We start from the raw sequence: 124211 nt of genomic DNA, 5'->3' as shown, positions 1-124211 counted from the left end.
AATGTATTTATCAATAACTTTAAAGTTTAATTTACTCAATTGTATGTGCAATATTTAGAAGAATCTTTCCGTAAAAATGACACGTGGTGTATTTAAGCAAATTTAAATTTGTGGGGGAAAATTAAGAAAATATATAAAAAAATGTCCAATCAGGCAAAGATTTTGCAACCCCCCCTGCAGTGCCCCCACGGACCCCTAGGGGTCGTGAACCCTCTGTTGGAGACTTTAAGTCCTTGCAGAACAGAAACAAATGGTTTCTGCTTCTTAAGCATGAAGATTTGCAAAACAGACTTTTTTTTTTTTTTTTTTTAATTGAATATCACTGTCAATAAAAAAGTGTTTGGATCTTCGTTATTGCTGCAGAGGAAGGAGCAGCTTAAAGCCCTCGTAGCCCAAAGCCTGTGCATGTGTGTGGTCACTACTCGGCCGCATCTTGACCCCTGCCGCAGAAATCTGAGGCGAACAGGTACTCAAGTAACTGTACCTGAGCGACTAATCCCACCGTGGTATTGGTTTGTAACCCAATACGTCGCCATAACGCCTTAATCCAGCCAGCTGTGTGGAGAGGTTTTCACAATACGACACACAAACACACACAGATGCTCACAGATACGCATCCGCACACGGCAGATGGGTGACACAGACGTTGAAGCACCTTACGGACGAATGAACAAACAAAAATAATCTGATAATTTGACTAATAATTTCTCTGATTCCCCGCTTTCAAGGCTGCCTTAAGACTATAGATTAGTGCAGCTGGGCCAGATGTTTAAGTCAATAATTACATCGTTATCCTCTGTTTTGTTAGTGTCACCACTCTGGGTGAGTTTAATTAATAGCTTGAATGAGATAAACACAGCGGACGCCTGACAAACAAACACCGCCGGCCAAAAAATACAAACAGCTGGAACTCTGGTTTTTCAAGGCCGGGACCATACAGATGTGACGCACGCACACGTACGGCTAATACATTATCACCCTCCGGTTACACATTTTAATGCAAGCGCAGCGGGTGAAGGAAATGAAAAAAAGTTGCGTCACAGGAAAGGAATGAACAGAATGAGTCAGGTTAAAACTTCTTACATTTCTTCATCTGGAGATATTTTTGTAGGACGTTCTGTCAGCGGAGTGGAGATTATTTTGTATGTGTTTGATGGCTTTCAGGCAAGTGCACATGCAGAATCTCGAATAAACCTGGAAAGAGAAAGAGAAGAAATGAATCAATTAAACTTTTGGCAGGCCTGAGGACATTTCGCACCCATTTCTATGCACAGATGCATGTCGACCAGTAAACAAATGAATATGTTAGCTATTCTTTAAAACATTATCCACAAAGTGATCAATAAACAATCAATTACTATACATCTTTATATGCACATGTAATGTAAATCTTCAGATACAAATTTCTGCATTATTTCCTTTTAAGTAATTACAAATAAAACAAAGCAAACTTAAAGGGTCACATCAGAATGTTATATTTTTCTATTTATTTATTAATATCTGTAAAAAAAAAAGTCTTTCATGTCACAGAATTTTAGACTGAAGATATATTAGCGACTAATAGCAAAGCATAGCATAGCATAGGATAGCATAGCATAACATGGCACACCTGTGTCCGTTTGGTGGGTGAAGTGCATTGTGGTAACGCGAGCGCCACGTTCACAATAGGAAGAATACAGTAAAATACGTGTTTGTTTGTTTTGTCAAATTATTCTTGGCCTTTATTTAGAATAGAATAGAATAGAATAGAATAGAATAGAATAGAATAGAATAGAAAGTACCTTTTTTTTTATTATTGTCATTGCAGAACACGGGTTTTGAGATTGAGATAAATTTAATTTCCACCTCTGCAAGAAGTTCAGTATAGACAGTATTTAAAGAAAAAGGGGGGAAAACAGTTGTAAAAAAGGAGAAAAAATATATAATCTATACGCAAGTCAGAACATGATTGAATTCAGTTGAATGGAATATGAATAGTTTATAGGTGTGCAATGAAAAATCAGCATGTACTCTTTAAATTATAAGCCAGTTACTAAATTAGCCACCCTAAATATAATATAATATAATATAATATAATATAATATAATATAATATAATATAATATAATATAATATAATATAATATAATATAATACAATATAATATAATATAATATAATATAATATAATATAATATAATATATAACAGGCTGCCGTAAAATCATTACACTTAAATAAGAAACATTTATTATTTTACAAGCCAATAAAAGCAGAAATAGCACATTTTTAGAGCTTTTTGTTTTAAAATAGTTTAAAACATTTCATTACCTATGTCACTTTTGAATGGAAAAAAATAAAATAAAAGTGGATGTCTGCACACCACATCCATTTAAAAAAGAGGAACAACTGTAATGTTAGTTGGACCCCAGGAGTTAAAATTAAACAGAGACTGACGAGAAACACGACAAGTGGGACAAGGGTGTAGGAATAAATATCAGCCAGAGGACGAAAATGAAAGGGAGGTCAGAACGAGTGAAAAGAGGAGGAAGCCAAGGAGGGGAGGGGTGTTGCTCAGATGGAGGGAGGGAGGGAAAGTGAGGGAGGTAGCCCCCCTCCCCTCCCCTGTCCTGTCTGGTGTGGTTGGGGGTAATCTGGTCTAATCTGCTGGATGTTAACCTATCTGAGCAGCAAGAGCCAGATTATCCCTCTAACAATGGCCACACGCTCATCTGCTAAATTACTCCACTCAAAGTCATATGCTGAGACACACAAATATGCAGAGGGAGACGCACACACATGACTCCGGCTCGGGCACCCACACAGATTCTACAGGGCAGCCGGTATAAATATACATATATATATATATATATATACACATATACATGTAAATCACACTTCTCTGAGCTCTCATTTGGCGAGTTAACATTCAGAGTTGTTAAATTTGAAACATGATGCCTTCGCGGACTCACCCCGCCACCACTTCTCTCACCCAAGGTTACAGCCACAAGCGGAAAATCCTTCACTGTGAAAAGACGAGAGTGGGTGGAAGAAGAAGAACTCGAGAGAAAAGTATGTATGTGTGTGTGTGTGTGTAAAGGGGGGACAGAGGAGAAGTGATAGAGAAGCACCGAGAACATCCCTGCCAACAAAGCAATCCAGCTCGAGCTTTTTCAAATGGCACGAGTTTATTCAGCGTGACGGGGTCGACCGGGTCACCTGATCTTGAAATGAAGAGCGCGCGGCGAACGTTCGCCGCTGAATATCTCCGATAGAGAGGAAGGAATATGTATACACAATGCTCACACAGCTGCAAGAAACATATTGTATAGACGGAGTGAAACAAGCCAGGTTAAAGGGCTGTGTGCCACCGTAAGCTGAGTTTTCTGAAAGCAGCTGCGGCTTCGTAACAGTTGGAGGTTAAAGGTCACGCACTGAGACGCCGAAGCTGCCGTCAATTCAGAAAGAGGGAAATAAGGAAGAGACAAAAATCAAGAAAAAGTTCTGCGGCTAGCATCGATGCTATCGTATCTGGGTGCGGCGTGAGACATCGTTTCAGACCGGACCATTTTCACTGTAGCGCCTCTAAACAGTCATGGTGCGACTGCGTTACTACTAGTAGATACAGTCAATGGTCACTAGGAGGTGGCAAAGATGGAAAGGACTGAAAAATGAAGCGGCAGAACGAGAGGACTTGTGCCAAAAGAAAGTGCCGTGTTGGTGTTTTTGTTTTGTTTTGTTTTGTTTTTATGGGTGACCAGACGTCCCTGATTTCCGGATACAGTCCCGAAAATGTAGCTTTATGAATGAGAAAAAAAATGTTGCACACAGACTAATTATTATGGTAGTTGGTCGCGCTGCTATTGACATTGCAGACATAGCACTTTAAATATGTTCAAATATGAATAAATATGTCAAAATAAATTAAACTGTAATTATCATTCTTTCTTTGTTTCATCTTGATAACATCTATTATTATTGTTGTTCTACCGTATTAATTCATTCTCAACCAGCAGAAAATGTTGCGAACAGGTGATTATGCATGAGACAAAAAAAAAACATGTGCCATAGATTTTCAGTCATGCCGCCCACCTCTACAGTAAACACAAAGAGAAGTTTAAGATTGTGAGCCTGCAAATAAGTTCCACAGGTATTTGGTCAATACCCAGAGACAATTTAAATGTTTATTGAAGTCATAACCATCTAATATCTGTCCAGGCATTTGACTAAAAAGCACCAATGTTAACCACTTGGTAGCGCTAGAGGGAAAGTCACGATATGACATCAGCAGGATTCATCCTCTGGGGACCACTTTTTTGTGTGAAGGAACTTGATTCACACAAGCACTTTGATTTAGTTTAGTTTTTCCAACCTTGCCAGGCTGCAGCGATTTGTTGAATGTAGATTGTGCGACAGCATCAGTTACCTGAGAAACGGGGAACATTTCTTTCATTGAAAGAGAAAAGAACAGCACTGAAGGCTTTCAGTGGAAAGGATATTTTTTTTAAAAAAACCTTGCTTTTCACTCCTTGTCCAAATACTTCAAGAAACATTCACTTGTTTTGCCATATTTAAACTAGTGTGCGGATGTTTGGGGCAATACTTAGAAATGTACACAACAATCACTGTGAATACTGCAAAAAGGAGCTATAAGGATAGTTCATAAGGCCAGTTACAAAGATCACACAAATTTACTATTCTTAAAATGAAAATCACTAAAATTCATTGGCCTGGTTCACTTTCTAACAGCACAGTTTATGCACAAAGCAATAAACCACTTGCTTTCTGGAAACAGAAGAAGAGAACAATCTAAAACATCTTTGTGTCCACACAACATTAAAAAAATGTTTGTATTTATGTGTGTGGAGTGAAGGTGTGGAACGAGTTGGGTGCGAAGTAGGGGGCGGGTATCGGCAAGGACTTCACAATATGATTCGTATCACGATACTTGAGTCACGATACGATACATGATTCGATATATTGCAGTATTCTACATAGTTCACTGAGAAATTTTAAATGCAACTTAAAATACACGTTGTATATATGTACATCAGATGACAGTGATAATTGAGTGGACAAACTGAGTCATAAAACAATATCAATGCAAATGATCCATTTCCAATTCATTGCACTTGTACAGAATAAATGGTGGAGGTGTGGAAGTTGTTCACGATCGGCCCAAGACATGACTTTTCCTTTTTCTTTTAAAATCGATATTACAACATTAAAAAATGTTATATTTCCAATATTGTATCGGAAGAAAAAATATCGCGATATATTGCCATATCGATATTTTTTCCCACCCCTAGAGCAGAGCTCAAGCATGACCCAGGTCAAAAACATGGTTTTCACAAGGTATAGGGAGGATGAAGGGCACTTGTGTATTTACATTATTTATTTTCTTTTGTCTGTAAAAATGTACAGATGTAAATATGTACACTGATGAGGTGTTGGTACATGAGAAAGGGGCAGGATTAAATAAACGTACGCTTCTTCCTACTCCCTTTTGGACATTGTTTTTGCAGTTTTGACTATTTTGATTCGTTTTTTTTTTGTGTGTGTGTTATAACGCCTTCATTCATTCAAACGTCAAGAAAGTTGCTTTTGATATATAAGTATAACATGACTTGGATGACTGAAAATATGTTCTATTCCCAATACTTCTACTCTGCTTGGGCCTAGATCTTTGAACATGTCCACTGATTTGTCTGGCGGTGCTGAAAAAAATGGTAATGGTTGTAAGAAGAGTGGAAGCAAGGCCAGACTGAAGATGGATTTGACCTGATACTCTGAAAGTGTCTATTCTTCATGATAACCTCGCTTAAGTCAATTTTACTGATTGCAATTACAAAGTATTTATAAGACATTAATACTGCTACTTTAATAGCAAGGACTCAATTAATGGTAGATATTATTCTAGATTGTAGGTCTTCAAGATTGGAACATGGGGGTCGCGACCCCTAGGGGGTCTGCAGCGGTACTTAATCTCTCATAAGCATAGAAAAAAGTTTTTTTTTTTGGCTGCAGAGACACTTGACCCGCGTCTCTCTCGGCTCTCCAACTCAGTTCTGTTTTGTCACGTACTTCTGTGAAAACAAATTAAAGTGCAAGAGATTAAAGATGAACAGGTCAGTGTCTGTCTTTTGTTTTGTAATATCGGGCTTAAAGTGGATTCAGAGGGTGAGTCAGTGAGAGGGCGCGCTCCGTACCCCACCATCATCAAATTAATTTTAGCCGGTCCCCCCCCCCCCACCCCCGAACACACACACACACACATCATACACACCACCACAACAATAATAATAATAATAATATATTTAGATCGCTCATTCACAGTCCAACACACACATGCTCCGCAATCCCATAATCCCACTCCAGATTGAGAACACCTTTAAGATACGATGTGATTATGATTAGGGATTATGAACAAATTATGACAGAGTGACAGATTATACAGGGGTATTTTGTGTGTGTGTGGGTGAGGGAGGTGTGGTGGTGTCAAAGCAGGATTTTTTTTTTTTTTTTTACCAAAGCAAAGGATGCATTTTATTGACTGAAATCTAACATGATGCATCTCAACGTCAAGTCTGTGTGACAATAAACTTCATGAATATCTAATTTTTCTTAATATTTAATTACATCGTATAAATGTAATCTCTTATCATCTTAGCCTTTTTGGGGAAAAAACACCTGTTTAGGACATACCCAAAGTAAACTGAATGCTGTTCATGAATATTTTGGAGCCCATGCATGGAAGTCTGAAGTGTCTATCACAAAAGTGGTGTTGTTCTTGAGTAATCAAAGTTGGTAAACAGCTAAAAAATAAGAAGTTGTTGGTCTCGCCTGAATTTTTTTGTTTTGAAAAAATGTGCTGGTTGAATCCTATAATGTCTTTTATCAATGTAATCCGAATAAAATGACACATCGCACGCAACATGACTCTGATTGGTTCAAAAAACTACTGCTGTCCCATATACGGCCCATCAGGAACTTAAAGGGTTCAATATGCATTTAAATGTATGAGAATTGGCTGAATTACTACGAAGTTTTAAAGACATTAACGCGTATTGTGTGTTTACTGTGCCAATATACGACACCAATGAGATTAACTACCACTATAGCAGCTAAACATTTAGCATGTCTGTGAAGGCCTTCAGTCATTTGGGTGACGCTATATCCCCAAAAAAACAAACAAACAACAACAAGAACATGAAGATGAAACAGGACTTGTTGGGTTTCCTTGAAGACTTTTCACAACTCATCCAAGTCGTTTTTTTAAATAAGTGTCGTAACAGCCAGGTTCAAAAGTTTCCCAGCAGAACTTTGAACTGTCACATGATAGTTGTCAATGTTATTCACATCTCCTATCAGTAGTCATAATGTTATGCCGGATTGGTGTACACTGTACACTTCTGTTCAGAATCCTCAGGCAGGAGACAACATTTATATAAAAATATATGATATAGAAACATTTGAGATGGGTTCAGTTTGACCGAGAGGTTAATCACTGAACCTGATCCGATATAAGAACTGGTTTAAATCAATATTATTCAATTTCATGTTTGTACAATCATCTTGTCTTAGATACTGGTTGGTGATTTAACTTGTTTTTACCTTCATACCTAATTACCTGCCCAAAGAAGGAGTCTGTGCTCATTCTCTCTCCCATAGAGATCAAGGTTGACTGTAAAGCAGGATGGTTGGATTTGGAAGGACCTCACTATTCTGCCTAAAAGTTTGTGGACTTTCACCAACTGCTGCCCAAACCGTTAGACAACGTCTTCTGGAAAAAACAAAAAACAAAACAAAACATAAAAATTAACTGTCACTGGAGCAACACAGACAAAACAAGCGGTTGAAAATGGAAATTAAGTAGGCATCAAGTTTCTGAATGACCACGTCTCTTAAAATGTGGGCGGTATATTACGGTATTTTTCAAAATTCTGATGGCATCACGGTATTTTTTTCATGAAAAAAATCACAACAGTTTCTACTGGCTGAGAGAGGAATTAGTGCAGTAGATGGATTGAGGATGGACTATTTTACTGGGATGATGAGCAAATATTGTAGAATAATCCCACACTAGTAGGAAAAATGGTTCGCATGACTCCCGTTAGCGCCGCCTGCTGATGTGGAAATCTGGGGACATTTATAGATAAATGTTATCAAGAAGAAATGAAGAAATGGGAATAACTTCAGTTTCATTTATTTTGACATACTTTTTCATATTTCACCTGCTTTGTCTGTAATGTCAATAAGCAGCGCCACTGGCTACCATAATATCTGTAGTCTGCGCGCAACATTTTTTGTCTCATTCATAAAGTTAAAATTGGGGACATTTTCAGGGACATCTATAGCCGGGGGACAAGTCATCCAAAATGAGGACTGTCCCCATAAATGGGGAACGTCTGGTCAACCTAAAAAAAACAAAACAATGACACCTTTTTTTTTTTTTGGCAGAAGTCCTCTCATTCTGCCGCTTCATTTTTCTGACCTTTCCCCTCAAACACACTGGTATATTCAAAAAAAAAAATCATATCACAATGGAAAAAGTACCGGTATTGGGTATGAACCGGTGTACCGCCCAGTCCTCGTCCGACATACACCAGGAAATGACTTCTTATTAAAATACACGGCCACCAGCGGTTCCTTGGCAGGTATTTTATTCATATATAGACACTTTCTGTAATCAAATGTGAGTGCAATCAAACAACAGCAATACAAACATTACCAATGCAGTCTGAGAACCAGGAACAGGGTTAAAACGGGGAGTTCACTCACTCTACACAGCGAGCAGCTAGTAACCTCTTGGACAACATTAAAAAAAAAAAAAAAAAAAAAAAAAAAAAAAAAAAAAAAAAATTCCTGTCAGGACAGTCTGCTGTCATGTGCACCTCCAACTGCGAAGGTGGTGAGGCAGGTGGGGGAAGCCCACTGAAACCCACCCCTCCCTGTCCCCTCTCCTGCCCGCCCTTAACCCTCCTGCAACGGGAAGTCCAACCAGTGATACAACAACTACCCCCCACCCGACCCACCACCCCGTAGCCACGAGTCCAACTTGCACTCGGCTCTTCAGTGATAACCTCCCACCATCATCCCACTCCGTCATGATTATCATCGTCGTCCCAATAGCACTGACAAAAAAAAATAAAATCCAAATCATTTCCACGTCTCACACACGGCAGGAGACCCCGTCAGTGTCCAGAGGGTTCTTCGGGTTCAGTCAGTCTCAACCAATGGCTGTCCATCCGGGTTCGATAAGAAAAACCACGTAGCTGCACATGTAGAACCAAAGTCCTCATGCAGTGCCCTGCGAAGGTGGCACATCACATACGTGCACAGGTGGAAGTGGGGCGGGGGGGAGTGGGGGGTGGCGGGTGTTTATGTTTTAGTGTGTCTGTGTGTGTGTGTGTGTGTGTTAGAGAGAGGAAGAGAGAGAGAGTGTGTGTGTCTTTTAAGAGGGAAGAAGCAAAGGTGTTAGGCAATTATCAGACCCAGGAGCACAAAAAAAAAAAAAAAAAAAAAAAAAATGTCCAGGAGAACAATTACATACAAAGTCTTTATCCACCATCTGTCTCCTCTTGGCCCTCCTTGAAAAACACTCACACACACTCTCTCTCTCTCTGTCTCTCACGCACACAAACGCACACACAAACGCAAGCACGCACGATAGGTCCTCATGTCATTGTGAAGTCAGGTGTTCAATGTCAACATTCAAGAAAAGAAAAGAAAAAAAACAAACAAAAAAAAAAAAAAACACCTCAATGGTAAAAATCATCTCTACCATCACAATGCTTCAGTTCATAAAATCTCGACATTTCCGAAAAGTGATTCTGTTTTTTTTTTTTTTCCCTCCAGGTTTAAAGCAGTATGCGTGTGTGTAGTTGTTGTTGTTGTTGTCGTCGTCGTCGTCGTCGTCATCATCGTCGTTGTCGTCTTTGTCCCACTGCTGTAAACGCACACACACACACATGCACAACCAACATACGCACACTCACGCACTCCAGCACACACCACATGTCCTCTTTTTTTTAGTGGAGAAAGACATGGCGCAATGGAGACACTCCTCCTCTGGGTGGATGCACAGATCACCAGGAGGAGACAGGGGGGGGAGGGGGGATGGGGGGTTGTTTCCACGGCTACCAGGGGTCATCCAGCTCACCGGCGCTCTGGGTGAGGAAAGAGGGGAAGAAGAAAAAAAAGAGAGATGGAGAGAGAAACGCGTTAGGTTTGTTTAGTAGTTACTTAAACACACTTGCTCCTGACACCTTAAATAATGACGTTTGAACCTCTCCTCAGATTGAGTGGGTAAATGGTGGTAGATATTCCCCCTGCCCAGCCTTTTTGAGTTAACACAAACAGAACCTCTGATGACTCACCTTGCGGAGAATCACGAGGCCAACTGTCAGACTGAAAAACAGGGGAGGAACGGAGACAATGGAGTCCCTACAGTCTACGCAGCCTCCCTCTCGCTCCTCCTCCTCCTCCTCCTCCTCCTCGCCCGCCAGCTCACGTAACGCAGCGGCAGATATTTATTTTGAGGGTTTTTTTTTTTGTTTGTTTTTTTTTCTCGCACCCGAGAGCTGCCGCCGTTTCAAAACGCCTTCGAAGCGAGCGGCTCAGGTGAAATCACGGGCCTAGGCTAAAAAAGCTGAGAGAGAGAGAGGACGGCGAGGAAGGATTCGCTTCCCTCACAGACACATATACACAGACACGGGGGGGGAAAACTTCTATTTCGAGTTGGTCCCGCATCGAGCTGACCGGCTCTGGGCGGGAGAGTGCGACCTTTTTTCTTGCTTTTTTCGCATCCCCCCGAAAACTACACTGAGAGCTGCTTACGGGACCAGAAGAGGAGAGACAAGTCAGACAACTCATACACGGGACACAAATCGTAGCATTTTTACCTCAAATCGATTTTTATTTTGTTCATTTTGCGGGACTGATTCGCCCCACGTAACCGCAATACAAATACAACTCATACGTACACAAACGCGCACACATAAGCACAGTGTTTAGCATAAACACCCTCTCTGACAGTTGAGTGCTTCAGATATTGAAAAGATAAAGTCCATTAGCATGCATTGCCAGAGTCACTGGGCACAATAACCTCCCTCCGCCTGCTCCCACAGAAGAATAAACACTGTAGGTTAAGCAGTCTATTTCCATCCGACTTTCACAATGAGGTAAGTGTTTGAGATTGCGTCATGATGTCATAACCTGTGAAGAGTGAGATGTGGGCTTTGCGTCGAGTAGTGCCGATAGCAGAGGAGCAGAGGAAGCGGTGGGAAACTCACGAACACCTGGTCCATTAACACTTGAAGCTACACTGTGAACGTATGAATTGTCGACGTGTAATTTTACCACGTGCGGGCTAAACCTGGAGTTTAAGGCATGGACTGCACACGATGGCTTTGATCAGCTTAACAGTACATTAGCCACCTGTGACTTCGGTAACGTCATGGTCGGTTGGCCCGCACAACATTTTTCGGTGAAGAGTGGCATATCTTTGCAGTTAGTGGCTGGATTGATATGTGGAGAAAACACTTTACACAATCCGACGCGAAGCCCTACTACCGCGTCAACATAACAAAATGCCTCCACATTAGCGAGCTAACAGGCTAAACTCTACACACTAAATGTTAGCATGCCAAAGTGCTAAATGTCTGCTAACATTTTTGTAGTTTTCAACAGGTATGCTAAAATATATATATATATCGATCATAGGACCTGCACTCTTATTATTCAAAGTCAAACGCTGTCTCCGCTAGCATGTTAGCAGTGACGTTAATTTCACTTCGAAAGGCTAGGTTCTCGTAGCATTTCAGTTCAATATGCTTTTTTTTTTTTTTATCCCCCCTCCGCTTTTCAACCATCCAGTAATTTCTGATGCATAATGACCCTCGCAGCCTTACAGGGTAACTGCTGCATGGGCTCATTAACATCCATCTGAATGATGACCACCAGGAGCACCTTTAATCTTTTAATGATCACCTATTCAGATTTTAATATATATCTATATATATATATTCATATATTTTATTAAGTACCCAGACTCTTTTGACCAACACAACACCACTGAGGCATGCTGATAAACAGGTCAACTCCCAGGTATCACACATTTCCATACTGATGACTGTTCTCTTGCTCGGTCGCTCATGCAGACACACGTACGTACATACAAGTACACAAAAGAGTGTGGTTTGAGTCTCTAGAGAAGGCCCGGAGACAGTGCAGGGCGTTGCAAAGTTCTCTTAGTCAGTTTTGTCCACTGTAAGCAGGTGTAAGGGTGAGGCTGGCGGCTGAGGAGGAGGAGGAGGAGGAGGAGGAGGAGGAGGAGGAGGAGGAGGGGGAGGGGTCAGCCAGAAGCAAATACAAGTAAACGTAGGCCATCGAATGCAAGGTTCACTTTAGCTTCGCCAGCCTCTTTTGCAGATAATAGTAAGCGGTTGTTAATACATTTCTATTGTAAACATTTAGTTGTTAAGTCAAGTAAAGTAGTAAAAGTGACTAGCAAGTCTGGGAATCCAAGCCAAGTGAAGAAAAAAAAAGAAAGAGTCCTGAGCAGGTGGAAGGTATATACTGTATATGTGACGGAGACAGAACTTCAATAGACAGTGGAGCCATTTTTTGTTTCCATTTAATTATCAAAATAAAAGCTGAGTAACTGTGATGGAGTTGGAAATGGCCAATGTGCCCATTCAAGTTCTGCGATGAGAGACAAAGGAGGAGAGGTCATAGCATATCTGACTGGAGCTCTGGGGTAGGATGGGTGGGAATGCGGGCGGGTGCTCAGTCAGAGGAGGGGTCAGACTTAGGGGAGGGCGCGTCTTGGCTGGCCTCCGGCTCTGCAGTAGCGGGTGAGGGCGGGGGCGATGGGGGAGAGGGAGGGGAGGCGGACTGTTCCTGGTCGTCGTCGTCGTCGTTGCCGCCGCCGCCGCCGCCGTCGCCGGAGGTCCTCTTGCTCTCCCCTGCTCCCTCGGCAGCACTCTCCCCCCGCAGGTGGTAGGCAGCCAAGGCCTCCTCCAGCACCGTGCGGTACTGCCCCCGGTGGAACAGGCGGAACTGCCGCAGAACCTCCCGCAGAGGAGCTCCCGTGTTGCCACCTCCCTCCTCACTCTCCTCCTCCTCCTCTCCCCCCGCACAAGCCTGAGGTGACACGCCAGGGTCAGACTCTGCAGGCACGCTCCATGGTCAAAGACACGCACACACACACACACGCACACACACTCGCACACATCCAACAAGCAGCGGCACAATGCTCACATCATTGTCACACAAATATATTCCACACGGTTGCGTGACAATGTCAGAGACATTCTTGCACCAGTCGAGCAGGCACATGCAAACGCTACCTCTGACCCTGTGACCAACAACCCTTTGTGATATTCGCCGTGTGGTGTAAAAGAGTTTGGTCAGTGCCCACACAGCCCAGAGAAAAGAGTCTGCGAGTCGAGACTCCGCTCACGTTAACACAACATACATAACACGCACACAATCACATTTACTCTTGGGCGGACGGACGGGCGGGCGGCTCAAGATCTGACACGTCGTCTTCAGAATAAAGACATTCACAGACTTCTTACCTACACATGTGAGATGGATCTGATACTTCCTCCTCAAGCTATACACAAAGTCCCTACACTTTAAACAAGAGCTGTATCAGTAAAAGTTACTTATGATTAGGTCGCTTTTAACTTTAAAATTAAACATAAACTAAGCAGTATCATAATACCCGGTCAAATGATCATCAAGTTTTTATTTTATTTTAGGCTGTAAGTGAAGATTTTGTCCAGAATCTGATACTTACTCCTGAAGATACACACACACAATCCCTACACTGTAAACAAAAGCTGTGAAACCTAGAGACAACATTAAGATTAAGCCGTAATCAAAACACCTGGTCAAATGATAATCAAAGGTTTTATTTTGTCCTCAAAGCATTAGAACAATAGGTCTTCAACATTTTGGTTGATTAGACATATTTTATGAATTTTTTAATTTCCCTCCACAAATTTAAATTTCTTTAAATACACATTAACATGAATCCAACATATTTTACTAAAGGGGACAGATTAATATTGAATGCAAAATGATGATGATAATGTATATTTATAAATAGCACTAGGCTCAGTTTAATACAGAACACATACAGTATGTAGGGGGTCCCTGCTTTAATCTATCAGTCAGTTTGTGGGTCTGAGGCCTGAAAAACATTGAAGACGTCTGCGTTACAAGAAGAAAAATTCTGTGTATAAAACTGTAAGATGGTAAAGAAGTCAGTTTCTACTTTCTGAATAGCGTGCAGAGCTTAAACGTCTCAGTTTATCGGCACCAATGAGAATTTCTGCGCGGTTCATCCATTCGATTCTTAGTCGACAGGTTTCTAATCTTCAAATTCAGATGGATGCTTTTACAAACCAGGTTCATGAAGCACTAAGTGGAATAAAATGTCTGGTTTAAAAAAAAAAAGGTCATGCACTTATCACTGAGGAGCTCCACGGGTTAAACGAGGTCTTACTGAATATCCAGTTTCAACAATCACTATAAAGCCGAAGCAGCCGGCACGCAGCTTTTCAAACCTGCTGCCAAGGTTACTCAGCTTTGTCTATCCTCCACCCTCTTTCACACTTTATCCACTTTCACTTCCTCTAACTCTCACACACGAAAAAAAAAAAAAACAAAAAAGAAAAAGGAGAGAAAAGAAAGAGTGTCCTTGTCTGGGCTGTGTTTATGAGGTCATGTTGAGGAGGGGTGAAAAGTTGAAGGGGTGAGGGGTTCAGAGAGACATCGACTCACCCCTTCTTCTTCTCTATGAGGGTTCAGCTTGTTGTACATGGCCTCGATCACACTCCGCCTGCAAACACACAAACAAGCCGTTTTAACGCTCGGGGAAGATGAGCAACTAACCAATAAAACGCACTCTGTTCATTCTTAGGAAATGTGCATCGATTGACGATGTTAATGGAACGAAAATAAAAAAATAAAGCATCTCAATCGATACGCGAGGATCCACCATTCACGCGTGAGGAGACCACGTTATCTGTTTACTCACGGGCGCATTTGAATCGTTCCGACGGGGGTTATCTGAAGTCACCATGAGACAGAAAATTGACTCTGCAAATTAATGTGTTTCCTGTAAAAACAGGAAGCTGGGGTGCTCCCCCAAAAAAAGCCCAGTCTGCTCTGATTGGTCAACGCCAACCAGGAACAGCCATTACATAAACCAAAGAGCTGCAGCGTATCCGCCTGGATTCTACTGTCATGATAAAAGCCCCTAATTATGATGCTATCTCAGCTACTAAAAACAATCAGGGTATGAAATGTCTGAACATAAAATAAGAGTCGATAATTTACCGTAATAACGCAGATATTGGATTTATACTAAACATAATGCTGTTGGTGCATGGCAGTGTATGGAGAAATGTATGTGAGGTTAAATAAAGTGTCAAGTATAAAGTATAGCTAGTGCCTATAAAGATTTTAGCTAGTCTTTTCTTACACATTTTCTCTTTAAATAATTGTAAAAAAAAACAAACTAAATCTCTGTGGTCTAAAAGATCGACAGCAGCAACGTCAGGTTTTAAAAAGTGGCGGCAATTTTTTTCCTGAACAACTCAAATGCTGTGTGAGCTCTCTTTAGATGTAAATTAGATGTGTGAATTCACGCCGTGTGTGAAACACTGGAGCTGGCAATGTTCATGGTGAAGGCGAGGTTAACAAAAAAGACAAAGAAAAAAAAGGAGAACTTCTGAAAAAAAAAAAAAAAATGCAAGATGAGTCGTCAATATATTTAAATAATTTGACACGCTAACTAATCATTGAAAACATCTGCACGTTTACAGCTGTTTTTGTCAGTGTTAGGCCAGATGGTGGCACATAGTGTCAGTGGCGTACAGACCAAAACATATTCTATACAACCCTTTATAAACTGCACACACGTGTCAGTCAACATGTGTGGACGCATGCGAAGCTCAGAGTCTTTACATAATATATTAAACAATAATACACCTTTCTGACCTGGCTTGTACTACACTGTGTGACTGTAGATTTCTTGGACAACGTTATAATGTTTAATTTACTGTTGTATTTAAACTTATTACACTTATAGGGAACATATTATGGAAAAGCTCAGTTCTAGACAAGTCAATTATACAAAAAAAAAACACTGCTAATAAACAAATGGTAGTAAAATATTAAATAATAATAATCTTAATGTCTCTTATGTCTCTGGTTGAGAATTTCATAACTATGTTAAGAAACAAGCCACACAAACACAGATGTTAAGGATCAAATTTGTTCATATGCAAATTTTGTACAGTATTTTTTTTCTTATGCCATCTGTTTTACATGATATTTACTTATATTCCATTTTTATTTTATTCAGTTTTTACTTTTTTTTTTCTCTTTACTTGTGGTTCTTAAGAGTGATTTTCCATGTGCAATAAAGTCTATTATTAATTAGAATGCAACGTTCTGGTGATTAAGTTTCTAAGTAATTACAAAAAAAAAAGATGGGAAAGTAAATTCTGACGACATTTACTAACATGCCTGCTCCGTGTGAATAAAATACAGTTAGTTGTGTATTTACTTGCTGGCCAGTCCTCCACCAGGTGGAAGGTTAGGGATGTTCTCTGAAGCAATGCTCCTTAGGACCGACACCAGGTCAGGAACTCCTGCCTCGCCACAGTTTCCCAGGAGCTCTACAAACACATATATAAAGAGGGTTAGTGAAGGAAGCTTATAGTATTACACACTCACTTTTAGGGACTTAATCACCATCTTTGGGTGCGAAGAAATAATGCACGGTCGTGAAAAACGAAACGCTTACGTGGCCTCTTCTTTAACTAAACAGTGTAAGTACAACTTTAAGGTATATTTACAATATAATAACTGTACAGTTTGTGTCACAGCACATGAGTCAGTGGTGAAAGTAATAATCTTTCAAAACAGGAAAGAGGCTTTGCAGAAAAAAAAATAAGTTTGTTCTGCAAACACAGTGAAACAAATACCGATCAGCCAGCCCCGCTGTCCTAACGAATACTTTAATAAATGCCGCCTGTCAGTGAACTGTATTTGTACATGTGGAGCTGTAGTGCTGCTGACCTTCAACACGGGTTTCCAGGAATTTATCCAATTCCTCTTCCTTCTTCACTGCCTCCTCTGAGATCTTGGGAGCTCCGGGTAAACACACCAACACCACGCTCATGTTGTCCCTGCTCCCCTGCAGAACAAGGGCAGCGGCAGACAAAGGTTCAATCAAATCTGTAGTATATATATATACACACACACATGTATGTATATGGCATGCTTTATGTACAATTTAGACAGAAATCAATCTTTAATCAACTATGCAAATAAATAAATAAATAAAACAGTCCACATATTGGTGATGTTCTGGTTTTCTGACCCTAATCAACATGTGGCATCTAAGTAGTAACAATGCTGGACTTTCCCTGTCAGCGCAGATATAAAGCAACCAGTCAGCGGTCAAAATCATTTTTAGCAGAAGAAGAATGCAAAGGAAATCTCTGCCTTTACAGGATTTAAATGAGCATAATTAGCATGCAGTTTATGTTTATCTTTACTATAATTTATTCATATTTTGCTTTAATATTTTGTTTAAACACAAGTAATTTAAGTAACTCTGTGGAGTGAATTTGTAAAAATCTGGAACAACTGTTTATGCTTTTGTGTGCAAGTGTGTGTCCAATACAGTCTGCCCCACTACACTGATGATGTTTTGTGACCTGTAGGTGGCAGTAATGTGAAGAGATATTTAGTAAAGCAGCAGCAAACAAGAGGCAAGAAGAACACTGGCTAGCTTAAAAAAAAACACAAAAAAAAACGCACACGATGAACTCTGACAACAGTAAAAAACTCCACAGGGTTTATTTTCCTGTTACTAAATATGCGTTAAATAAGAATAAGGACAGAAAGTGAAGGAAAGACTCTGCATGTTCTTTTATTTGATACAGAAAAAGTTTTTTCATATTTTAGAGCGAGCCACCGAAAGTTAACGTCACCTCATTATTTAACCATTATTTAATCATTTTACGACTATGCTGTCTATTATTTTAATTGCTGGTTAAGTGGAGTCACTTTATGAATTAATGGACAACATTTCCAGTCATTACTCTTTAAATGTTTTGTAAAACCAACAGATTATAATCTTTACTGACATTTGATTGACATATTAGCTGTTCAGTCTCTGGCTGTATTAATAACGTACAGTACATTAATTGGTATTTTCAGACGAGGTGAGAGCGCGGCCTTCAACCAAACGGACAGTCACCTTGTCACTACCCTGTAAAAGTCAATGTAGTAGACACAGCAACTTCATGTGAGTGTACAGTGTCACGTACATCACAAAAGACAAGCGGCAGCATTGAAGATTTATGACAGCGTGTGGCTGTTACTTGAGACATCCCAACCAGCAAGGTAAAAATAACTAGAAGGCTGGTTCTTGGAGTACACAAGACACAAAATGAGAGATACTTGGAAGGCAGAAGACGTGGGGAGGTGAGTTCTGTTAAGGTAAAGAGACACTTGCTTTACCTTGAACTGAGAGCTGAGAAAGCCGATGGACGGCAACAGAATTCAGTGAGCTGGATGCATTATTTATCATCTGATCGCTCACTGTGAGAAACTCTTAAACTCTTATTTTAATTTACTCTGGTTTATTTCACGACACATGATACTATAGGGCTGGGGGGTGTGACCAAAAATGTGTATTGCGGTATTTTGTATTCTGACAGTATCACAGTACTTTTTCTTTTTTCTTTTCATGCATAATCACATGTTCACAACATTTCCTACTGGTTGAGAAAGGAATTAATGCAGTAGACTGACTAAGGATGGATTATTTTACTGTGATGATGAGTAAATATTGTAGAATTAATTCCACATAACACAACTCGTGTTAGAAATTGGGAGACATAAAAAGATAAAAAAAAAGAAAAAGAAATGTTATCCAGATGAAATTAAGAAATAGGGTCAATTACAGTTTCATTTATTAAGACATATTTATTCATATTTAAGCTGCTATGTCTGTAATGTCACTAGCAGTGCGACCAGTTACCGTAATAATTGTAGTCTGCGCACAACATTTTTTCATAAAAAGCTAAAGTTGGGGGACACTTTCGGGGACAGCTTTAGCCTGGGGACAGGTCATCCAAAACGATTACTGTCCCCAGGGGACGTCTAGTCACCCTAAAAAAAAATAAAAATAAAAAATACCGACATGGCACCTTTTTTTATAATTTTTTTTTATTATGGCACAAGTCTTGATGTTCTGCCGCTTCATTTTTTGGACTTTCCATCTTCACCACGGTCATATCTACACCATGAGTGTTAAGAAGTTCATTCAGTGACATCAGATATATGCCAGTATATAAAAAATACATATCATAACGGGGAAAAAATACCAGCATTAAACGGTATATCGCCCATATTTGTTTCATATAAAGAAAAATACAGGCAGCTGTTTGCCTGAAAAGTCAATATCTGATGTAAAGTGTAGTTAAGCATTAGTGAGAATGAATGTAATCCAAATCTTAAATCTTTTTATCAATTTAAATGATCAAAAATACTGAAAAACATGAGCGAATCTTACCTGCAAACAAGAGCCTATTAAATTTGAGCCATGTTCTACAGTAAAAATGTAACACAAAAGCATGTATGTGTACATAACATGCGAAAAAGCCACTTACCTTATGCAGACACGTGTCCACCACTGCGTTACAGACCTTCTCCAAGTCGTCGCACACCAGCAGCCGCGAGCGGACGAACTCGCACAGCTCCTCGTTGGACATGACGTCCCAGATCCCGTCGCACGCCAGCACCACGAACTCGTCCCCTTCGGCCGCTCGCTCCAACACGCACACCTCGGGCTCGGGGCTCACCAGCTGCTCCGTGGGGCCCTTACCATCCACACATTTGTAGTCGTAGTCCCCCAGGGCCCGGGACACAGCCAGGGAACCGTTTACCCTCTGGATCATGACCGAGCCGCCGGCATTCTGGATGCGCTCCTTTTCCCGTGGGTTGCAGGGCTTGTGGTCCTGGGTGGAGAAGCCCACCTTGTTGTCTCGACTCAGCACGGCCCGCGAGTCGCCGCAATTAATGAAGTAGAGGTGGGTCGGGCTGAGCAGCACGCACACGGCCGTCGACCCGCTGCGGTCCAGGCCCTGCCGCAGGTCGGAGAAGCTGCGCATGTACTCGTCAATGTTCAGGAAGCCCGAGCGGATGCCGTCCTTCACGCCCTCCACGGAGCTGGGTCCTGAAGCGAAGTCGGCGCCTCCCGACAAGATGTGCTCCAGCAGGTGGCCGGAACAGTAGTTGGCCACCCGGGAGCCCGCGTGGCCGTCGTAGACGGCGAAGAAGGACCAGTCGGTGAGTCCGTGGGGAAGGCCCACCACCGCCGTGTGGGCGTCCTCCATTTCCACTCGCCAGCCCTGCATGGAGCTCAGGCCGTAGCGCAGCCCATTGCCCTCGCCGTGGGCACTGTGTTTCTCCGTCTTCGGCTTATCCAGGAACGCACCCATTGCTGCCTATAGCTGGAGATCGAGCAAAGGGAGGAGAGGAAAGAAACAGAGAAACTAAGTATCAAACCATAACCAGAGAGGGCAAAGAAAACAACATAGAAACGTTAAATCCACTACAGAACACAAGTTTGTTTTCCATCAACAAAGTTAAAAAAAAAAATACTGTTAGTAGATGTATTGTGCGATTTTTAAGCTGGTATTTGTACAGGTTCTCAGTCATAGCTTTAAAACAATGGTTGTTGTGATGGCTTGTAAACCCATAACACTGCATTCAACTCACTTCTGCATGTTTTAAGTGTGTACAGGTAGTTTCTAATGGGCGGTTTAGTATTTCTGTCTGCTTCTCCATCTCCGCAATTTTCAAATTGATCGCACTGGATCAATAAAGACGGAGCACACGGAGGAAAGGTTAGGAACCGACGGAGCTCGGAGACATAAACGTTTGCGTGACTCGTCTTTTGGCGAAATTTCAGCAAAAGTTTCAGGCATTGTTGAAAGTGACGCAGGAAGTAGAAACAAAAATTAACCCGACTGGAAAAAAAAACTGCCAGAGCGACAGAGCGAGTCACACTGTCAAACGCACGAGTATAAATAGCTTTCACCGGCGCAGGCCGCACGCACACGCGGCGTCGTCTCATCCCGCAGGACTTTAAATGAGTCTTAAGTTTAGTCAACAAAACACGCAAAACAAAGCTGACTCTTTCTGTTTGCACAAGAAAAGATCGGATCATCTTCTTTTGTAGTGTAATAATGGCCTTACATACACATCTCTGTAAATCACCCTTTCATTTTTTTTGATGTCAGTAGTTTAGTAGGACGCTTCATTCTGTGATTACTGAGTGCTTTTAATTAGTCAATGAATGACGAGTGCCGGTGAAAAGCTTCTTTGAGCACACGCAGCCTCTTCCACTCTCCACACAAGTTAGCTAATAACATTAGTCAGCTGATAATATTAGTTAACTAATAATATCAGTTAACTTGTTGACAGGAACTGGAGTGTGGCATTTCTGAACTAGTAGGGTCTGAAGAGAGCTGAATGGAAATAAAAATCTGACTTTTGGACAACACAACTCCAAAAAACTGATCACACTCTTTGACTAGAAATGGATCCTAATCAGAGGTTTAAGACAGACAGACAGACAGACAGACAGACAGACAGACAGACAGACAGACAGACAGCACCACTGTTTGTATTTTCAACAGTTTGAGGTTTGTTTTAGTGGTTGGGCTCATTTGGGTACTGGTGAGATAATAAAAAAACGATTACTTCAGGTTTTCACATTACATACCCGCGCATTTGAAGAAGCCTAAACCATATAAACAGAAGCAACGAATAAATCGAAATGTTATCAGGAAGAGTTTTAGTGCTCTGCAAAGAGTTACACATGTTACAGTTGGATCTACGTGCACTTTCACGCCTTTGCCAGACAACACTGTATTATGGAAAATGCAGAAGATGAGGCAGGTATAAAAAAATAATAATAATAATTTCTGGACTATTAGATTAGATCGCAACAGATTATTTTAAAACTACAGGAGTGAACACACCCAAGAAGCATCTGAGATCTGATGACTCGGACCAGACGGAGGTGGTCTGGGCCACTTTGGACCACACTGCTTTGGTGGTGCGAACGCACATGTGTCCCGGACACTGTGTCCCTCTTGCGTTCGCATACTTTCTCAACAATGACAAGAGTTTTGACAATTATTACGGGAGAGTAAGTTTTCTTTACGCGACTCTGTGTATAGACCTCTCTTTGTTCCGAGTCTCTAAAACAACTAAAACAAGGGCGGAGATCTCTCGCGTTGTCGACCCGCGCTATACTTTCACCATCACACTGATCAATTCTGACTTAAAAGAGCGACTGCTACTTACGGCGCGAGCTAGAGATCTTAAAAATCGATGATATAAATCTAAAGTGCGCTGACACTGAGCTGTTTTTTTTTTTTTTTCTTCTTCCTTAACATATTGATTCCTCGCTCTCCATTACTTTACACATGAGCACACACGGCATGACAGGCATGTGCCCAAAAAAGGCTGGTACATGCAAGGAGTGACTACAGTTGGTTTCAGAGGAACGTGTATGTGTGTGTGTGTGTGTATTTGTGTCTGCGCATGTCTACACCGCTGTCACAGACTATGTGCGAGAAAAAGATGCTCTATAAATACGCCGAGCCGGTTTAGATTTCATGACCAGGGTGAGGCAACGGGCCACACACACCATTCACATTTCCACTGCTTTCCCCGGAGCGCGATCACAGCAACGACGTTTTCCCCCGTCGCGCTTCACTCCGGCGCTCGGCCGTAGCTTACATTTTCGCGTATTTTAATCAAGCGCTCCCATATGTGTGCGCGGGAGAAAGACAAATCTGTTATGTTCACCAGCAGTGATTCTCTCTAAAAATAAAACAAACACACTGCCATCGCCTAGCAACCACCCACCCTGCAGTGCAAACATCCAGGCTAAGCTTCATTCAGCGACATCCCCCTCTCAATGTCTTTCTCTCGCTCGCTTTAAAAGACACACACAGACGCACACACGCTCGCGCACTCAAACGCTCGGTAGCGAGAGGAAGAGGAGTTGCATCATCCGTCCATTAAAGCAGTTGCAGCAGCCAGACCCCAAAAGGAGACGTGCAGGCTGCGTGAACACATGCGGATCTCATGCTGACAAAGGTCGACTTTTGGTAGAAGAAAAAAAACAACACGCAGACACACACACACACACACACGCGCGCACACACGCACGGACACACAACCGAAACCCCCAGAAAATATCTCCATGAAGACATCAGACTGAAACCAGGAACTCCCAACCACTTAACCCCCTCAAAACTGCTGTCACCCAAGCTGTAACCACAGGTCGAAACCAACACCCCCTGATGCGAAGACTGCCAAAAACCGCTGGCTACGAAGAGGGAAGTGGAAGGTCGGGGATTACATAATGCTGCAGAGACCAAATGCTGCTATGAGAACAGGCACATTCACACAAAACAGCGAACGCTGTTCTGAAAGCAAGGTTAACCCAGACCTATATACACATTAACATGCTACAAATTATTATTGGGACTAACCCAACCCCCTCCAATTAATGTTATATTACCCAGAGAAAAAAAAATGGCCAGGGATGCTGAAATCTTGATCCGATTACAGTCTGTTTAAAAACCCTACGTTTCCATAATGAGATTTGTGACATTTCGAGACTTTCTCCAGGACCTTCCGGACCTTTGCCTTGCCGCCCACGTGTCAAATTTTGTCAAGCAATACAAATTAGCATGTTGTTTTCATAAGATACAAGACATTTCTTACGGGAGGCGATAACACGACGACCGTTCACACCACTCTGCATCAGAAAATACACGTGGACGACGAGTCTTACACCAGTGCTTAGCGACCACTACAATCCTGCTAATGGCTGGCAAGAAGGCGCCGTCATACTGAGTAATAATAACACCGGGCTAGATGGAAAACAACGTGATGCCTGTAGACGCGCACAACTACAAATACGTTCATCCTGAAAAGGCATTTGCGTTTAATTATCATCACTAACTTAAAAAGACAATTCGTGGACTGAACTCGCAAAGTCAACAAGTTCTTGGCGAACCAACACAGAACGTATCCACTCAAAACTTTCAGGAGTCTTTAAGGCTTAAGAGTCAATATGGCCGCCACTTTACCGCCAGACGTACACAAATCAGGCGTAACATTACGACCACCTTCCTAATATTGTGTTGTGCCTCCAAAACAGTTTTGACTCATCAGAGAATGGACATGGGCCTTCTGAGGGCGTCCTGTTGTTAGTGGGAGGTCTTTGGGTCGTATGGGTTGAAGGGAGGGACCTCTGTGGATAATCAACTCTGCGTGCCGTATACAAATACACTGTGTATAGATACAAACAGTAACAGTACATTTTGCCACCCAACAAGGCTCAATATGTCTTTTTTCAAACCCTGGGAGCCGGATTCAAAAAGGTGTTGTTCCGGTCACGGTAAAATCCAGATGACGGTCATCTTAAACATGCGAGGACTTACGCGGTTTCACCCAAAAATCGTATTCCTGTGGTACATGATAACATTCACACGAATAAATGCCAGGTTCAAACGTTTCCCAGCAGAACACTGAAATGTCACAGGACGGTCAATGTCATTTACTTCTCTTGAGAAAGTGGTCATAATGTTATGGCGTTTAGATTAAAGAACAAACAATGTTTTACATCAGAAGAGAGAGAGAGAGTCCTCCAATACTAGTGACATAACATTATCACTGGAATAAAAAAGGGCTCCACTAAAGTTATTAGACCAGTAAACTGGGAGTAAATTCCACTTTCACTTCTCGTGTTGTATAGCGTGGGACTGTGCAGGTAACCTTTTTAAACAAATAATAAAAAAAAAAAAAAAAAAAAACCTCTGCATTTTCGCACGCATATCTCTGCTTGTTTCTGTTCGTCAGATACATTTAACTGGAGTAAGACCAGGAAGTTATGACCCATTTTTACCATTTATTGGATCCATTGTGAATTGAGAACCGATGTCAAGTGCAACTACGGCGCCGCGAACTGTAATTAAATTAAACGGAGACACTCCCGCCCAGTTTCCTCGTACTGTTACCGGTAAAAATCCCAGTTCAGGGTGAACTTGGGTTTCACAAGTCTGGCTCTGCTGCGGTCCACGTTTCAGACTTCGCGACACATGACTACCTTGTAGAAAAACACCTGACCGTGACATTTCTCCACGTTTCACATGGTGAAGAAACCACCATGTGAGCGCACCATTGGACCGGCCGACCCGGAGAGGATTATGGGATAGCGAGCGAGGACTGCAGAGGATACACCGGGGTCATATTTCACAGCCGCATTCGGAGGAGCCTCTGGAATGGGGCAGCCTCGTCGAACCGTTGTGACGTATTCAGGCTTGAATTACGGACTTTGAAGCAGGCAAAAGTGAATTGGGACACAGCGCATATTGTGTAATTGGTCCCCTGTGTAAACGTAATGACTTCTAAAGCCGCGCCTAACTATAATATCTATTCACACACCTAAACATAGTGTTACACGTTTAAATCGGTCTTTTTTTTTTTTTTTTTTTTATCTTATCTGGTACTCTCAACAAAGGCTTGTGTGTTGAAAGCACTTTTAACCTTTACTACACTCCAACCCTGATCTGACCTTGCCTCCATTTTTACACTTCATTCATTATAAACAGAACAAAAGGTGCACGAGAACACGCGGCATGAGTGTCCTTCGCGTCCATGTCTTCAGCGTTAATGCCACCAAGGTTGACATTAGCACTGTTGGATAACAACAACTGGTCCATGAATTGATCCATAGGTGCAAAAAAAACACCAAAAAAATCACAACTTACAACAATAACAAGGGAGCAAGGAGCGGAGCTGTGTTTATTCTCCCTACTGTTAGATACACTTAATAATACATAGCCTGGAAGTCAGCCCAAACTTTCAGAACTTACTCGCTCCCTCGGGCCGGCTTTATGTGGCGATGGACGGAAGAGTGAAAGATCCACATCCACATCATCCGAGCGCCGTGGAATTTGTTTCCAACAGAACAGCTCCGGTCGGTCGTAGGACTGTAAAACTGTGTGCAGCTGTATTTTTTTTTTTTTTCCTCTATATCAGCTGAAACCCATATATAAAATCCCCAACGGTGTTTTAACAGACTGATAAGAACTGGGGCGAGATTTGAGGGTCAATGCTAATGTTTTCGAATGTCTTGTTTTGCCCGCTTCAGACTTCCACTTACACGCCAGTTTCTGAGAAAGGAATGTGCGTAATCTACATCTCAACACACCTTTTAAAGAACGAACCCGGTCCGACGGTAGACCTGACAGCAGCTCCCTAAAAATGTCTTGAAAACAGAGAACGCCTCCCTTCATTTACAAGCTGAAACCAAAGACTATAGTCCATATGGAAATGCTCCTTTTATATTGCAATGGTTCCCGGTAAATGTCCTCCAGCAAAATAGTTAGTCCACACCAAGTGTACGCTCCAGCAAACTGTCACAATTTTTGTCAGAAGCGCATATTCTCCACATAACTTCAGTTAGCTTTCATGTATTAGCCACAAATTCACACCGAAACAGCTCTGAACTTTTGACTGACACCTCTTTTGACCCAAAAGATGATATTTACCATGTCTACGGTCGCACAATAGCCAGTGACTGGCTAGTGCGGAAAAGCTCGAGCCAATTGCAGAGCACTTGACTGGTGAGTGAACAGCTAATGAATTTCTGAAAAAAAAAAAACGACGACATGCAGGTTGACATCTGGTGTTTCTTCCCATAACTAGTCATGTGTGCGACGACGATGTCTTAGTGTGCGTGTGAAGGTGCGTAAAAGTAGCTTTGAGTCTCTTTTGGTTGGTTTTATTATGGCAAAACAAACTAGTGGCTGAGGAAGCTGTGAAACACGGTTTTCGGGAGCTTCTTATAAATAAATTAATACCACTTGTTTGTAATTTTATGTATTGTGTACACAAAGCATTATTTACAGAAAACAGTTTAAGATACTAATTTTCCGTATTATTATTGTCAAATCTTAAATGGGACTAGGTAAGGCTTAGAGCTGCGGTCCCGTTGTGTTTTCCAGTCCACACCACCGAGCTACAGTCACTTTGAAGCCAAATATTATATGAGAAAAAAAATTCAGCAGACATAAAATCCTTCTTTTTCAGTGTATTCAAACTCCCATTCCTCAGTGCCAATGTTCTGCAGATTCTGACTGTTGGGGAGAAAAATTCAGAGTATTATCTTTTACAAAAGGCCAAAACCATGTCTGCACTGCAAATGGTTCAAAAGCAGCTTTAAATTTACTCTGAGTATTTTTTTTTTTAATGTGTTTTAGGTGAAATTTACAGCTATGTTAAGGGGTTAATAAATCACTGCTAGACACATGCAGTTAAAAGCCAGACAGAGTCGAAATTTTGTCTTTTATCTCACTTATATACAGATCTGACAAACTATCAATGCCTGTAACAAATGTCTGTCTGGCAGCAACAATCTAAAACACACTCAAATATACTCAGGTTCAACACTTGATTGAAAAGTAAGATCGAGGAGTTGATAAATCCATAACATAGATGAAACAGAAATCATGTAATATGATAGAATTAAAGGAAAATATATGCCTCTTACCCTTGTGTGACCGCTTATACACTAAAATTATTCAATCGCTGCAAGACACACTGTATATCTGCATAACACATCACTATAGTTACCCATTTGCCTCCATGCGAGAGATTTTTTTTTTCTTGTGAACAAACTGCATAAAAAAACACTACAATGATTCTCGAAAAGTTTCCTCCGACACTTATAGCGGCATCAGTGCACAGCTGAGGCCGATAAGATACGTTAAACTCTAAAATAAGCTTGTCGACCTGTCTCGGTCTCCAACTGACACTGTGTTTCATCTGCTCCTCAGTCTTTACACAGTGACTGCTGACTCAGATAAGATTATCAGCTATTGAACTCCTCCCGTATCTGCAGAGCGGAGGCACAAGCCCAACGCCAAGTGATGTCATATGCCGGTCACCTGTGCACCTTATCGCAACCTGATACACAGGTGAAGGCGAGCCGGGGCGGATAAATATCAACACGGGACGATACAAAATTGATGAAGAAATTCACGGATAGATGTGGCTTTGATGATAAAACGATGCACTGTGGTGGGGCAGGTTAGGGATTCACACATTCTACCTCTACACATGGAAAGCCAAGGCCTTCACTTTCAAAATAAAACCTTTGACACTTCTCATAACTGCTTTGAATACACCCACAAATCTTATTAGACAAGACTCATTGCAGAAGAGTGCATGAAGTGGCACCAATACTTGCGATATCTGCTTGAACGGTGGCAAAACGTGCATTTTCACTCTTTAAATCGACAAAAGACTTGCTAAGGGTCTGATTCAGGGTGAGGTTTACAACCAAGTCTGTGTTTATAGTAAGATCAGGCCCTTGTACGTTTCACACAACTGCCTTGCGTCAATGAACACACCAGTGCCCTTATGCAGCCAGGAATATACACAGTGTAAATAAAACACGACAGAAACAAATCATCTGACTTTGCTGTACCATCAAATAACAGAGGCACAGCGAACCAAGTCAGAACAGACACAATATTTAGCCAATTAACAAGGAAATTGATGAATAAAGTTCACGGTAAAGCAATTGTATATACTGTACGTTTAGTTTGGGGGGGCGATACTCCATTTTATCACAGCTGATTAGGGTCATTTTGACCGTTATATGGCTCTACAATGCCCACTCAGCGGCTAAACTGTTATACACTCACTCGCCAGTTCATTAGGTACACCTGCGAAGGCAAATGCATGCAGACATAACAGCCCAGCATTAAATCTTAGCATCATAAAGGTTATGGTGTTCAACACTTGCTTAAATTATCAGTGTGCTGCTGTTTCAACACAGTTTTCATTTAGGAGGCTGTGGTTTGTATCTTCTGTTATTTTGACCACCCCATTTGAGTCAGTGGACACTTTAATTCAACACGGTTTAAAAGCACCTTCAACAACATCCCCGAAAAATCATCTTACTGCCGAATCAAAACCTTTCTGGTGTTGTTTCAACACAATCCGGACATCGTAGCAGTCTTGACGGAGAATTTAGTGCAGGGCTATTATATCACGACGCATTTGTTATCACCGCTGTACCTAATGTTTTGAGTGTAAATCAGCCGATATGACATATTTTCTGTAAACACAGGGAACTGAGAATAGAGAATTGTTGAACTGATGAGATGAACGGCGCTGGAGTCAGAGTGAAACCTAATTGCCAATAAACGTATGACATCATCGCCTATAGATTACATCTGAGGTGTTCTGGCTTAAGATATTGAAACTAAAAAAAAGTCCTTGGGGTTATAATTACCCTGCACAGACGGCTGCATAGACCTCAGAACATGCATTGTGTACTGGCACTGCACGGTTTTATTTGACACGTATTGTGTAAAATGATCACTGAACATTATTGTCGTCGCACAGCTAACGTTAGTGAAATAAGTGGGTGCACTTGCGGTGTGTAAATATGTCACGTCGTCACAAAAACCACTGGGCTAGCATCCGACACCTATATGTCAAAGTCTGCTGAGACATAAGACATTGTTTATTTATCCCGCGTATGGGAAATTTCCTTTTTCACAGCAGCGCGGAATTAGACAAGAATATACATAAAGAAAAACAAGAACAAATTTAAAAGAATATACAAAATATACACAAAAAAAAATAAATAAATAACAGAGGAAAATAGAAATATGTATCAATCTGTATATACAGTGTGAAATCGTAGTGGCTAAAATTGGTCATATAAATGCTAAGGTTAGAAAATGTAGACAGTGACAAGATAATTAGGGTAAAAAAGGCACAAAAAAATCAGTGTGTAAAAGTTATAACTAGTTATAGCTGATAACGTTACCGTGCTAAATTAGCACGCTTTGCGACCAGGGTTAAGCACGAGAGGCCAAAGCGTGGCGTTAAACTGTTGGTATTGCTTAAAATGTGCTTCATTCAAGAATTGGCTGGGCTGATAAGTCACTTCAAAAACTCCAGGGGCATGTATAGGGTTTTTTATTCTGGCTGTGGTCCATCTGTGTGTACACTAACGTTATTGATTGCACAACATTTATTGTTGCAAGAGCAAACTGACTGGCTTCTGAAATAGGTTTGCGTTAAATACCGATCCACTGACCACATGCTGAACTCCACTCCACTTAACACTGAAAAGCGTCAGCCCCTCTACAACAAAGGGTGTCAAACTCATTTCAGTTCCGGGGGCCAAATTCGGGCCCAATTTGATCTTGAAGTGGGCCGGACCAGTAACACAACAGGCATAATAATCTATAAGTGACCTCAACTCCACAGTTTTTTTTTGTCTCCATTTGTTTCAGTGTAAAGAAGAATAAGGAAATAAGGAGAATGTTTACATTTAATAAACCATCCTTTAAAAACAAGTGAAATTGAAGAAAAATGAGTGTAATTTGGGCACATTGCTGTCTGCTGTTCAGCTTCTGGGTCTCAGTGTTGTGTTCACGTCCACTTCTCTGACTTAAACCAGTGGGCAAATGAGGGATAGCAGTTATTTTCCCTGAACGATTCTGTGAAAATTTGTAAATTGCAACGCGTTATTTTTTGCAAAATCACGCCGTGGGAGAGATTAGACCCTCTGTCGGGCCGCTTTTGGCCCGCTGGCCGTATGTTTGACACCTGTGCTCTACGGAAAGGCCCGCTTTGCTAGTGTTAATATTAGCTGGCGTTAGCTCGCATGCTAATGCTAACCTAACAGTTGTCGGGTTGTCAAACTCCGGCTAATGACGTTAGCGCACATACCAGCATGCTACTTACGTTTTCCTGCTCCCGTGCGAAAGTCGATCCAATCCTGATTATCTGCCGGATTCTGCCTTTTCTGCGTGAAGATGTGTCGTTAACCTAGCTATCTGCGGAGCTAACGTTAGCCAGCTGGCTATGTTGTGTTTCCTTATTTGACAAAAAATAATCGAGATTGGCCTCAGATGAGCGGCGATAATTCCTTCCTCGGTGGTTCCCTGCTTGGACAGCGTTGATTTTTACGCATGTTTGACGCCAATTCTGTCTCTCACAATAAACGAAGACAATTCCGGTCGTTCCAAAAAACAAATATGGACACTGAGAATTGGTTATATTATACAACACTGACAAATCTAGCACTTTCTTCCATTGAAAGGCCAGAGCTATCCTTCGACTTTGGGTGCTGAACAAGAGGAGGTGTTATTTTTGGCATCTGCACGGTGATTGGCTGCGGAGTGTAGACATGACGTTTTTTGATTGGCTGCTTCGCCTGTCAATCAGATCTGCCCCTGTCCAAAGCTACAATTTGATTGGTCTACCGCGAAGCTCTGTGACGCGCTAGATCTGCAGGGTGCGCTCGTTGCCGTCGCCGGCGTACGCCGATTGTAGTTTTAATAGCCGGAGTTAGTCTTGGTTTAGAAACGTATGGCTCAAAGGCGGAAGTCGATTTGCCTAATTGTGTAAACCAAGCCTTGAAATGTTAAAATAAAGCAAAACAGTTCACAAGTGACGTTAAATTATTTGATTCTCATCAACACTTGAAAGTTAACACACAGACGCCTAACTGCGCCGCGGTAAGTAACGAGCGCAATCTAACTTAGTACAGCATGGACGACTGAAGAGGTTTGAGAAGGAGTCTCCAGCAGCAGGGAGCGTTACATTTTACCATAATTCATTTGCAGTTTTTTTTTTCTATATTATTACAAGGTTTTAATCACTCCTCTAATATCCCGTGTGGGATACCTCGTGTCATAAAAAACAAAACAAAAAAAGCATTACAAAAAAACCCTCTCAGGGTGTAAACAATCTTATAAAAAGTACAAATAGTTATTTATAGGCTATAGTCTTATTGGACTACATTCCTTTATTTTAACTTTATGATCTTCCCATAGCTTGGCCTATCGTTTTGAGTCTTACACCACATAAAATCTACTTTAAATGTAATTTAAAATCACATGCTTTTGTCACATGATGTGACCTTCTGTAATTGTATGTTGGGTCTTTTTTTTTTTTTTTTTCAGCCTGAGCTAGACAGATACTTGGACATTGACCCGTGCATTATTGTATGACACATGGAATTTTTTTCTGCAAAGCAATGACTCTCTTATCGCACCCGTCATCGCACGTATAGGAACACTATAGGTGACTGTGGTTATTACTCATAATTTCTGTTGTGCTAAACGCTATAGGGTTTCACGTTTTAACTTGTCTTCAGTTGGAAATGAACTCGGACTTATTTTTTTATCTGAAACGAATAAAATCTCAGGATTAATTGCTGTATTTTCCATCAATTAATCAACATTCAAGGCTCATGGGCGTTGTAGTTGTTTGAGCCTTCCCTCAAGAGGTGAAATAATTCAAACCGGTCACGACATCACAGGATCACTCGCGTTTCAAAGTCAATATACAGTGTGAAATGGAAATTAAAACGTGTTGGGAAACATTTCTGGAATTCAGGGATTCTCCCCTTTTGTGCAACTTTATTAGGAGAGGGGCTTTCCTCTGCAGCCGACAGCAACGACGTGAACACTTTTGCAGACACACGCATGGGAGCATTTGCACTGTTGCAAACTTTGCAGAAGAGGAGCTTATACTGTTAAGATTACAAAATATAGATAATATTTAATTCATTTGGGCATTGTAGGCTGGAGTGAATAAAACTGGGATGGGCAGATTAAGACGGGCACGATAATATAAGTGCATGTACTGTATAAAGATGTTAAGTTATAGTTGTTATTAGTGTGTGTGTGTGTGTGTGTGTGTGTTGGCAGGATGAGGAAAGCAGGGCTTATCCGTTGTCATTTTGTGTTTCTCCCTCAGGATTAGGCTTGTGTCTTATTAATGAAAAACTCATCAGATATCAGAGCAGCTCCCCAAGGAACCAACCAGGGTTATGAGACACATGTCAGATTAAGGCCTCGTTTAAAGGCCGAACGCTCGCGCGTGTGTGTGTGTGTGCGTGAAGAGAGCCGAGAGTGAGCGGAAAGACGACTGCAGAGTGGTATTTAATTTTCCAAGATGAGGGATTATCGCTGGCAGAATTTGATCATTCTGCTCTGATCTCAGGATGTTCAATCACAGCTTATCCCAAATATTAAACTCTCTGTCTTTTGTCCCCCTTTCCCTCAATCCCTAACAACAACAACAACACACACACAGCACTTCTACGCACACAGATGCTTGCGCCACGTCAGCCGCCGAGCTTCTCATTGAATAAAGTGGCCCACTGAGCCTACCGTCGGGCTGGTGTGTGTTATGTGATTGTTCAGCCACCTGGTGACCTCAGAGGATGGGTGACTCGAGGGGAGGAAAGTGGGGGGAGCCAGGCTTTAGTGTCTTATGGAGGCAGTTGAGGAGAGTAAATTAAAAAAAAAAAAACTGTTACATCTAATCCGGAGCACCAAGAACAAGTGGCACACACTCGAAAATCTGATGTTTACATGGATCTGGATGAGCTTAAACACACACAACTTGCACACACACACACACACACACACACACACACACACTTCAACCTCCCAAATGATATACACACATATTCCCCCCGCTGCTAAATGCTCAGTGATTGTGTCCCAGGCCGGATGGAGAGGAGGGGGGGCGGGTGGGGGGGCGTGGGTGATGGGGAGATCCTGATCTGCACTCTCATTTTCAGCCCGGAGATCTGCACCCGGGACATCTGGGTCACATCATTACTGCAATCTTCTGCTTGTTCATTCCCAGCTTTAAGGGGCTTAGAGTGACAGACCTGCACACACAGACGCACGCACACACACACACACACACACAACACGTAAACACGCAAGGATAGAGACGTGTGTACAGCATGTAACAGTTGTGAACAGCGAAATGCGAGAAAAAAAAAACGTCTTAAAAGGGATAAGAAGTGATGAACACAGATTTGCAGATGTGGCGAAAGAAACTGAGCAGCACGCAGCCACTGAAAATCAACGTTTGGGGACATTCCTGAAGGTTTGTTTGGATTGGACTGAAAAATGTAATCAATAATAAACAAATAATTATAAATATAAATAATTACAAAGATGTCCAAAAGTAGCAGACAATAAATACTATCCTGCAGCCCCCCATCTGCTAATTTTATCTATTTATTTATTTATTGAATTATTTGTTTAATTTATGTGTTTGTGTGATTTTTAGTGACATGTACACGTCTAAATATAGAAAATAAGTTTGGAGCTCTTGGCTGTTTGTGCAGTAATACCGCCCTCTAGTGGTGCAGACCCGATTTCACATGAGAGTAGTAGTTCCACTTGTTGACCGACAGGGGTCGCTATTGAACAACATAAAACAGTAATGTAATTTTTAATTAGTCTGGAGATAAAATTTATTTACTTTGCTTAAAATATCCTACTTACATTCATGCTCGTAATGTTTTATATAATAAGTTCATCATCGTTTGCTGTGTTGTTATGATTTTATACGTTTGAGCACAAATGTAACATTATTCTTACATAAAAATAAAATAATAAAATACATTTAGACTGTTTAAACAAAAAATTGTTAGCAATGTAAAAATAGAAATTAAAATTATAAATCAAATAAAATGCTATCATATTCATACTATACAGCAGGCCACATGTCTAAGCCGAAGCATATTAAACCATTTTATGTTTTATTGCCTTTCCATGCCTCCTGTGAATGTCCTTTGACTTGTTTTATTATGAAGAGGTGCTTTATAACTTGCCCTGCCATATGTTCATAAACATATAATCATAATAAAAGTCCCTCTGTTGTTCTCCTGTCAACTTTGAGGTTCTACATAAAAATACCACATTAATTCAAAACCAGCTTATATCTTATTTTATTTTATTTTTTATTATTTTTTGCAATTACAGAAAAAATGTAATTCTATTATCTCAAAATAAAGATAATTTACACATTAACATTCACTCATTCACACATTAACATTTCATTGGACACGTTATTGCATATTTAGTGGACACAATCGCAGCCTTATTATGTTATTATTACTGTCATTGTTGTTACAGTTATAGTTGCAGTAGTTAACACAAATTTCTTTTTCTTTTTTTTTCTTTTTAATTTAAATACAACCTAATTTATCTGATCCTAGTTTATCTTCTTCTCATACTACCTTAGGTACTTCCTATAGTATCTTCTTCTGCATTTTATATGATGCGGGAACACTTTGTGATTTAATTATTTATGCATTTATTTGACAATAGTACTTCCTGTCAGATTTTCATGATACCGGCAGTAAAAGGCCTGTCTCTAATCTGTATATAATTACGGCTAATGGAGGATTACCGACTTTCTCTTGTGCGCAGATGAGGAAGTGTCTCATCATTGACCAACACCTACCTGTGGCGATCAGGTGAGTTTAGACCAAAAACTCTGCTCCAGGTGAGGCTCGAACTCACAACCTCGGCATTGCTCTACAGTGTACTGTCATATAAGTACCGCGCGCTAACCGATTGCGCCACTGGAGCTACGGCGTCTGTCGGCCAGGAAATGGGTTTAAGAACAGCACCACGGGTCAGTCCGTCTAAATCAGTAGCTTCTGTTCGCAGTACAATTACAGGTCGTCATGTATGCCGCGGGAAATTATAATTTCACGTAATTGATCGGAAAATGACTATTTATTCACTGTAAATAATTGGTCTTCGGTCGTCTATGCCAGCGGCGTATAGTGAGAGGTAGAACAATTCAATCATCTTCCACTAGATGGCAGAAGGGAGATAATTAACCTGTCCAGCTACCTGTTGACGTTCAAACAACAGAATAAGTCATGATGCCACCAAGCATCTCCAATCATAACTAAACATGCAGCTTCATTGACCTCAGAGATGAATGAGAAAGCTCTCAAAACCAGTTACCAAAAGTCTGCTCGCCAAATTAAAACAGCCACACACCATAGCAGAGACATTAAAACTACCTGCCTGGAAATAAGCTGGGCTTTTCAAGCATAATAACAACAAACTAAAAACTAAAAAAAGAGAGAGAGACTCAGAGCCACCAATGAAGATATATGTTTGTGTGTGTTTTTATAAGTTCTTGTAAATTGTGAGTAGGTGATCATCGTGGTAATTATTCCATTATTTATACTTTTATTTTTATTCGGTGGTGTGCCCTAGGATTTTTCTAATGTAAAACATGTGCTAAGACTCAAGAAAGGTATTGGGAAACACTGGTCTAAGTAATGCAGACCAAAACAAGAAACAGCCAAAAGTGACCGTCATTTAAAATGAAGGAAAACATTTCAAAATTAAAAATCTTTCTCATTATCAGACAAGATGAAGAAATAACTTGACACATAAAGGTAAAATAGGTGGTAAAATGAATGTAAAAAGGTAAATTTTGATCAAAAATGGTTCATTTAGAGTCAGTCTTTTAAGTTTCCACTTTCCATACATGTAGAAAGTTTTCAGACATATCAACATTTGTGCAATGTTGCCAGAAGTCCAGGCGAAGACAAAAATATATGTGATTAAAATATACAGAAGACTTAAGTGGGTTCTATCTATCTATCTATCTATCTATCTATCTATCTATCTATCTATCTATCTATCTATGAGTGTGCTTTCCCAGTTCATTGATAATTAATGCATGCACAAAGCACAGTTAATAAATAATAATATTCACGAGCACAACTGTCGCAGTGAACCTAAAAACAAAACATCTATGTGATGCTGACGCTTTAAATGCGGCGTGGATCCTGCACAGGGGCCTGATCTCATCTCCAACCAACGCCTTCAGGGTGAACTCTGACTGTGAAGCCAGATTCACCTCACAACATGAGGGCTCAACTTCAGTAACGCTTGTGTGGCAGAATGGGACCAAATCCCTGCAGCCGGCCGCCAAAATATTTGTGAAGAAAAAAACATTTCAAGAAAGGCTTTTATTGCGGAATATTAACGCCCTCGGTTCAGTTTGCCTCTCGTGTATTAATATTTACCCAGGTCACAAACCCAAACATCAGCTAGAACAGCAGAACCGTGATGGTGGTAGATTTGAAACAGTGTGATTTTGCCAGAGGAACATCGAATTGTTTCTGCAGACTCTGGAAATGTGTGTTTTTAAATTAGATTCATTATCTTTCCAAATTCAAAAAAAAAAAAAAAAACTGATGGGTATTTCTTTGATTTGAAAGTCTGCACCAGCTAATTAATGCTCATGGAGCTGGAATGATGTTTAACAATCGCACGAAACGTGACTGACGATCTGCAGCGGCAGCGTCTCGTGCGTGAAGCTGTAAAACAAATCTAAATATTGCCATCAACACTCTCCAGTGGTTTCTAATTTTCACCTCACTTGCAACTGCGAGGCGCTTAAAATGCCTCACATGTGCCTCCCCGCGGTCACGTTTTCAGAGCTGCGTGCCGAGATGAGAGGGTAGGCTGCATATGAAAAACCTTTCTGAACAGAAGAACAACGGGTGGGGGGGGGGTATCAACAAATACGCACACACACGCACGCAGCAAAGTAGCTCGAGGCAAGATGGAGGCTTCCACAAGCCAAATGATTTATATTCCGGGAGCGCTCCTCATTCCTCATCGATGTCAAATTGCCATATTTTGTGGGTGCATTATATTTTACGGCATCCTCACACGGGCCGCGACGCTCATCAGGCCCCATCTATCAGGCCCCCCGTCCTGGAGAGCCAACACAAAGACCCCGCAGAGACATGAAGTAGGTGGCTGGTAGACGGGCTGGGATGTCAGAGCACAGAGCGCAGCCAAAATGACTCACGGCACAGCCATAATCTGGCAATTTTTTTTTATTATCATTATTATTATTATTCTCAGCATATTCATAAGTCAACACATGACATACAGGAAACACGAACATAATCATTCTGAATGAAAGAAATCGAGCGACCCGTGGGTCAGCGGAGGCTCTCGCCTCAAAGACATGCGGCGGCGATGCCAGTTTCTAAAAGAATAATCGCACCCGGAGGCTGGACGGGCAACTTTTTGAGGCAATTTGGGGAAAAAACCGTCGTGCAGCGGTGCTAGAGATGGGGAGAGAGAGGTCTTCAAAGCAGGAATTAAACCTTTTTTTTAAATGCTCTAAAGGACAAATTGGGACGCTGTGAGCAAATAGCAAACAGCTGCTGGCAAAGTTATTTTTGCCTTAAAAAGTTGCCGCTGCATCGCAGCCTCGAGGGAAAATAACGTCAGATCCATGCCCTCTTCTGCTGCAAAGGAAGTGCTTTAGTACCCACGTTAGGGGCTAGGTAGGCCATAGAAATAGAATGGGAGGAATTTACAGTGCTGTAATGAGATATACAGTCTATTGTACAGTGTTCGACGCGGGCCGGCTCTTTATTCCTTCCTTATATTTTCAAGCCTGCTGCAGATTCCTGCGTGGAAGGTTTGATAAATGCTGTCTCCGGGGTCATCGCTCTTCAGCGCCGGCTCCGGATGATTCATTTCGGCTTCGGGATGAGCGTGAGGAGAACCGCAGAACACAAATTAAAGCAGCCATTTCACAAAGGGCCGCAGTCTCAGTAATAGTGCATTTTTCTTCTTCTTCTTCTTCTTTTTTTCTTTTCTTGTGTTTGTGGACATTTTGTCTCTTCTCCCACTTTAAAAAGAAAGCCCCCTCCCTCCCCCCACCCTCCAACAAAAAAAAAAAGATAAAACTCCACAACAATTCACCATCGACACAAAAGTTCTCACAAAAATAATGTAAACTAAGAACAGCATTCTCTCGTTCTTTCACGCTCACATGCATCCAAATACAGTATATACACGTAAAAACACATTCCCAGGGAGATTAAAGACAGGCAGCGTTTCGCGGCCGGGTCAGATTCATGTTTCTATTGCATCGCGGCTCCTTCCGAGACAGCTCGGAGTGATGGCGGCTAAAAGCAAAGGGAGGCTTCAATGAGAGAAGAGGCCGGCGCGGTGGAGGGCAAGCGGGTCCCGGCCGGGTCAGTCGTGGATGACGATGGGGCCTCGCATCCTCAGGCTGGGGTGGGGGTGCGGAGGGGCGAGGACGAGCCCCTGCGGGGGGGCCTGGGAGACTCTGCGCAGGGTGATCTGCTCGCAGGGCTGCCGGCAAGCGTGTCTCAGCTGGGAGCGCGACAGCAGCCTCCGGGCCCTCCTGCAGGGGTGGAGACAGGAGGGGACATGAGTGTCAGCGATGCACAGCTAAAAGCAGGAAAAATAAATAAATAAATAAATAAAAAGTACAATCTACTTTATTTGAGTTTTTTTAAATCAACTTTGCTCATTACATTGATAAATATGTAACATTTCACTAGATACTTCAAAATTCAGACAAAACTCTGTTTCCAACTAATAAATGATTGTAGGATAAGTTTCGTATAAAGGACAAAGTAACTGTGCTCTGACTTCGGGTATACGAGACGTGCTTTATTTAACCAAAAAAATAATAATTTAATAAAAAAAGAGGGAAAGATCTGACGAGAAATTAAAAGTAAAGCTGATTACTTTGAATAAGAATTAGAATTAGAAAACGTTTATTTGTCCCAACGTAGGAGATTAACAGTTCACAACAGCATACATAGCGGCAGAAAAATAACAAGAGTAAAGAGATAAATAATAAGATGAAATAGTGTTGAACAATGAGGAATATTGCCCATATTACAAATGCACATTGTGGAGCTTAACATAAATAATTAAAATCCACTAATAGGAAACTTGCAAGTCAACACAGACAAGGTAAACTACTATTCAATGAAAATGAGTTAAATGTCTAAAGAACAACTGTGTGACTGAAAGCTCCAGGACAGTCGCTTGCGGTGGTCCAATATTCTCATTTAACTCTCAGTCAGAAAGAAAAAAAAAATATTTAAGACGTTTAAACTGCGCACCGTTTAAATTATTATTGCAGTTCTTTTCACATCTTAAATTCTGAGCCGGAGGTCTGAAGGAGAGCAGAACTATTTAAAAACCGCCACGTTGTTCAAGAATAAAAATGTTTCAAATGGGATGTTTGAGAGGTAATACGCAGCTCAGGCATTAGAAGTAGCCACTAAATCTTTACTGAATCTTCTTGTTTAAGGCGGTTTATATGAGTGAGCTTGCAATTTTACTGAAACGTGGCTGACTAGATCACGGGGATGGTTTCTTTCTTTGAGGCTCCGAAAGGGAGCAAATCCCCATTGACCCCCATGTTAAAAGGCCCAACTTCACAGCATTATTAAACATGTTTACAGCCTGTTCTGAATTTGATTTTGGTCTCTTTAGATAAACTATCACTATTCATGACACTTGAATGGGGGTGAATTTCTTTCTAACCCATATGTTTATATTTTTATCAAGGTTTAAAATTCTGCATAATTAAGGGTGTTCTTGTTTTGTGTGACAACATCTCAAAGTGACAAAATTTGGTTTGGAATATTTGGAATATCGGAGTGTGGGCAGAGTAGAATTCATCCAACATGGCGACCACAGGCTCCTCCCACTTTGGGCTTCATTTTCGAGGTTCAGAATCCAATGGCTGACCTCACGATAGGTTTGTTCATAGTATATGCAGTCATTGGTCAGGCTGCATCCTGCTGGGTGGATGCTACATGTAGCTAAGTAACATCCACATTAACGCCAAATCCAAAAGTCTCCCAGCAGAACACTGAATTCGATCAAAGTTATTTGCCTCTCCTGTCATTTTAAAGGCCTGTTGTAGTTAATCACTTTGTTATTCCATTAAAGCAAAAGCCGGCTTGGCTCAAGATTGCGTTTGGCTCTTTAATAGTGTCTCCATGACCAAGAAAAAAAGTTTCTATTTCACGAACCAACAAGCAAGGTCTTTACGATAAACCTCCCCGGCAACGGCTCGATGGACCTGACACATCAGTAAAAAAAATAAAAAATAAAATAAGAGAGAGAGAAAAAGAATGAACCTCATAAAGGGAGAAGCAGTAAAGTTTAATTTAATCTAAATGATTCAATAAGAGAATAAAATCTCAGTCAAGGGGCAGCACGCTGCAGCTACACGCGGCCGAGGAAGTGATAGGAAACCGGTTGTTTTTCCAATTTCAGGAGGATTCTCTAAAGGAGCGCACGACATTAACTGGGCATCAGAAATAGAAGTGCAAACACGGTACATTATGAGGTAAGAGACGGGAGCGCCGCTCTGGGGTTTTCAGGCTGGTGGAGGAGCTCGGCTGCGATTTCCAGACTCTTTCTGCTGCGACAGGAAGGCTTTTAACAGCCCACAGCAATCGACTGCACTAAACTCAAAACCATGGGACACTCGCAATTATTGGACTAATGGGATTGAATTGGAGACAGTCGCAATGTACACAACCACAATGTATAGGTAATTATTCACGGTTCCCCTGAGGCAATCTGAGATTTAATGCATACAACGCGTTTCAGTTTCCTCTTCCCTCCCCTCCCTCTCAGCAACAGTGTGAATGCTCTTCTGGCGTTGTGAATGGGAACCACATCAGTTCCTCCGCAGAGCCGCGCTACCGGAGGAAAACACCACAGTACATCATGTCCCCGCGTAACGCCGTGTCTCAACGTGCATGAAGCAATCATGCATCTGCGCCACACGCGTCTTTCAAGTTCAGCGCCCTGGGAGCAATTGCTACACGTCGAGACGCTGGTGTCACGTGTCGCCGAGCGGAATGAGAGACAGAGAAGAACAGATTTGGCTCTGGCGGCACATGATTTAAAGCGCCGCTGTTTGTCAGCTCAGCTGGCCGCGGCGGAGAGGAGGGCAAACATGGAAACCTATCCGCAAACATGTCAAGCTGTCTCATTTGCAATTCTGTTTTCCCATTTGCGCTGCTTTGCCATACATACATTTATTATTTATGGCATTATTAGATGGTGTTGTTGGGCACCGTATGCTGCAGCTGGTCGAGGACGAGGTAGTTCTTCTTATTTTATATACGCCGCCGTTGTTTCGGTTCAGGCCCATTCCAGTGAAAACAAGATGAACTGGAGGGATGACGGAGGAGGTTAATAATGTAGGGAGAAGGATGGAGCAAGGTTCTGCTGCACAAATCTGTTTTAAATTTTCCTTTTACTCAACTTTTCACTAACGCTGCATTATGAAGAAACGCCGAAACCTGGCGTTGCGGTTCACATTCAACAACTCTCCATAAACTCCACAAATTTGTATATAAAGTGGTACGATTTTGGCACCAAAAGCTTTCTGGTTTCCTTTGGTGCTCCAGGTAGCGTTCACCAGTCTGGTTTGAGCTTTGTTCAAGTGCACACTAGTCTCGCATTTCTACTAGTACGGTACGGGGCAGCATGGCCTAGGCACAGTATGGTTTGGGTCTGTTTCCATTACAACCGAGTACCATATTGTACCTCCTCGACGTGGGCGGGGTCGCCAGAACAATGCTGCGCAAAACTGCTGTGATGTCATTTGCAACGCACCAAGCCACGCGCTAAACCGGAAGACCAGAAAAACAGCAGACGAGAGAACACGTGCTGCAAAAAGATGACGTTTGAGGGTAAGCTAATGGTTGCTAACGCTAGCTTGGTGGCCTTTACATTGTACAGTAATGGCTGCAGGCTAGGTTTTTAAAAAGTGGTGGGGTCGAGTCATGTGTTTATTTACAGTCTGGTCGGTCGTCACGCACTTATGACGCTCGTCGGCCAATCAGTGGAAGGCAGTCGGCTGACGTTACGTTTTAGGCCTGCTTGGAACCAGGGCTGATGCGATAACAAAATAGTACCTGGTACCAGGTGCTACGTGCTAGTGGAAACACGCAAATACCGTGCCGTACTGTGCCGGTGGAAATGCGCCATAAAGGAACCATACCACCCTGTTATATCCTTTTGGTAAGCAGGGTGATGTGTTGCATTTGGCAAGGAAAAAAAAAAACCCCGCAAGCTCGTTTCTCGCACCTGAGGCAGGGGTGCCAAACATGCGGCCAACTTGGATGAATGGGCAAAGTGCGAATATTAGATAGAGCAGTGTTTCTCAATTCCGGTCCTCGGGACCCACTGCCCTGCATGTTTTTGATGTTTCCCTCCTCCGTCACACCTGATTCAGCTCATCATCAAGCTCTGCAGTGGCCTGATAAGGAGTCATTCATTTGAATCAGGTGTGTTTGAGGAGGGAAACATCGAAAACATGCAGTGGGTCCTGGTGCCTGTTGAAGACGTCACAACAACACTGAGACACAGAACCAAAAAGCAAATGGCAAAAATGGCAGCAATCTTCATAATATACTAAATGTGAACAATCTATAGGTTATTACACTATTATGATACTAGGCCGGCCTACTTGAGATCAAATTGGGCTGTGTGTCTGTGAAGGTTCTCAGTCATCCAGTAACGCAAAAGGTGTTTGAAGAAAGGCAACTGGACTCGTAGAATTTTTGAAGACCTTTTGCCACTCATCTGAGTAGCTGCTACAGTTCTGAGAGACTGGTGGGAAGTTGAGGTTTGAGACAAAAGAAGTAAAAGAAGCCATCTATGTGGAGAAACCTTCTCTAAACTGAGATTTAATCTGCCATCTATTTACAACACAGTCTTGACTTCTGGCCCCAAGAAGTTTCAACACCATTCACCCGTTGAGACTGGAGGCTCCCACCGACAATGGCTTTGTTAGAGCACCATTCATAGGGTAAGTAGCCCAGGCACACAGGTAAAGTACCGCAGCCGCTAATGGAAATTAGCAGCACCAGTTTCTGGTTCTTGCAGAAACAAGTCAAGCGAGTTTCTGATTTGTTTTACCCACAGAGTTTTCATATTTAAACCTCAACTTTCCACTAGTCTCTCAGGACCGAAGAAACTACGCAAATGAGCGACAAAACGTCTTCAAGTAATTCTACCAGTCCAGTTGCCTTTCTTCAAACGCCTTTTGGACATTTCGGGTCTGTACGAAGACCTCAAAGTAAAACTGGTTTGGTGTGAGGTTTCTAGTCGGACTGTAAACAATGATACTGGGAAAAACTAAGTCCTGAAACATCGGTTGTTGTTGTTAGAAGCTCAAACATCAATGTTATTAGTGGGGGGCCTTTGGGTCCCGTGAGCTGAGGGGAGGGGGCTCTATGGATCACCCCACAGATACTTGATCAGTTTGGAACTTAGAGAACTTGGAGGCCAGGTCAACACCTTCTGCTGTTCTTCATCTTTGTGTGTCATTGCTGTGGGGGTGTCTGGTCTGGTCTAGGTGGGTGCTACATGTCTAAGTAACAGCCAGGTCCAAAGTTTTCCCAGCAGAACATTGTATTGTCTCAACTGGCTTGATTTCTAAGCATCACCCTGTAAGTACTTTATTAATCCACTGTAAATAACCGGTTATCAGATGCACGACCATGAAATTATGGTCTCCAGAGTTTTAACCTCAGCTCCTTTAACGATCCTCTGACTTATCCCTCCGACACCACCATTTTTTAAATGTCAAGCGTTGGCCCAGACATCCATTATCCCTTTCATTTTCAACCTGTCCCATTCAGCCCCGTTAAATGGGACATGTTCTGACCCATTTAACCGGCTGAATTGCGCTAATGACACTTCGCAATACACCGTGTAGCCCCGCGAAAAAGAAAAGGCTTCATTTGTCTTGTCTATTTCCGTTTCTATTTGTCTCTCTCTCTCCCCTCTCCCCGGCTGAGTGGGAGTGATCTCCCACTCCTTCTCCCTGCCCCGTGACACGCTGCGTTCTTCATCACGCCGAGAGAAAAAGAGGGAGGGGGGGATAAAGGGACGGAGGAGGAGAGAGAATGAAAATCCCAATCATCTCTCTTTAGCGTCAGCCTCTCAGAACAGATCTATTAATGTGACAGCATAATACAGCAAAAGGTGCAGAATTCAGATTGATGCTCTCAGTCCGTTGCACATCAACACACAGCCATGTTGATCTTGGTGCTAAGTGAGTGATCCATGCGGGTGCACAGCCATGGCTAATGTGGTAATGATATTTCCACTCAGGGCCCAGCAGTGCCTGGCTCCATCTGCACCAGTTAGCCACTCTAATTTTAGCCCCGGCGGTCCGAGGGCGGCTGTGAGAGCTGGGTGCCATGGCTCATTTAGACACAGGCTTAATGGAAGAACATATTTCTCTCTCACATACAGACATGCAAAACCTTGATTCATTACGTGCACGCAACTATGTCTGTGCACGTGTTGAAAAAAAAAAAAGAAAAACACGACTGTGAGTTTATTTAAGTGTATGTTCACCTGCGTCTACAACAGTCATGTCGTTTGACTGATGGCCGCAATTTGCAAAGAGACACGCGCCACGAGTGATCTGACTGCGTTTTTTTTTTTTTTTTCAACAACGGATACATGAATTGAAGTCAAACTGTTTACAAGGCAAATATATAAATGAATAAATAAATACCAGCTTGTACAAATCAGAATACTGGAGGATGCAGAGGCAATGCATTTCACAAGCATACGGAGGAGCTAATAATATTAGATTTTCTTTTCAGTCATTCAGCCGAATGCATCATCGAATCTGCCCCCGAGTTCATATGATTGAGTCTTCAAAAAGCGTAATATATCCCTGCAGATCTGTGATTCTGCACCGAGGTGCACCGCTGCTTTCATTTAAAAGCTGATATCGGTGAATGGGAATGACGTGCTAAAATGCTGGTAATTAGCAGCGTTAGCCTGCTAACATTTTCTAACTAGCAATGAGGAGAATGTCTTTGGTCTCACAAACCATGATGCCAGATTACAGTTCGTCATGAATAAGGCATGAGTGCTTTTAGGAATTATTATAGGCGGCAAGGGGCTCCAACCTCATGGTCGTGTCGGATCGCTGAGACTTTTAGGGTTCATCCTCTGGGACACATTTCAATGAGTTCCACTACACGTGACATTTCTCACGCTTTCCACAAACGCGCGAAAATGTGCACTCGTCAAAGAAGAACTGAAAGTGGAAGTCTCCGATCTGGTAATCACTTCATTTATCATTATTATTATTTTTACAGTAGTCGCTTATGAATCATGGTAGGTTATCTTTAAACAGCCCACGCCGCCACTCAAGAAAAAAAAATCTCACTCCAGGCTAAATTCAAAACTTGAGAGCACTGCTCTGGGATGTTAAATCATATTTGAGATATAGTCGTTTGCAACAAATCGGTGGACTGCACTGGCACCCTTGGAGCCACATGGCTAATGTAGTCATACTGATCCTGTCAGCGATCACTGAACATAGCCTTAAAGAACAGGAGAGCCAGGCACCACATTTAAATGTATTAAATGTCCAAAAGTACCGAGAGTTTCCGTTTTGTTTAACAACATCAAGGTCTAGAATAATAAAAAAAAAGATATTAAATTAAATAAAGTGGAAGTTCTAAAAAGCTGCAGTTCCATAAATGGCCACTGGGCGGCCTAGAATAAGACTTTTAATATGTCCAAATTCACAGCAGAAATAAACATTTAAAGCAAAGCGTAGTTAAGGTCGTGTAAGGCGTGATGCTAGCTCTTATATGTTGCTCGCTGTCCATCTTGCTGCTGCCACCTGCCCACCTCAGCTTCATTCATGGTTAATTTTTTTTTTTTTTTACTTGGAGTTATTGTTTAATGCATCTCTAGTGCATATGTACGAGCCAAATGCCAAGTCTGAAAGTGGTCAGATTTAAGTGAATAAAACTTTAAAACTTTGACGAAGTGTGTAAAGTTTTCTTGTGTTGATCTCAAAAAATAAATAATATGGCTTGAGAGTGTGCTACACTTTGTTCTAGGACACATTTTACCCCCTAGTCATGGTTCTTGTGTAGCGTTTTCATGAAAATTAGCACTCTTAATTCAAACCAGTTTTGAATTTTCAAGCTAACGCTGTGATTTTCTTTCTTACCTTAAGATATTGCATAACGAAAACAAGCCTTGGCCGGCTTCCCGGTTGCTTCGGCCTATTTCAGAGCTCTTGGGTGCCGCATTGTATCTCGTGTATTTGTGTACGTACGCTTTGCAGCTGCCTGAAGTCACCGCAGGACAAAAATAACCTTCGCAGCCTCATCTGGTTGCTCCACTCTGGGTATTAATTTGCACATGCACGCATCAACACAAACAGTCAGCCAATCAGAGGTCAGTAAAAGGTCACCTTTGCTTACCTGGTCTCCCGGGTGACGAGGAAGAAGCTGTCGTCGGGCGCATCGATCCAATTGGGGCGTCTCTTGCGGATCATGACTCCACCGCGGGTGCTTCCGCCGCTGCTGTTGCGGCCATTATGCTGCAAAAAAGACAATTGAATGTTGTGCGTTTCTTCAAGACGCGAGATGAACTGGTAAAATGAAGGTTGTCGGAAAACGAAAATAGGGGCACAAGACACCCACCATGAGAGGTCCACCTGTCGTACCTGGGTTCTCTGCAAAAACAAAGCCACAGCAGTGAGAGAAAGATGCAAAGTGTGGATGAGGGAGTCTGTCAGTTGTAAATAGTATTGATTAGTTTATGACTTTTCCTAGTAACAAGTGTTTCAATTGCAGTAAAAATAGTGAAGTTACCAATAAAAAACAAAGTGTCAGACTGAAGTTGAATCATCCAAATTATCCAAATGACCCCCATCTGCTGATTCGTTTTCATTAGAATTAGTTGTCATTCTCTCCAACGAGCTAGTTTAGATAAGAAATGGCAGAAAAGGTTATCAACTCCGAGTGTATCTCCGCTAATTGGATTTTATCAAGCAAAAAGGATGACAGAAACATTGGACATCAACACTGTTTGGTCCCCAAGGTTCATTCACATCATAAGTAACTCAGTTAAAAGAGAGAGGGGATGCATTTTCCAATAGTTTGGAAAGGGTGGGGTGGGGGGGGGGCGGCTTTAACGAGACAAGTAATGACTTTCTGCTTCAGGGCAAGATCAAGTTAAGCAATAACATTCTTATTGGGAAAAACAAGTCATAATTGCGGAATTGGTTCTCTCTTCATTGAAATCTATTTATATTTCTATAAAGGAAGGTGTGTGTGTACCTGAGCGCCTGTCCGGCTCAGCCCTGCTGTGGTGATGGTAGCTGCGCTTTCCCAGCATGCCGTGGGGGCCGTGGGGGAGGGAGGAGAGGAGGCGGCGCGGAGGCGGGGTCTGCAGGCCCGGCGTGCGGTGGGAGCGGGGGGCGTGGGCCGCCGGGCGAGACTCTGGAAAGAGACACCACACTGGAGCTGCATAAACCGGCTCCTGCAGAGCATCTGAATAGTTTCATCTTTTAAAAAAAACACTGGTGTGAGGGGAGCCCCGACTGCGGCCGCCGTGTGCGTTTTATTACCTAGGAACTGCAGAACACTGGTCAGAGTGCTCCTTTGGGCGGCTCTGGTTTTGGGCAGGCGGGTCCCTTGACCTTCCGACACCCTTAACATGTCTAAATACACACAGAAACTTGCGTCAAGTTGCGGACTGCACAAACTCTCTGCACATGCTGAAACCCTGCCGGAGATGCGTTCGTGACGACTGCGTAAATGCAAAAAACGCCTCTTCTTGTGCACATGAACGTGGAGAAAGAGGCCAAACCGCCGCCGGATCAGGGGATGCCCACAGAGGAATCCTCTTCCGCTGCATGCACATACAGATGTCAGTACATGCTCGCATGCAAAGAGGACACACCGTCAACACACACACACATACATACAACTTATGGAGGCGTTATGACAGCAGGCACTGGAGTCCCATGCTGGTGAGAAGGAGGGGAGGAGGTGGGTGTAGGGGGGAGGGAGGTGCATTGCGAGGGTGCGTCTCTCCTCTCCGAGTGTGGTGGAGTTGATGGACAGATAACACGGACACATGAAGCACAAGGACTCGGAAGAAATGCTTTCAGGTGTGGCTTTATTTGGAGGTCTACTCTCACATTCACACAGTAATGAAAGAAAAAAAGAGGCAAAAAAGAGGTAGAAGACGATGAGATGAGGATATCGCAACAGTCGTTAGAAAAATGAAGGGTGAGGAGGCAAACTGCAAGGGCGGGGCGGGGGAGGGGGCGGGAGGGGGGAAATGAGTCTGAAAGGCAAATCCTGTCCGGGGGATTTGCAAGACAAGAACAGCGACAGGATGGATCTGAATGAATATTGCATGATCATCTGAGTGAATGGTACGGCGAGGTAGGGTCCATCCTAGAGGGGGCATTGACTCCTTGCAGGTGAGCCTAAACTATAGTCAGCAGCAAACAGGAGCAACTACATTATTCTTTGTACACGATTATCAAGTGTCGCCCCACCCCCCACCCCCCCTCCTCCTCTCTGACCCGTCTAAATCTCAAAAGCAGTCATAAACATTTCGTTTAATAAAACCCACAGGAACACACACACGGTTAACAGAGTGAGGAGAAAAGAACAAAATGGAGATGGCAGAAAACAAAAAACAAAAAAAAAACACGCTGAAGCCGAGGTGCGGCATTTACAATGATCGTTTGTGGCTGAGACAGCACACAAGTGTTGGGAGGAGGGGGGAGGGTCGGGGGGGGAGGGCGTCACTGTTTCCAGGTGCGCCGTGCAAAATAGAGCTTCTCTTAGTAAAATACATTTTCTCTGCATCTAACTTCAGCAAATATACGGCTCAGACTATAATAAGACTTCTATTGGATGCCGTTACAGTCTACTTGTTTATGACAGGAGCACATTCAGTTATTGTGTGTGTGTGTGTGTGTGTGTGTGTGTTTTCAAAGTGTGTGTGTGTGTAGGTGGGTTTATGTAGAAGAGCCTGGTTTAACCATTAATCTTTGTATAAGTTTGCAACAATGGCTCTTGAAAGTTACAGCAAATCGAGAACCGTAAAAGAACAAAATATAAATAAAATAATACAAAAAAAAAACAAAAAAACACGAATGAAAAGATGATCAAAACTCATAGTTATGAGGACAGGCAGTCTTTATTGGAAACAGGGGGTGGGAGAATACAAAAAACAAAATAATAATAATAACAATAATAATAAAAACAGAAAGAGACAGACGGGGGAGAAGAGATGGGGGAGGTTGATGGAGGGGTAGCTGGGGCGAGGAGAGGTGAGGAGGGGTGTGTGATTGTGTTTCTGTATGCTGTGTTTTGTCTGCGTGCGTGTGTGTGTGTGTGTGTGTGTGTGCATGTGTCTGTATGTGTGTGCGTCCATGTAGGCAGAAGTTAGGAGGAATTGAAAGAGCTCTTACACTCTGCCTTTATGGCCCCACAGTTAATGGGGACAAAGGGCCGGCGTGCGGCACGGCGCAGCCTGATGATGTCACGGCACATGTGCCGGGCCAGCTTGGTGAGGCGGGTGGCCTGCAGCAGGAAAGCCTGCTTGGTCTTCATGGAGGACTTGGGGCTGCCGCTGTTTCGCATCGGCACCATGTGGTTGGACTGGCGAGGGGCGTGACCCCTGGAGCGAGACTCCTGAGGACGAAGGAGGGGAAAGAGACGAGAATGAGGCGTGAACGCGACGGAACTGCTGACACAACAGTGATAAAGAAAGAAAATCCAGGAAACTGTCTACTAGTGATGTGTGGATCGATACTGAATATCGATACTTCCGATATCAGGACTTTATGGTATAAAGTCGATATTTTGGATACTTCAGTCATTTGAGGTAATGTAGGAACACGGTGGAATAAATACTATAGTACTAATCAATAATTACTCTGATGTCTACGATTGGAAATACACTACTTCTACTGTCTAATGGCCTTTGTATCGGTGTATTTTATTTTGAAAATATGCTCACAGCAAACTATGCGTCCAAGCTACCAGAGAAAAAGCAACTAATTCCTGTTGAACAGAAGCGGCTGATTTGAAGTAAAGATGCCGTTTACATTGGATGTTCAGCTTGACACAGCTTTTTCAGCACTACAATCACACGCGAGGTGACAAAAGCCCGCACTGGATTAGCCTGACGAGCTACACTGTCACATCTTAAGTGTTCCTTCGTACGGTTTGTGACGTCGTCCGTTTAATCGCTAACTAGTTAATAAAACAAACAAATATGATCGGATGATACGTCAGTGGAGTTGACTCAACATCTCGTCGGCTTGTTGCTTCATAATGTTCGGCTTCTATTGGAAATGTGTTGCCCTCTCGCTGCTGGCGTAATAACCAGTTTAGGCTTCTGCATCAAATTAAGGTGCAACAGATAAATAACATCTAAAACATGTGTCGGGCATCAAAAGTGAAGCCAAGCCAAATACAGCTCCCCCTGGTGGGTGACTGTAGTATAGGTGCGTTCGGTAGTAGCGCATTTCTGCTTTCGCATTTCAACAAATCTTTTGCTGAAATTGAAACGGGACGTGTCGACGAAAATAAAAAAAGAAACAGCGCGACCAGCGAGTGAACCAGACCGACTACGTCACGGCGTCTATGCCCCGCAGTATCTTAAATGAGCCTTAACGCTGAACCAATTATATTTCTTGTCCTTTCTCTCTGGATATTGTACGTATTCTTGCCTCTACCTAATCCCCAGATCCATTTAACCACACCCCTATATTTTTATTATATTTTTACCATGACAGAAAACAAATAAAAGAATGCAGCTAGGCAGAGGGGTTGAACTACTGGGGGATTATGACTTGACAGCCTGAGCAATATTTCACCACCAACAATGTAGCTGAAACAGCCGTGGCTGATTAGTGTGAACAAAGCAAAAGACTCACAGGACTTGTGTTGAAGGCTAATGAAACTGACCTTGAAATAAAAAAAGAAAAGACTAGAATTTCTTCAAAATCGTGTGCGCCACTGAGGATTACAGTCTCCAAAACAACGATCAAGGTGAGTCAGTATTGAACCTTCGTGAAAAGAGGATTTGTTTCGTTTGCTTTTCTATTGGATTGCATCAGATAAACAGGAGTATTCAGATTAGTAGTTAATGAATTCATACCAATAGTAAGGGCTAGATTATAAATCCCATTAAACACTTCCTTGGCATTGTATTAATTCTATACCGTATAAACACAACTTTACCAACATTTTACATCTAAAATAATTAGCTAAAGGATTCACGACTTTACTTTTAGTAAATTAAAGCACAACCTTTCAAACTGGTCACAGTAGAAGGATAATGCGTGTGAATTTAGTAACAGCTAATATGTAGGCTGCAAGCCCTCTGAATAAGTGATGCTGACAGCTCAACCTGTCACTTGTGTACTCCAGATGTTGCACGTTATGGAAGCACATCTGATGCGGTAGTTTGAATTATTTATTTATTTTTTTTTTAAACACTTTCTGCACATTTAAACGGGTCCTCTTCTGACTGACGCTTACGTTGCTTGCTGGACTGGGCGAGGTCCTCTCCTCCGGGGCCTCGGCTCTGCTCGGCATCTTCAGACCACCGTACTTCTTCCAGTACATCCAGCAGGAAACGCACAGTCGGCACTGCATGTTCGGAGGCCCCCACGAGTACCACTGGGCCGACTGCACGGCTGTTAATGTACAAAACGCATTAACGCTCGTTAGAGAGATTTCAGGAGAAACTGGTCTCAAGGGACTCTGAAAACCGATCTCTTTTCCACTGTCTCTCTCCAAAATGATCAATACTCTTGAGGGACTCGTGCTTAATAGTGACTCTACGCACCGAACAAAAGGCAGCAGAGCAGAAGACAAAATATGCGGATAGAAGGGTTGGAGAAATTTTGCTTATTCTGAATCTCAACATCCCACATCGCTTGTGATTTACGGACACGCGGCTCAGACTGATTCAGAAACAGCAGCGTTATTTCCTCTCACTCCTCTGGGACATAAATATTCTTTGTTTGCAGCAAAGAATATTTATTTCTTCACAAATGCGAATTTCATAAACGCGCCTGTAGAAGGGAAGGCTCAGAATACGCCTTCATAAAATGCACATTTTTACAGAGACTGCAACACATTCGATATCCAACCCTCCCTGGGAGCCAAATGAACTGAGATATCGATCAATGGATTTGCAAGAGTTGCTGTTACTAAGCAGATGAGACGGGAGAGGGAATATTAAAGGAAAGCGCCCCCTTGTCAAGTCAGAAAAAGTCATTAGCGAAGCTCAATCTTTTAGCGGGCCAACACTTCATCTGTTTCCCTTTCATTTCTAATTGACTTATGTTCACTGGCGATTTCAATTTCACACTTGCCATGCTTAACCACACACTCGCTCACACACACACACACACACACACACGAAAACAAACTCACTGTAGCAGCTCTCGCAGGGTCTGCCCACGCCTGCTGTATGGTAGGCCCCAGGGCCTGCTCCGTTCACCGTCGCCATCTTGCCGTTGGTCATCGAGATCTGGTTGGGGTTGGGTTTGTTACTGGCAGAGAGAAGGAGAAGAGACGCAAGAAGCATGAATGACTGCAGCACTTCGCATTAAAAACCAGATGAAACCGTTCGTCTCGCTGCGACAGGCTCGTTAACAACGCTGAAATCTAGACTGACTGAATAGTGAAGTAGAGAAACTTACTATGTGGGGATATAAACCTGCTTCAGTTTGCTTTCTGCCTCCGCCGCCTTCAGTCTCTTCTGCTCATGGAGAAACACAAAGAATATAGTCATTCATGAATTTCTTGCAACAAACAGCATCCTCTAACACAATTTTCATTCAAAAAAAAATAAAAAATAGAATTGCAACTTAAAAGAAAACTACTGATAATCATTAAACGTGTCAAAGGCGTTGTTTCCTTCCTTCTTTGCAAGCGACCGTGTCCTGACACCTTCCACTGGGTGAATGCATGAAGCTGATTTTTCTCTGAACACACGAGAAATGCTGCGACACGAAAGGTTAACCCTTCATGTGCAGGGAAGACTCACTCATGTTTTATGTTTGCCAATCCAGATGCGCCACTGCGCCTTGTAGTTGAGCTTTTTTGACAACCACACGTTTTGGGTGAAGGGTATAACCCATAGTCTGTATAAAAATGTGGACGTATCCCAACTTCCTTGCATTGGCCGAACTGACATCATTTTCCCTGAGATACAGGCGGCGCCATATACATTGTACATGTATTTTAATTCATTTATTTTAATTCAGTTTTACTTTCACGGTCAACGGAACCTTTACAAAGCAGTTGGCATGGCAACTGCTGGTCGCCATCATGTCACATCCTGTTTGTGTAGCGTCAAATAACTAACTTAAACGAAACTTATTCACAAAAACAAATGACACTTGATCATTGTATCAGCATTATATGATCCACCTAAAATGACTGAAATCGTCCTTGAAAAACAATTATTTGATTTTATGTATTTTAGTGGTTTAGTTTGACCCGAGTCCCGCCTACTAACATGAAGGAGGTGGAACTTATGTCCTATACTGCAGCCAGACACCAGGGGGAGCTCTACTTGCTTGGGCTTCACTTTTGAGGAGCTGTTAAACCTCCTTATTTATACAGTCTATGATATAACCACAGAGGCCAAGTTTAATTGATAGTTAATTTAATTTTGATAGAAAACCTGCACTACTTCCATTTTCTAGCCACTGCGGCTATAAACTATCACATATAGGATATGTCTCTTCTACTGCACCCAGTAGAGTCTACCTGCACTTTATTTATGCATTTCAAACCCTGTTTTGTATTCTTTCTTAATCTGTTTTGTAAACTACGCTGTTGCACGAATTCATCTCTTGCAGGAGACTTGCACTGTGCATTGAATTATTTCTTTTGTGCATTTGTGTCGACTGGCTTGGGTCTTGTATGCTGCACCTGAATTGCCCTTCAGGGACAGTAAAGATTTACAGTACAGTACTAATGAGGGGAATTATGCAGTTTCAAAAACTTATACATATATATACAAATCAAAAATTAAATGAAAGACAAATAATCATATGAACTTACAAAAACAAATATTTCTCTACATGTCGCTTTTGATTCATATTAAAGTAAGTACTTTTAAACAAAAACTCCTGAAAAAGACTTTAAACCTTCAGCGTCAATCAGATTTTTCCACACCACAGAGATGAAGAAAAACCCTGTCACAGTCTCACCTGTTGCACGTATCTGTCCGTGGTCTTCCACATGTAGTAGTACTCTATGATACTGGTCAGAGACTTCCAGGGAAGCTTCACATGCAGAAAGAGTAAGATGTGGAGAGCAGGGAAAGAGAATTAATGATATTAATATCTCATGTTCTTGCCATCTGGGTGCGAAAGTCTTCATGTATATTCATGAGCGAAAAAGGCATCGTGACCGCAGCCTCTACCGGCTTTGCTTGGTTCTAGGTCCCAGATGAAAACACACACTCCTGCACCGACACACACGGCAATTCACACATTTAATAAGTATTCATGAGCACCTGGTGTCAAGGCGCACACCCATATCCCGCCTGTATTGTACAGTAGAGGTAGATGATGGGAAGGAAAGTTCAAAAGAATCAGATAGTCTAACCCCTGCAGGCTTGAAAGGTGAGCACTGAAATTGATAATTTTGTCCTTCACAGAACAGCAGATGTGGTCTGGTTGAATTTATGCAGATTAGAATGGGTTCCCATTGTAGGAAAGAACTGTTTTAGAAACTTCTCTCATGTCCAATATGTTAAGTAAGTTGCAACAATTCAAAACACACTTACAAAGTCTTGTCGGATGTCATTGAAGTCTTTTCCATATTTCTCTAACGCCTCTTCGAACATGGCGGCTTCTGATGCGCTCCACTCCTCCATCTCATCCCTGCAGAGCACGGGGCCGCCCGCTGGCACCAGCACACTCAACGCGCTGGAGAGGTCGTAATTATGACGATGCAGCGTGTCCATCGCGTGGAACTGCAACCAAGACATACAGAAAGGTTACACTCCACGATGCGATGCCGGATCAGCTGCCGATAACATAGGGGGGATGCGCCAACTCACCAGTGTGATATCTCGCGAGGCTGCGGCTGCGCTCATGTGTAAGCTTGGCTGTCTAACGGAGCTGCTGCAGTCCAACGCTCGGGCAAAGGTCCCGACCGCCCTAAAAACACCCAGGAGATACAATGTATTAATTATATACATATATATGTGTGTGTGTGTGTTACCTGCTGAATGGTTAACACTAACCAGTAGTGCTCACTGTTTTGTGTTTTCTTTTTCTCAAAAGTAGAAACGTTGAAGATATGCTCGCGGTAAAATGGAGCAAGTGCATGCAAATGAGCCCTTAACAAAATTAACTGTTGTTTACTGTGGTTTAAACACAAACCTCAGGTTGATTGGATTTTTTTTTTTTTTTTTTTATCCAATTTCCATCCCTTTGTTATAAAGAAAAGCCGTGATACATCAAAATATTGGATAACGGATTCAATAATGAGCGTAACCTACAGCAACAATAATGTGCGCTTATTTCTTTTGTAATATCACACTGCGTTATGTAATCTTGACACCACTACGGGGCATTAATTGTGAAAAAATTATTTCATTTTCTAGGACATACAGTATACACCGATCAGGCATAACATTACGACCACCTCCCTATTACTGCGTAGGTCTCCCTTGTGCCTCTGAAAAACTTATTACTCATCAGAGAATGGACATGGGCCTTCTGAGGGGTCAGGCTTCATCCTGCTGGGGAAGCTTTCTGCCATCAAGGAGTGTCACTGCTATGGGGTGGTGGCTGGTCTGGTCTAGATAGGTGGTGCATGTCTAAGAAACATTACCAGGTCCAAATGTTTCCCAGCAGAACATTAGATTGTCACAAGATGGCCAATGTTATTTACTTCTACTGTCAGTGGTTTTAATGTTGTGGCTGATCAGTGTATAACATGGATATGATGGAAGGAAAAAAAAAAAAAGTGACCTACCGTGCCACCACTAGAAATTGGTCTATCTGTTTGTTGGTGAGCGGACACTCTGGATCCCATAGCTTTTCTTCTAGTTTGGACTGGTCCCTCTCGTCTGCCTCTCCTGCAAAAAAAACAAAAACAAAAAGAGGCAACAGCTTAGAGGAAGCACGGGATCATAACTGCACACAAAAGATGAAGAAATCCACTAAAACCCTTATAAAAAAATGCTTATTAAAAAAAAAATCACAAATTACAATGCAATGTTTTAGAATAATGGTAAACTACAAGCTGTGCAATGTACCTTCTTGTAACATTTCAGGTACGTCTGCCTGAAAGCGCGGTCCCACTCTGATCTCTCCTTTATCAGCCAGCAGAGTCTTCTGTGTCGGGTCGTACACCAGCGAATAAAAGAAGGTATCCTGGAGAAAACAATGGATCGCTCAGCAAACGTACGCATCAGCCTCCACGACCGGGCCACAGGAATCTGACGATGCCACTAATGGGCCACTATTACGTATCTCGACTTTAACCTTAGATCCATTGGGACATTCCTTGCTATTCTCAGTAATGTTACTAAGAAACTCTGCTGGTTTACCCATAATCCCCCACCATATAATAGACATAACAGTCCGTGCTGTCATACCGGCTGGATAATGACATGGTAGATCGAAGAAAGCTTTAGAAAGAAGATAAGAAAAATTTACCCGAGAGCATTTTAATCCAAACCCCTTCTACCTGTGGACACTTTGCTGTGTTATTTTTAAAATCAGAGCCCATCTGCAGTTCTGTCCTAAGAGTTTCTGTGGGGTGTAAGTCACAGCAGCCTGTGTTTTTTTTATAAAAAAACACAGCTTTAGTTTTCTATCCTTGCCCTGAGGATATAACGGTTCTCCATAAGTATATAAAGGAGATAAATGATCAAAAATGTTAAAGAACTTAAACTGGACTTGTGGAGTTTCTTGAAGAAGTTTCATCTACGTAGAGCGTGGGCGTAACCCGTCAGAAACTCGCTCGACTAGTGAAACATCTTCAAGAACCTGTGACGTTTCAGATGCGCCGTGACCTGGATGACTGAGAACCTCCACAGACTTCACAGTAGAGCTACACGTCCTCGGACGTCACAGCTCGGCTCTCTGATGTTTACCACAGGTCGGAACAGTTACAGACAAAAGACAACTGGATGCCGCAATCTGGGGGTGCGGTTTCAAAATGTCTGAAGACAAATTTCTTCTCAATTTCTCCAACACGGGTACGTTTGTGTTGTGGGTCATTGAGTGTAGATCTGTGATTTAGGGATGAGTTTTTTGTTTTTTTTTCAGCCTTTTGTCACTTAAGAATTATGAAGTATGTGCTATAATTCAAAGTTTGGACAGATGATGGACAGATGATAGACCTCGGGATAAACAGTATCAAAAATATACTTTTTTATCATCCATTATAATTTGCAAAGTAATTAAAACAGTCTCTGATGCGCAGTGGAGTAAGATGGAAAGTAGCAGAGCCACGATAACGGAACATGAATTTGAGTAAAACACAGAGTTTGTTTACTCTGTGCAGATGCGCCACATGAAACACAGATGTAGGGGGGTAACATCTGAATCACAGGACGTCCTCAGGTAAAACTAACCCCGTGTGAAACGGGCTAACGTATGAAACCTCCACTGCCGCCTGAACCAAAACTCATATGTTATCTGTACATCCGGCCCCTCGGTGATAACAGCCCTCATCTGACAAAAACCAGTAAGTGACATCAAATTTTCTTCTCTGGGGCTTACCTCTTTGTCAAGGTATGAAAGAACAGCTTCTGTCTCGTTCAATAAAGCAACACTGCACTTCCCCCTAATGGATAGAGAGAGGGAGGGGTGTGTTAAACACAAAAGAAGTGAACAGGCCTTTATGGATAGGTTCATGGCTGAATGAGCGACTATCCGTGGGCACTGCCTGCACACGACGAGGTTCTGTATGGTCCACATACGAAGCATTCGTGTTACCTGATATGCGTCGCAGGTAGACTCTCATACTGCCGGGAGAGGAAGAGCTCTCTGTGGCGAAGCTGGTGTTTCTGTTTGTCTGTTAGCTCTGTCTCTGTCGGGCTCTCCTTCTCTTCTTCCAACTCCTCTGTAAAAAGGCACAAGCAGAGACGATTAAATCAGCGAAAATTGCATCAGTGAACGTATTAATAAAAGATTAACTGATGTTGCGATCCATGCATCACAGGCGCAAACTAAATAAAGACTTGTGACAGATAAATTACGAACCCGCAGATCAAAGACGAAAATCAAAGTCAGATCCATTTGTCTCTGGACTTCATACGATACTGCGGAGCTTATTTATACCGAAATAAAAAATGGCTCTCGAGTGCTTCGCAATCACACGCCAAAGCTGCGATCCACTAAAGAGACCCAGGCTATTATGCAGGCGACTATGACTAGAAATGTAATTTTAAGAAGACAATGCTCATACAATAAATACTGGATTTGCTGCAGCCGTGTTGGCACATAATACCAGCCAGCATATAAACATTTTAAATCATTACTACACAGTGCAGGCATATACTTACACATAAAGAACATCCATTACTGGTAAGTACATTACTACGAGCGTTCTGACACCAGAGTAGTGTTCACAACCCTGTAAATATCAAACTAACTCGGATGCTTTACTGTTGTTGTTTCTAATTAAGTCACTTGTTTATCACAGACATAAAGAGTTTAGTTGCTAATTCATAAAACGAATTGGGGATTTTGTCATTATATCAGTTCAGTCCGTTCGTTAAAACTTTGTACGGTAGTGATGGTAAAAGAAGTCCATACCAGGTCTGTCGATTCTTCAAATTGAAAATTTGGACACTTTGACAGCCACAAACATATTTTCTATTCAAAGTTATTGTGTTGGAGGGTAAGTGGCCTCAAGAGCCTATAGGAAGGGACTGGAGATGCTGGATAATAACAACTGGTTGAGGTGCATCGACTCCCGATTTGTGCCACATACGTTTTGAAAAAGGCTCAGCTCACGACGCGAGTTAGCCGTTAGTCACGTCGCCGTCATTACCGCTCAGTCAATCAAAACGTAATTGTTTTGTTCACAGATTAGTCTGGAACCTATTTGCAAGGGCACTTATCCACAGATGCAGGGGAGGAAAAAAAAAAAAAAAGACATTGGATGGAAATGGACGGACCTAAAAATCAGTTAATGTAATGACACGCGTGATGTAGTTATCTTGGTGTTTAATGAAAGGCTGTGAGCGGCCCGGCTTCCAAGCTATGGTCCCGGTACATAATAACACGTCGGTTTATTTCGGAGATTTGCGGTTACGTCTCTTGCCATGCTAATGCTTCACCCGCAGCTCTTGTTCGATCATGTGCTCCGATGATTAATAATCCCTCCAGACAAAGCGGATGCAAATTTTGTGACAAGGCTCGGCCATAACTCCACCTTATTGCTCCCAGCTGAGATTTTGACTCGAATTAAGAAATAAAACGTTTAGTACGCCACCTTCAGCCTGGCTCGACTTTTACCAACTCTGCACATTCTGCAAATCACATTTAGTGGCTGCGCTATCGCTTTTCCCCTGAGCCATAAATTGAGTGACTTATTTTTTTTCACAACGTGGTGGGCACTGCTACTGGTTTTATTAATGCATCGCCGTCTTCTTCCAGCCAGCTGGTGGATCACGGACCACAAACATCGAGTGCAATAAACGCTGCTGCATATCGTATGGTAAGGAGTCCAGGTAAACCAGCAAAACTTGTTTTTACAATTGATCTCGCGTACAGAGAACAGTGTGTAGTCACGCTACATCCCCGTCATGTAAACTTTATAAGCACATATATCCACCCGTCGTCCTGCTGCTCTCCATCTAAGTGTGTTGAGATTGCTTTGGCAAGCGGGAATGTTTTTTAACGCTCCGGTTTTCTCGCCCTCGGTAATAAACAATTCGAGAAATTAATGCGATTGTACATAAATATGAATGACGCCACATTTTCAAGTGGTACAGAGACACCTATTTATACTTCAATTGCAGCATCTCTGAAAATAGCCGTGACTAAACGGCTGCACTCTTGAGACTGCGGGTGACATGAGAAATGTGACATAAAATGTGCGAGGTGCTAAATTGAAACGCCGCTCGAAAATGTCTGCATGACTGACATGAAGCAGAAGGCTTCTAATGGCTTTTTGGAGCGTTAATGTCTTCTAATTAAAAAAAAAAACAAAAAAAACGGATATATCTGATTAAATTTGAGAAACATGACAAAAAATTTCCACATTTTTTTCTCAAATTAATTTTTTTTATTCTCTTAATCAGTTCTTCAATTCATCCTGCTTCACTAACAAACTAATACTATTTGATGGAAATGTCAGAATTTAACCAATTTGCAAACTACTTTTAATGAACCGACCGATCAGTTAATGAACTTTCTATTTGAGATGAATATATATATTAATAATAAGAGCAAAGTAACAACACTGTGTTTAACAACTCTGATTCAAACGAGACACGACGGGGGTTAATACTCACTTGCATGTTTGTCTGCGAGCTGGATGAGGCTGTGGGAGATGTCTCTCCTTCTGTAGAAACAAACCACCTTGGCCTCCACATTCCCACTGGCGGTCTGAAACAGAAGGGCAGAGAGAGCCACAGGTTGATTGAGGGAAGGGGGCAACACCTCCCTGCGGAACCCTCTAATTTCCCGAGAGACCTGGCTCCGTTGTGACCAGCGCAGCAACAGTGTTTTTGATCAGAAGATTGATTTATTGTCCCCCTGTATAATTAGTCTGACAGGCTTTAAGACTCAGTCAGTATTAAATGCCGTGACTGATGTAGACTGACTGGATGTGGGGGTGTGAGGTTTGAGAAAGGACTCGGAAAACCTTTTAACTCCTTAAACTGCCTATCTCCAAGTTCTGCCATGTTATTTTAGGACAGTGTTGATAATAAGGATGTGGGCAAGAAGAAGCAGGAACGATGGCGCGCACTGCAATGCAACACCACAATCCTGCAGCCACAGCAATATCCATCATGTTTGATAAACCGCATACAGGATGCATTAGCTGCAGTGCATCTTTATTAAATTGTCACGCTACAGGAATTTACTTCGTCCGTGAACTCTCAAAATGTTGCAAAGAAATTTAAAAATTAGCCGTGTTTCCATAAATGTGGCCGCGTAGCGTCTTTGTAGATGGAACTATAGGTTAAGGCTTTTTTCCAGGTTCGGTGGTAACAAGCGTTCTGAGTGATTTGATCGTAACTGGAAAGATTTTATCTGAATGAATGAGGTCAAACCATGTCCGTGCAAGAGGACACCGGTTGAGACCACGATCCGTCAATGTGGTCAGGAGGAGATGCAAATTACACAAACCACCTCCAAATGTGATCCGAGTGACAAATGCTAGTACCAGGTCTGAACGGGGTTCAGCCGCTGCAGGCGGCTGCAAAACAAAAATAGAGTAGAAGAAGCAGAAGCTGCAAACACAAAACGAAATGAGCCTTGCACATGGGAGCGAGGCGTCTTCTTTACTGGTAGCTAATCAGTCATACGACCAATGCTACGTCAGAGCTCAGAAAGTTATTTTTCGAAAAACAATATATATGTTTTTTTAATTTTCTATAAACACTTTCTATGCGGCACTTCAAAATGTGTGAAAGAAACATGGCTACTGTCTTCTCACACATTTTTTTTTTTTTTGTGTAGCGTTTTTCAACCCAATATTGCATCAGTTTTCTTGATGGAGATAAATAAGACACTCCTTGGACACATGTTAAAACAGGAAACTGATCAAATATTAGCAGAATAGCGACATTAGTTTTGTCGTAATAATAAAACATGGCAGGAGAAGCACAGGTGTATCAACAAAGGCTGCATTCCACTTAATGTGTGTAACCATGTTGACCCACTCAAAAGAGCCATTGTCAATAAAATTTGCTTCACTTGTGCTTTTGCTGCTATGATAGATCAAAATGTTCCCTGTGAAATGGGGGGTATAAATTTTCAAAGCTGGCATCGACTTACACGTGGCTTCATAGCTTTTTTTTTTTTTTTTAGTTAAAAACCTGCTCTTGAAAGGCTTATTATAATAATAACCCCACCTACACACGCACACCTATAGGTGTGTCGACCAATACTAATGACTTAATGACAGTTAGGACGCCAAAGAGCACCTGTCTCCTTCGGTTATATCGCAAACACTCAAATGCACACACAATTGTAAAGAAAGTGGGGTGTGGGCAGGAATGGAGAGGAATCCAAGTTATTCACCCTTGGGCACAAAGAGTCATAAACACACACAGATAAAAAAAGGGACACCCAAACACTTCAGTACCTTGTTGAGTTCTTCTATCCGGCGGATCAGGTAAGGGTTACTGGAGGAGTTCTCAAAGAATACATAATCTGCAACAGCAAACACAAATTGATTATTTTACTTATTTTCCAGATCAGCCTGATTCGTTACTGACTTTTCCGTACATGCATTTCAGAAGAACTACCATCCCATTCCAAACTCCCAGAAAAAAGTAATTTAAAGAAGAAAAACTGGCTGAGCAACATACCATAGTGTTCCCTCTTGGTTATTAAAAAGAGAAGCCTTTTTAACACTATACACACTACATTTGTGGACGTCCACTAATGTAGGATAATTGCAAGCATCATCAAATTCAAGGTGTAAAAAAAAAATAAAAAATACTGATGTTGTTCGAGATTCTCACACAGCACGTGAATGCAAAATTGTGCTCACTTAAATACACACGTTTACTCCACTGCCCGTACTTAAAGTCAGTCAAGGCAGGATACACATGAAACTTTGCACAACTTCAGTCCCTGGCAAAATGCTACATTCAAGCACCATCAACAAATGTTGCTATGACCAAGTTCAAGGCGCAATAAACACTCCTGCACAAAGATAAATATGTGAGAAGCATCCGGATAGCATCATTTTGCTTTAATTTGCCAATTTGGCAGCAATAGGATATATAAATAAAATAAAAAAAAAAGTAGCACAAATATAGTTTGTTGTTATTATTATTACTATTCAGACAGTAAAAAAAAAAAATTTAAAGAAAATGGAGCTGGACTTTACAAAGCGCACCTGAAGGCAGCGGGAGATCTTGACTAAAAATGTGACCATATGGACAACAAACAGATGAAACTAAAACTAAATATGCCCCTGATAAAGTCCTGCCGGTGGTACCACATGCACGACAACATGGTTTCTGGTTACAATGCACGTCAAGCATCTGCACATTTTTTTGTGCCAAATTCACGGGTATTTTAGTGATGATTTGCAGCTGGAGCGAGCGAAGTGAATTAAGAGGTGTAAAACTGGACTTCCAGCGAGACGCGACGACGCCATGAACCGAGACAATAATTTTGGTGTGCTAACGAGCTAGCCGGTCTAGCTAGCTGGTCACCAAGCCAATTCGCCGAATAATTTTGCACGCTCGTGGCGAACGCGAGCGAGCTGCGGGGCAAACAAATGGCAACTACTGTCACCAAGATCACCAAAAACGCGTCCCACAAACGCCACAAGCGAGCGGTGAATTTGGGAAATAAAGCTCCACCAGTGAAGCCACTGCTGATGCTAACGTTACTAATGGCTGCATGCCAGAGGAGGCAAATACAAAGGCAGCCTCAGACTACCCGTAGTAGCATTTGAACAACATTTACGAGGATATGTCTGGAGATGTAGCCCCCTCTCCGGTGTAAGCATCAAACCCCTGGGGCTGGGGAGCAACAAAGGTGCTTAAAAAAGGGGGACTCAAAAATGAAAAATGTTTACATTGTGAGCTAGCCATTTAGCAAGCTGGCGGCTAGGCTGCTGCTGCTGCTGCTGTGGCCACGACAGACGCGAGGCCTGACCCATTTTGAATCCCAAATATTTAGAAATTCTCACCTTCCTGCTCCAACTTATCTCTGCTGGCCTAGCGCAGCAATGCCCCGCTATTAAAGGCAAGCGAAGTGAAACAAAAATACAAATAAACACCACGTTATGGACAAGAGATGCAAAAAAAAAAAACCAAAAGGGGGGTTTCTGTTTGATTTAAAAAAAAAAAAAAAAAAGGAGAGAGAGAGATCCACATTGACATACATACCTCCGACCCGGTACATGTTGGCCGCCATTTCTGCCCTCCCAGAGCGTTAACCATAAACTAAGAGAAATACAATAAATTAATAAAAGAAACTATAAAACTTGCTTTCTTGAAAGGTAAAAGGTGCGTTAAATTATGATCGTCGAGGCTCCGGATGTGCACCCTATCGGGCGATTTTTGTCAATTCAAACCCCCCCTCCCCACCTCCTACGTTTCACACAGTACCGTTTACAATACACAAGAAGTCGGATCAACCCGAAAAACCACCGCTGGGAGGGGGGGGGACTACTGCGCATGCGCAAACACGGACACAGATGCACACCGACTAAAAAAAACATACCTTTACCTAGATAAGATAAGATAAAATAAGATTAGATAGGTTTTTGCGTATTTGCCACATGCACATTTATGAATACTACAATGCACAGTGAAATGCATTCAATGTTATTATAGAGCAACAACGTTTATTTTTTTGTATTCTTACTATAATTGCCCACTTACTCTTACTTATTCTTTGTTCATTGCTCTTTCTTCTGAACACTGGTACATTTTGAGTAGGAGCTGATGTAACGATAAGTAATTTTCTCCCTTGGGATTAAAAAAGTCATTCTGACTGCTTGTTGAATCTGCAGTCAGTAGTAAAAAAAAAAAACACTACATTAGAAACAATAATAATTCCACACAGTATACAAAGTAAATATATATTTATATATATAGGTATCAATGTATAACTGAGCAAAATAAAATCAATTAAATAAAATAAAATATAAAATGTAAATTTAAAGGTAGCAGCTCGTATACATACGAATTTCCTGTATTTTAAACAGCTGTATACATAAAGTGCAGTAACGCAGTGGTGCTTAAGTCCAGTTAACCCTTCATGGGGCAAAGAACCATGTTTGCTAAGTTGAGTACAGATTCTATGTATTTATTTTTTCCATTCTTTATTAACAATAATCCACTGCAGCAATCATACAATAAAGAATATTGCAATGATAGAACGACAGATAACTAACAAACTAGGTAATACAAATTAAAATAAAACATGCGGCTGTCAAGTCAAATATTAACAAAAGGCTATTTGTGGAAAATGTTCCTTGCAGACTCCTACTGTTTTGACTGCTTTACAATTATGTTTTTTACAGTCCTCGTAAAGAACGTACACAATACATAAAATTCAGTCTTGAATTGTTGTATCTTGGGTGTCATGTCTGTCCATCTGCACTTGTGCATGAAGAATTTTCCAAAACAAAATGATGCGGTTGAGGATAAACACATTTTAAATTGCGTCCCTGTGACTCTCAGTGAGGTCAAGAAGCATGTGGTTTTCACATGAGAAGATCAAGGAAACATCCTCGGGTCAAATTCTTGTTAAATGTGGTCTTCAAAGTCCACTTCTGCATGAACGCTGAGCATAACTGCTTTGTTAGGTACCATGAAGAAGTGGCCTAATGTTGTCTGATGTGATAATGTTGCCTGAATCAGCACTTATGTCCTAATGGTCTAAATACATGTTTACATTTGTTTACTTAGACTTTAGACGTAGACAGACTTTATCTGTCATTTAGGCACAGCAGGAATACTAAACAGCAACAACACGTACAGGCATACGAATATAAATGTTAAAATGCCAGGACCTAAACTGGAATTAAAACATTTTCCCAAATTTATATGTCGGGTACTTTACGTTTGTTTGTTGACTATCTAAATGGCTCTTTATATTACCTCACTTAAATCTTTTACATTCCCAATTGCACATGGATACTTGCACTAAGCATTTTTTATATTTTGTATTGTAGGTATCTTTTTATATTCTATTGAATTTTTTATTTTTTTTTATTCCGTTAGGCATTTGAGTAGACGGCAAAAGAAGAATTTCATTGAAGAGGGAAACGTGTTTCTATACTGCGCAGATGACAATAAACGTTTTAAATCTTCAACCCCACATATCCATCCAGAATACCTGTTATAGGTATATTACATGTAGAAACATATGCTTAAAATGGAAAGAGGCATGGTGAAATGGATTTATATGATTTCTAAGAAGTACATATTCTTGTTATCTGTAACGTTTGGTATGAAAAACTATTATCAATAATAATAATATGTCGGGGCCAGTGTCTGTGTCAGTGTGTCCATTAAATTAGGAAAAGTTGTGAAATATGTCACATATTTAGAGACGCTAGAGACTGTTAAACTGCTCTGAAATAAACTCTGATGTGTTTCTGTTATTTAGCCTAGTCCACTGACTAAAATGGTTGCCAGGGTAAAAGAAATAGAACACCATACGATTCAATGATACAACAAACCACATCCTCAAAAGTGGAAACACAGTTTCTCTCTGTGTTTTTTCTAAAACCAAGGCTGAATATCTTTCATGAAGCTAAGGTTTAGTGCCGGGTTGTTATTATGTAAGAATACAATCATTCAGTATAACTAATGAACTGGCAAGTGAGTGTATATAAAAAATGCATTGAACATAGGTGGAAATGTAACTCTAGAAAAAGTCTGGATATAAATATATTGATTCTGCATATTTGATTATGTAACATATGGCGACTAATGGTGGTGGTTATGTAAACAAATATGGAGAAGTATTGGGAGAAGTCATTAACAACTTATCTCTAGCTATGCAATAAATCCAGTAATTTATTGCTATTATTTTCTTTATGTCTGGTGATGATATTTGCTCAGCCAAGAGAAAAACCAAAAAAACGGAGAAACCACCAATAACAACATACAGATCGATTAATAACTAGAAACAGCCTCCCCCCTTGGAGATAATTGCGCGTAAACGCGCTTTGTAGAGTTCCTCGGGTTTTTCTCCCTAGCCGCGTGCGTCTGTGCGCACTTGTGACATCATTGATGGGATTGGCTCGCCCTGGCTGGGGTGGAGAGTCTCTTCTGGAGGCAACAGAGGGAGGAGAGGAGAGTGAGGGACTGATAGAATAGTTTCCACCGGCCACGGACCTCAACGCTGAGCCACTTCCACTCGGAGTGAACCACGCCCCGGGGGCATGGGATACTGTAAGCACCCCAACTGCCATTACCCCTGTCATGGAAGGAGGGATGGACTGTGAGCGGGAGTTTTAGTAGGGTACAGGTTGACACGATGAAGTTCGGGAAGAGCATCTGTGTGCTCAACGTTGGGGGAACCCGGTACGCCTTCACCCGTGAGGTGATCAGGGATTTCCCTCTTCGGCGCGTCAGTCGCCTGCATGCCTGCGCAACTGAGAAAGAGGTCCTTGAACTGTGCGACGACTACGACCGCGACCGGAATGAGTTTTTCTTCGATCGCCACGCTCAAGCGTTTGTGTTCATAATGCTTTACGTGCGCTCCGGTAAACTCAGATTTGTTCCCGGAGTGTGTGAGCTGTCCTTCTACACGGAGATGCTCTACTGGGGGCTGGAGAGCGCGCACTTGGACTCCTGCTGCCAGAAACGCCTGGACGACAGGATGTCCGATATCGGACTGGACAGTCTGTCTGAGGGGGACATCAGGGTGTCAGATGATGAGTCCCAGGGCCCGAGCGAGTCGGTGCAACGGACTGCTCTTACCCGCCGCGCTAGATGTATGGAGAAGATGCGCAAAATGTTTGAGGAGCCCAACTCTTCTCTCGCAGCGCAGCTTTTGGCTTCGGTGTCCGTGATCTTTGTGATCGTTTCTATGATAATGTTGTGCGCTAGCACCCTGCCGGACTGGGACACAGCCAAGAGAAATACTGTGGAGGAGCACAGGTAGGCGGCAGTCAAGGGGTGGATTAAGTTTAAGGAATGAAAGGGGGGGCTGCACGGAAATGTTTAGACACTGCGTTTGCGAATATTCTGCAAGTGAGAGTCCGGCGCGTAAAAGCGAGATCAACAAAACATAACATGTCAAGGATGCGTATCTGTCATTGCAAACACTCCATCAAAAACATAAACACTCATAAATACTTTAGAATCCCGTGCCAACGCCTGCAAGGTTTCAAGGCAGCATTCAAACCAACTGCGCAGTGAGGTCACCGCAGTGAGGCGGTTTTCCATATTCCCCCTTTCTCTGTGCTAATGTTTTTTCTTAACAATGACTGTGAAGCAAGATATTAAAAACATCTTTGCACAGGCATACAGGGAATTTGTCCTGGTTTAGTGAAGTCACTGCGCATAATGACAACTTTCAGGCATTAAATATGAGGATGTTCACATGACAGCAATAGAAGCTCCCAAGGAAACAAATTAATAACCATTCCACAAAAAAGTCAGGTGTTGATCATTAGACCGAAAGCTCTTCTTTGCTCCGTGTCACTAGTTTTACCTCCCAGGCAGTCTTATCGGTTTGATTATCTTGTATTGCACACTGCACACGAAGGACAAACACATCAGATTATATTGGATTGATAATATTTGAGGGCGTAATTAGGTGAAAGTATAATGTGTACTGAGGGATTACATCTTGATGTAAGCAAACAAAAAAAGGGATCGCAGGAACCACCTCCTCTGTAAACCACATTTCGGTCTGTTGTTTTAACTTCAGTTTATGGACACAAGGTGAAGAACTGCGTATCTTTTTCTCAGTTATTTTGGCCGCAGCCTCCCCTCTAGGAAGCCCGAGGCGACTATTCTCTATATAAGGCTGGGTTATGTTCACTCTGGCTGGACATAGTTTTGAATTTTGGATCGGTTACAGTGGTTAGGTAATCAACTAAAAGTGTAGTTTATACTCGGGGTCAAATAGATTCCAATTTACTTTCATGCCAGTACATGATGCAGTTCTCCCAGCAGCCCCAAAATTTAGTTTGCTCTAATAGTGCTGAGAGTTTACCCTTCAGGCACTGCGGTGTGTTTGCATGGTCTCACTACTTTATGAACACCACCACTCATTAACGCAGTTTGATTGCCTTTGCTGTGCTAATCAATGGGATAATTGTGTGGTAGGTTCGGTCACAATCCGTCTTTGAAGGTCTCTAAACCCCCCTCTCTGCAGCTTCCTTGTAATTCATTAGTGCTCCGTGCTCATTGCGGGTCCTCTCGACTTTGTTTACTCGTGTCAGTCCTGTGTTGCGTCACATGCGTTCCATACTTCCCATAATTTGTTTCATCTCTGCTTTGCTTCCTTCTTCTTCGCGTTTGCTGATTGCCAAGCACTATCTCATATCATCCATATCGCTCTGTAGCTCGTCTGTCGTTTCCTGTTTACAGAATGTGCAGCTAATTTTTCTCTCCTCCTCTCCTCCCCGTAGGATAGTGGAGGCTGTGTGCATTGGCTGGTTTACAGCAGAGTGCATAGTGCGCTTTCTGGTGGCCAAAGACAAGTGGGACTTTCTCCGGCGGCCGCTCAACATCATCGATGTGATTGCCATCACCCCCTACTATGTCACCATGGCGATGGCCCGGGCAGGGATGCCAGGTGCCGGGCTCGGGGTTGCTGGAGTGATACTGCGGGTGCTGAGGATGATGCGAGTGTTCTGGCTCATGAAGCTGGCCAGACACTTCCTGGGCCTGCAGACGCTGGGGCTAACACTCAGGCGCTGCTACCGGGAGATGGTCATGCTGATGGTGTTTGTCTGCGTCGCCATGGCAATATACAGCGCACTCGCGCAGCTCTTGGAGCATGGCTTGGATTTGGGCACTCAGAACCAGGATTACGCCAGCATCCCAGCCGCAGCCTGGTGGGTCATCATCTCCATGACTACCGTGGGCTACGGGGACGTGTACCCGGTGACCGTTGGAGGACGGGTGCTCGGGGGAATGTGTGTAGTGAGTGGCATCGTACTCCTGGCGCTGCCCATAACATTCATCTATCACAGTTTTGTTCAGTGCTACCATGAACTCAAACTGCGCTCGGCCAGATGCGCGCGCAACCTGTCAGTGGAGATGCTGCGGTGAACGGGCGTGCAGACCAAACGTCCGTGACCCCGACGACATCAGAAAGAGACTCGATAAACCTACAGACCAGCTGAAATAATGGTCAATACATGGTTCCCTGCCTGAGCAGCACGAGATTTTATTTGCCGCGTAGTTCCTGCCCGTTGCGCTGCTGATCTCTCAGCCACAGCAAGCATGCTCGGTGACTGCCTCCTTAACAACACACCATCAGAAGATAATAATAGGAATACACAAATAATTATTTATTTAACGCACGCAGGTGCAATCAATCCAGTTTTGACAGTGGCTGCTGTTTACACTGTATTCCCATGGTAACAACGCGGGCAGCGATGGCTGCGTCAAGTGCAATGTGTTTGTGCTTGCCTGGCCATCCGCCGTCCACTTTGTCTAAGCTTTGCACCCAGATGGTCCAAGTTACACAAGATTGATGTGTGACCTAGATGCATTCTGCTAAACCTGTGAAATAAAAAGAAGGAGTGAACAAGGGAGTGCAAAGTGGGGATGGAGGAGGGGCTGCGCAGAGGGCTTACCGTGTGGGAGTAGCTTAAGCCAAGGCTAATGAAAATACAGACGGGTCAGTAAGGTCTATGAGGTGGCAGACAATGTGACAGGGCAGATATGATATGAAGTGGAGGATAAGAGATTACGGACCAAACCCGGCGGTACGCGGAGCGAGCCTGAGCGCAAAGAATGAATAGATGGAGTGCGTATTGCTTCTGTTTTTGTGAGTGAATGAGAGGCATTTTGTGTTTCTGCGTCTCCAAGGCAACCTCATCCTCCGACGTGTCAATCACCACGGCAGTTGATTTGTGTGTAAATAGGCCGCATGCACACACACACGCACTCCCGGTTTCTCATCTTGTGACTCGAGGGAACGGCGCACCGCGCGACTGGTTGAAATAACGACCAAAAAAAAAAAAGAAAGAAAGAAAAAAGAAGAAGCGAGCGTGGAAAAAAAGTGAACATCCGAAGCTGTCAGAGATGATGGTTCTGACATTCGTGATTCAGACATGTTTGTGCTCTTTGTGGTTTGCCAAGAGTATACGATTTGTTGAAGAGACACATGATCCAAACAAACAAGTCAACACCTCTCCCACACAACAGTCTTTCTCTGCATCTCCTCTCCTCTTCCTCCTGTTGCCATCAACTATCCTTTTTTTTTTCCACTTCAAGATCCTCTTCTTCTTCTTCTCCTTCTTCTCCCGCAGAGGAAATTAAACAATTAACGAGCCTGTTCGTTATCTGTCTGTCTTTAAATTTAAAGTCTGTTATTTCCTTCATAATCGTTGTGGCCTCCGTACTATGTTTCTGCAGACATCTCAATATCCTTGTTGTTGTTACTGGTGTGCTTTTTAAGTGGTTTTACTGTCATAAAATGAAACACAATCAGTACTTTATTACCTACCTTATATTGCATAAACCATGTAGCACAGTTTATAGCCCGGTGAATTTTTGGCCTACCCTGATTGAGACCATCAGTCAACACATTTTCATCATTACATTATGGCCTTGTAATTAATGTGATCAATGTATGACCTTTTATAATAAAACTACTCGGTGAAAAATGTCTGTAAACGTCTGATAGCATGTTACAAATCAAACTGCGGTGTAAGATTCCATCATCTAGCTTTCAAGGCACGAGAACACGGTTTTAAGATTTGCACATTCCTCATCGTGCGGCCTAAAATATTCCTCCTAATGAACCGAATCAACAAAACTAATTAATGCGACACTGAATGACCTCAAGACATGATTCATGGGGAAAGAATTTTAGGAGGCTGGAGCCTCACCGTAGGTAAGTGTTTGTGTGTGTGTGAGGATGCACTATTTAAACCCCTGCGCCTGCCTCCCGTAGGCAATAAAACCAACATCATTTGATGTTACAAACACCTGCGCCCATTGGCAAGGGCATTCAGTGCACTCATCACATTCACACTGGGGTGAGCATTGCACCATAGTCTGGTTCACAAAGTACTGCCATAAGGGTAAATCGAATCACAAACTTCTGCTAAAGTGCTCTCCGGGTTCAAACGTGCTACACGTGTTGAGCATCAATCAATGAGCTTTTATAGCTGTCTGTGAACTCACTCAGCTCCTTAAGTTATATTCACACCTGAGGTAAATAAAAAATATGGAGAGACATCTCAATATTTATTTTTTTTCTCATAAATCCTGCTTCAGTGCTTCTCGCTGTAGCTTCTACAAGACTAATCTTACTGACGATATGAATAAAATTCTCATTAAAGATATTGATTCATCTATGGCTACCTTTTCCTGCTCTTGGTTAACATTTCCGCCCTTTCTTTATGTCCAAATGACTTATATTCTAGTCAACTGCAAACAGGAATATTTCATCCTGAGAAGAGGGAAAGTGCAAGTACCTCAAAATGGTACTTAAAGGGATATATTGTGCAACATCCTTTTTTAAATTTTATTTTGTTTTAACCCAATTATTCATCACCAGTGTATTTAGCAGCCCCTTGGGATGCCATAAGGGGATAAACACCACATCCAGGCTCTAAAATGATATCATAGCAGAAAGCTGGGGAGATTAATTTAACATTAGCCACCTATATGCACAATGTGTATTGCAGAACATTCATCAACTAACCTAAAAATAAAAAAAAAATGTCAGACCAAATCATTAATCAACCATTTGGAAAAGTCCCAAGTCATGTGTGGGGACTTGCAGGAGTCGGGGTCAGACTCTGATTCATAGTACATGAATTATGTGAAGTATTCATGGTGCAGGTCACTTCCAGAAAGACAGACAAGAGCAGCTACAAGTACGGAAATGGCCTATTTGAGTGGGGACTATAATCCGGGGTATTCAGGAATGAATCATGTAATTTAGAACTGGATCTTGAAAGACACACATTACTGACCAGTGTTGCCGTTTATGCCAATGAGATTGGACTGAGAAAAAAAAAAAAAAAAAAAAAAAAAACTCTTCTCTTGTATATTGCAATACAGTACACAAACTACATCTTCCAAAATAATACAATGCTAGAAGGAGTGAGGGACATAAAGATTCAAGCAAACATTTCACCAAAGCAGTATACGCCCCTTTTTTTTCAGAAATCTTATTTATTTATTTAATCATTGTTGTGTCAGATACTGGTCTCTAGCTTTGGCAACATATATTCTAAGACATATATGAAAATACCTCGATGTCGAATTTAATTTCAAGGGGGCTTTAAGAAATAATTTAACTTCATTCTGTTGCTTTCTTTACTTTGTGTCCTGGTTTCTTGGTAATTGCTACGATATTTTATTTTTATTTCTGTTCTTTCTTGTGTTAAGTCGCCTGGATTTTTTTGTTTTTGTTTTGAAGATAATACGAATCAATAAAGAGAGAAAACATGTCTTTACCGTTGACTGTGTCTTTGCCTCCTCCGGACCGCCTGTCGATTTTTAAACGGGCACCGTTGAGCCAGCCGAGTGCTACGTCACTTTCCGTCGACGGTCGCAGCAGGAAGTCCCTTCCCGGTTGATTTGTGTTGTGGACGGCACCTCTCCCTGCCCTTCACCAGCAAAAATGTACTACAAGTTGAGCGGTTTCACCCAGAAATTGACGGGTGTTTCAGACACGACCGCCTACAGACCTCAGGTGAGTCACAGAGGCGGGTCGTCTTTCACGTTGGAGCAGGAAACCGTCCTGACCTGACCTTGATGTCGGTGTGTTGCATCACGAACCACTGCCGGTTCTCTAATCTCGTTACTGTGGTTTAAAACTAACAAGAAACACAGCGCAGGTGACTTTACGAGATGCATTTTGTGCTTTTTAAAACTCACCCTGCTTCCTTGACGGTTTTACCAGATTTAGAAATAATTATTTACTGTAGTTTCCTGTGTGATTACGCGGTGGTTAAATTTTATCTGCGCCAAATCCCCTCAGACTTCATCCCCGAAGAAGTAGTCTACTTTCATTTGTAGTTTTTTTTATCACGCAAATAAAATTTTGGAATATGATCTCTAAGAATAGAGAGGTTTGCCCTTTCCTTTTTAAAATGCCTGGTACATTGTGATTCCTTTTTCTCATTACTTCCGTATCTGGGAACCTTTATTTTTTAAAGGTTATTTACAATCTGTGGATCTGGCCTTTGTGTGACTTTACAGCCAATTTCGAAACTCGATGGCCCCTCACAGCATCTGCCAGAGGTGACCTTTAATATGGCTCCTCTTTCTGCCCTTTATCCTATGCTCTCTTTGTTTTGCTTTGATTGTAGGTTAACTGACAACGAATGCTATCAGGCATCACGTTTGCTGAAGGAGAATACTTCTGGAACATGAATATTATAATGACATATACATTAGTCCTGGTACAAGTAACTCAAGTAAAGTATTTAAATGATTTTACATTATATATATACATCATAATGCATAGACTTATACAAATTAGTTCTCCTACACAAGACATATCTCAGAGCAAAGTCCGTGTGTACATTACAACAAATTTCTGTCACAGGCCGGATATGAGGTGCTGGATACTAAAGTCAACGTCTAACAGCTGCTTATATTTTTCTGGCTTAATGGTATCAGTAAACACAGTTTATCCATTTTCATGAACCCTCTGGTCATATGTTGTCATACATGCCTGTTTATTAGGTGCAGTGGTGAAAACGTATGCGTTGTAATATAACAGTAATACACTACATCCTTCAACACAGGTGGCACGTTAACTGTATGATCATTTTAGAGAATGTAGATGCTGTTCACATGTATTTAAATAAGCCCAAAGTGTTTCTGTTTCTGTCACAACATGCGGTTGTAAAAAGTAGTAGAAACAAGAACCACAACCTCCAAAATGAAAGCACATGTGAATGTGAACAACTCTCTCTATGTTATTTTTAAACCAAGGTTGAATATCTTAACCTTCATGAAGCTAAGATTTAGACCAGGACTGTTTCACTTGTGTGCATAATGACGTGGCAAATGTAGTTCAGAAACACCACAGACTATATTTTCTAAAATTACCTTACAGGTAAACAACATTAACTGGACTCTCAGGTGCCATTTGAAACTATGTACACTGAACAGACAGAAATGCATTCTCGTCATTCCTAAGTAATATCAGCCAAGCAGCCGAACTTGAGTCCATTTTTATTCCTTCACTAGCTGCGTTTCCGTAACATTTTTCATGATACTGTACGGATCCCGATGCTTAAGTCACGATATGATACATTATTACAACACATTGATATATTCTATATAATTCACCGAAAAGTTTTTAAATGCAGCTTCAAATACAAGTTGTATATTTGTACATCCGATGATAACTCTTTGGACAAACCGAGTCGAAAAAACTATATCAGTTGTCTGCTTGAACAAAAATGTGTTTCACTGTTTGAAACCTCCACTGAACAGATGACTATGCGCACGTATTGCCTATGTTCTGTATTATTCGGTGTAGCGCTGCTGTGCTTACACCTCATGGGGTCTCATTAGTCGAGTTCGCAAATTGGTTGTGTTCTCTGAATACCAGGGAACACTGTGCAGCGAGGTGTCGCTACAGCAACACCTTGCGGAGCGTAGGTGCGAAAGTCGTTCACAATCGAGATCTTCTTTTAAAATCGATATAAAGACATTCGAAATCAAAATTGTATCGCAATATATTGCCTTATTGATATTTTTCCCACCTCATGTTTTAGCTTTATATATTTGAGAGGTTTTTCGAAATGTAGGAATTCCATTACCAGTTTTTCTTTTTCTTTTCTTTTTTTGCGTATTTCCAGGGGTAATGGAAACACAGCAACAGTCGCCTCTAGTTGCACACATTTGGCAAATTGATACAGGCAGGTTGCTTGGATGGCAAAACACTGACACAGTGAGTCATGCAGTCATGCATTCAGGCAATAAAGAGTTTTATAAGAGATCATCACGTCTAACTTGCGTTTCTGAAAAGCCACACCGGGAGATCTGGAGAAATACAAAGAGGAGTTATCTCTGTATTTCTGGTATAACTGGCTCAAATTTGTTCCTGCTGCGAACACATTCAGCGAAGGCCCTTCTTAACTAACTAAGTAAAAATAATCTGCTCTTTGTACCTCTGCGTTTTCATGTGTCAGGTTTAATTTCCCCGCTCCCACTCACATCTGCCTCCTCTGCGCGTTCTAGCAAGGTAATGGGTAATCCTGGTAACTTTCAGAAGCAAAGTGGGTGAGAAGCTTCTGCCAAGTGAGAGGACACAAAATCAGTCGGGCTTCGTTAGCACTGCAACGTGCCTCAAAGTATGAAATAAACATACAAAACACACATAGTAAGGAGATTTTTACTGATATAGCTTGGAACTCCTGTACACAGAAATAACCCTCTATGTAAATCCTACTCGAGTTGCTCTTTAATAATGCAGGCGCATAAACAGTCTCACAGGTGGATCCATAACTTGCAAGACGAGATCAATCAAGCCCTCTTGTAAACACTCGTATTAATGCAACAGCTATGAGCTCGGCAGAGTGCTTACAAAACAACTATGGATTTTTTTGTTGTTGTACTTGATTTAAAGACGATCAATGTGAAGGGTCTTTTCTCTTCATTGTTATTATTGGCACATTGGTTCAAATCCCGTAGCTGCGCACCGCACTAATAAGACACCGGGTAAGAAATGCAGGGAGACACAAATTCTGGAGTCATTAATTATCTACTGAGCTAAAATATTTGAAATGCTGGCATTCCCTTAGACTGTAAATTACCCTCGCAAAGGCTTTTCGTTATGATTACTGTGTGGTCATGGCATCTTATTAGTCTGAAATGCAAGCATAATTTAACCCACAAATTTGAACTGGATCAGGAAAAAAAAAAAAATCGTTGACTCTTTTCATGCTGCAGTTTTTGAGATCGCATCCCATTCGCTCTCTGGTGTGTCCCCTTTAATTTAACCGCGTTCAGGGGCGTCACCAGGTTTTAAGGACGGGGGAGGCTCGGCCCCCAGGAGATGCGCCGGATGTGAGCGGACGTAGCGCACGAGCACAAAATTGTGCCTGTATTGAATGTCATTGATGCATTGTGGATGTACAAATTATGTATAAAGCAAAGAACTTACTCCCAGGAAAGCATACTTGGAAATTTGATGGAAGATGTTTAGGTTTTGGAGTTAGCGCTAAGCACAACGCTAAGAACTTTGTGGTCAGAGCTGAAAATGCGTGAGTGTGGAGGATCAGTTTTCTCAAGATGAATGGGCTAAAATACCTGTAGCTTATTTTAATAAGGTTTCAGAGGGCTATCTGACACATTTGACTCAAGTTCAACAATTTAAAGTCAATGCTACCAACTACTAGCATATACTAGCAAATATTAGCGTTGACTAAAAGTGTACTTAAATATGTGAAAACTGGGATGAAAGAAATAGAATCTGAGACAACTCTTCCTCTCTACTACTATTCTGCTAATAAGTAGGGATCCTATGTAGCTGGTCGTAGCCTGACGTGCACCTTCCCAGAAATGTAACTACGTGCCATGGCGATGCAGACCACAAAAGCTATGATTGGTCTGCTTGGTGGTATCATGTCTCCACTTTAGCGGTTTGGGGTGCTTCTCCATCTCTGCAGTTTTCAAATTGATTGGTTGGTTTTGGAACATGTTGAGGAAAGGTTAACTGAGGAGGTTTGGAGATACAAACCTTTGCACGACTCGTGTTTGGCAAAATTTCAGCAAAAGTTTCCGTCGCCATTGTTGAGCCAGGAAGTAGAAACAGAAATTACCGATCGAGCCAGATTGATGTGCACACAAGTATAAATGGCTCACACCGACGTAGGCTCCATAGGTCCGTAGGTTACAGCGTCTCGTCCTGCAGAGGCCTTTAGACTTTATTGATCTACTGGAAGGGAAATTGGTTGGTCACAGTAGCTCATTTTATCTGCCCGTCTACATGTGTACACAAGATTTGTGTAAACATGTGGATAGATTAAATGAAAAACCCGACTGTGGTGAATGTAACTTTGTGACTTCCACTGTACAATCAAACTGTACATTCGTTATTCTAACCGGCCTTTTGTCTCTGTTCAGGGTCTGAAGCCGGGCGTCCCAGCAGAGCCCCCAGCCATGGTCTTTGCCGCGCCCACCAAGTTTGCATCAGAAGCCGGCACGGCGGAGTACATGGGAGTAAACCGGGTTCCTGACCTCCAGAGGATATTCCAGGTAATGAAGAGCTCCTTTGTGTAGTGAATCGTGCTTTTTAATAATCGAAATAGTATTCAGAATGGCCCGAGTGATGAATTAGCATATGGTGATGACTGATATTTATTCAAGTCTCTCCGTTCTTAATAGCCTTCTCCCATCCCCTCAGCATTCATCACTCAGCAGGCAGTTGCAGAAATAATAAGAGCGGGGCGATGTCGGGCGCAGCAATCACTCACGCAAATGAAAATAACAGCATCGGCTGCAGCAGTATTCCGCTTGCCTTTTATTTTGTTTTGTTTTTTTTTTTTTTTTCTAAAGCTGAGCTGCTACTTCAAGAGAAACATCAGCTTTCAAGACAAATTGTGCTTTACAGAACCCCGCTTTTCATCATCCGGCAATCACTGGTTGTCTTTTTACTACAGTTAAAAAGCGTGCACTCTTGTCGAGGACCTTATTGTGTTGTGGTGTGCGACAAAGAAGATTCATAAAATGACCTTCACCGTTCAAATGTAGCAGACTGGCAGAATTTTCCGAATTCATTTTCATTAACTCTCTCCTTTTTGTTTTTCTTTCCTCCCCCCTCGTCTCTCAGACATCAGACAGCGTCCCCGTTCATCTGAAGCGCGGCGTCCCCGACAAGCTGCTGTACCGCACCACCATGGCTCTCACCTTGGGCGGCATCGCCTACTGTCTGGTGGCCCTTTACATCGCAGCGCAGCCAAACAAAAAGTGACCAACGCAAACGCCGCACCTTTTTCACGCAGCACCTCTGTGAAGTCGCTGCTGGATGCAATCAACTCAACATTCACAGTGTCCACCTGCCCTCGCTAAGACACCTCTTGGGACTCTTTTGAGATGAGAAGCCATCGCTGTCAGGACGTCAAACCAATTAAATCCACAAATACAATGTCCGTCTGTCTTTGAATGAAAAATGATGATGTCTAAGTTAATAAATTTTAGGGGAGAAAAGACGAAAGACGCTTGAGTTCAAGTCATTTCCGTTTTTTTATTTCTGTATCGCGTCGCCGTCTCGGCCTCACTCTGCTAGCGACACCGTTATTGCCAATCAACCCACAGATGCGTGAGTCCCCACATAAACGGTTCAGACCCCCCGTTATCCGTCTCGGGGAAGAAATCGAGACGTTAAGATTGATTTTTTTATTTATTTTTTTTTTTTCCCTCACCGCCTTCAACAGGCTCCCAGTAGTGCGGCGATATGTGTGCGAGAGAGAAAGCAGGCATGATGCAGGCACGCCGTCTGGAACATAGCTGCTGCTCACTTGGCTTAAATAACGTCTCATACAGTATTTATATGTGTGGGCCCCGGTGTGATGTCGGATGCTCCTCTCCATCTCATAGCAGATGATTGTCTCTTTCTTTGCCTTTAGTCTCTTGTCCTATAGAACCGATTAATTGTATTTTTTTTTTATTTGTACCCTGGAGCAGATTAGGCTGGCGCTTGCAACGTAACACTTGAATGGGAACATATGCAAAGTCCCTGAAGTGCAAATCTACAACGGTTCTAATAATCTGTGTTATTCAATGGAGGAAAATGTAAGTTCTTCACATACTACACGCATATGGTTTTATACTTAAATACTGTACTTGGGTAGATACCCGCACACCTGCTTATTTGTCCAAACAGCCGATCTGGCTTAACATTATGACCACCTTCCTAATATTGTGTAGGTCTGCCTTATGCATCCCAAACTGTTGGTGTCTGGCAACGGGATGTTGTTAGTGGGGGGGCTTTGGGTCCTTTGGGTTGAGGAGAGGAGACTGTGGATGATCCCACAGATACTTGATCTAGTGAATTTGGAGGCCAGGTCAACACCTTGTGGTCTATGTCAGGCTGCATCTTGCTGCTGCCATCAATTGTCATTGTTATGGGGTGGGGGGTGCCTGGTCTGGTCTAGGTGGGTGCTACATGTCTAAGTAACATCCACACGAATACCAGGTCCAAAAAAAGTTTCCCAACATAACACTCAATTGTCACAAGATGCTCAGTGTTATTTACCTCTCCTGTCAATGGTTTTAATGTTGTGGCTGATCGGTGTACAGGTCAAGAGATTTTTGATCGGGCAGTGACTGGGACTTTCACACGCGACAGTCTCCAGAGTCTTGCACAGAAAGGCGTAAAAGCGGAGCCAAAGGATGCGCTGACTCAGACCGCCAGTCTTTACAACCGCGGCGAGCAGCAGAGCTCCTCAGAACGCACATGTTGAACAGCAGAAGACCATCCTGAGTTCCTCTCCCGTCAGCCAAGATCAAAAATACGAGGCCGCAGTGGACGTAGGCTCACGAAAAACTGGACAGCTGGGGGAAAAAAATTTAAAAAAAAAACAACGTAGCCCGTCTGACGAAACCTCGAGACACGCAGATGGTCGACTCACAACTTGGCATCAGCGGCACGGATCCAAGGACCCAGCCTCCCTTGTGTCAACAGTCCAGGCTGCTGCTGATGGTGGAGGTGGTGGTGGTGGTGGCGGCGAGTGTTGTCTTGGCACACAGGGTGGGCCTGTTAATACAGATCGGTCGTTGATTGCGGTCTATCTGAGCACTGTCGCTAAACACGTGCATCCATATGCGGCCTCAATTTACCATCTTTGAATGACGCCTACCATGCACCTTGTAGCACAAAAGCAAAAACAGGTTTAATGAAAAGGAAAACGTGCGCATCAGACGTAGAGCAATAGCAGCGTCTCAAAGAAAAGATCTCGGCATCTCATAAAAATCGATGCTACCAAGAACTGAGTCTGCTCAGAGAATAAAAGGATTACCTACTAGGTATTAGGTTTGTGCTCGCTCACAAGTCCCCATATTGATCATTGATTGGTTTCTCCGTTATGTTTTGGTTTCATTTAAATTGCAGTCTGCAGCCATTTCTGTGAGAAGTCTTCCTTGCCAGCAGATAAAAGTGTTTAAAGGAGGGAATTAATATATTTTGTCATAGGTTTCGCAGGATTTTATCTTTTTGTTTCACTTTCTAATGTGAATAAGGTTGAAAAATATGTGAGGTCGCGTTGTTTAATTGCACTGAACCAGCACTTATCTCCTACTTTCTAAAATGTAAATGTGGAATTAGAACTTGTCTGTCTTGTTTACTTAAATTTCTTTCCCTTAAATTTCTTTGCCAAACACGTTTCCTGACTTGGATATATCCAGGAGAAATCTTTCTTCCCCCCTTTTCAAGATTTTAAACCCTGCAAAGGTGTCTGGAAGCCATTATCATCAAAGGAGAGTGCAGCAAGTTGTTACACCTCGATGTGCCCGGCGCCTTCTTGCACTGATTGCGCACTGATGAGGCTATTATTTTAGCTTGCAACGTCTACATTTAGGCATCCTTAGCACGAGGAAATCAGCGAGCCAGGCAGCGCAGTGGTCAGAGGCTCAGCCATCCGACCTCTGTCCATCTGTCGGTGAATTGACTTTCAGACGAAATTACCGACCGGGGACGTGATGACTTTATTTAACGTTGCAGCTTTTGCATATGCGAAGCGAGCTGCATAAATATTCACAAAACGGAACCGTGATTTTCTCTTTAGTCTCCTGTCAACCGATCTGAGGGGGTGTTGCCATGGAGACGTGGCTCAGAGACTAACTTTTATTCAGCCGGGCTTTATTGTTTGTTTGCTTAAAGACCCTGTTCTTTGGGGTTTGAACCGGTTCAGATAATACCAAGTTCCCACAATCAGTTTGATCGGAGATTAGAAAAATGTGCAGACAACATATGTTTTTATTGTGGTTTATTAATGTTGTGTTGTTTTGCTAGATCAAATGTCAGGGAGTTGTACTTCAGATTGATCCTCTAGATGCTGTGAATGTGTTTCCTAGAAATCATTAAATCTCATTAAATTTCCAGGGCAGTCACCTAACATCTTGTTTTGATGATAACCCCTCGTGCCTGCTTTTTGTTGAGAAATCCTTCAGCGTCCCCTCGACGCCGTCTCCCCAACCCCTCTTGCGTCATGACAGCCCACTCGTGTTTCCCTCGTTAACAATGGGTCCCTTTTGTCGCCGCCTCGAGAGCAGACAGGAGAGACTGGAGAGCTCCACGACAACATGTTCGCGGCCCGGTAACACAGCGCTCTAAGTGTTAATGAAGAGCACACCGGGGAGGGGGGGGGGGAGGTGAGTGTGAAGAGAGGAATCTGGGGCAAAAGGAGAGACTAAACACAGGAAGCAAGTGAAATGTGAGGAGGGGGAGGAAGAGGGTGAGAAGAAGGCTGTCAAATGGAGGATAGGTGTGATTTATCTGAGGAAAAATTAAAAAAGGAAGGAATCCCCCGCTCAGGAAGCTGTTTACATCCTCTATAAAAAATATCCATGTGCCCTCTCATAGTATCCTCCACCATCCAAAAAATAATAAATAAAAAAAACTAGGGGTGCATATTGGCAAGGACTTCACGATACGATACGTATCACGATATGTATCACGATACTTGAGTCACGATATTGCGATATATTGCAGTATTCCACATAGTTCACTGAGAAATTTTAAATGCAGCTTAAAATACACTTTGTATATATATGTACATCAAAAATCAGTAAATAATCCAAATGATCCATTTCCAGTTTATGGCACTTGTACAGAATAAGCTGTGGTGGAGGTGTGGAAGACTTTGTCATTTTCTTTTAAAAAATCGATATTAAGACATTCAAAATCGATATTGTATCGAAGAAAATATAAAGAAATCGTGATATATTGCCATATTTTTCCCGCAACCAAAAATAAACAAACAAAAAAAACACAATCATTATCAGTTCCACAAGCCTTCGACCAAGCTTTCAATTTAACATCAAAACCTATAATCAAGTCTCAGATAAGGAAGCTGCTCTTTTTCCATCTCTTATTCTCAGTACACATTTAATATTTATTCTGGCACTCTATCCCATCCACACCTCTGCACCACTCACAGTAAATCTATTGAAGTACTTCAACCTGTTCAATAATGTACAGTGCGCCAAGAGACACTAGACTCAAAGTCCAAGTCCTTCAAGAACATTTTAAGCAAATACAGCATTTAGTCATAAAACAAGACAATGGTCGAGGATTTATCTGCAGATGGCAAAACTCACTGATGGACAGCACTGTGATGCCTGAAGCTGTTTACCTTAGATGGCTGAGAGTTGCTGCAACAAAGTTTTTAAATAAAAGTGCATATTTAGTAATAGGCAGTTTTGGCCTTAATTGAAATCTATTAACAAAAATACGACAAAAATCCTTTCCGTTCCCTTCCCTTACCACAACTATATATTTAATTTATAGCTTGTCCTGTCTGTTTGCATACCACTGTATTTCCCCAACGTTAGCATTTGTATGGTGTCATGTTTCTGGTCTCTGGGTGAAAATAAAAAAGCCGATGTTCTCACTGCGTCTCACTGTGTTTTGTGTAATTCCCTCAAATCACAGGCAGACAGACACAAGTGGCTTTCTTCAAACTTAACGAGGCACTTTCACACAAAAAAAAATACTACTGCTACTGAATAAAATGAGAGTAAATGTATATATATAAAAAAAAATAGGAATGCAATAACACTTGTATTTTGATTTCCACCGTTTACTTGTTGGACTTTCTCAAAGTGTTTCTTTCTCTTTGGTGCACAGCTTTTTAAAGCTATTTCTTGCTGGAACTATAAGTTAATAAGAGTTGTGGGACTGAACCTTGCATTAAATATGCAGGTTGTAAAACCAAAATGATATAATGGGGGTTCGGAGGCCGTGCAAAGCGGCAGATGGAGCCGTGTGTAAACTCTTGTGTGTTGTCAGATTCGCGCGCGATCCTTTCACAACAAATTGACTGAACGCTACTGTCACAAATATCGATTCACTCAGGTTTATTATTTCGGGCGCCGCTGTCCAAGAGCAGATGATTCAACGACGGCGTCTCCTTCCCTTTGCTCTCCTCGGAGGAACAAAGCAGAAAACAAACAGCGGATCTGCAAACACAGAGTGTAACAACCGCCTTGCAGAAGAGGCTGGGGAGAGGGGACGGGCGGGGAGTGACAAATTACCTCTCCTCACAATGCCCTGCCACAATAGCTCTGCCTGAGAACAAATAATGAATAAATAAAGTTCTCAGAGATTGAATGAGGGGAGCAATTTGTGAAGCAGTGGCTTGTGTGCGTGTGTGCGTGTGTGAATGGACTTGCTCTCGTCTCAGATGAAACAACCACAAGTGGAACTGAAAGCAGGAAGAAAGCGGCTCAAAACTGATTTCTGTCCACGTCGACTGCACGCGCAAAGAAACACATCGAAGCACACAGGAAGAGACACTTCAAAATCGCCCCATCTGACACGTGCGGCTCATTTGAGCTGTCCTAAAAATACACCCTCAGGCTGCAGTGATACCGGAGGTGAAATCGGGGTGAGATTTAGCTCGGGTCTGGGTGAAATCACTTTGTTCGCACCCTTTGGTCCCCGAGGGCCAGTTCCCTCTACATCCTCGGGCAAACAGCGTCTCGTAGCTGAGGTGGAAAATTGAAATGATAAAAAAAAAGAGAGAGAACCAGGGTAATGTTGTTAACAGCATGAGGTCAAAACTGAATTTGATCAGAGATGGAAGGAGAGAGTGAAGGATGAAAAAAAGTGTGTTGATTGGTCTTGGTGGGCTTCTTCTCTCTTCACATTTTCCTTCATACAGGCTGTTTTTTTTCCAGCCTCTCTCCAGTAACAACCTTACATGAGAACTCCCCCTCCCCGGCTACGTCCTGAAACTGTCCCTCAGTCTCAGTAACGCTCAACAATAAATTTCACTCTCTCCCTTTCTGTGTAGTTCTTGGATGCATTTACTTAAGTTGCGATGTATTACATGAGTCGAGACACCGTGCAAAGGAAAAAAAAAAAAAAAGGTATCCCAGACAGAATTTACTGAGCGATTTGACACCGCAATGCAGAAAATGTAAGTTTCATCGTGGTTTCTTTCTTTCTGGCTGCAAGGGAGAACAAGAGATGTGGGCGACACGAAAGGAGGAAAATTAATGTCCCCGAAATGAAAGCGAATCAATATGGTTGCCCGAGGATGTGAAAAGGTGGAATGAGGAGGAGAGCCGGGGCGGGAGGAGGGTGCTGAAATAGAGTTGGAGCAAGATTAATGGTTGTTTAAAAAGGAACAGTATTCATCAGTAGCCAGCTCCAGGTGCTGGAGTGCGTCAGTGTGTGTGTGTGTGTGTGTGTGTCTGTGTCTGTATCAAGTTTACACTTTAACTCTCCAATTTTCCCTCAAGCCTCTTTCAATAAATGATCACTCAACCATAAAAGTGATTAGTTTGTATGTCTTTGTCTCATATGAGCTTCAATCTCTTCATTTAAACTCATATGAACGCAAACACGTTGCAATGCAACAGCACCACCTACAGGCTCGAGCATTTTTAGATTTAAAAACAAATTCGCCGACGTTGAAGCCGTTTCAAGCTGTGAACTTAGGACAGAAATGATTATTGTTTTGTGCCCTTATGGGACAACTGTTAGCGAAGAGAGACAGGACATGACAGGTTGAGAGAGGAGAGAGAACACAGAGATGAGGGCGGTGGTCATTTAGCGTCTAATCTATTTAATTAAAAAGAGAAAACATTGCAAATGGAGTCATTGTTTATTCATGTCACAAAATACTCAGCCTTCACACATACAAAATAACATCGGATGTTGTTACAAAAATCATCTCGTGACTCATGAAAGGCTGCGGTCACACGGTGAGTCCTCCCAATAAATAAATCAGTAGAAAGGGAAAGAAGCTGGAAGCAGTCGCACAATCGCAGGGCATAAAAACACATGTCTGTCCCTCTCACTTGCACTTGTACGTCAGCTGTTTGCGATGGTAGTGGATCCACGCGGGAGCTGCTACAAGCCCGGTCAGGAAGCCAATCATGGCGCCAAGGCTGCAGGAGACAGGCCAAACCTACAAGGAGAAGAAGAGGCAGAAGGAAGGTGGGTCTGATTGTTTAACTAAGACGGAGCGTGACAAGATAACCCACATCCTGAGGAGTTAAATATTCCCCACATGCACCTCTGCTGCACTCTGATAATGTTCAGGCAATTTAGAGAAGGACTTCTAATGGCATAATACAGCGCTGGTGTCTTTTTGACTGATGTTCCCATTACCTCCCTCTCTAATTTGCATTTTCCTTCCATCTTTTTTTTTTTTACAGAAAATCCCCCTTGCAATTTCAATTTCATTCCCTTTTTGTCACTAAGAGAATCCAATAAAATAAAAAGACGGAGTCAAGCACTGAAAGGAACACGGTTATGGAGATTTTGGAGAAATCCGTCACACTGATAGTTAAAGACAAAGGGAAACTTCAGTGGATACGTTTTAAATATAAATGGATGTCTGTTACATTCGAGAGCAGCATTAGGAGTAGTCTGCAGCATCTAGGAGTATGGCGGAGAAACTAGAGTTACCAATGTAACCATGGTTCTATGAATTCACTGTCTATGGCGGTCAGGAAAGATGAAATGGTTTCTGATGTTCCAGGTGGCCAAGAATTACAGTTAAGAAAAATTGTTTGGCCCTTTCTTATTACAGAGCACCCAGAGAAGAGACAGGTCATAGAGACTGTGGACCCGAGTGTCCAATCTGGCCTGCAGGATGAATTTACAGGGTATGAAAATGACATATGGTAGACATGTTATGTTTTGCAATAAAAGTAAATGCTATTCATAATTTTTCAAGTAGGGGGCACACAGAATTGTGGACATAGAAACAACAAAGAGACCCAGAAGCAAACAGCAGGCGTCAGTGTGCTGAAATTGCACTTTGTTTTTTTCTTTAAGTAATTTAATTTTCATAATGTTCTTCTTTGCCTGAAAATAAAGAGAAACATTCGTTGAGTTGTCGTTATTTATAGGTTATTATGCTATGGTTGAAATCAATCTGTGCGAAGAGTAGATTCTGTGCAGTTACTGTCACTGCCAGAAGGGGGAGACAAATCTGCAGCATTAATGCAAAAGATGATGTTTCGCTCATCTTTACCAGATTTCAGAGAAAGCGTGGCTGTAGACATTGTCTACAATGAGGTGGCTACATGAATATCATTCTCTGCTGCACGTATTATCTACATTTTCTCATTGTAGTCAGACCAATTTAGCTTACAAAGGTAATTCAGCGTCTAACTTAATGCGTTTACTCTTTATTTGTGACATAGCTCAGTACTACTCTGATGTCACCGACAACTAAGTCGTTTTGGGTCCTCTACAACCAAAATTACACTGATACACTTGTTGTCTTTTTGTCAAGCTTTAAGATGTATTCTCCCTACTTAAACGTTAGACTTTTAGTTATGCTAAGATAGGTTTTAGAATATTTCAGCCTCTGGGTTCAGTAAAGCATCTTGAGACAGTTGCATTATTTCACTATTTACATAGTGGAATACAAATACAATTTAATTGTGAATTTAATTTAATTTATTCTTTCTCCTGTGACAAAAATCCTCTGTGAACAGGCAGCCCTGTGAGCCACATTTAAGCTGATTATGCTAATAATCAAATCACTCCTCCTGATCAGGTCACATTCATCAGGTAGAAACTGGCAAGTCTCCAAATAAATATTCTCTGGAAGACTCCCCACTGTATAAACTATGTGTGTACTAACCTGCCAAGGCCTGTCCCAGTCCAGAGGTATAGGGAACGCTCCCACCCAGGCTCCTACCAGCGTGCAGGCCACTGTAATCTGCAGACAGGTGTCCCACACCGACATGGCTCTGGAGACGGAGACGCACCAAAACAAGAGCTTCTTACAGACGTGCACTGTAACTGAAGGACAAGCAGGAAAAAGGAAATGGTTTCAGGTTTACCCGTGTCGGCTGAACACTCGTATCCAGGCCTGGACGTTGGGGCCGAGGACGCAGAGACACCTCAGTGTGGTCAGCGAGGTCAGCAGCACAGCCAGGGAAAATGTTTCTAATGCAGATCTGAAATGCACATGAATACACAAAGATTTTGAGTTTCAGTTTAATCCCTTGCTACGTGTGATTTGTACCTGTGTTGATGTGAGGGTTAGATCTCTCCATGCAAAGAACCCCGGCTACTCACTCAATTAGCGGAGCTCCATATAGGACAACCACAGTGTGGAAGAACAGGCATGACAGGAAGAAGTAGAGGCAGGAGCGAAACAACTTGGACAGCTGCAGAAAGAACAAGAGTGAAGATAGTTAATGTAAAATTAAATACATTTTGGGAGGAATTTCAGACCACACTGAGACAATGTTCCCTATGATGATAAGACACTGGAATTATGATTCACTCTGGTTTTGTTTGTGGCTCATTGCTTATCTCTTGTGTGCTTTTCCGCAGCTGAGCTGTCACTGCCTTCTTAATTATGAACAAAAAACCATTGTTGCCTCTCATCTCTTATCTGCATTTTAAAGACAAGCAAGTCTGAGTCAAGTTAGTGGTGTCACCCAGTCAGTACCGTGTTTTAGCGGACAACGGTAACACTCTTCACAAAATAAATAAATAAAATTACTAAGGTTCTGATTACGATTGTCTTTGTCAAGTTGCACATAATTTGGTCTCTAATTCAGTAGTTTGCCTCTATTTTTAAAATTTAGAGTCACAAAAAATGTTGTATACAAAATAAAACAACATCACGCCAATGGATAATATAACAGGTGTAAATTAACAGGACTAATTGTTCTTTTTTAATTAATTTATGTCGTAATCTCTGTTTGTATCCTTAATCAACTGTATTTATATACATATGTTAATTTAACATTTATTCTAGTATTTTTATTTAATAATGCATCTGTAAATAAAGCACTCCTCCCAATGCCCTTGAGTTTAAATAAAGAGTATCATCGTTTAACACACAGATCAGGCATAACATTATGACCACTAACAGGAGACGTGAATAACATTTACCATTTTGTGACAATTTAATGTTCTGCTGGTAAACTTTTGGACCTGGCATTGGTGTGGATGTTACCTAGACACGTACCACCCACCTAGATGACCTCTAAATTCACTAGATCCCAAACTGATCAAGTATCTGTGGGATGATCCACAGAGGCCGCTCCCCTCAACCCATAGGACCCAACCCCCCTCATAATAAATACAAATCCTTATAATAATAAAACCACAAATAGTTGACTTGTCACAAATTGTGACAGGTAAACACGACAATAGGCATTTTCCACTAACTATGAGAATCACAATAAATCCAAAGTCATTCTTTATAGCAGAGTGTCAGTACCTTGTATCCCAGTGTGTGTTTCTTGGTCGGTGGTGTGATGCCGAGCAGCCAGAAGACGGCGACACTGACCGCGGTCACCGCACCGGACACCGAGTAGAGCCACAGCAGGTGGGAGCCGTACACCGAGAAGCCCGAAACGAACACCGCAGGTAGGACCGTGGCCATGAACACCGAGGCGGCGATGATGGCGTGCGTGGACGCCATGGCCCTGATTTCATGGTCCCACATGGCTAGGACTGCACTTATCTAGGAACAGGAGACTTAAAACGGCGGACAAAAGTCAAATAAAATACGTTAAATGTTAAGGAAACTGCGGACGTTCGCAGTGGGCCAAATCCATGAATGAAACTCTTGACTTCCGTAAACATGCATCAATGACTTCTGCTTGGACTTCAAAATAAAAGCTCACTGTTTTATTTTACCTATTTACCTTGCAGATGCAAACTCAAACTCCGAAAAACAGACAACAAGAAAATACAACGTATTTATTTAATTAGTGATTTGAAATGTGACACATAATGCCCGCCTCCCTCTTGGCGCAACAAAATGAGTTTAAGGTGATTAAGTTTAAATATATTATTCATACAAAAGTGTGAAATTATTTGTGCCCGAATATTTGCCACGATATTCATCACATTAATGATCTGGGTAAATTTTAATTAAACACAGCAAAACGATCTTTTAGAAGGTTTCCTAACTGATTTCAGATGTTGTCTTATGTTGTCGTGATATTTGTAAATGTTATAAAAATGAAAGTACAGAGAAAAAAAAATGTCCGTACATTTATTTACAGTTGTTTCCAGATGTTTGAAATTGGGTAATGCATTGGTGCTCATTTCTATTTTTAAAACATTTCATTTTGCTCTTAGAGACTTTTCTACCTTGTCAACTTTAATTTGTAAAAAAATAATAAAGAGTCAACAGCAAACAGGAAGTAATCGTGTGTGTCTGGGTGATGTTATGTTACGGAAGCGATCATCTTTTAACCAATCACAGGCCACGTTACTTGGATACTTCGTGACGTCATTGATGGATGGTTCTATACACCAATGAAATCCGAGCTTTGAATTCCAGCTTTGACCAATCAAATTCTGTGAAACGATAGTACGCAGACCGGAAGTTTACAACAATCGAAGAAGCTAAAGCTAACTAACATTTTTCTTTTTCTTTTGATCTCCTAAAACCAACGCGTAGGAAATATGGTTTGTGAAAAATGTACGTATAATTCAGAGACTTACATTTCTTTCATGAATGTAATCTAATATACGTTGTTGTTGTTAACGAAGGTTGGATATTCTTCGAAAGCTAGCTGTCTGTTGTGATGCTAACTGTTGTTATTATCCTGCGTATCGCTAATTTGTTAATGTCTGTGTCATTTAGACTTTGTTATGTTAGTAAAGCATTGTTTGTATAAATATTCTGTTAATTGTTATTTTAGGCGAAAAGAAGCTTGGTAAGGTCATCACCCCGGACACCTGGAAGGATGGAGCACGGAATACAACAGGTAAACATCAGTAGTTTGACAGGTTTGTTATTATTTAGGATGCATAGACTATTTTCTATTTACTATCATTACTATTTACTATCATTATTGATCACACGTACGATCTGCCATTGCCAAAATACTGCTGTCAAGTTGCTGTTGATCTAAGGGGGAATTTTATTTTATTTAATGTCCAGGGATGCGAAAGGTAATAGTAAGATTTTAATACCCAGTATAAACAGCTAATCCCAACCAGTGTGAGTAGTTTGTGTCTGAATTACATGAGGTGTTTTTAACAGAGGAAGGAATTTGTCCATCTGTGGCCTATTTATGTCAACATATCAATTGTGCAAAGTTTGCCTGACTCAGTTTTATTATTTTGAGCTTCAAGTGATATTAACAAATCTAACCGAAAAATGGGCTAGATCTTTTTGGATGCATACATTGTTTATTGTATCTTTTGGATCCCAATTAGTAGAAATGAAGACTATTCTTCCTGGGGTCCACATTAGGTCAAGCAGCGACAATTACAACATTACAGCATTTTCACACACAAAAAATAAATAAATAAATAACTAAATAAAAATTACATGAAACCATACCACAGAAATGTATTAACATGATTATAGAAACTTCTCTCACATGTTAAATCATTCATGTTATATTTTTTTAGATCCTGATTAGATCATGCTTTTTAATAAAGCCCTTTGTTCTTCTTTCATGCAGAGAGTGGTGGGCGTAAACTGAATGAGAACAAGATGTTAACTTCTAAGAAAGCCAGGTAAGTAGCTGACTGTGAGGGAGCATCTCGAATTGTACCTCTGTTTCCATTTAAAAAAAGTAATTGTAATTTAGTACCTTCCCTCTGATTGTTGAATATTAGCTATTTATTTAGCTTCTATTGGTTTGTGATGTTTGTCTCTCTCAGGTTCGACCCTTACAGCAAGTCAGGCTTTGCAACGTGCCGGATCTGCAAGAGCTCAGTTCATCAGTCTGGATCACATTACTGCCAGGGCTGCGCATACAAGAAAGGTATAAGCTCACTTAAACTGAACTGCTTACTGTGCCGAAATCCTGATGTGCTATATATGCAGTTCATGTGTGTATATAGTTTCCAAAACAGAATTTGTTGTAAACAATGTTTTCAATAGAAGAGTATCATGCGGGACATATTTTAGCATCTAGAGTAGTTCATAACCACAGTGCACGTTTTCCTTTTCAGGACTTAAGCTGAAAATTGAGAGTAGACCTGCTTATTTTCTCAGAAAGAGTTATGTTCTAGTCCTGCAAATTTTCACTGGCATTTTTGATCTGTGCTTTCTGAAATAGGGTAGCGGCTGAATGCGAGAATCTCACCTCAGTGTCTAGCTTTGGCATGTATTTTGTTTTCAGTGTTTTCAGTGAGGCAACTATAGAAAAAAGATCCCCCGAATCTGCAGATTTAGCTCAATGAGTTTGGAATGAAAAAAGTGTTCCACTCCCTTACTCCTTTCTTCCCTCAAGAAATTACAGTTTCATCCTGCACCTCAATCAGTCTTGATAACACAATTATTTGTGACCATAATCAGGACTCCTTATGTAACAAATCATTTCTATCTGTATTCATCACGCACTGATGTCTGTCAATATGTTTGGACTTATCAGTCCCTTCAAATGTAATATGTATAACATTCAAATAAAACATCTAAAAAATGTAGTACAACAGAAACAAATAATCTCTGCTGCAGGTGTAAATTAGGAATCACTGGTTCATCTCATTAAGTCCAAGACTCTTTTCCCAGATCAGCTTTTAATTTCCTCTCTTTTTTTTTGCCTCTCCAGGAATCTGTGCAATGTGCGGAAAGAAAGTTTTGGACACCAAGAACTACAAACAGACGTCCGTGTGACAGCGTGCTGATGAGAGAACGGTTCTTCCAAAAGAACAAGAGACTGAAAGAGAGATCTGGAGATGGCTTTTCCCCCTTAATATAGAAATATCACATAATGCTGCGGGAGCTGTTACAGTGGCCGTACGCACCTAAGTACACCTGTCTACAAATATACCACCAGTTGTCATCTGATTTTCTAGGAGAGGTTTCCAAAATTCTGTGCGTTTAAAATTCAATTCTTGCATTTCTTTACTTTTTAAATAATACATGTCTGTATGTAATATATTGTGTTGCATTTTTGAGTGAAATAAAGTTTCCAACATGAGGACATTTGACATATTTTATATCTCCGCCTGCAGCCATAAATGGTATAATTTTAGCCACTTACGCACACAGCATATCCACATTAAGACTACATGCCTGTAATAATTGGTTTACTCTGATATAATCATATTTAGAAGCTGCACAGTCAAGTGCCCCTCACCCAGCTGCTGCCGCAGATGGAGGTTATAGTTCACAGGCGTCCTATGACGACAGGCTCTTCCTTTGATATTTAAAGGTCTCTCCCTCCCTCGGGCCTTCAACCACATGTGCACACACTGGTTTTTATGCTACCTTATTGATTTACGCTGCCCCACCGCAACACAAAGACGGCCTCAATCTTCAGCTAATGTGGCGTACACACAGAAGGAAAAGTGTGGGTGTAGTAAATATAAATGAGCAAGTTGTTCATGAAAGTTTAGCAGAGCGTGCTGCTGAATCTGAAATGCACTTTTATTGCGAGTTTCATTTTCTGAGTCATATTGAAACAGCCCTGATTTTTATTGGCTCTGTGTAAATGTAATCAAAGTGAATTTAAAGTTCTGGATGAACTGTCCCAGCTATAGTATCATCGAGTTATGTACGGATGAAATTCGGTCCAGACATTTGATTTGACTAAAGTAAGTTTGATGATAATGTCAGTCTGCCAAATATGTTTGTTTTTGACAAACTGCAAAACTAACGACGTTCCCAAACCGCGCTGTTTCTCTTATCCGGCGTATTTCTACACTTTTACACACTGTAATGTATCAGAATTGTGTCTCATTTACATTTATGTTGGCATAAAGTAAACAAGGTCGACAACTTTCATTGTGTTACTGTTACTTTATTTAAGCAAATACAGTATATTCAGAATAAAAGCTTTTAGCGGTCATTGATCAAAACAACCATCCACTCGGCACATCCATTACTTCTACTCTTTGGACTATAGATATAATCACTTGGATGTTAAAGTGTCACATAAGAGACTTTAAAAATGTATTTATAAAGGACACATCGTTGGTTAAATTATTCATATCCGTCAATTCTAAATACAACAACAAAGCAAGGAAAAGGTGTAAAACTCAAAAGCAAAAGCACCATTGAATATTCCCATCAGGAAAAAAAAAATCAACTGTTATCACATTACAAAATTGCACTCAAGTTTCATACTTTATAACAACAATATTGCCATTTAAGACTGTAAAATATCGACTGAAGGCACCATAAATGTGAGCCTGTTGTGTTCACAGTTGTTTCAAATGATGGATTTCAGCTGCAGGATTGAAATAGTTCAGGCATCAGTTGCAGTGAGGTTGGCTCCATAAACAAGAGATCCTGCATCTGATGGTGACGTTTTATATCTGCAAGTTATTGTTTTTTCTTTTCTTTTTTTCTTTAGGTTGTTGTTGCTATTTTTTTATTTTTTATTTTTTCTCAATCAGATGCGGACCCGTGTGCTACTGATTACAGAGGCAACTTTTGTTAGATGCGCTGCGAGAGAGTCAGAAACTCCTCCCGGGTTTTGGGGTCTTCTAGGTAAACTCCCAGCATGGTGCTCGTCACCGTGCGGCTGTTCATCTTCTGGACGCCGCGCATCACCATGCACATGTGCCTGCAAGCACACATGTGGCACACGCATATATGAGAAAAGATTTTGAAGAAGGGAAAATGTCTTCTCTTTAGGGTTGCTTTTAAAGAACACTTTGTTGAACAGAAGCTAACAGGACAAATGTTAAACCAAAAGCAAATGAGCAGCGTCAAAAAAACGGCTCAGCAATGTTGTGCTATAGAACAAAAGCTGGCTGACACTAGATACTGGACCAAGAAACTGGTGTTTTCTTGTTGTTCTTAAGAACATGTGACGCATTTGCATTTGCCTTTGCAGTATCACACCCGTTTCAGATAATAATGATTTTTCTGTGTGTGTGTACTTACGCTGCTTCAATAACAACAGCTACTCCTTTAGGCTGCAGAGCCTCGGATATTCCCATGGCGATCTGCTTGGTGAGACGCTCTTGGACTGAAGGAAACAAAATAATTTAAAGAGAGAGATTAAGCCCGGCTCCTGCTACGGGACCACTGCAGGCACTTATTTTGTACAGCAGCAAGTGGAGCCAACAAGCAATTAACTGCAGTTCCCCAAATGTCCACTTGAGGTTGGCTCCAAAAGTGAGTCCATGTCCCATAGACCTCCATGTTAAAATGTCAAACTTTACAGCAGAAATAAACATGCTTAGAACCTGCTACAAGCAGTAATTTGCATTTTCATGTGTGCACTGTGGGTACCACTACAGGAGTCGCTCAGTTCCTCTTTGCTAATTTTTTGTATTAGCCAGAAGCTGGGTGGAGTCACTGCCAACATGGCGGCAGCATGGCCAGAGCCGCCACACTAAGCTTCAAACCCGCTCATGAACCCCCATTTGAACTGTGCCACGTGATGTATGTCAATTTAAAAGGTTATGTTGGTTGCACGCGTGATGCCATTTTAACTTTCTGCCTCCACAAGCCACCTTGACCCACGAAACATTTTCTCTTTTCTGGGGTGAAACTGAGGTTGGTGATAGAGATTTTACAGACATCCAGGTCATGGTTTATCCAAAAAGTGTTTAAAAAAGGCAACTGGATTTGTAGCAAAGATGTTTTGCCGCTCATCCGAGAAGCTTCTTCAGTCCTAAGTGAAGTTGTGATTTGATGTGGAAACTCGGTGCGTAAAAGCTGCCAGAAACTTGCTTCACTTGTTTCTATTAACAACCAGAAAATGGCACAACTAGCGTCCATTAACGTCTGTACTGAACATCACACACTACATTACTATGTTGTGGGTGACAAAACACCCAGTAAAGTAATGTAGCATATGCTGTTTAATGCAGTGAGGAATGTACCAAACAACCAATCCACAAACACATGTACCAATACCATGCACCAGGAATTCAGGATTGATCTGCCCACCTACCACTAAAGGACAGTAGACAAGCCTTTAAAGATAACAGCGTCCGAATCTTAGCTGGAGAAGACAGATGGTTTGAAAGAGGAGTAAAGGAAGACATCAATAAGAGATTGGAAAACCCTTCTCTAAACAGAGACTGAAATAAAATCTGCCGTCAGTTTACGGCACAGTCCCCTAACCTCTGTCCCCAAGAAGTTTCACACCTTGAGACCGGAGCCTCTGACCAATAATGGGTCATTAGAGCACCACGCATTGGGAAAGAGAACAGGGACAAGCTTCAACGGCAGGTAAGTATCTAGATGTGTGAGTTTCAGGTCTTTAACCTCGACCTATTTAAGCCTCAGCTTTCCATTAGTCGCTAAAAACGGAAAAAGCTACTCGGATGAGCGGCGAAACATCTTCTAAAAAAAAACTCTTCATGTCTAGTTGCTTTTTTTAAAATGCTTTTTGGATATTGTTTATTATTGTGATTCACAGCACAATTTAGGGTTTGGTTAAACCAGAGGAAAAGTGCTATAATGCCGCACACAATACCGCGCACAAATCTTTGGTTTGCTCACCTTGAAGCCTCCGACTGTAGATCTCCACAATCCTACAGGAATCAGAACATATGGAAAGAGGAGAGGGCTGATTAGGTGCAATAATGATTAATCTTTTGATAAACACAGACTGGCATCAGTCCCTGGACCCCGGCCCCGGCCCCGCCATTCCAACTGTATGGATCTGTGAATCATTCACCCTGCGGAGTTCTCTGAATCTGTCGAGCAAGTTTCAACAACAGCCAGTTTGTCTAAGAACCCGGTGACTCAGATACTGTTATTCTGGGTTTGTATGTTCGGATTTGGGGGCGATATTTTAGGAAACGGGCAGAAGGAGACAGACAGAGAGGCTGTGATGATAACGGGTGATTCCCACAGGTCGGAAGGGATTTTCTCATGGCTCGAGAGCGGACAGAGTTTGGGCCTGTGTCTGTGAGAGTGCTTGATGAGGGGACTAGATGATGGCCAGTGGGCTTAGACTCTAAGCCTCCAGGTCAATGCACTGAGATAACAGAAGAACGCAGTCACCCGGTAGTGACATCAGAAACATACAGTCACAGTGAGGGCAGTGGGGTATAGTGTGAGCGTGTGAGCTTGTGTGTTACCTTGCCAGCTTACTCAGTCCCACCACTTTCTTGTTGGGAATGTACCCAATGTGAACCTGGAGAAAGATGACAAGATGCCAGTGGGAGCGGAGGTTAGGTAAGGGCAGTAAAGACGCTTCAATCCCGAGCCGCTACACATGCGTCGTCTTTAAATCTCATTTGACGCTGCGTACCTTGCCAAAGAAGGGCACCATGTGATGTTCGCATAGTGAAAACATGTCTATGTCCTTCACGATCACCATCTCGTCGTGGTCCTCATCAAAAATGGCGTTGTTTAGGATGTCTGGAGGATACACGCACGGACAGCCACACATTACAGAAAAACTAAAGCATCAGGAATGTCAATAAATGTAACCTAAAGTAACCTTGTTGACTGTTTTGATGCATTTTGAACTCTTCCAAGCCATAAAATAGTAATTATCTTTATTTTCTTTCTACATCTATGAATTATCTGATGCCCAACAGAGACACTTAACATGTCTCACTTTGTCCAACTGCATCTCCTAAACAAAAGACTAACCTGTTTATTATGGGATCACACATTTGAGAAGTTGAAATGTGCTCAAAAGGTAAGTGCAAACCTTAACTGAAATCTTGTTAAATTTTCTGGCCACTCATTTTCCTGTTACTGCGGGTCTTCCTTTCAAAAACGGACGAAGACTCTTATCACACTGAGTGTTTTCCCATTCTGTTCTGTCTGAAAATTAACAACTCGCTTTCTGATTACACATGAGCCTCTTTCAGCACAGAGATGAACCTGTCCACTCACCATCGATGGTCTCATGGTAGCCCTTGGTGAAGAACTGTATGGCCTTGGCGGCGCGCAGCGGCGTGCGCAGCAGCCCTTCCCGGTCCGTGTCCTCCCCGAGGTGCCGCAGGATGTTGGTGTAGGCGGTCTCCAGGGCAGGTAAGCGGGACTCGTCCTCGGCCTCTTTGCGGGACGTCTCGTGCTTGCGGTGCACGACGGACTTCTTGGTGTCTATGATGAGGTCGCTGAAGCTGTTGTTGCAGTGGAACTCCTCTCCGGCGTCGCTGACCTTTCCGTTGCAGTGTGCGTTCATGGTTGCCTTTTCTCTTTAAACTCTGGAACAGAGGAGAGGAGAGTTCTCGAGGTTAAGTGTGGTTTGTAAGTGCTGCTCCCGCTGCTTTTAAAGCCGGCCGGTTGCGCATCAGTCTCCCATTTGTCAGGGCGCCGCGTACGTCAAAACACCGAGCGTCATCGGTAGTGGGGAGGGGGTTACATGTCATCGCGGAGCACCCACCTCTCCCGACTCTCAGCCAAGCTACGCAACCGGATTTTCTGCGTCTCGCATCACTTGACCCTTACTGTATCTCCGTGCATTTGTTCCAATTATGTCGCTTTAATTTACACAAGGCTCATGACTTCACATGAAGCTCAGGCAGACTTTTTTGGAGAGTTGTGCCTTTCAGGACTCTTCAGTTGCAATTGCACGGAGATTAAATTGTATTGGAGGACAGATATCCACGTGAACTACACTGATAAGTCACGAAGAAGGATGTTAAATGTGGCGGTATTCACTTACAAGTTGAATTGGCTGGTTGTTTGACAGATTTGGTGGCGACTGTTTTCACAGTTGAATGTTATCCTCAGTTTTATATAGATTCGTTATTTTATGTTGGGAAGAATACAGACAGTATGCCTAGTAGTTCAAATCCTAGACATAATCAATACCCAAGCACAGCTTTTCCCCCTATTTTATATTTATAATCAAACAAAGTGGCATCGTAATTTGCGTGCAATGACCATTAAAGCTATTCTTCTTCACAAAGAGATAAAGACTAACAACCATTTAATTATTTCACCCCCATTACACTTTGTTCAAGCATGAATTTAATAGAAGACAGGCACAATGCAAACACAGCGCACATGAATGACTGTGCAGAATCAACATTGAATGAAAATTATATAGATAGTCCCAGACGTGCAGTCTGACACACTGAGGTCTCACGGTGAGAAAGTCCACCATCCAGGAAATGAGGTGCGAGTCCACACCCATCTCTGTGAGAGTCCAATGAAGCAGTCACAGGATAGCGTCCTCCACCCTCACTTTCTCTTGGTACCCCCTGCAATAAAATCCCTCTTTACGGTTTATAACAGATCAAAGCCTTTGTTTCAAATAATTGAAAATAACACATATATAAGGAGTTTGTAGATTAAAAGAGAATTACGGATTGGAAAGTACTGCTATTAGTGCAGAGGTAAACAAAATTGGAGTAACCAGATGGTATGGGTTAGGGGTAACTCACAATTTATATTGAGACCAACATGAACCCAAGTTTCTCAGATATACGGTCAACAATGGAATAACTGTGTGTGTGTGGACCCCCTGTCATACTTTTTTTTTTTTTTTTCAACTAATGGATCGTGTTTAATGATGTTAGGAAAGCAGCCTTCTTAGAATCACCATGGCCAAGTGTGTTTTTACGTGTGCTTCCTGGAAACAGGGGAGACATATGTCACACATTCTCACATGCAGGCATGTAATTGCTTTTACCATGCAATCTGTCAGTTCAAACTTTTAGGGCTTTTTGTTATTCCAAGATGAATTGAAAACAGAAGCAGAAGAAACAAACAGAAGATGAAGAAGTGAACCGGCTATGGGTGGCGACAGAAAAAGCAACAGAATTTAAAAATTGTTCAGGTCAACAGGCCCACCAAAGAGTTTAATTACTAGAATATTAGTTGCATTTGTTGTTCCAGAGTTTTTAATGCGTGGAAAATAATTAGCCAAGGATTTACAGTTGACACAGTATAAATGAATGCTTTATTGTACACTGAGAGCAATAATTCATCTAGACACGGTCACTTCACTATTCAGTTTGCAGTCATTCAGGATGAATTCGGGGTTGGGATCAAATGAAGTTAAAAAGCCAAATAAAGGTTGCAAAACTTATCATGTTTATTGGAAACAGGATAGAAATCAGTTGCATTAACTTGCAGAAATTAAGCAAAAGGCAAAGTGAGTTTGCAGGTGGGGATGAGAGAAAGTTATTAATGACATATTTATATTAAGATTTAGTTTTGGACACTGTACTCAATAGCACTCGCTTTAAAATTGGAATACTCCAACATAAATCAACACGTCTGCTTCAAAGCCTCCAAAAGACAAAGTCAAAACATAGATGTTATCTCTCAGTATATTAGTTTAGACTAAACTTAAGGTTATTGTAAAGAACAAGAAAAACAAGAAGAAGAAGAAGAAGAAGAAGAAGAAGAAGAAGAAGAAGAAGAAGACCGGAACCTGCTCGGTTTCCACGGCAACGCAAAGACGACGTCGCTTCCTGTTTGGCCACAGCAGTGGCGGGAGATTCCAGCATGGCGGTGCAACCGAAGCAGAACCTGTCCATGGACAGTGCGGCCGAGCACGGCTTTTTAAACTTCATTTTCTCCATGTCGGAGAAACCGGACACGACGTTCAGGGTATTTGACCGCAACGACTACTACACCGTCCACGGGAAAGACGCCATATTCGCGGCGAAGGAGGTTTTCAAGACTAACGGGGTCATCAAGTATTTGGGCTCAGGTAAGCTAGCATGCAGCCTAACGGTGTATGCAGGTGACGAAAGTTGTTTGAAGGCAGCGTTTACCGTTTAGCATGTTAATTTACATGCGTGTCGTTGAAGCATTTGTTGACCTAAATGTAGCACAAGCTGAGCTAAATATAAATGAATCCACTAGCTAGCTGCAGCCCTGCAGACTACTGTATGCTCAGAGGATGCTTTTAAAGGAGGACTATTTCATTAAGAAAGCACCTAATTTGTTTTATTCAGCGTTAATGACATTTCTTTAATAATCAAATACAGATATTAATGATATTAGTATTAATGCTAACATGGTGATCAACAGGAAGTCGCAAGCTGGAGAGTGTGGTCCTGAGCAAGCTGAACTTTGAGGCCTTTGTAAAAGACTTGCTACTTGTGAGGCAGTACAGAGTGGAGGTGTACAGAAATCAGAGCAAGAGCAGCAAGGAGCACGACTGGAAGATCGAATACAAGGTATTGGTTTGACTTCTGGGAAGTGTTGGCATGGTTTGTTTTTATGCAAAAGAAAAAAAAAACCTTGCCTGTTTCTTCTCCACGCAGGCCTCTCCAGGAAACTTGACTCAGTTGGAAGAGATTCTGTTTGGTGGTGGAGGAACCGGAGCAGAGGGCTGTGCCGGAGTCGTAGCCGTGCGGTTTGCGACGGGAGCTGATGGACAGCGTGTGGTCGGCGTTGGCTACGTAGATGCAGCCCAGAGGAAGATGGGTGTTTGTGAGTTTCCAGACAATGAGATCTTCTCCAACTTGGAGTCCCTGCTCGTCCAAATCAGCCCAAAGGAGTGTCTGTTAGCCCAGGGTGAAGGCAACGCTGATGGGAATAAACTGCGGGAGGTATGTTAAGGGGAAGGCTGATGACATTATAACAGTAATTAAAATTTGTATGCTTAAAAGATGGATTTTCAAAATGTAGTGCACACTAACATCATAAGCACTTGTAAGCTGTTATTGTGGTGTGAAGACAGTGTTGTTGTTGTTGTGTGCTTTTGCAGGTGGTAGAGCGTGGGGGTGTGCTGGTATCTGACAGAAAGAGGGCAGATTTCAGCAGCAAGGACATGGTTCAAGATCTCAACAGGCTGCTGAGAGCCAAGAGAGGAGAGACCGTGGCGAGCAACACGCTGCCCGAGCTGGACAAACAGGTGCACAAACAGAAAGACTTCGAGTAGCATTTGGCGCCAAAATCCTAGCCGATGTTCATGTGAGTCATTTAAGTAGCGAGATAGAACCGTCACGGATCAGACTTGTCACAGTACATCCCCAAACTTCCTGCCCTTCTTTGTGCCTTTGTCAGAGATGCTGTAAACCAGTTTGGCTCCTATTAATGTTTCTCCTCATATTATTTATATATATATATATATATATATATATATTATCAACCCTCTAGATAAATTTCTTCAAATTAATGCAGAATAGACACACATATATAATAAATGGTTAATAACTCACTATTGTGTGGTAAGAAGCAGTTATGAGCACATTTTAAATGTGTTTATAAAGAAGATTCAAAAAGAAGAAATGTATAAACATACGGAAAAATTATTGTATGCTTTAAGAAATCAATTTACGTGTACATCCTTCTCACAAAGGCTCAATAGGAAAACTAAAGTGAAGAACTCCCCAGATTCGAGCAGTGGATGTATAACTACAGTAGAGAATCAAATAGAAAAGCTATTAATTATGAACTTTACTTCGCTTTCTATTTATTGTCTTTGTCTTTATATTATTCGTTAATGCAGTGGTGATTTTTGTATAAAAGTTCAGTGTTTGACAAGAGCCTCTATCTCCATTCACAGGTGGCTATGTCGTGTTTGGCTGCAGTCGTGCGTTTCCTTGAGCTGCTCTCTGACGAGTCCAACTTCAACTCCTTCAGTCTGACCACTCTGGACCTGGGTCAGTACATGAGGCTGGACAACGCTGCCGTCAGAGCCCTTAACCTCTTCCAGGTGAGTGATGCTGACCAGAGACGCACGCGCTCATGTTTATGCTACTGAAATAAATTTCTGTAAAACGTCATTTGGCTCATTGTTTGAGTGCTTCTACGTCGTGGATCGAGTTGCATGTCCCCTCTTGAATCAGCTGTGTGAAAGAATGATGGCTCTGTTAGAAGATAAAATGTTGCAGAAGCAGAGAACAACATGAAGTGAGAGACACCCATAATCTTTAATGTGGGTTATGATAGAAACGTCCAGTCTGGATGCTCTGTCAGTTTACTTTTGGATACTGGCTCAAGTAATATCAGGATGAAACATTTTGTGATTGATACATGTGAATTGAATCCTGCAGGGTTCACCCGACGACACCAGTGGAGCTCATTCATTGGCTGGGCTGTTGAATAAATGCCGTACGCCTCAGGGTCAGCGGCTCGTCAACCAGTGGATCAAACAGCCGCTCATGGACAAAACCAGAATAGAGGAGAGGTAATTCACAGTCTGTTAAACTTAAGTTTCCTGGAGACGTATTCATCTGATTACATTTCCACTCATGTTAAATTTCACGGAGAACCTCCATTATATTAGTTCATCTAATCGCAGTGGACAGCTACTGGATGCAGAGCCATAAAATCCCTCAGTGTACCTCGGGGACTCATAGGATCCTGATGTTTGAATGTGTGCGTTTGATTGCGAAGGCTGGACCTGGTGGAGAGTTTTGTATGCGACTCTGAGCTGAGGCAGACCTGTCAGGAGGATTTGCTGCGGCGGTTTCCTGATCTTCACCGCCTGGCCAAGAAGTTCCACCGTCACACCGCGACTCTACAGGACTGCTACCGCGTCTACCAGGCTGTGAGCCAGATCCCTGCCCTCATCGCAGCCCTGGAGAAGAACTCAGGTACGTTCAAACGGATGCAGTGTGTGTGTGCTCTGCATAGTAAGGAAAAGTCTTTATTTGCATACAGAAAAGCATTGGTTTTGCAGCGGTAATTTGCACTCACAGGAGTGTAGCTGTTGTTTGGCAAAATTCCAGCATGGAGGAAGCCCATCAACCAGTTGTTGAAGCATGGGCTCATACTGGACACCTTCTTCTGTTGAAAGACTTGAGCATTTTCAATAAAGTTCTGAAAATGTCTTCTCCTTTATTTCCTGTAGATTGACTGATACCCACTGGACAGAACTACATTTTCTGCAAAACACTTTGGTTGTATCAGATTTCCATGTATGCGTTGTTTTTTGTTTGTAGGCAGCTACCAGATGCTGCTGCAGGCAGTGTTCCTCTCCCCTCTCAGAGACCTGCAGGGCGACTTCGTTAAGTACCAGGAGATGATTGAAACCACGCTGGACATGAACCAGGTCTTTTTCTTCAGTGTAGTGTAAAATGTAAGAATATTATTTTAAGCTTTGTGTTTGCATATTTTCAAAACGTACCTTTTCTTGCGTGTAGATTGACCACCACGAGTTCCTGGTGAAGGCGTCGTTCGATCCGGTGCTGAGCGAGCTGAGAGAAAAGATGGACACGCTGGAAAAGAGCATGCAGGCAGTGCTGAACAGTGCAGCCAGAGAGCTAGGTGATAACAACACACACACACCTTCTTTATCTTTAAAAGGACTTTTTTTTAACCTTCAAAATATTGTGGGGACCAAAAAAATGGCCCCTTAAATAACAACATGGCTCCATTAGGTTGTTTTTTTATTCCAACATAAAGTCAAAAGACTTTACAATTAAAAACTAAATCCCTGAACAACAAACACAGAACAGCCAAGAATAAAATATGTTTAAACTTCCAATTAATTAAAACATTATTTATTTCAGCTTAAATTCAGTGTAGCTTTACTTTAGTTTTTAGAGCTGAGTTACCAAGATGGCCGCCACGTGTGTAAACAGTAATTAGAAGCTCCTGTAATGTTCCGTTTATTAGCACTTCTGATTAGTTTTTGTTGCATTAAATTGTTCATACAGACAATATTTTTCGACATACATATGTTGAAATGCTGCTGCAGTGTAATTTGAGTTTTTCATGCGTTACAATGGAACTACAAGCCCATGTCGCACTAACAACGGCTAAAAACACCAGCCTGGTAAAACCAAAACGGTGCAAAACACCATCATGGCGAACTGTGATTATTTTTTTTCTACATTTACATTAAACAATTAAAACTTTTGAATATTTTATATATAAATTTCTGCCTCTTGTGGTTTTGTAAATTTCATCTCTGTACATAACTGAAGTAAAAAAAAACACATTAATTGGTTCAAGTTGTCTGTTCGATTTACAATTTGTGTAGCTTAAATAGCCTAAATTTAGTTTAGCATCTGGGAGCTAACAGAGTGGTCGCTAGCATTTCTGCTTTTTTCCACATTAACCATGACGACTTCCAATTTCTGACCAATCACGGAACAGTTTCGGTCATAATGTTTGGTTGCTTTTTTATTTCAGCTTAAACTCGACTCTGTGTTCCAGGTCTGGATGCCGGTAAGACGGTAAAGCTGGAGTCCAACGCCATGCTGGGCTTCTACCTGAGAGTCACGTGCAAGGAGGAGAAGAGTCTACGGAACAACAAGAAATTCACCACGCTGGACGTTCAGAAGAACGGCGTGCGCTTCACAAACAGGTCAGTCGCTCTTCTAATGAAGTCGGTGGCAGATAAAACTGCTCCTCTCGTCAGCTGACGGTGTGCGCGCTCGAATGCTCCCTCCCACGTGTCTGCAGCAAGCTGAGCTCCCTCAACGAGGAGTACACCAAGAGCAGGGAGGAGTACGAGGAGGCCCAGAACGCCATCGTCAAGGAGATCATCAACATCGCCTCAGGTGAGGAATCTCATCACATGCTGCTCACTGTGTCTCGTCAGCGTGGCATCGATTTGAACAACGGAAGCCGTGATCTCTTGCTTACGTGGAAATAAGTATTTATTAATTACACGCCATTTGCTTTATGTGACCGTTGCTAATCGATCGTACTCACATTCTCATCAAAGGCCAGCTGTGCACTGTAAAAGAGCTTTGATCTTTTCTGTATTTGCTCTTTCAAGTAAAAGTCATTCACAAACCTGCTGCAGCTTCCTCCCTGTGGCGACCCGTTTAAGGTTTCGACCTCTTTTGAACCGCCAGGCTACGTGGATCCCCTGCAGACGCTGAGCGACGTGATAGCGCAGCTGGACGCGGTGGCGAGCTTCGCCGTGGCGTCCGTCTCCGCTCCCGTGCCGTTCGTCCGGCCTCGCCTCTTGGCCGACGGCTGCAGGCGCATGGAGCTGCTGCAGGCCAGGCACCCGTGCATGGAGACCGACGCGGACACCGCGTTCATACCCAACGACATCACCTTCGTCCAGGGCGTGAAGAGCTTCTACATCATCACAGGTGAAAAGCGACGATGCAGGAGAGCGGTAGAGCTCGACACTTGGGAGCGGGTATCAGAAACACATGCTTGAATGTTCCTCTGTTGTGTGTCTTGTGATCAAACTAATTGTTGTAGCTTTTAAAGGTTAAATGATTATTCCAGTTCATCCTAAATTGTTTAGTTTTGGTTCATGTTCCTATTGATCATCATCACATGTTACACCTGAAAAAGTCCTTGATCCGGGGCTGTTGGTTCTACTGATTAAGAAATGGTCACGATGGAGTTTTTTTGGATGAATTTAGCTTATTGCTCCAACTTTAAATCTGTGTTACATCCGCAGAAATGATAAATGAGTCTCATTCTGTTTCCGCCACATCCTGAAGAAAGCCTCCCACTTGTTAGCTGCTAAAAGCTCATCGGCTTGTGTCTGTTTGTGTCTCTATGGTGTTTTTAATTCACTGTAAAGCAGGTCATTTTGTCTTCATCTCTAAGAATGACCTCAGAGTCACATTTTTTCCCACTGTACAAATCTTGATTTTCATGTCAGAATAGAAAATAAATGAGGGTGGAAATGTTTTTCCCCGTTAATCTGCTGTTTCCGGTTCTCCATGTGGAAGTCACAAAACATTAAATGCCAAGAATCACTGAGGAAAAACCCCCGCGTTCCTGTGAACCGCGTGTAAACATCTTGTTCTTCTTCTTCATTTCAGGACCAAATATGGGCGGTAAGTCGACGTTCATCCGGCAGGTGGGCGTGATCGCCCTGATGGCTCAGATCGGCTGCTTCGTGCCATGTGAGAAGGCGGAGCTCAGCGTGATTGACAGCGTCCTGGCCCGAGTGGGAGCGGGGGACAGCCAGGTGAAGGGAGTGTCCACCTTCATGTCCGAGATGCTGGAGACCGCTGCCATTCTGCGGTGAGAACAGACACGAGCTCTTTCTAACGGCTTCGCTAAACCTAAAAAAAAAAAAAAAAGCGACGCTCATCACGATCCGTGTCGCCCCTCCAGGTCGGCCACGGAGAACTCCCTCATCATAATCGACGAGCTCGGCAGAGGGACGTCCACGTACGACGGCTTCGGCCTGGCCTGGGCCATCAGCGAGCACATCGCCTCCAAAATCGGCTCCTTCTGCCTCTTCGCCACCCACTTCCACGAGCTGACGGCGCTGGCGGCGCAGCAGCCCACCGTCCACAACCTGCACGTCACGGCCCTGACCACCCGCGACACGCTCACAATGCTGTACAGAGTCAAACCAGGTCAGCACACACGGAGCCGCATCCACATGTGCTTTCACACGAGGTCAACGCGGCCGTTTCATTGGATTTTCTGCTTTTTATTTCTTGATGTCACTGATTCCCAGTCGTGATGCTACAGTTAGCTTAGCTTAGCTCAGCATTAGCACAGGAAAAACATAGCCTGGCTTATTAAAAAAAAAAAAACATAAAAGCACCTCTAAAGCTCACCGATCCACACACGATTAGTCGTTTCTACTCATCGTTCTTGCACAGACTGATAAATGAGATATAATTAGAATCGGTTATGCAAGCAAAAACCTAATTAACGTTGTGAGAGTAACTTGTTTGTAAATGTACCAATTATGTATTTGTGATGCATTTGTGTTGGAAGTAATTTATCAGACCTTATCAGATGTTTCTCAGCCTGCCTGTGCTCTTTCAGCTCAATGTTACAACAGATTATGCGATTCAGCCATGAAGGCTCCAAACTGACTGACCGCGAAAAACTTGACTGTGTCTTCAGGAGTGTGTGACCAGAGCTTCGGGATCCACGTTGCCGAGCTGGCCTGCTTCCCGCCGGCGGTGCTGGCCGTGGCCAAGGAGAAGGCGGAGGAGCTGGAGGAGTTCCAGGAACCCGTAGGAAAGATGTCAGAGCAGCATGAGGAGCCCGAGGCCAAGAGACGACGCACGGACAAACAAGTAGGACTCGTTTATTTAGTTTTGTTTTGTTTTTGTTCACCATCCTCCTGTCATCTTAACCTCAATACAACCAGTGACTGTCTGTCTCGTCTGCGTAGTTGACAGTTGGATTGAGAAGGAACTCTTTTAATATAATGTTCATAAGCAGTGTTCAAACCTTTAATAATGATTTATATATTTAATAATGTCTGTCTCTCAGACTCCGTAACTGACAATCATCAAGTTTTCTCCGGTATCACATCCTACAAAAATGAATCCCGTTCTTCATATTTAAGCGGCGCCAACTTCACAAAATTTAAAGAGTGGAGTTGCTGCAAGAAGATGTATGTTTCATGCAAGCTCAGCACGGTGGCTAAAATCGCAGGGCTAGCACAGAGACAAACAACCATTCTCACTCACAACTAGTGTCAATTTAGAGTCACCAATCAGCCTAACGAGCGTGTCTTTGGAGGTGGGAGGAAACCGACTCGAACCCGGACCTTCTCACTGGGAGGCATCAGCGCTAACCACCGAGCCGCTGGGCCGCCCTGTGCATATGTTGATATAAGAAATAAGAAAATTAGCTCTGGAGACTAGTATACCTTTTAGCTGTTAGCCTGCTGTAAAGTTACAGGACTATGGATATTGACCAGAGCTGTATATTAGAGAGAGTCTGGCCAACTCAAATCATGGACACCATGTTAGATGCGTCGGAGGGAAGATTCTACAGTGTGACCGTATGTGGCAGATGTGCCATGTTGAAATAAAAGTGTTATTTTCTCCATTAACAGCTCTATAAATGTTAATTTTAACGTCTGTCAATATGTAAAAGGCCCTCACTTAAATATCCCAGCGTCTATTTACTTTAACTATCTTAAACGAGCCTGTAAAATGCTTTGTAGCCCAATCACCTCATCAGTCACAGAGCTGTGTTCACCTTCTCCTCAGTCTCCGTGTTCATCCATCGGCGTTAAAAGCACTCAGAAAAATTATACTCAGAAATTTTTTTTTAGTGGTAACTGAAGTAAAGTTACCTGTCAATTAAATTTGATTATGTACATGGACATAAATTATATGAACACATGGGTTTCACAGTATATATGACAGTAGTTGCTGTTTTTCTAAGACTTTAGTCTAACTAGCTAGCATAAGGCTAGCATAACGCTAGGTTAACTTCAAACTTCATTCATTTGTAAAGCAGTGTTTGATGTTCTGGAGGTACACATTAATAATGGCATGACTTTTTTTATTCCTATATAAAATCATTGACATTAACCTCCCATAATAGGGAGAAATCAGTTGACATCCAGTTCTTCCTTTTCCTCGTTTTTAACTACTTTGAACTTGTTTTCCTGATCCTTGGCTGCAGCTGTAGGCTGAGCACTGTGGCATATTTTAACTTTTAATGCAATTTTATTCTCTGTTAGCGAAACACGTGCCCAGCTCAGAACCAATCAGCATCGAGGGATAGCTCAGATGGTCCATTCCCTAGTTTGACACACTCTTTCTGACATTGACTCACTTTTGGAGCCTCAAGTGGCCGTTGGAAGAACTGCAGATATCGATGGTGTAGCTTCTAGCAAAGTTAGCAGCTAGCCGGCTAAGCTAAAATAAAAAGAATGAAGAAGTCTACACATTAGTGCCAATGCTGCTCTACATCTGCTAGATGTGTAGCAGCGTTTGCTAATAGTTTAAAAAAAAAATCAGATAAATGTGATTAATTTAAGCAGCAGGATATAATTTAAACCATTTCACATGTCCTCTATGTAGAGAAAGAGTTGAATTGGAGAGGAATCTGGTAAATGTCAGCGAGGGATGTCACTTTAGTTGGCGTCTGTTTGGTCTGAAAATGAAAATGAATCTTTAAGCATCTCTGCTCGAGGCTACGTTAGCTGCAGCTGGCGTCCTTCACTCGAATCCCTCCCTTAACTGTTCTGCTGTAGACTGAGGAGGAGAATCTGTGGAAGAGAAATGATAAAAACAAACAAAAAAAACATATTTGTAAATACATTTTGTGACCTAGCTTAAAAAGACACTTCATCCTCTAAGCGTAATGCCCTGTAATGAAATACTGCCTCTCCTTCAGGATGGGGAGAAGCTGATCCAGGACTTTCTGCAGAAGGTGAAGTCACTTCCTGTCGCCACCATGACCGAGGAGGAGGTGAAGGTGGAGCTCCGGAGAATGAAGCAGGAGCTGACCGCCAAAAACAACGCATACATCCACGAGATCCTCGCTCGCTGTGCTTCTGTAAAAACTGCTTGATTTTTATCTTTTTTTTCTGCTTCCTCTCATCACAAGCTTAGTAAATGCTTAAAGTTCAGAACACTAGAGCGCTTATACTGTATAGTTTTCAATAAAGATGTTTTTCAAATATGCTGCAAGGTTTTGTTGTTTTTTTTTGACCCAGTTATTTGCTTCCCTGACATGTTCGTGATGTGCGTCATGAGATGTGTGACGGCTGTTTCCCAGGAGCGTCAGAGGACGGTCGCTCTGTCACTAACTAGATTACCTACACGATATTAGGAAGGTGGTCATAATGTTATGCCTGATTGGTGCATAATGTTGTGTCACAGGTGTCTCTTGTTTTTGGAAGGGAATGAATAAACCACGAGTGATGCTGTGTGCGTATCTGAGATCATCCTCAACGAAACATGGATAATGGAATTGGTTCCATTGGGAAATCACAGGATAATTTCCGCTCCTTTTTTTTTTTTTTAAGAAAACTTCAGCTGACTTTTGCCATTTTTATGTTACTTTACTCACATTTTGATGCTTTTCATTTGAACTTTTAGCATCAGTTTACAGAAAAGGAGTGTTTTTAATTTTTTTTCTCTAGTTATTTAATGAATAATAAGTTTTTAACAACTGGATCAGTCCTACTAAGTAATAATCGGTCAAATATACCGATAAATAAATATTATTATAAAGTTAAGGTTAATATTAGTCTTGCATTAGACGTAAGATTACTTCCGATGAAATATGTCAAATTTGAGGGGAACATCTTTTCACATGGATGCTGCCTGTTCGGAGACTTTAATGCTACTTTGTGACGCCTATAGTAAAAGACTAGTATTAACCAAACTAAATTTCAGTGGATTTTAACACCTTTCTTCAGTAAACTCTGTTACTCTGCGTTCCCCAAATACATAGCTATATAATATATGCATCTCTTTCCCATCAGTGAATATTAATAGTTCCTGTAAACTTTAGTCATTATCTGCTGAATTTAAGCACCACCTCCAAGTGACCTATGGCCAATTAGTATGATTTTGTCTTGTTTTAACTTTGCTGTGGAGCTTTCAGTAAAGACGTAACCAGGGACGGGAGTTGGCTACACATCTGTGTGTATGACATCTTATTTGTACTTATATTAAATAATGTCTGATGTATTTGTCCCTGCTCTATAAACTTTTTTTTTTTTTTTTTTTTTAAATTGTTGGTTTCTAGTCTCTTAAAAAAAAAATAGCGTTTTCCTGACTACATCAAACTTTGTGACACACATACTCAAGACAAATCCTTTGAAAGCCCAAGTCATACGGTCGTGATGTAAAGGTCACTGGTCTCCTCCACCTTGTTGTTGCCATCTGGTTTTTCTTCGATGTTAGTACGACAGCAGAAATAAATCCCTCCGGTCACGTCATCTTTCTATAAGCTCGTGATACAAACAACCAGCAAAATCGACAATCGGTCACACACATTTACATGCAATACAAACATCACCAGCTGTTTGAAACCGTCCCCGTAAAAAGAACATAAGCAGCCGTCGACCATCAAACATCGTCTCCTGTTCTGTTCGTGGCGGATTTAAAGACAGACACCTCTGATCTAATAAAGTTTTATTTTCTTAGAAATGGCCAGTTTCCTGTTTTCTTTTTTTGTCTTTCTAAGAAAGTATACCCCTTTTTGAATTCCAACTAGCATCTACATAATGGTTATTGAATACTTCACAATATATTAAGTCTAGATGTTATGGTACATGCATACGATTCAGGCTGCATGAGGAGCCACAGTCACCACGATACACAGGGACGGGGAGGGAGGTGGTGGGGGGGGGGGTGAAGGAGGACGGGGGAGGACGGGGGGAAGGACGGGCGGAGGACGGGGACTGCAAACTTGACTCTTCGGTTCCAGTTCGAAGGAGCTCTGACGCCTCCTATTGAAACCCTCTCCACAAAACACTGACTGCATCAACTTATAAACATATACACACACGCACATACGCACGCACAACTTACACTGCACATGACACACATTTACACGCACACACACCTTTTTACACGCCGGCGGAGCCGCTCCACCTGCCATTTAAGCTATGATACTGGAGAGGGTTTGTAGTGTTTAAACGAGATTCTCTTTCACAGAAAGAACTTCACCACTGGGACGCTTGAGTTTCTGCAGCTTGCCGAGGGGGGGGGGAGGTGTCGCTGGGCGGGGGGTGGGGTGGGGGTTGGTTGGTTGGGTGGAGGTGGGCGGTCGGGGAGGAGGGGACGCTAACCAAAGAAAAATAATAATTATAATAATATATAATAAAATAAAAGACATTCAAATACAGTCAGCTTTTTGCTTGAAAATACAAAACTACATGAGAAAGCATTGAAATAAAATCCATTGATCAGAACATTTTTTTTCTTTTTTTTAAAAAAAAGCCCAAGTGCTCCATCACACACACACACACACACACACACACAATCTTGCTTTTTATCCACACACACACACACACACAGGCACACACACAACAGAGCAACATCCACACATCCGTTGCCTAGTTACAACTGCCTGGCTGCGGGATGGCAGCTGCGAGGAAGCAGGAAGTCTCTTAGACAGCAGTTCTTGAGAAGAAGAAGAAGAGGGTCCGGAACTGAGGAGATCTTCGCTCTCTGCTAAAAGGGGCCACGAGCCATTCAAGCCCTCCGCTCAAACCCCCTCTCCCTTCCCTTTCTTCTTTGCTTTTCAGACTGCAGTAAGAAATACTCCAGTGAGGAATCTCTTGTGGCCGTTCTGTCAGTCTCCCCTCAGCTCCACTGCTCCCTCTAGTGAAGTCTGCCCGCCGCTGCAGCGCGTCCGAGTGCAGCCGGCAGGAAGCTGCTCCCTCTGCAGCCTCTTTTTCACCTCGATCCCGTCTGAGAGCGCCGCAATCACAGAGTCTCTCTGGGTCCTTATGGCTGCGAGTGGATGTGTGTGTATGTGTAAGTGCGCGTGTGTGTGTGTGTGTGTGTGGGGGGGGGGTTTATGTGCGTGTATGGCTGTGTGCGGTGTAATGTGTCTGTATGCTTATGTGAGAGAGTGTAACGCCTTCAGTTATGCTGCAGCGTGTTGGACTCGATGGGCGGCGCTGAGTCATACAGAGTGTCTGTGTCGTGCGTGGGCTCTCCGGCCAGCGTGCACGGGTTGGACAACGTCCCTGCTCCGCAGTCGCAGAAAAACCTGGAGTGAATAAATTTAAAAAATGTTAAAGTGTAAATGGTTAAAACGGTAAATGAGACTCAATACATCACAAGATAAACACAAGAAGCAGCTACGGTCGAGTAGCGATGTTGCTGATTAAAAACATTAATCGGAAATAGACACATACAGACTCGCCAATAAACCTAAGAACACCCAAAGAAAGCGAACATCTCACCGGTCGTGCCGTATAAACTCTACATCGTGCCCTTGGTGGCATTTTTTGATGCAGTTAACGCAGATGGCGTTCCTATCTGTTGTGTTACAGGTGTGACATCTGCGAAGACAAACGCACATTTGGTTATAAACATAAACAACTGAAACAATGGTTTTTAGTTAATCTACTTTTTATTTATTAAACTGCATTTAGTTTTGTCTGCAAACAGGGAGAGAAAGGTGCTCAAATGATGAAAAAGTCCAAATATCCAAAGAGACTCAATATAATAATACCTGTAGAAGTCGTGCATGGGGTAACTGGTGTAGCTGGAGATCTTGTAGAGACACTGTCCTCTGCTCACTGCCTTCTCAATGGCATCCTGATTATTCATAATCTTATTGTCTGGCAAAACAGGAAAACAGCCGTTAGGAAGCAGGCGGGTTTTGAGCAAACTGCCGAGCGTTAAAGCCGCTGCCGCTCACCTTTCATGGTGACGTTGACTCCTGAGGCCAGAAACAAGCCCCCAAAACGATTGTTGAAGATCTGGTTGCCCTCCAGCGTCGCGGTGGCGTGGTTGGTGATTTCGATACCTGGAGAAGCGAGAAACGAGAAGAGGGAGCATCAGCACCAACCGCGGGACACATACACGGAGGGAGGAACGATCTGAGACGATTGTAAAACAGCTGACCTGCGGCGAAGCCGTCAAATATGCGGTTCTTGCGGAGTATCGGGTGGCTGTTGGTGCTGATCAGCACACCGGCCTGAGCGTTCCTGAAGATGTCGTTCTCCTCCAGCAGGCCTGCGCAGAATTTCACAACCAGATACACAACATAAGGAACAAACACGTAACAGGACGACGTGTATCTAACCACTCGAGAATCATCTTTATTGTTATTATTATTATGAGAGACTCCTGGCTTAGATAGCACACATATAATACACAGACCTTTAAAAAAAAAAAACACTTATGAAAACGTAAATAACGTAACACGTAAAGAGCAGCTTAGTGTGTCTGATGTACCTCTGCCTCCGTTAAAGATGCAGATGCCTCCGTCTCTGCCGTCGTGGATCTTGTTTCTCCTCAGAGTGGGGTTGCTGTCCGTCTTGATCCACACACCGGCCATGGCGTTGTCAAAGATCTCGTTGTCCTCGATGAACCCCAGACCTGTCCCATTTAACAGCAGGGTTACTCATACAACGTTACCTTTTACGTATCTACACAAGACAAACGGAGCAGGACAAACACAGACCTGAGTTGTAGACTAAAATCCCTCCGTTCTGGCCTCCCCATATCTTGTTGCGCCTGATCTTTGGGTTGCTCCCCGTCCTGTCGAGATTCAGTAACAACGGTGAGAAACATTCTCGAAATCGGTAACATGCACCCAGACTCGCCTGCGTTACATTCGCTGAGAGAAGGTAGTCGTCACCTTATTTGTACACCGGAGTACATGTGATTGTAGATGTCGTTGTCTTCCAACACACCGTGGCCATTGTCATAGAAATATACACCGACCTGGAAATAATAATTAAAAAAAAGACAGACGTTTAACAGACGAATCATATGATTTAATCAAAGGAGTTAAAAAAAAAAACATAATAACAAATTTTTAGATAAACAGAGTCAATATAAAGGAAAAAAAACAATAAAAGTACCCGTCATGATAAAAGAAGGTCCAACTTAAGTTCAACTTAAACATTGGATCCAACTCAACAAAACCTGTGATTATTATTAACCAGGCTCATTGTTTTTATATTGGTCTATTGTATTGTACTGTGTTGACCTTTTTTCTTTAATATACATGTTTGTTTTTGGCCGCGGATTCAGTTTAGCATGTAATGCTAATGCTAACTCCAGCATATTTACAATACACCACGTATGTACAGTTCATTAATATGCACTGTCCAAACAAAATAAACCAATAAAATAAACATAAAAAGCTTGTAGAGCTCTAGTATAATGTGGGATATTCAACTGGCAGATCATAGTACTGACATTACTACTGGTGTTTCAGAAATAAAATGTAAATTTACTATTTCAGGTGCTTATACACCCAATTACACAATTAACCCTTTCATGCATGAATTATGAAAGCCTCAGTCAGGATTTTTTCCCCAAGTGTTTTTATTTATCTTTAGGTATAAAAAGAACAAATTATCATTGGGTGGCACAATATAGGGTGACGCTCTAACGTCCACTTTAGTGGACTATGTGCAACTTTGACAAAAAAACTCCCATTTATTATGATAAAAAAAAAATTATTTCAGTCCACTCAAGTGGACATCGTGCATGAAAGGGTGAAGATTAATCTGATTAACAGATTATCAGCGTTCACACACAAACAACAAAACCAGTCTTTTTAATTTTACTCATTTCCAACATAAATGTAAAGTTTTTTATTTTTTTAACATGAATGGAATCTTATTTGTCCTAATTTAAGCCTGGGAATCGTTTTAATCACGTTTAGCCGGTTTACCTGTTTGCCGCTGTGGATGCGGTTCTTGCGGAGGACAGGAGTGCTGCCCGTGGTCACCCAGACTCCAGCCAGCGTGTTGCTGTAAACCTCATTCTCCTCGATCACTCCCTGGCCCTTCTCATGCTGAAGCAGAAACGCGGAGCAGAAACGCGGTCAAACACGAGGCATGAGGACGTTTCACATCAGGCTGTGGTTTGATGGGTTAACAGTGTATTTACCACGTAGATGCCCCCGTGCTGTCCGTCGTGGATCTTGTTGTGCCGTACAATGGGGCAGCTGTTGGTTCGGATCTGGATTCCCGCCAAGGCGTTACCGTAGATGTCGTTACTCTCTATCAAACCTCGCCCGTCTCCAAATATGTACACCCCTCCTTGGTTACCGTTGAATATAGCATTTCCCCTGAATTCCAAAAAAAAAAAAAAAAAAAAGGAAAAGCATTGAAATAAAATTACATTTGCTTCAAATTCAATCTTCAGTGAAGTGTTCTCACCGTATCGTTGGGTCACTGTTGGACGTGATCCACACACCAGCAAAGTTATTGGCATAGATTTTGTTCTCTATAAACTGGCCCCGCCCCTTCTCGTGGACGTAGATGCCCCCCGTCTGGCCGTGGTGGATCTCGCAGCGCACCACCGTGGGGTTGGCGTACGCCTTCACCTCAAAGCCCGCTATGCGATTTCTATGGATGTTACAGTTCTCAAAGTAACCCTAAAAAAAGAAAACACAGAAGAAGACGACGACAAATCAGGGCGGTCTGTGACGTTTGTTTTCCGAGAGGAATAAAAGACATGACACCGCTGAGAGTAGTTACCATGCCGTGATCAAACGTGAACACTCCCACATCTCGTCCGTGGTGGATGTGGTTCCGTCTGATGATGGGGTTACCGTGGTTTTTGACCCATATTCCCGCTAACGCATTGTTACTGATTTCATTGTCTTCATAAATGCCCTGCAATGAAAAAAAAAAAGAAGCAGTTTGAAGTCAGAAGCAAAGTGAATATTTCCGTGTACGTTTGTGCATTTACATTAGGGTTATGATTTTTACCTGCGCGTGGTCTGTGATGTACAGTCCTACGTTCTCACAGTCACTGATGTTGCAGTGTTTGATGGTTGGACACGCTCCCTGTCCACTCACACACACAGCTGAACCCACTGCGCACAAGAGGAAAACAGAAGGGTCACAGAAGTCATTGATTGTGTGAAAACTGGCTGAGCAACGCACACATACAAACTGCTGTCGCCTTAGTACATTTGAAGGATACCCCACTACACTCCCAACACCACACCCATTCACAAAAATACCAAAAGGTCGATGTCGGAGGGAGACCCACAGACTTTAAATCACTCCCAAGACGCACAATTTATCGATTCTCTACGTGGTGTGACATTTTATGGTACATGCTTTTAATTTAGACTACAAACGTAACTAGGTCACATGGCCACTATGTAGGAGGAGCCTTATCAGGACAGATTCTACCAGATTCCCTGCTCCCTAATGGGATTAGCCGCTAAAAGAAAAGAAACAGTCTACGGGGCTTTGGTTTTTAATCCAAGTGTCAAATGTCAAATTTACTTTCACCGTTTTGTTAGGGATCGTTAAGCAGGATTTCAGTGTGCGCGAGGATACCTGTGCACGTGGAGCGGATGATGCAGTGGTCGATGTTCGGACTGCAGTTGACTGTGATCTCCAGACAGTGGTGGGCGTTGTGGTGCTGCGCCGACTTATCATCAGGATTAAACTGAGGAGAGAAGAGCAGCTCAGATCAGACGCAGGCCACAATTACTAACAACACGTCCACGCCGGACTTTTATCTACTGGAAATTCATGAGAGCCACAGATGCTTCGGGATTATAAGAGGACGTAATCAGGATCACCAACATGTCACAATACACGACAAAATAATTTGTGTGATATCCCGTGAAGCACAAGGCTTCTGTAATATTAAGGATTTTCTCAGGAAAATTTCAAGCTTTGTCTTTTGTTCAAACATAAACTCAAATCTGGTGTTTAGTAAAATGGCATTTTATCAACCGGATAACCTCGCTTCTGCCGATACCTGAAACATGGCCCACAGTTAATATTAAAATCTAAAGCTGTAAAAGCTTTTTAACTCTCTCACAGACATCACCGTCATTTGTTAGCATCCTTTTCCATTTCTCAACATTGCACAGGCAAATTTACACGACCACGACATTTGGTTTTGTTATTAGGAGCCCAGGAGCACAGCAAAGACCACGTTTGTTGTTAAATTCATTCGTGAATCTCCCTTGCTTACTTACTTACATGTTGTTTTTTCTAAAGCTACAGGAGTCTTCATTAAGGAAAGAACTATTTTCCCCGTAACTATGAATAAGCAATAAACCAGAGATAAAGTTTTCCCATAATGATTGTATAGTTTAATCATGGAGCTCTGTGATACTGACACAGAAGAGTCTTTCATATACACCTAGTGCAAAGGGAGAAAAGTGATGTATGACTTTACCTTGATGGTCATGTATCCCACATATGCGTCTTCTGAGCCCTCCATGAAGACGAACGTCGAGTCTCTAGTATTCTCTATCACCACCTTGTCTGCTACTTTACCAGGAGCTGAGGGCAAAAGCAAAGAACACACATGAACACCCTACACGGACACATATACAGACATGCATGTGTATTCTCAAGAGAAGTATTGATTTCATGCGGCACAGGCAACAAGACGACGTCTAAAGTGCGTTTCAGCGACTGCAACATGCTCACCTGCGCCGATCATGGTGATGGGGGACTCTATGTAAATCCACTCATCTGTATAGATGCCAGAGTGAACAAAGATGAGGCCGTCAAAGTGGGCTTCTTGCACCCCTCCCAGCGCATCCTCAATGGTGTCGTAATACTGCAGGGGAAAGGCAGAATATAAACACTTCATCAGTTTGGAAACAGGTCTTTAAATAGGAAATAATATATTCGTACAGGAGAGTTTTAACTTACCAGCATATTCTCCCTGCCTTTGTATCTGCCGGGGTTACTGTAGAAATGCTCAGCGAAGCCTGGTTTTACATGCGCACCTTTGTACTGCAACACAGAAAACACAGAGGCTGCTGTGTTTAAATTGTCCTATGCATTAAAACTGCAGTGCAAAAAAAAACTTTAACTGAAAAACATAATTTCTTCAGTGTGCTTTTAAATAGGAGCACGAGACGTTATCTAAACGTGACACAGCCAGCGCACCCGGACTTTTTATGGCTAGTGATCGTTTTTCTGGTGGAGAGAAATTATCACAATAATCAAAAACCTAAAAAAGTAACCATACGTGCAACACGCAGAGCCGAGATGTTCTCATAAAATTAACCATCTTGCGATTCTCATACATGAGAATCGCTGAATGACAGCAAGCAACCCACAAAACAAACCACATATACAGAAGCATCCAATTTAGCAACAGATGCAAAGAAAAGACACATCTTGACATCTTGATAGCAATGCAGTGAATAGTCAAAAGACTGAATATAAGAAGTAAACGACTCGTCCGACTTCGTTCAGTCTTTTCTTATTTTCTTATTATATTCTAATCAATAAAGCGTGCAGCCAAATAAACAAACATCATATTCCATTAGCATGCTAACTTTAAACATAGTGAACACATGTCAACATAGTCATTTTAAGAAATCCGTCCGTGTATAAACTGAGAAGCAGAAAAAAATGTTTTCGCCATCTTTAGACAATAATAAAGGGACTAGCGCTCAGTGTTAACTCCATCACACTTAATTACCCCACACTCTTGTTTTGTACCAGTTAAAGCTGCTCATTAAGCCACATTTTCAAAGTGCTCATCTGGGTGACACAAAATATATTTGAAGTATCTGTGATATTGAAAAATAAACACCCAGGCATACATTTTCTTTTTAGTGTCGTCACAGGGACTCTTGTCCCAGCTTCATAGACATTATTACCCTCCCGAGTGGCGTAGACTACCTTAAACAGTCACGCACAACTATTCAGACGTCTATATTGCGCACATTACAAATAAATTAAAAAACAAGACGGCGAGAGAAATCAGGTCATTGCGAAAATATGGGGGTCCCTCTGATAGCACTCATTAAAAGGTGAAATACACGCATTCATAAATAAACTGAGACCAACTCACCAGCTGTTGGAAGCTCTCCTTCCAGGGGTTTGGGTGTTCGTGCTCCTCAGGACTGACCTGGTAGAACCTGCCCGGCTCAGGGTGCATCATGGGACGCGTGTACTCAAACACCTCCATATACAGGCGCTTCCTATAACATTAAAAACCCACATACAAAACACATTTCAGTCGTCAGCCTTTTAACGACCGTGATATGCAAAGCGGGAAAAGAGCAGGTTCCATCTCTGCAGCGGCACTGACCATAGGATGGGATCGTTCGCTAGCTGGCTGAATCTCTTGCACACGCATGCTGCCTGACAAAGGTCCTGTTCCAGTAAGTAGGAGAAAATCTTCAAAACGACCTCATCTGGTAGCTTCTGCTGCAGATATTGCTCTGCTGGGGCTGCTAAAAAAACAAACAAACAAACAAAAAAAAAAAAACACACAAATACACACACAACGTAAGCATCAGGAGAATGCGTTCACTTCGGCCACATTAAACTATGTAGTCATGCTATTTAATGGGTTGCAGAGGAAAACACAATTTACCAGCAGACAAGGGAAAATCAATACAAGCTCAACTAAAAAAGCAAACACTCTCCTTGCCCAGCTGCGGAGATTTAACACACACCTGGCAGGTCGTGGCTCTTACCGGACACTCGTGCCCGCTTGGCTCGATGGCCAAAGGACTCTGTCGATGAAGTGGAAGCTCCCTGTGTGAGAGAGAAACAGAAACGTTGTGACTAAACCCGAGCATTAAGTAATCAACTGGGAAATTTACTGCCGTCACCAAATCACTGGTCCCTTTAAGGAGGACGCAGTCAATTGGTAATTCGCTCTCATCCACACACACACACTCCAGTATGTAGGCATGCACGCTAAAGTGAAACACACACACACACACACAAGTGCATCAGTCTAACCTCCATTGGGCCCTTGCTGGGGCAGGCGGAGGCGGTGGCAGAGGCAGCGGCGGTTCTCTTGGGAAGCAGGGTCTTGCGTCGAAGCTGGTAGGGACTGTTCTGAGCACCTGGTCCGGACTCCTCAATAGCCATTTCTGCTGCAGCTGCTGCAGGAGCCTCCTCATCTAGACAGAAGACCACAGAGATGTGTCCCATTCATACACGACTTGATGGACAAAGATGCAGCATTGAGCAGGGTCATGCAATAAAATCATCATAATAATAAAAAAAATGATAACTGGGGATTTCTGTCATAATCTGCCATCTTTATCTTGCTCTGTTGCACTGTTAAAGTGTTTCCAGTAATTGCAGCAAACGTTTAAGCCACACGCTCTTACCATTACTGACACAATGGTGTACATTTAGATCGGATGCTGTATGCCAACTGCGCAGGCTAGCAGACAGGGGTAATAGTTGGTAAGGCAGACAAAGGTTAGTGATTGATAATGGCAGATGCACCCCCTGCAGCCACACTAACAGCCCTTCGCGTTTAGTTATTCTCAGCAGATACGAGTCGATGTGCATTTTGTCTCCAGCCCGGTTCCACAATGGGCAGGTTCTGCCTCGTCTTTTTATGTTGCTGTCAAATTAAGGGCCGCACATGAAGTCGACCAGACGTGCGGGCTAATGGCTAGAAACTGAACTGCGTAGCTGGCAAATCCGCGGTGTAAACAAATCGAGCCGCGGCTAGCAGCCTCCGGGAATGAGGAAGGGGATAATGGTTCAAATCTGCCTGGCCGCATTAGCACCCAAAAGCGCACAAAATGGACCCTGTGAATTCATCCTCCAAAGCGCACCGTGTCATGTATCACAGCTGATCCGTGTGGCCTCTTGAAGCCGGGGCAGCTAGTTAGCATTGCCCCCATTCGCTGCTAATGTTTTTGTTAACGTTACACCCCAAAAATGGCAGTCCAAAAGACACCGCAGCTTATACACCCTCAGAGACTGCAGCGACAGCTGAGGACGCGGGCGGCCGGACGCGGAGACTGTGTCTCCAGCTGGGGGTTCGCCTGAATACGGGCTATTAATGTTAACCCGAGTAGCTACATACGCATTAAGCGAAGACAACCCCCAACCACCGACACCACCACCACCTATCCTGGTGAGCTAGCCCCAATCACTCAAGCCAAACAAAGCGCGGCCTGGCCTGAGCCACAGAGCGAGAAGCCTCGGGTTTTCCTGCTGAACCCGCCGCCGCTAGGAGTGCCGAGCAGTCCGGTAGAAAAGGCGAGGCTTATGCAAAGACCGCCGTGGACTGACACCGCGTTGTGTGGACGCTTTAGCCGACCGTGGCCTTGCTTACCTCTATCCCCGTTGTTCCGTTCGGGCTGCACCGGGCGCGGCCTCGACACTCGCCTGGGTCTCCTGTTGGTGGCTCTGACGGAGTTCATCTGGGGAGTTGTTGGTTGTTGAAAAATAGCCTGCTATCCTCGACCGCCCGCTACTAAATTTAGCCCGCAACCCAAACGGCCACCCGGGAGAGCCTTTTTCCCAGGTACACCCGACACAATTGCGATCAAAAACCCGCTGGTATTTGGGGTGTAATCGCGTTTTTTTTTTTTTTCTCCTCCGTGGTGTCACAGCTCCCCCCGTTTCACCGCTCGGTGCCAGCTCCGTCTCAGTCTGTAGCAGGAGGAGCCATTTACCCACACGGGAAACAATCGCGAGAAAAAAAAAGAACAGAGTGTCGGCTCGGCCAATCACGTTGGGCGTTACAGAATCCTCTCCTGCAGCGACCAATCAAATCCCTCGTATAAAATGAGTTGACAAACCTTTCTGTTGGGGTTTGGAATCGGTCAAGCGGCGATTAGATTAATACATGGACACATAAAGTGATCCACAGTCAAAAAATAAAGTTTGCAACTCTTACCACAAGTGCATATGTGAGGAAAAACTGGGATATATTTTACGCTTTTTTTTAAAAAAAAATCTACTCTTTAAAAATACCTGACCTTAAGCTATTACTAGAGATTGCTGCCAAACTAAATTTCGTTGTAACTTGTGTGCAATGACAATTAAAGTTGAAAAATAGCACAGAATTTATGGAATGATTTTCCTACCTATAATGAAGCTGATATTTATTATTTGGCGTGAAAACATAAGTGCAGTAGAGGAATGTGCTTGGTTATTTGATATTTGCCTACGTTCATACTAATAATTCTTAAATTAGACATTAAAGTGTGAACACATGCAGTGCGATCTGAATAGTTACACAGTAGTGAATGACATGCAACAAGCACAATTGTCAAAGTTTCTTCTTTTCTGAAATCTCAGTTGTTCAGTCAGTGTTGAAACGCACACAAAAAGCAGCACAATTATCAATTATGCATCTTTCTTCCTATTTGGAATTTCAAGATTGGACTAGCTGGTTTGCATTCGTCTTTTTTAAACGTTTTGAGTTATTTTAAATCCCCCAACACACACATTTTCTGCAGTCGTTTGAATAGATGTTGGCTATAGCCTTCATTTAGTAAAATTTACAGTCAATCCGCATATTTAAACGCAAAGGGAGGCGTTTGTTTGACGAGTATAATTATAACAAATTTGTAAAATCACTCATTTTAGTAAAAAAAAAAAATAAAAAATTAAATTAAATTACCACCAGAGGGCATTGTTTGACTACAAACGAGGGGCTTGCAATCTGAAACTACTTGAAGGCACAGCATCATACTGAGGATGTTTTGTTACAAGGTGTTATGCTTTGTTTTTATTCTGTCTGT

The 124211-nt window shown here is 42.3% G+C and overlaps 9 protein-coding genes and 1 non-coding gene across 16 annotated transcripts; 4 read left to right on the top strand and 6 right to left on the bottom strand.

Annotated features, from left to right (window-relative positions):
* Nucleotides 1-8620: 8620 nt before the first annotated feature.
* ppm1bb (protein phosphatase, Mg2+/Mn2+ dependent, 1Bb) lies at nt 8621-31273 on the bottom strand. 2 transcript variants are annotated; one of them, XM_047608727.1, is made up of 6 exons: nt 30881-31273; nt 19684-20526; nt 17078-17195; nt 16563-16674; nt 14771-14828; nt 8621-10143 (listed from the first exon to the last, which is right to left on the bottom strand). In XM_047608727.1, the coding sequence occupies exons 2-6, from the start codon at nt 20512-20514 to the stop codon at nt 10114-10116; spliced, it is 1149 nt and encodes a 382-aa protein (XP_047464683.1). In that variant the 5' UTR covers nt 20515-20526; nt 30881-31273; the 3' UTR covers nt 8621-10113. The 2 variants fall into 2 exon arrangements, with proteins under 2 accessions (XP_047464683.1, XP_047464682.1); XM_047608726.1 differs by lacking the exon at nt 8621-10143 and adding an exon at nt 10779-13120.
* A 4180-nt stretch (nt 31274-35453) lies between these two features.
* Nucleotides 35454-35547, bottom strand: trnai-uau. The gene is made up of 2 exons: nt 35510-35547; nt 35454-35489 (listed from the first exon to the last, which is right to left on the bottom strand). It is a non-coding gene; the product is annotated as a tRNA-Ile (tRNA).
* Nucleotides 35548-37817: 2270 nt separating this feature from the next.
* On the bottom strand, nt 37818-64935 carry mta3 (metastasis associated 1 family, member 3). 3 transcript variants are annotated; one of them, XM_047609164.1, is made up of 19 exons: nt 64702-64935; nt 62937-63004; nt 61135-61228; nt 58607-58733; nt 58391-58454; nt 56917-57034; nt 56634-56736; nt 55711-55810; nt 55435-55623; nt 54854-54928; nt 53333-53391; nt 53064-53182; nt 52161-52318; nt 50081-50303; nt 48215-48307; nt 47925-48086; nt 47286-47317; nt 47064-47182; nt 37818-39166 (listed from the first exon to the last, which is right to left on the bottom strand). In XM_047609164.1, exons 1-19 carry the CDS (start codon nt 64727-64729, stop codon nt 38995-38997), a joined length of 2103 nt encoding a protein of 700 aa, XP_047465120.1. In that variant the 5' UTR covers nt 64730-64935; the 3' UTR covers nt 37818-38994. The 3 variants fall into 3 exon arrangements, 2 of the variants coding, with proteins under 2 accessions (XP_047465120.1, XP_047465121.1); XM_047609165.1 differs by having other exon boundaries at nt 39048-39166; nt 47054-47182; nt 64702-64934; XR_007114458.1 differs by lacking the exon at nt 37818-39166 and adding an exon at nt 47457-47564 and having other exon boundaries at nt 47066-47182; nt 64702-64933.
* A 2685-nt stretch (nt 64936-67620) lies between these two features.
* Nucleotides 67621-73932, top strand: kcng3 (potassium voltage-gated channel, subfamily G, member 3). Its single transcript, XM_047609885.1, has 2 exons — nt 67621-68436; nt 69918-73932. Exons 1-2 carry the CDS (start codon nt 67811-67813, stop codon nt 70561-70563), a joined length of 1272 nt encoding a protein of 423 aa, XP_047465841.1. The 5' UTR covers nt 67621-67810; the 3' UTR covers nt 70564-73932.
* Nucleotides 73933-74005: 73 nt separating this feature from the next.
* On the top strand, nt 74006-79657 carry LOC125022894 (cytochrome c oxidase subunit 7A-related protein, mitochondrial). Its single transcript, XM_047609886.1, has 3 exons — nt 74006-74173; nt 78568-78699; nt 79274-79657. Exons 1-3 carry the CDS (start codon nt 74102-74104, stop codon nt 79412-79414), a joined length of 345 nt encoding a protein of 114 aa, XP_047465842.1. The 5' UTR covers nt 74006-74101; the 3' UTR covers nt 79415-79657.
* Nucleotides 79658-86254: 6597 nt separating this feature from the next.
* pigf (phosphatidylinositol glycan anchor biosynthesis, class F) lies at nt 86255-90251 on the bottom strand. Its single transcript, XM_047609162.1, has 5 exons — nt 89871-90251; nt 88712-88803; nt 88474-88590; nt 88272-88380; nt 86255-86579 (listed from the first exon to the last, which is right to left on the bottom strand). The coding sequence occupies exons 1-5, from the start codon at nt 90096-90098 to the stop codon at nt 86466-86468; spliced, it is 660 nt and encodes a 219-aa protein (XP_047465118.1). The 5' UTR covers nt 90099-90251; the 3' UTR covers nt 86255-86465.
* Nucleotides 90252-90963: 712 nt separating this feature from the next.
* Nucleotides 90964-93546, top strand: cript (cysteine-rich PDZ-binding protein). Its single transcript, XM_047608389.1, has 5 exons — nt 90964-91085; nt 91309-91374; nt 92080-92134; nt 92282-92385; nt 93175-93546. Exons 1-5 carry the CDS (start codon nt 91070-91072, stop codon nt 93237-93239), a joined length of 306 nt encoding a protein of 101 aa, XP_047464345.1. The 5' UTR covers nt 90964-91069; the 3' UTR covers nt 93240-93546.
* A 1349-nt stretch (nt 93547-94895) lies between these two features.
* Nucleotides 94896-98792, bottom strand: gch2 (GTP cyclohydrolase 2). The gene is made up of 6 exons (XM_047608387.1): nt 98385-98792; nt 97789-97898; nt 97616-97671; nt 97032-97063; nt 95460-95544; nt 94896-95136 (listed from the first exon to the last, which is right to left on the bottom strand). The coding sequence occupies exons 1-6, from the start codon at nt 98674-98676 to the stop codon at nt 95007-95009; spliced, it is 705 nt and encodes a 234-aa protein (XP_047464343.1). The 5' UTR covers nt 98677-98792; the 3' UTR covers nt 94896-95006.
* A 2053-nt stretch (nt 98793-100845) lies between these two features.
* msh2 (mutS homolog 2 (E. coli)) lies at nt 100846-110728 on the top strand. Its single transcript, XM_047608382.1, has 16 exons — nt 100846-101160; nt 101484-101632; nt 101720-102007; nt 102166-102312; nt 102967-103116; nt 103457-103590; nt 103800-103999; nt 104348-104457; nt 104549-104672; nt 105567-105717; nt 105816-105913; nt 106214-106459; nt 107150-107354; nt 107448-107695; nt 108198-108373; nt 110439-110728. Exons 1-16 carry the CDS (start codon nt 100953-100955, stop codon nt 110613-110615), a joined length of 2811 nt encoding a protein of 936 aa, XP_047464338.1. The 5' UTR covers nt 100846-100952; the 3' UTR covers nt 110616-110728.
* Nucleotides 110729-112174: 1446 nt separating this feature from the next.
* fbxo11b (F-box protein 11b) lies at nt 112175-123128 on the bottom strand. Of its 4 annotated transcripts, none has more exons than XM_047608383.1 (22): nt 122795-123128; nt 121453-121616; nt 121161-121242; nt 120791-120935; nt 120551-120680; nt 119395-119478; nt 119167-119299; nt 118910-119016; nt 118054-118165; nt 117472-117578; nt 117238-117375; nt 116917-117134; nt 116645-116825; nt 116427-116549; nt 115380-115465; nt 115203-115279; nt 114974-115117; nt 114641-114751; nt 114435-114542; nt 114246-114354; nt 113974-114072; nt 112175-113777 (listed from the first exon to the last, which is right to left on the bottom strand). In XM_047608383.1, the coding sequence occupies exons 1-22, from the start codon at nt 122880-122882 to the stop codon at nt 113648-113650; spliced, it is 2676 nt and encodes an 891-aa protein (XP_047464339.1). In that variant the 5' UTR covers nt 122883-123128; the 3' UTR covers nt 112175-113647. The 4 variants fall into 4 exon arrangements, with proteins under 4 accessions (XP_047464339.1, XP_047464340.1, XP_047464341.1 ...); XM_047608384.1 differs by having other exon boundaries at nt 120791-120932; XM_047608385.1 differs by having other exon boundaries at nt 121182-121242.
* Nucleotides 123129-124211: the final 1083 nt, after the last annotated feature.

The sequence above is a fragment of the Mugil cephalus genome, chromosome 16 (assembly GCF_022458985.1).
Source record: "Mugil cephalus isolate CIBA_MC_2020 chromosome 16, CIBA_Mcephalus_1.1, whole genome shotgun sequence".
Lineage (NCBI taxonomy): Eukaryota > Metazoa > Chordata > Actinopteri > Mugiliformes > Mugilidae > Mugil > Mugil cephalus.
Note: the sequence above shows the minus strand (reverse complement) of the source record. Positions and strands in the feature narration are given on the sequence as shown.

What these genes read in the sequence shown, in the direction of transcription:
- fbxo11b (XM_047608383.1), bottom strand. Translation starts at nt 122,882, where the DNA reads ATGAACTCCGTCAGAGCCACCAACAGGAGACCCAGGCGAGTGTCGAGG. An exon ending in CATCTTTAACGGAGGCAGAG is followed by an intron (nt 114,752 to 114,973) that starts GTACATCAGACA and finishes AATTCTGCGCAG; the next exon opens with GCCTGCTGGAGGAGAACGAC. An exon ending in CCCATGCACGACTTCTACAG is followed by an intron (nt 114,073 to 114,245) that starts GTATTATTATAT and finishes TTGTCTTCGCAG; the next exon opens with ATGTCACACCTGTAACACAA.
- LOC125022894 (XM_047609886.1), top strand. Translation starts at nt 74,102, where the DNA reads ATGTACTACAAGTTGAGCGGTTTCACCCAGAAATTGACGGGTGTTTCA. An exon ending in CGACCGCCTACAGACCTCAG is followed by an intron (nt 74,174 to 78,567) that starts GTGAGTCACAGA and finishes GTCTCTGTTCAG; the next exon opens with GGTCTGAAGCCGGGCGTCCC. An exon ending in ACCTCCAGAGGATATTCCAG is followed by an intron (nt 78,700 to 79,273) that starts GTAATGAAGAGC and finishes CTCGTCTCTCAG; the next exon opens with ACATCAGACAGCGTCCCCGT.
- msh2 (XM_047608382.1), top strand. Translation starts at nt 100,953, where the DNA reads ATGGCGGTGCAACCGAAGCAGAACCTGTCCATGGACAGTGCGGCCGAG. An exon ending in TGCCCGAGCTGGACAAACAG is followed by an intron (nt 102,313 to 102,966) that starts GTGCACAAACAG and finishes CTCCATTCACAG; the next exon opens with GTGGCTATGTCGTGTTTGGC. An exon ending in GAGACCGCTGCCATTCTGCG is followed by an intron (nt 107,355 to 107,447) that starts GTGAGAACAGAC and finishes TCGCCCCTCCAG; the next exon opens with GTCGGCCACGGAGAACTCCC.
- kcng3 (XM_047609885.1), top strand. Translation starts at nt 67,811, where the DNA reads ATGAAGTTCGGGAAGAGCATCTGTGTGCTCAACGTTGGGGGAACCCGG. An exon ending in AATACTGTGGAGGAGCACAG is followed by an intron (nt 68,437 to 69,917) that starts GTAGGCGGCAGT and finishes TCCTCCCCGTAG; the next exon opens with GATAGTGGAGGCTGTGTGCA.
- cript (XM_047608389.1), top strand. An exon ending in TTAACTTCTAAGAAAGCCAG is followed by an intron (nt 92,135 to 92,281) that starts GTAAGTAGCTGA and finishes TGTCTCTCTCAG; the next exon opens with GTTCGACCCTTACAGCAAGT. An exon ending in GGGCTGCGCATACAAGAAAG is followed by an intron (nt 92,386 to 93,174) that starts GTATAAGCTCAC and finishes TTGCCTCTCCAG; the next exon opens with GAATCTGTGCAATGTGCGGA.
- pigf (XM_047609162.1), bottom strand. Translation starts at nt 90,098, where the DNA reads ATGTGGGACCATGAAATCAGGGCCATGGCGTCCACGCACGCCATCATC. An exon ending in TATGGAGCTCCGCTAATTGA is followed by an intron (nt 88,591 to 88,711) that starts GTGAGTAGCCGG and finishes TGTGCATTTCAG; the next exon opens with ATCTGCATTAGAAACATTTT. An exon ending in ACTGGGACAGGCCTTGGCAG is followed by an intron (nt 86,580 to 88,271) that starts GTTAGTACACAC and finishes TTCTCCTTGTAG; the next exon opens with GTTTGGCCTGTCTCCTGCAG.
- ppm1bb (XM_047608726.1), bottom strand. Translation starts at nt 20,514, where the DNA reads ATGGGTGCGTTCCTGGATAAGCCGAAGACGGAGAAACACAGTGCCCAC. An exon ending in GGTGGAGGACTGGCCAGCAA is followed by an intron (nt 14,829 to 16,562) that starts GTAAATACACAA and finishes GTGTGTTTGCAG; the next exon opens with GCGGAGTGTGATCGAGGCCA. An exon ending in CTCATAGAGAAGAAGAAGGG is followed by an intron (nt 13,121 to 14,770) that starts GTGAGTCGATGT and finishes GTGTCACCTCAG; the next exon opens with GCTTGTGCGGGGGGAGAGGA.
- gch2 (XM_047608387.1), bottom strand. Translation starts at nt 98,676, where the DNA reads ATGAACGCACACTGCAACGGAAAGGTCAGCGACGCCGGAGAGGAGTTC. An exon ending in CTACAGTCGGAGGCTTCAAG is followed by an intron (nt 95,545 to 97,031) that starts GTGAGCAAACCA and finishes TGTTTCCTTCAG; the next exon opens with TCCAAGAGCGTCTCACCAAG. An exon ending in GCTGTTGTTATTGAAGCAGC is followed by an intron (nt 95,137 to 95,459) that starts GTAAGTACACAC and finishes GTGTGCTTGCAG; the next exon opens with GCACATGTGCATGGTGATGC.
- mta3 (XM_047609164.1), bottom strand. Translation starts at nt 64,729, where the DNA reads ATGGCGGCCAACATGTACCGGGTCGGAG. An exon ending in ACCTGAAATGTTACAAGAAG is followed by an intron (nt 56,737 to 56,916) that starts GTACATTGCACA and finishes TTTTTTTTGCAG; the next exon opens with GAGAGGCAGACGAGAGGGAC. An exon ending in CAGGTTTATATCCCCACATA is followed by an intron (nt 53,183 to 53,332) that starts GTAAGTTTCTCT and finishes TCTCTCTGCCAG; the next exon opens with TAACAAACCCAACCCCAACC.